Raw genomic sequence first — 144,179 nt, 5'->3', positions numbered from 1 at the left:
GAATTTCCGTGGCATAGTCACGGAATTTTGTGCTCATTTTTCCTTGACATTCTCACGGATCTCCGCATATTTCCGTGGCCCTGCCACGGACTTTCTTTTCCGTGGCATTCTCACGGATTGGTTACTCAACTGTTTTGTCCTATTTTCTTACCATTGTTGCTTCGGTTTAGGGTTAGATTTACATAAATTGACATCCCTACCCAAACCCAACTCTAACCCCAATGCCAGGTGACAATTGATTAAAGTTTAGAAAATATAAAAGAATACATCAGAAAAAATTGTATAAACCAATACTTACAGTGACAAAGTAACGCAAGCACCAAATCTAACCCTAAACCGAAGCGACAATGGTTTGAAAATAGGAAAAAGCAGTTGAGTAACCAATCCGTGAGAATGCCACGGAAAAGAAAGTCCGTGGCAGGGCCACGGAAATATGCGGAGATCCGTGAGAATGTCACGGAAAAATGAGCACAAAATTCCGTGACTATGCCACGGAACTTTGTGAGATCATGTTGTTTTCATGTCACTCAGCAAAAATTTCTATAAATAGTTTTCGTGTCCATGGCATGATTTTCTTTTTTGTATTATTTTATGTATTGTTTTCTCATTTCCCCCCTATTTTTAAATTATTGAGACTGGATTTGTGGTTTGGGTTACACTGAAATAAATGATTTATTCAATTTACTCAATTTATTTAAGGTAAGTGGTTGCAATTAATTTATTTAAGCTACATTTAAACAAAAGTTTTTTGTTTTGTTTTTCTAACTTTTTTTGTTTAAATATAGCTTTAATGAATTGATTGCGACCACTTACCAAAAAAAGAGTAAATTGAATGAATATTTTTTTTTCAGTGTGTCTTTTTCATGTCACTCAGCACAAATTTCTATAAATAGTTTTCATGTCCATGGCATGATTTTCTTTTTTGTATTATTTTATGTATTGTTTTCTCATTTCCCCCCTATTTTTAAATTATTGGGACTGGATTTGTGGTTTGGGTTACACTGAAATAAATGATTCATTCAATTTACTCAATTTATTTAAGGTAAGTGGTTGCAATAAATTTATTTAAGCTACATTTAAACAAAAAAATTGAAAAAACAAAAACAAAAAAAAAAACATTTGTTTAAATGTAACCTACATAAATTGATTGCAACCACTTACCTTAAAAAACTTAGTAAATTGAATGACAAATTTTTTCAGTGTAGGGTGTACTTTTATGCATTGGTTTCTACATGTTTTTCTTATGCTTTTAAAACTATTCTCGCCTGGAGTTGGGGTTAGGGGTTTGGGTTAGGATGTCTAAAAATGTAAAAAGTGATTCTAAAATGAAAGAAAGTGATTCTAACCCCAACCCCAAGTGACAATGGTAAGAAAATAGGAAAAAAAACAACGAGAAAACAATACATAAAATGCCATGAAAAAGAAAGTCGTGCAACGGATACGAAAAACTAGAAATTGATGACACAAAAAAGACATTCATGGACTGAAAAAATATTCATTCAATGTATTAATTTTTTTTAGTGGTTGCAATCAATTTATTTAAGCTACATTTAGACAAACGTTTTTTATTTTATTTATTTTTTTCTAACTTTTTTGCTTAAATGTAGCTTAAATAAATTAATTTCAGCCACTTACCTTAAAAAAAATTGAGTAAATTGAATGAATCATTTTTTTCAGTGTGCTCAAGGCACGTAAACAAGCAGAATTTCATGCCATAGACACAAATAAATTAATCAAATTAATCAAGACTTTCCGTGAGATCAGTCTGGTTATATCCATTATCTTGGATTAATAGATATATGTTCTGCATAGAAAAAGGCCTGTGCAATTTATAGCTTTAATATTCACAATACATGCAGAAGACGCCTCCCATTATCCATTCACTGACTGTTCTCACTGGAGAGATTATTGATGTGAATCTTCATAATGCATTCACATGAGGGAGGTCAATAAGAACCGGAGACAGCTGTCCGCTTACATTCCTCCCATCTCAACATCAGTCGCTTTAATTTATGTTGTTAATGCAAAAATAGTGTTTTTATTGCTCAGTTGGTATAGAATTGTATCGGCAGTGCAAAGTCATAGGTTCACGTCCTAGGAAATACACATATTGATAAAATGTATAGCTTGCATGCACTGTAAGTCGCTTTGACGCTGGTGCATTTTTTTGAAAGCTTAAATGCTCTAGGGGCCATTGATTTGAATTTCATGGTAAGCGTGACCAATCCATATTTAAAATAATTGACATTTAACAGAAAAAAACCAGAAGCTCCAGAAACATCCCCTGCCTCAAAAAAGCTCTTCCAGGTTTCAGATCCACATACTGAACAGCTCTATTCATTTTACAAAGCGCTCAGTGGGCAATATGAATTATCCAGAGAGGAAAAATAGAGCGGGGGGGAGAAAGAGAGCAGAAGAGAGAGGCAGACATGGGTCAATGATCAATAATTTTCAGAGGAAGAGCAGACCAGTGTGTTGAGATGCTCAGATCGTGACTGATGGAAATATGAAGAGCTCTGCCTGGCACTTTACTCTAAAGATCCGTAATGTTGCTCTCTCTGTCTGTATCCCACAGGATAACTGCAGCCAACCTCACTCCACCCGTAAACAATACAGGCGCCACAGCTGCACTGCACACTAAAATATATTTACAGCCCGTGCCTCCAAGTATAATATATTTATGTGCCCGCAGTGAGGGAACGTGAAACAGCAAACCAAATAGGCCTTCAGATACAATCTTAAAAAAAAGATGCTACAAAAGGTTCTTCACAGCGATGACATAGAGCCGGGGTCTTACAATGGATCCTCCAAATAATGTTTTTGGGGGAATGAAATTAGGCATTCAACAAAATGCATTAATAGGCTAATAATAATATAAAAATTTCCATATTAAAATCTGTTCAGTAAATTAAAAATGTAATGTTTTATGTTAAAGCTCCACTATGTAGTTTTTTTGAGTTAATTCTTAGCAAAAACCCATGTGTTCTTTCAAAAGTATTTGATCATTTATGTGTAATTACTTCCACCTACTAATCAAAGTATTCTCCTAAGTGTAGAATCTCCTAGAATACATACGGGCAAGTCGCTCGACTGGCTATATCCATGTTGTGCCTCCATCTTTGAAATACATTCGCCGACGAGGGACATTCCTGAAATTTAAGCTCCGCCTTTCTCGCTTTCAGACTACACTCACGCTGGCCGCTAGCTGAAGCCTCCCGAAGTTGCATGTGTAGGCGGTATACGCAGGACTGGATTATCCATAGACGGGATTAGGCGAGTGCCCTGGGGCACCAGGCAATGGGGGGCATCAACGGCTCCAGACCGCGTGTACTCGAACGTGTGCGGCACCCGTGACAAAACTACGGAATGCGCGATCGGGTTTAAACACTCATTTGCATGACGCGTATATCGTTTTATGTTACCATGCTCTGTTATTGCGCTCAGTTGATTGTACCGATGGGTCTACGCAGCCCGGGTAAAGTCCGCGAGAAGACGCGCTGGCGCGGATTTAAAATTAAACATTGCAGAGATGAGAGATAAAGAGAGCAGGAGAAGTTTTAGCCTACATTAACACCAACAACATTATAGATGAGAATAAAGGTTTCAGACATCAGTGCCCAGTTAGGGAAAACCGGATAAAAGATGAGAAACGTCTAAAGGATACAAGTATGTAGATTGCCCTGCCACCCATCTAATTACAGTATGCTATCTGATTATAAGTTATTGTATATGTATGTATTTTATGCCTAGAATTAGTTAAGGGGGTTGTATGATTCTTTGGTTCATAACTTCCTATTCTAAAAGTTTCATCAATTGTGCATAATGACATGTGCCGCACACAGTGATGATGCCGCACACCGTGATGATCCCGCGATCTAATGGGTGATTCTCACGAAACCATTGAAACACCACGGCACTAATGATTTTAGCTTTAAAATGTGTAATATAGTAACATTAAAAAGCATCAGAATGAACACAATATTGTGTTCTACCTTGCACAATGTGTGTTTTCAACATAAGAATTTATAATTGTAAATTTTATCTCATTTTCTGCTGAAATTCTCATTACCGCAATGTGTCCGGCTGTGTTTGAACATGCGTTATGTTGTAATTTAATCAAATTAACACAAAAATATTATGAAAAAAATAAATGGATGTTTTTCTAGACTACTTTAGATGACAGAAAAAATATTTACTGAATATTCATGTATAATAATAATGAAGAAAAATTAGGAAAATGATGTGTCCATGCCTGATGTTCTCATCCTCCGCAACACTTTTTGAGAACAATTTAAGCACACATACAGAATTTTAATAAAGTTTGATTTTGAGTGACCAAGCACATGGACCAGTTATTTCAAGATGGCTACCAGGTAAGATCATTTTTTTAATAATTTTGTTAATTTGAAATATTGTCTTGTCAGAATGCTTACACAACATTTTGATTATCATTACCGCAACAGATGCTTATTAAATGTTAATTTAATTAATAGAAGCATAATACTGATTTTAAATGCATGTGCAGAATCTCCAAATTATGTTCTTTCAGGTTTGTCATGTCATTTTAAAAATATGTCAGTGTTGATGTTTTTTGACTGTTGCGGTAATGAGATTTTTTAGGACTAATTTTTTAAATTATGTTACAAAAAGTGTTAAATGATAAGAACAAGTTTTTAAATTAATGTTCCCATTTACTCCAGACTTTGTTTTTCAATGTCTGGTGGGAAAAAAAGTAAATTTAAGCAATTTTTACATTTTCATGCTTGACATTTTTAAAACCAAGTTTTCGTGAGAATCACCCTAATGCTTTGATTTGAGGCAGATTTGAAAGCCTGTTGAAGACCTATTCTCGCGTACATTAAAACATGTCGCTAAGGAAGCCAAAAAAGAGATTTAAAACAACAACGCGACAGGAAAAACAACAAAACCAAAGTCAATATTAGAGTAATGTTAGTTTTCCAAGATCATGAGGCTCAAGGGACACCGAAGTTGCCTGCTTTCTATCTTCTCGACAGGTAATTCAGCATATTCGTTTACATCTACAGTCTATGTTGTAAACTCAAAGTTTTATAGTTCCTCGGCTAAATATATGGATATGCATAACACTTGTTACTGTAAACACGCATGTGGTTTAATGTGTTCGAAGAGCCACACGCCATCTCTCCTCGCATTTATGTAATCTGAGGTTTTGTTTTGTAATTGATATGTTTTACATATTTTCTGACCTCTAGCACAAACACACAGTGTACAGCGCTATTTTTAGCCTTTCATTGATAAAACTAAAGCGGCTGATCTGCGCGTCTTTCGTTTCATTTTACAAGCGTGTGAAAGTTGCGCGATCTTATTTCAGCAATATCAGAGAAAGCTCTGACATATAAACGGACAAAACATTGTATAGCATGTTTACTTAAAACACAAGCATAATATTAGTTTGTGTCCATTTAAACCCGTCATTGCTCCCGCTCATGTTTAAATGACAGGAGAGGGACTCGTTCACAGACCATCCCTCAGTACTCTGGCAACATATGTGTCAATCAATCAGATCGCCTTATGCAAATAACCTAGGCAGAATCAACCAATTACATTTATGGAAGACTGGAGCATGTGTTGCGGCCACTGTGATTGGCTGTTGGCCACGCTTCAGACAAGCCTTCCGTCAAGGGTTAACGCTTCCGTCCCCTGTGAATGTACCGTACAGCACCCAAAAAGACACAACATTGTATTATGTTTTGTATACATGTAAAGGTCCAAAAAGGAACCTTAGGGTCCTATAGCAACAGAAAAGGTATCTTTTTTCTGACAGTGTGGGATTGAACCCATGACACTTTTTGTGAAAGGTTCTTCGGATGTTGAAGGTTTTTTATGGAACGATACAGCTAAAACTAGTTCTTCTACTTCTATGACACCACTTTATTTTTAGACAGAATGATTTTTATACCCATTTCAAATGGAAACAGCCGTGGACAGACTTTAAAGCCAACAGAATAAGATTTGGCTGGCTGTCATACTCCTGCTGGTAGACGCCTTAACTGCAGGCAAAATCCTGTTGAGTGAAAAGATTAAGTGATCTGTATTCATACACTGTATTTTCAGACACAGGACTATGGGAGGTTTTGCAAATTAGGAAACAGTTGATAGGGAGCCGATGAAAAGATTTACCTGATTAAATAAAGGGCATAAAGCACATGCTGTCAAGATTAATATCAAAAATTAGTAATGTTTGACAGAGTTTATGTGTATACATTTATACACCCCAGTGTTTCAGTAGTAAACAATATGGGTGTGCTGGTAAGATTAGCGACAAACCAGTTTGGAGCATCATTTTTGACATGCACACAATAAATGTAGTGTAGTAGACATGACATATCAAGACGAGCGAGAGAGAAACAGCACGGATAGAAAGCCGACAAAACTCTTTTCATTTCAAACACATCAACACCAAGATTTGTGTTCACACACACAGAGAGAGAGAGAGAGAGAGTAGGAGGTGAATGTTGATGGACTCAATGTTTCTCAAACAAAACAGAGGTCTTCCCATGAGACCCTCTCTCCACCACTTCACCTTCAGCGGGACAACATAAAAGATTTCAGGTGCATTTTCATCTGCAAACTTCTCCGTGTGAAGGCGGCGAGTGTTGCCTGACTGGCCTCAGAACAGTAATACAAAGTGAATGGCACAGCATCAAAGCCTCAGAGCGGCATCCCAGGGGAATGCGAGAGATGTGGATCTATGATGTAACGGTAAAGATGCTTTTTGAATTTAGATGAACCTATAGGCAAATTAAGTTACACTGTTGCATCAGGTACTGCACATTTTCTTCTCTTAACAACTGTAACTTTTTAAAAGCTGTCAGATTTTATGGCTGCGTTGGCTGGTCCTCATAATTTTGAGATCATAGGCCATACGCAGAGGAAACTATAAGTACGCCATTCGCAGGTTTATTTCCCTTAGGAGTGTAAACACTGCAGCCTTCTGTTTAAAGCAATACTGAGCTACACCAATAGCATAATGGACTTGTTTTTCTGCAACTGTTTATATGTTTCCTTTAAATTTAACTTTAAGTGCATGTTATAATGTTGCACTATACACTTGACCAAAGTTACACTGTCAAAAATATGGTCAAAAATAGTCCTTATAGCTGTAACTGGGACAGTACCCTTTAAAAGGTCCTGATATATGTACCATTTAGGTACAGATATGCATACATTTGGTAACAATATGTACCTCTGAGGTGCTTATTTGCAATAATATGTAATCAGAGGCGTCATGCCCATTTTGAGCCAAATGGATTTTGCATGCAACCTCAAATCAAAGAAGCGTCCATTAATCTGTTACTTTCTTTTAATCTGTTTAATATGCACAATATTATCAATTCTGTGCAGCATCCTGGCAGGCGCAGACGTCAGCGTCTGAGCGCGCTCACGAGCTTGCTGTTGCTGCTGCATTTGGCTATCCGAGGAATTAAAACGTGTAGGAAACGCTCACAACATTTCCAAACCCCAGTACGGTAATGTGCAGTTAACCTCCTTTGTGTAGAAAATGTATGGCTTAAAATGTGACAGTCTCGACCTTATATTAGTAGATTTCTAGATTCATCTTGGTACAACACCAAAGTTCACCAGAGTTCACGGGGGCGCGGAATCACACATGCTCACATATGAGGTAAAATTTAATGCAAAAATTTGTTTCTCTAATAATTTTATCTAAACATTTGTTTTAAAATCATTAGTGGACATTAAAATCACTCATGTGGCTATAGCTTATGTCATTTTCGTTGTTTATATACTTTATGGATTTAAAATTACATACATTTCATAGGATAATGCAGCTGTTGTGCAAAATGCATTAATGGCACAATTAAACAAGTAAATAAACAAAACATAAATAAACAAAACATGCCGTTTCAGATGTAAATTCACTGTAAAAAAATTCCTTAGAAACAGTGTTACTTGCAGCTGGTTGCCGGTAACTTATCGTAGATATAAATTTATGTTATTTACTGGCAAGAGTTTGTTCAAAGTTAAATCAATTTTAAATATTAACAAGTTTTTATATTCACAGAATAAAACTATAAAATAACATCCTCAAGCAAAGCATTCTGGGAACCTTTTTCTGTTTTTTGCTTCAGATTTTGTTTCCCAGAATGCTTTGCTTGATGCTGTTATTTTAGTTTTACTCTGTAAAGACAAAGACTTGTAAATGTGTAATGTTCATTTAACTTTGAACAAAATGTTGCCAGTAAATAACATCAATTTAAATCTACGGTAAGTTACCACCAACCAGCTGCAAGTAATACTGTAATTTCTATGGAATTTTTGTACAGTGTACGATGCCAATATATCATTATTCCAATTGAATAGTATTTGATATAAAAGTTAGTCAACACTTTTATTTTGGAGGTTTTTCCATGAAGGCGTTCAGATTGTTAGAAATGTAGGTGCCATGGAAAAGATTGAAAGCTCTAATATATTTGGTTTGATTTCTGCACTGTAAAAAATACTTTGCTGCCTTGAATTTTTTTGTTAAATCAAACTCGGATTTACAAGTCATTTCAACTTACTATTATTTATCTTGACTATATGAGTTGTTATAACTACAGGTGAGGTAATAATAAAAATAATAAATTTTATTTGTATTGCACTTTACATTGAACAATCTCAAAGTGCTTTATGAGTTGTTATAACTTATAAAATTAAGTTGACTTTTCTCAACTATATTTTATAAGTTGAGACAGCTCATCTCTGTTTACACATGACTTGTAAATCTGATTTAACAAAAAAATTTAAGGCAGCATTTTTACAGTGTGTGTATGCACAAATTTCTGTGAGCTGTGCACACTGTGCCCCCTTAAAAAATTGGTGCATGACACCCCTGTATCTAATTATGGGTTCTGTGGTTATGCAGAATAGATGAAATTATGCACAATAGTAGCACAAAGATTTTGTCACATGCAGTTAAAGAGACAGCATGTTTTACCTGGTTATGTTACCTGGTAATATTAGAGCAATGTCAATGATATATAATTTTTTTGCATTACTAATGAGAAAACAAGCTATTGTTTCAATATACAGTGAATATCCCTGCATACCGAAGACTCAATACTCTGCAGATACATTTGCACTGGATAAGAGCACTACTAGTAAGGTTGAAAACTACTCGGGTTACGAATGTAACCCCTGTTCCCTGAGAAGGGAACGAGACGCTGCATCTCCCTTGCCATGCGTCTTCCTGCCTTACCCTGGCTTCGGCAATATTTCAGATAGCGAGGGCATTTTTCAAGTAGCCTATTATACTTCCTGGCTCCTGCATCACCCTGCCAGTGACGTTACACCTGACCATTGGTTGATTTCGATATACACATTCAGACACTCTTACGCCTGGAGGAGGCGTTCCCAAAGTGCCACTAAAGCGACGCAGCGTGAGTTCCCTCGAAAGGGAACAATTTTAAACAAACATTTTAAATAACGACTTTGTGTAAAAATACACAAACTATTCAGTTTTAGCTGCACCCACAGTAAGATATAAACACTGGCAATGCTTGGCTGAATCTCTCAATGTTAAATCACGCATTGAGAGGTCATCAGAAGAGAGCTCACCAGCTGAACCAAAACATTACAGCAACAAAAAATGTGAAAATGAACTGCCTCATAGAAATGCATAGACTTTGCTCATTTTAAATAAAACATTTGAGGCTCCATTTTTAAATCAGCTTCTGCATCAAAGATGTATAAGCTGCTTCTAATGTACATGCTCATGAATTCCAAATTCACAAGCATAAATTCAGCTGACATGTCATTAAAATTTAGGTAATTTTATTAAGCTCTCGTGCTCTTGTGCATTTAGGAAGCTGGTTCATGAACAGTTCTGACTAATGAGATAGGCCTCATTAGTTAAATGCATTAACTTTTACTACTACTTGCCCACGGGATAACACGTATGATTTAACATAGTGTCGAAAGCTTTTATACCAGTGGCAGCTCGTGACTCCTCTTCCGAAGGGCACTAATTCAAAATAAGTGTTCGGAGTATCATGTGTGTGGTTCTTTTCCAAAATATGTGTCCTGCGTGTCGAGAGATCCGATGTGCACCATGTGTTTTGTCAAAATAAGTGCCTGCTGCACACGCGTCAAAACCATTTATGATTAAAGAGACGCTCAAGTTCACAAAATACACGCAAGACACTCACTTAACAGTAAACTCTGATTACGCATGAGATTATGCGAGTATCTGGCAAATGCGAGCGCCTGTTTTATCATTAACCCTTTAAACGCGTCTGCAGCAGGCACTTATTTTGACAAGACACGTGATGCACATAGGATCACTCGATGTGCAGAACACATATTTTGAAACTCCGAAATACACACATGATGGGCTACATACATGTTGTGACAAAATTCGCACCGAGTGCCCTCAAAAAAAAGAAGTCACCAGCCGCCAAAGTTTTATACATATTTTTTTCAAGAGTAAATTCTTACCAGGTTAAATTAGGATTTTGGAATTTGGAAAACCCTGAAGCTCCATGCAAGATGACTTTAATATAGGCTAAATGTATGTATATATTTGCTAGAGAATATAGCAAATTGATATGTTTTATCATTGTTTAAAATGTTAACATACATAAAAATATGTAAGAAATAAATATAAAAATTGAGGCTAGTAATAGAATGTGCTTTGGCCCATGGGCACCATGTTGGAGACCACTGCTATACTGAATGTGGTCATATAAAATGTATGAAATTTAATGAACTGAATTATTTTTTCCGTCTTTGAATTGAATATGCCAGATTGGCATTCCAGACCATTCTGGACCCTGGATTTAAACCGCTACTGTATTATGCACGATCCATTGTTCAGGAGATGCCCCAGGCCATAGCTGTAGTACTTGGAGATAGATTTTGTTTAAAATAGCATCTTGGGAGTTTTCTCTTTTTCCTTGCCATTATCTCACCTTCTTATCGGTGGCCCCATTTCCCCTCAACATGATCCGTATATTGGATTCCGTCTGTCTTATATCCTCTGGCTTTTCAATATGTATTTATAAGAGCAAACAAAGTGACCCCTTTGAGACACCATAACACCATCTATTCTGAAAATCATTGCTACTGTGATTTGCTTTGTGTCTTTTGAAGGAGGAAAATTGCTTTTTACAGATTTTTACAAGCTACCATTAAACCAGCACCAGAATATACAAATCAAGTAGTACAAATGGTTGACTATTATGTCATAACAATAAGAACTAGATCTACAACCTAGCTTGCAACAGGACAAAGTCTATGAATGCAGTACCCAGAACTGGAGAAACAAAGTCAATCAGACAATTTTAGCAGTTTATAGAAGCCAATGATGCACTGTTTATATTTGACCCAACCATACGCATTTTTGGGTTGAAATAACCCAGCATTGGATAATTTATAACCCAATGGCTGGGTTTGTCTCTTTTTGATCCAATCACGTTTTGAAAATAACATTTTTAAAGCGTAACTAAACCCCTGGTCAGAGCCTGACTCCACCCACTGGCAATATTTGAAAAATGCAAAAAAAGTGGGCAGATCCCAACGGAGATAGAGGGGACGAACTAATTGTGTGGTGAGATCGTAATTGAAACACTTTGGGCTCTATCTTACACCCGGCGCAATGCAGCGCGATGCGCGACGCAAGTGTCTTTCGCTAATTTCGACCCTGCGCAATTATAATTTTCACGTTTAGCGCCACGTTGTTTAAATAGCAAATGCATTTGCGCTCCTTTTTGCGCCCATGGGCGTTCTGGTCTGAAAACGAGGTGTGTTCAGGCGCATTGTTGGCACATTGCTATTTTGAGGCAACTAAAATAGACTACGCCATTGACCAACAAAAACCTGGTCTAATGTCTAAAGTCAATGGCGCAATATGTTTTTTGTTATTTAAAGAGCGCATTAGTAATATGCGCCTAAAACGGGAGGACAACGCAGGTTTGCTTATCACATAGTACATGAATGCGCAGCAGCACAAAAACACTTTTAAATATGAAAGATTAAAGGATTGAATGTAAAAGATTATTATTGAGTCTCTTGGACATAAATGAGGACCGATTATGAGACGTTAGAAGGCGAAAAGAGCTGGTTCACCTGCAGCCTGGTAAGTAAATAAATGCTTTGCTTTAAACAAATGCATCTGTTTTTAAATGTTTTTTTTTAAATGCTACCTCACGGATTTATTGTATATGATGACTCTGTACCTGTGGATATGGTGAGATGAGAAACATTTTTAAGTAATGCTTAAAAAAACTCTTTGCTTAAAAAAAAAACGCTGTCCAAGTGTATTTTTAGAGTACAAACCTTATCTTACATACTTCCATGACTAAAAGAAAACGATTTTTAAAGGTTTTAATAAAAAAAAGAACAATTTCAATACAAGTGAAAAACACCACAATTATTTAACATTAAAGGAACACGCCCACATTTTGGGAATTTAGCTTATTCACCGTATCCCCCAGAGTTAGATAAGTCCATACATACCTCTCTCATCTCCGTGCGTGCTGTAACTCTGTCTGACGCAGCCCCCGCTAGCTTAGCTTAGCACAAAGACTGGAAGTGGGTGGCTATAGCTAGCATACTGCTCCCAATAAGTGACAAAATAACGCGATCATTTTCCTATTTATGTGTTGTGATTTGTATAGTCAAACCGTGTACAAACAACAAGGCGATACGAGACACAGCGACCCCCCAACAGCACACACACTGAGAACTACACTCCCCGAAGACGAAGCACTGCCGCACGGGCGGAGCGATCCGCTCGCAGCACACGAGAAGCCCCTGGTGAGGAGCAGAGAGTTCGGTCAGAATTGTGCAAATCACTCCGCCCACGCGGCAGTGCTTCGTCTTCAGAGAATATAGTTCTCAGTATGTATACTGTTAAAAGATCGCTGTGTCTCATATCACCTTGTTATTTGTACACGGTTTGACTATACAAATCACAACACATAAATAGGAAAATGATCGCGTTATTTTGTCACTTATTGGGAGCAGTATGCTAGCTAAAGCCACCCACTTCCAGTCTTTGTGCTAAGCTAAGCTAGCGGGGGCTGCGTCAGACAGAGTTACAGCACGCACGGAGATGAGAGAGGTATGTATGGACTTATCTAACTCTGGGGGATACGGTGAATAAGCTAAATTCCCAAAATGTGGGCGTGTTCCTTTAATCTTAAACTGGGGATCTTCTTCCTCCGCTTAGTTTTTCAGTTTACAAAGTCCGTCATCTAAATAGGGATTAGACATAGCGCCAGTGCAACAGGCTTTTAAAGGGGATGAGAGCTGAGACCCTCATTGGTTTATTGCACGTTACGCCCAAAATACTCCCATTACAATAGGACCTACCCTTTTCGACCATGCGCTCGGCGCAGAAACCATTTTTCCCGTCGCTAAATTAGCAAAAGTGGATTCGGACACGCCCATTTAGACGTTGCGCTGTCCTCTTTAGACAATTCGCTTAGATATTTAAAATAGGGCCCTTTATATTCAAATGTCAAAAAACTTACTAAAATCAATGAACAGCACTAATAAAGCACCATTCTTACACATCACTAACTTAAAAAAAGTTGGTTTAGGGTTAAGTTACTCTTTAAAGTGAACCGGTGAAATCACCATCTGTTCTGGTTTTTAGATTTACTAACAACATTTCATACATCATGAAACAAATGTCAAATTGCTTTAAAATTTCCTTTAAAAGCCCAGAGAGAAACATCTCATTCACTTCTTCTACCAATAAAACAAAAGGCAATAAATGCTTCAAACCAGTACTACAGTAACTTTTGTCAATAAACATATAAGACTTTCAGTGAGACACTGTAAAACACTGTAAGATACTTAAAACTGAATAAGAATCGTCTCAGGTTACGTATGTAACCCTAGTTCCCTGAGAAGGGAACGAGACGCTGCGTCGCCATTGCAACGCTTTGGGGAACGCCTCGGCGTGACTAATCTGAAGCACGTGTAAAACATAAACAATGATGAGATAATTGTATACTGACCGTGATGCCGTGCGGACCAGGGGTATAAGAAGGCATCCTACACAAACACACTCGCTACCCAGTGCCGAAGCAAGTGCCTGCAGGGATGCAGGGAGTATGGCATGGAGACGCAGCGTCTCGTTCCCTTCTCAGGGAACTAGGGTTACATACGTAACCTGAGACGTTCCCTTTCGAGGAACTCGAGCTGCGTCGCCATAGCAACGCTTTGGGGAACGAGATGCCCACGCTTCCATACTACCAAATGCCTGCAGCGTGTATACCTGAACACAGTCAAGGCAAAAGAACCTGGGACCCTAAAGAGGAGTCTAGGTCTAAATCATAAAACCTAACAACGGTGAGCGGCGAAGACCAACCGGCCGCATCACATACATTCCTGGAGTAAAGCGCCTGACCCTAAGGCCTTAGTGGCAGCCATACCCCGAGTAGAGTGGGCACTCACAGCGACGGGTGAGAGTATACCCTGATGTTCATAAGCCAGTGAGATAGCATTTACTATCCATCTGCTAGAGTCTTCTTGGTCACCGGTAAACCTTTTCTGGGTGAACCAAAGCACACAAATAACTGCTCGGACTCCTCCACTGAGCAGTCATGTGAACATATGTATCCAGTGCTCGCACAGGACACACCAAATTCAGCTTTTCCTGGTCCGCACTCCTGAATGGGGGAGGACAAAGGGCCTGCAGAACAATGGGCCTCGGCACATTGTTCAGCACCTTAGGAACAAAACCTGGCTTTGGGTGTAGAAAAGCCATAGCCATCCCTGGTGCAAACTCAGACCTGCAGGGGATACTGACAGGGCCTGAAGGTCCCCCACTCGCTTTAAAGAAGTAATAGCCAGAAGGAAGCCTTAAAGGCCAGAAACCTATCTGGCGAAGTCTCAAGAGGCTCGAACGGAGCCAACGAGAGCCCTCCCAGCACGACCGCTAGGTCCCAAGTGGGCACCCTGGAGCGACTAACAGGTCGCAACCTACGAGTCCCACGAAGAAAGCGAGCCACTAATGGGTGTCTACCCACTGACGAGCCTTCCACAAGAGTATGGTAGGCAGAAACTGCTGCCGTTAAACCTAATGGTGGAAGGAGTAAACTCATCAGAGAAACGCTCCTGCAGAAACCTCAGAACTACGTTGACAGGCAGTTATAACTGGGTCTGTCAGATGAGCTGAACACCAAGAGGTGAACATTTCCCACTTAAGGGAATAAAGTTGCCCCGTGGAGGGATAAACACAACCATGGGGGAAAGCATACAGACGTAGCCTCGGCCATGCCTGTACCATGGAAAACCACAGTGGGCAAAGTGTGGTGTCCTGGGATGCAAACAGATCTACCTCTGCGCATCCAAATCTTTTCCAGATGTGGTTCACCACATCTAGATGAAGTCTCCACTCCCACCGGAGATGTATGTTGTCTCGAAGGGGCATCTGCCACATTCAGGTGGCCTGGTATGTAGACTGCCCTCAGAGAGTCCAGAAGTGTATGGTAGGCAGAAACTGCTGCCACCTATATCTTAAAGGTGGAGTAAAGATATGGTCTCCACAACCTCAGTTGGTAGCATGACATTCTTCCAAAGGAGTATGGTAGGCAGAGACTGCTGCCACCTAAACCTTAGTGTGGAAGGAGTCAACCCAGCAGAGAATTGCTCCTGCAGAAACCTCAGTACTACGTCAAGGGGCAGTTGACTGGGTCTGTCAGGTGAGCTGAACACCGAAAGGTGAATATTCTCTACTGAAGGGCATAAGCTTCCTCGTTAAGGGAGCTCTGAAGTTATCATCTGGTTCCCACAACCTCATTCGGGAGCATGAGGTCCTTCCAAAGGAGCATGGTAAGCAGAGACTGCTGCCACCTAGACCTTAAGGGTGGAAGGAGTTAAGCCAGCAGAGAATTGCTGCTGCAGAAACCTCAGTACTACATAAACAAGGCAGTTGACTGGGTTTGTAAGGGGAGTTAAACACCAATAGGTGAAATATTCTCCACTTAAGGGCATAAAGCTCTCTCGAGGGGTTGTCCAGACGAGGTATGACATCCTTCCAAAGGAGTATGGTAGGCAGAAACTGCTGCCACCTAAGCCTTAAGAGTTGAAGGAATTAAGCCAGCAGAGAATTGCTCCTGCAGAAACCTCAGCACCACATAAACAGGGCAGTTAACTGGGTCTGTCAGGTGAGCTGAACACCATGAGGTGAAGTTTCTCCATGTAGTGCCTAAGCTCCTGAGGGAGCTCTGGAGTAATCATATGGTCTCCACAACCTCAGTTGGGAGCATGACATCCTTCCAAAGGAGTATGGTGGGCAGAGACTGCTGCCACCTAAACCTTAAGAGTGGAAGGAGTTAAGCCAGCAGAGAATTGCTCCTACAGAAATCTCAGCACCACATAAACAGGGCGGTTAGCTGGGTTTGTCAGGAGTAAAGTATGGTCTCCACAACCTCAGTTGAGAGACCTGAGCCTATGAGCCTGGCCCCCTCAGAGGCCAAACCAACAGGCCATATCTCTGGCAAGCTTCCTCCAGAACTTCTGTGGCAGAGTGATTGGGGAAAAAAGAAAGCCACATTGGGCAGTGTGTGCGGTCCTGAGACGCAAACAGATCCACCTCTGCGCGTCCAGATCCTCTCCAAATGTGATTCACCACATCTGGCTGGAGTCTCAACTCCCCAGCAATGGGTGTTGCCATACAGGGCATTCGCCATATTCAAGTGGCCTGGGATCTAAACTGTCGTCAACGAGCACAGTTTGTCCAGAGACCACAATGTCATTATCCCAAAATCAATAATGTAGTGATTTTGGCCCTCTCAGCTTTCCATACTGTACTCCAACCTGTGGGGAGTGCGTCGGGTCAGCGTCACACGCCAGTAGCGCGCACCCAAAAACAGGCCTTCGGATGGAAACCAAGGTCTTCTCCACACCACCAGAGCACGCAGGCAACAATGCGTGACTTTGATTGCAGACCTCCTTAGAAATTTATTTAAGAAACCACCAATGTGATGCCTGTCTAGACAAACACATGATGGCTCCTCAGGTCTAGAAGGAAATGGGACTCCAACCCATACCATCATCATTTCCAAGGCAATTTCAGTGCCATAGCCGATGATGAGTTTCAGCGATTTTTGACCCTTTTGGCTTTCCATAATCGCAACAACCTGTAAGGGATGTGTCTGTTCTCAGCGTAACACGCCAGCAGCGCACACCCAAAACAGTCCTAGGATAGAAACCAAGGTTTCCTCCACACCACCAGAGCACGCAGACAACGATGCGTGACTTTGATTGCAGACCGCCTTAGAGATTTATTTAAGAAACCACCGATGTGATGTCTGTCTAGACAAACACATGATGGCTCCTCCGGTCTAGAAGGAAATGGGAATCCAACCCATACCATCATCATTTCCAAGGCAATTTCAGTGCCATAGCCGATGATGAGTTTCAGCGATTTTTGACCCTTTTGGCTTTCCATAATCGCAACAACCTGTGAGGGATGCGTCTGTTGTCAGCGTCACACATCGACAACGCGCACCCAACACAGGACCTTGGGACAGAAGCCATGGCTTTCTTCCTGTTACCAAAGCACGCAAACAACGGTGCGTGACTTTGATCATGCGAGACGGGTTTCCCCTCAGGAAAAACCCTCCCGTGTTGAATGGAGGCATAAGCTCTAATGTAAGGAATCAGTCCTCGGATCTGATTGCATCACAATCGGTTTCAGTAACAGCATAGCACTGAGCCGCATCACTGAACGATTTCCCTCCTTTTGGAACAATAAAGTAAAGGCTGTAAGCTGTCATTTCTCATGTGGAGGTTCTACAGCCTCCTGCACAAGAATGTAGCCATGCTCCACTACTGGAGCCAGCTGTATGCAGATGAAGGTTAATGGCGGCTGCCTGTCGTACTACGCACCGAAAGGGAAGCAGGCACCATGAATGAGGTGTGAGCTGCTTTGCTTTAATGAGAAAGTGAGTGCCACGAACGAAGACGTCACCCGCCTCAGCAGATGAGGGTCTCGAATCGTAACACACAAAATCATTATCTGACTTATGGCGCACCAGCGGCCGATCAGGAGAATAAATGCTGTGCACAGCTGTACAAGCCACACACAGCATAGACACAATTTCACTGTTTGACTCATCGAAAAATGACAAACAGCTCATGCAGGCTGTGACAGGCAGATACACATACATAGTCTACACATACAGGTGTAAAAAACGTATGTATATATAATACCTCCATACTGTAAAAAGAGGAGGCTTCACGTGGAAACTGCACGTTTAGCCTTAAACAGTAGGCGGATTATGAAGAGGATCCATCGGAGACAGACAGCTGAAAATACATGGCTCTCACGCAGGGCGCCTTCCCGATCCGGCGAGAGAGAGAGACTTCACGTGCAGGCGGAGATACCGCCGCCTGCACGAAATCATATGGCGACTCCCACGAGCGCAACCGCCGCTGAAAAGCGGGATAGCAACCGCGAGCCCAAGCTTCCTAGAGAGTGAGAGACAGATGTCACAGGTGTAGGCGGGGATACCGCCGCCTGCACGCACGAGTGCAGTCACCGCTCTGCCTCGACAGAAGCGGGACCGGTTCCGCGAACCTGAGATATCCTTCTCTAAACGCGAAGCTGGAGCGCAACACGTGCACGGGAATGATCACAGTGCACACAGCCAATATCCTCAAAAGCCAACTGTGCGTGCTGCGCTCGAAGACACATATACATGTGTATCCTTGTCTGTGATATCGCGCTGACAGGGAGATACACATACTTGAACTTCTTGAACATACTTCAGATTTATGCAAACATACACGTAGTCACTTGCTGAGGCACTAAAAGCGAGTGTGTTTGTGTAGGATGCCTTCTTATACCCCTGGTCCGCACGGCATCACGGTCAGTATACAATTATCTCATCATTGTTTATGTTTTACACGTGCTTCAGATTAGTCACGCCGAGGCGTTCCCCAAAGCGTTGCTATGGCGACGCAGCTCGAGTTCCTCGAAAGGGAACCAGCAGTCTTGTGAAAAAAATATTTTAGTCAATTTTGCATTTAGAGGTCATTTTTAATTAAATGGCTAAACTGTACATGACCATCAATAGAAATTATGCTTTTCGTAGATGGTAAACCTATGACATCGACCAGCAGAAGCTTACAGTAGCTGAGCTAACCAACGAAACTTAAAAAATGTGTCAAAAAACAACTAAGTGCCAGATTTACTTAATAGGGAAAATTAGCATTAGAGTGGAATTCCAAAAAAAGCTGATGGGAGTGAACATTTTCAGCAGGTAAAGAACATGGGGCAGCATCTCATTTCCATAACGACCAATGCAATTTAAAGGATTAGTCAATTTTCTTTAAAAAAATTCAGATAATTTACTCACCACCATGTCATCCAAAATGTTGATTTCTTTCTTTGTTTAGTCGAGAAGAAATTATGTTTTTTGAGGAAAAAATCCAGGATTTTTCTTATTTTAATGGACTTTAATGGACCCCAATACTTAACAGTTTTAATGCAGTTTAAAATTGCAGTTCAAAGGACTCTAAACGATGTCAAACGAGGCATAACTTCTCATATATCTCCGGTCCTGTGATGTGCCAGCACGACCTCACGTAATTGCGTAATGACGTCAAGAAGTCACAGATGACGTATGCGAAACTACGCCCCAGTGTTTACAAGTATGGAGAAATTTGGGCGCAGTTTTTGTCATTTCCAGGCATCATACTTTAATGAACTCCTCCTACAGTTTTCGTCGGATCATCTCAATATTTGGTGAGTGTCATCTTAAGGCCTTTGTGATGGTAAATTGCGAAGGATTTGACTCTACGTAAAAATTTGTGTCGGTTCTGGCCCGACAAATTTGATGTTTTGTCATGAAACAGGAAGTTGCTGGAACTCAGGCATACAATGTCCGATCTGTCCCAAATTTCACATGATTGCTAAGAGTCCTGACCTGAACACATCCACATTCCAATTTTCATTTATAGACATAGCGCCACCCGCTGGCAACCTGAAGTGGCATGTTTTAGCGGCACTTTCAAATATTCAACAAAGCAGCCCTTGGTCTGTGTTTAACGTACATGTACGAATTTCGGTTTGCTCATGTATTATTGCAAGCCCTACAAAAAAGTATCTTGGAGCAACGCCCTACACCAAACAGGAAGTCAGCTATTTTGAATTATTTCTCAGATTTTGGCTCAGTTTTTATCATTTCCAGCAGTCATACTTTAACAAACTCCTCCTACAGTTTTTGTCGGATCATTATCATATTTGTGATGCTAAATTGCGAAGGATTTGATTCTATGTTAAAATTTGTGTCTGTTCCGGCCCGCCAAAGTTTGATGTTTCACGATGAAACAGGTTGCTGGAACTCAGGCAAACAGTTTCCGATCTGTCCCAAACTTCAGATGATTGATAAGAGTCCTGGACCGAACACATATACATGCCATTAGTCACTTGTGTTTAGAGCGCCACCAGCTGGCAACAGGAAGTGACATGTTTACAACGATTATGCAATTTTCTGATCTGTCCCAAACTTTACATGACTGCTAAGATTCCTGGACTGAACACATCTACATGTCAATAGTCACTTATGGTCATAGCCCCACCAGCTGGCAACAGGAAGTGACATGTTTACAATGATTATGCAATTTTCTGATCTGTCCCAAACTTTACATGATTGACAAGTGTCCTGGACTGAACACATCTACATGTCAATAGTCACTTATGGCCATAGGGCCACCAGCTGGCAACAGGAAGTGACATGTTTACAATGATTATGCAATTTTCTGATCTGTCCCAAACTTTACATGATGGACAAGTGTCCTGGACTGAACACATTTACATGTCAATAGTCACTTATGGCCATAGCGCCACCAGCTGGCAACAGGAAGTGACATGTTTACAATGATTATGCAATTTTCTGATCTGTCCCAAACTTTACATGACTGCTAAGAGTCCTGGACTGAACACATTTACATGTCAATAGTCACTTATGGCCATAGCCCCACCAGCTGGCAACAGGAAGTGACATGTTTACAATGATTATGCAATTTTCTGATCTGTCCCAAGCTTTACATGACTGCTAAGAGTCCTGGACTGAACACATTTACATGTCAATAGTCACTTATGGCCATAGCCCCACCAGCTGGCAACAGGAAGTGACATGTTTACAATGATTATGCAAATTTCTGATCTGTCCCAAACTTTACATAATTGACAAGAGTCCTGGGCTGAACACATCTACATGTCAATAGTCACTTAGGGCCCTAGCACCTCCAGCTGGCAACAGGAAGTGACATGTTTACAATGATTATGCAATTTTCTGATCTGTCCCAAACTTTACATGACTGCTAAGAGTCCTGGACTGAACACATTTACATGTCAATAGTCACTTATGGCCATAGCGCCACCAGCTGGCAACAGGAAGTGACATGTTTACAATGATTATGCAATTTTCTGATCTGTCCCAAACTTTACATGACTGCTAAGAGTCCTGGACTGAACACATTTACATGTCAATAGTCACTTATGGCCATAGCGCCACCAGCTGGCAACAGGAAGTGACATGTTTACAATGATTATGCAATTTTCTGATCTGTCCCAAACTTTACATGACTGCTAAGAGTCCTGGACTGAACACATTTACATGTCAATAGTCACTTATGGCCATAGCCCCACCAGCTGGCAACAGGAAGTGACATGTTTACAATGATTATGCAAATTTCTGATCTATCCCAAACTTTACATGATTGACAAGAGTCCTGGACTGAACACATCTACATGTCAATAGTCACTTAGGGCCCTAGCGCCTCCAGCTGGCAACAGGAAGTGACATGTTTACAATGATTATGCAATTTTCTGATCTGTCCCAAACTTTACATGACTGCTAAGAGTCCTGGACTGAACACATTTACATGTCAATAGTCACTTATGGCCATAGCGCCACCAGCTGGCAACAGGAAGTGACATGTTTACAATGATTATGCAATTTTCTGATCTGTCCCAAACTTTACATGACTGCTAAGAGTCCTGGACTGAACACATTTACATGTCAATAGTCACTTATGGCCATAGCGCCACCAGCTGGCAACAGGAAGTGACATGTTTACAATGATTATGCAATTTTCTGATCTGTCCCAAACTTTACATGACTGCTAAGAGTCCTGGACTGAACACATTTACATGTCAATAGTCACTTATGGCCATAGCCCCACCAGCTGGCAACAGGAAGTGACATGTTTACAATGATTATGCAATTTTCTGATCTGTCCCAAGCTTTACATGACTGCTAAGAGTCCTGGACTGAACACATTTACATGTCAATAGTCACTTATGGCCATAGCCCCACCAGCTGGCAACAGGAAGTGACATGTTTACAATGATTATGCAAATTTCTGATCTGTCCCAAACTTTACATAATTGACAAGAGTCCTGGGCTGAACACATCTACATGTCAATAGTCACTTAGGGCCCTAGCACCTCCAGCTGGCAACAGGAAGTGACATGTTTACAATGATTATGCAATTTTCTGATCTGTCCCAAACTTTACATGACTGCTAAGAGTCCTGGACTGAACACATTTACATGTCAATAGTCACTTATGGCCATAGCGCCACCAGCTGGCAACAGGAAGTGACATGTTTACAATGATTATGCAATTTTCTGATCTGTCCCAAACTTTACATGACTGCTAAGAGTCCTGGACTGAACACATTTACATGTCAATAGTCACTTATGGCCATAGCGCCACCAGCTGGCAACAGGAAGTGACATGTTTACAATGATTATGCAATTTTCTGATCTGTCCCAAACTTTACATGACTGCTAAGAGTCCTGGACTGAACACATTTACATGTCAATAGTCACTTATGGCCATAGCCCCACCAGCTGGCAACAGGAAGTGACATGTTTACAATGATTATGCAAATTTCTGATCTATCCCAAACTTTACATGATTGACAAGAGTCCTGGACTGAACACATCTACATGTCAATAGTCACTTAGGGCCCTAGCGCCTCCAGCTGGCAACAGGAAGTGACATGTTTACAATGATTATGCAATTTTCTGATCTGTCCCAAACTTTACATGACTGCTAAGAGTCCTGGACTGAACACATTTACATGTCAATAGTCACTTATGGCCATAGCGCCACCAGCTGGCAACAGGAAGTGACATGTTTACAATGATTATGCAATTTTCTGATCTGTCCCAAACTTTACATGACTGCTAAGAGTCCTGGACTGAACACATTTACATGTCAATAGTCACTTATGGCCATAGCGCCACCAGCTGGCAACAGGAAGTGACATGTTTACAATGATTATGCAATTTTCTGATCTGTCCCAAACTTTACATGACTGCTAAGAGTCCTGGACTGAACACATTTACATGTCAATAGTCACTTATGGCCATAGCGCCACCAGCTGGCAACAGGAAGTGACATGTTTACAATGATTATGCAATTTTCTGATCTGTCCCAAACTTTACATGATTGACAAGAGTCCTGGACTGAACACATCTACATGTAAATAGTCACTTAGGGCCCTAGCGCCTCCAGCTGGCAACAGGAAGTGACATGTTTACAATGATTATGCAATTTTCTGATCTGTCCCAAACTTTACATGATTGATAAGAGTCCTGGACCGAACACATATACATGCCATTAGTCACTTGTGTTTAGAGCGCCACCAGCTGGCAACAGGAAGTGACATGTTTACAACGATTATGCAATGTCCAATCCATCACAAACTTCACATGATTGATAAGAGTCCTGGACTGAACACATCTACATGCCAATAGTCACTTATGGCCATAGCGCCACCAGCTGGCAAAAAGAAGTGTCATGGAATTAGCAACAGGAAATTTGGCACATTATACTACACTTTTAAATGGTTCACCTATGTTTACATGCCTATTCACTACTGTTCCCTTTAAATCTTATGCCACGCCGTGGCGGTGTCATGTGTGCGAGGGCCCTTCCATCACTGCTTGCAGTTTTAATACATTTTGTGTCTGAATAAGAAAATCCTACAAATGCACCAAGGTCAGTTGCAAAAATATCTGTCCATGCCTTTTCAGCACAGATTCTCCACTGTGTGTCTTTAGTAAATCCTAAAATTGGGCTGGTGCAAGCTGTTAGTAAATCTTGCCCTAAAGCTTAACTGGAAAGACTGCTTTTTTGTTGATCGACAACACTGGCACCAGTGCTTGTCCTCCATAATGCGATCTGTGGATGTCTGCAGACTATTACGCTGAGAGCCAACAGCTACCTGATCTTCAATGGAGATGGATTATTGGGGAGATCTTGAGTAAATCATCTTTCATGCAGAGTTGAGAGGCCATCCAAGCTGAGAGGTCAGAAAGCCCTTCAATGTGATCTGAGAGATGGAGAAAGAACATGTGAGATGCAGAGATAAGAGAAATTCATGTCTCTCATGTCAAGTGATGCATAAGTGAGGCATAATAACAATTAAGAGCAATCAACAAATTCGACCACATTAGCGTCTAGGCAAGGCAAGTTTATTTGTATATTCACACAGCACTTTGGTCCCAAAAAATGTGTGTAAAATTGGCAGGGAGGCTTCTGTGTGAACACAAACGCGTCCCGTAAATGTTCTGGGATCGAACATGTAAAGATGACCTAAATTAGTAACATCTTGTGGGAAGAAGATGCAGAAACAATGCCATAATTGGTGTGCCGTAGTGAGGATGTGCGTGTCATCACAACAAGAAGTTATGGTTCAGCTCTTTGACACAGGGATTTAAATGCAGATCCACATTCACAATGAGAAATGGACTAAAGCAGAGATCAGGGAGCTCGTCACTATCAGCGCCTAGCTAAGATCATTCACATAATTCACGCTCCTTATGATCTTGAAAATGAAAATTAGCAAACTTCAGACTCTGTGGCAAAAACCTACCAAGTGCAGGGTTGCGTTGCGTCCAAAATAACACTGTGACAGTAGATACCGAATTAGATGAAGTACCTACTCATATAGGTAAAATTAAAACTATAGGTACTATATAGTATGAATATAGATAGTATGAATGAAATACTATATCATATGCTGATACATCATGTGACATACGTCGTTATAACAAGAAGTTAGTTGTTAACTGGAATGACGTTAAACAAGCACAATTTAAACGCAAGGGACAGCTTTTTAATATATGTACTGTATTTGCATTTGAATAGAACTGCATTACCGTTTTGGGCATTTTTTAATATAAAACAACACGCCTCTGTCTTCTTCTCCGTTGGATAACTCATCTCCTGGGGATCACGGGATAGCAAAGTGTCCAACGAGGGAATGAACACATTTTGCTGAAAGTAATAGGTTATCCAGGTACTTTTCGCCAACTATTTTTCGAATACTATGAATTCGTACACACCACTCACCTCGCCTACTACCTTTTCCCCTACTATATAGTATGAAATTAGACCGTTTCGGACTTTAAATACGTCACATATCTTTGCGGGATCTTTACATGTGAATGTGGGAATGCATGCACCGATTCCGGCAAATCATTGGGAGTATGAATGAAGCAAAAATCATCGATCTCTGACAAATCCTGGAAGCATTTTCCGTGTATTTAACCTAATCTCTTTGTAAAAAGTGCTTTCGATTACCTCAGAATCTGGTTGAAAGTGGACGAGCTTAAACTGGTTTACATCCCATTTACACCTGTTTTTAGCGCTGTCCACTTTGAGATCCGATCGAACAAAATGCATCTTAACTCTTTTCCCGCCATTGATGAGTTATCTAAAAAAATTGCATAAAAAAGTGTTTCTAGACTTTTTTTATGTTAATATGCAATACCGTGATTATCACACTTACCCAATTTATGAAAAAAAAACTGAAGCCAAAACGCTTAGGTTACTCACGTAACCCCGGTTCCCTGAAATAACGGGAACGAAGCATTGCGTCAGTTAGCTGACGCTATGGGGGAAACTCCTGTTTACTCCGTGACTGAAGCCTATTGGTTAACGTCTGTACAAAGTACAGACCAATGACGTTTGAACCCGCGCGCGGGAAGTACACGTCCTTATATAATCGCGGTTCAAGCGTCAGGAGCTCATTATTATTCGACTGAAGCGCGCAGCCGAATACACTCGCTGCGTAGACGTTTGTAGCACGGCAAGTGACGCAATGCTTCGTTCCCGTTATTTCAGGGAACCGGGGTTACGTGAGTAACCTAAGCGTTCCCTTTCAATACGGTTCACTTCGCATTGCGTCAGTTAGCTGACGCTATGGGGGAACGTAATCCCATCACGCCGTGCATACACAACGTACAGAAGTGCCTTACCGGAGAGACACTGCGTGTGGCCCTATACCCGGCATATTCACAGCTTTAAGCAATGTGTAAGCACCATATAAAATGTTGACGCGCACACGGTGGGGTTTTAAACGCACCGGGGGCACATAACATAGCACAAGACGGCGAGATACCGAGCGCGCCGCGGGTGTGCGAGATAAGTAAATTCAAAGTCACGTTGGTGAGCTCGCAGAGCGCACCGTGGTGTACACATAAAACGCATGAGCGTGCATGATTGAGCCGAGAGAACCTGCGCTCGTAGGGCAGGGACGTCTAAGCTGTACAATCTGACAACGTAGACGGCGAAGACCAGCCGGCCGTGTAGCAGATATTAAATAGATACCCCTGTAGACCAAGTCCATGAAAAAGCCAAACGCTCACAGAGTGGGCTCTATATAGGACATAGCTCATAGAGGGGCGTGAGCCAGTGCGATGGTTTCAACGATCCATCTAAATAACCACTGTAAGCAACAGACATACATAGTGAGTGATCTGCGAAGCTCACGAACGGCCGATCTGACTATAATATGCGGCAGAACGGTTCGTAGCGTGGGATTATACAGATACCACAATAGTGTGAACCCAGGTGTGCCCTCGAGCGCATCGGGATGCATATAGGTAGTATTATAGTGCACAGATCGGTGAGCTGTCCAAGCGCGCCGTAAATGTGTATTGACTATAAATTGCACGGGCACAGGTGAACACTTGAATACATCGTGAATGCATATAGATGAATCAGAGTGTTATAATGCACAGGCCGGCAAGATTCTCAAGCGCGCCGTCATGTGTTCTGATAATAAGTTGTGCGCACACGGGTGAACCCTTCAGTGCACCGTGAATGCGTATAGATAAATCAATGCACAGAACGCGCCGTGAATGTGTACAGATATGATTGATGAACGTACGGTGGGCACTCAACGCACCGTGAACGTACACAGATGAACAACAATGTATGTATGTGTCACAGCCGTGTATACAGATGAGCTTTTCCGAGCGCATCTTTAGTGTATACCGAAATGTTGTAGCGTGCATATGTGAGCTTCTCTAAGCGCACGGTGGACGCATATAATTAAAACCCATATCGTGCATACAGGTGAGCTTACGCGGCGCACCTTTAATGCAACAAACCTCACTAGTGCGCGAAGCAGGGATGTCGAAGCTGTAAACTGACAACGTGGATGGAGGGGACCAGCCGGCCGTGTCACAAATGTCAAATGAGAAACTTCTAAGACCATGCCCGAGGATCTAATCCATACATGGAGTAGACTTCATTGTCACGGGAGGTGATAACGTCAACGATCCATAAATAACCTGTATTGACAGGTGCGCTAGTGAGTGATCTGTGACGCCGATGAACAGCTGATCGTCTGATGTACGTCAGACGTATCTGTCATACAGGACCTTGGACAGTTCCAGAGCGCTGCGCCTCGGGCACCGTCCGCATCTGAGAAATGACAGACTTATGAATAAAGTGGATGGTCGGTCATAAAAGCGTGGTTCGCTGTTATCACCGCCACATATATATATACACGCAGGGGGAGAAAGCCGCCGTGCACGAGCCTCTGTAGTGAGGAGAAAGCTGTTCCACCTACAATTCGCGGGGGGAAGACTCTCGCTGTCACTAGACAGAATAGATCAGACTTTGCATAAGGACGCCTCGCGAAAGGGGTCCTAGCAGCTCGTGTCAACGTGTTATAAGGCACGTAATGTAGGTCGTGTCCCACGGATGCAATCTCTGCACGCCCATCGTAACGGGATAATATGTCTGCATCTTGGTAGTTAAGCACGAGATGCGTATCACTCTGATTGAACATAGCTTATAAAGCGATGCAATGAGTTTACAAAAGGAGATGACTCGCCAGCTTGTACAGGGGGCGAGATCTCAGTCTGGTTCAGTAAATAATGAAACCACCGTAGTTTGCCCGACCGCATTATCACAATAAGACGGTCGAGAGTGCTGCAGTGCTAAAATCATCCCCTTAATGGACCGTATGTACAGTACAAGTTGATTGATATGAGACAAACGGGCGTTCGACGCGCCAAAGGCTGATTGCCGTCGTAAAGTGTGTTCAACCCACAGCAGATGCTGGCGATCTCGTAATGGTAGCACTTCATGCAGCTGTGTGTAACTTAAGCATGAGCTTCCCGGCCGTCAGCTCGGGGCGGGACCTTTGCTTAGTCAAACTGAAGTGGACTTATGAACAGAATGCCACGATATTCAGTTTTCTGAGGCTCGTTAGAGGGGTACGTGAGCCCGTCTTAAACGAGATGCCGCGCGTCTGTTTATTTACTAATTTTAAACTCTGTTTTGATAATCGTTCTGAATCTGATCTCTAACAAAATTACTTCAGATTTTTGCAAAAAAATTGTAAAGAAAATACCTATATTTATATCGAGCCCCTAAGGTGACATTGGAGTAAAAAAAATCTAAAGTTTAGTTTCGAAACCTTCATGTGCAGATTTTTTTTAAGTTTAGTTTTGCGTGCTCACGTGAAACTATTGTGTGCTCACTTGAAACTTTTGCGTGCACATGTGAAACTATCGCGCAAACACGTGAAAGCAAAAGTTTCACATGCACACGTGAAAGTTTCACATGGGCACGCGATAGTTTCACGTGAACATGCGAAACTAAACTCGATAGTTTCACGTGCACATGCAAAACTAAACGTGGTAGTTTCACGTGCACACTCGATAGTTTCACGTAGACAGACAATACTAAACGTGATAGTTTCACGTGCACACGCAAAACTAAATGCGATAGTTTCCCGTGCACAAGCTAAACTAAACGCGACAGTTTCACGTGCACATGCGAAACTAAACGCGATAGTTTCATGTGCACATGCGAAACTAAACTTGATAGATTCAGGTGAGCATGCGATAGGTTCACATGCGCACGCAAAACTAAACTTTATTTCATTTTTGCTCCATGTCCCCTTAGGGGCTCCGTATATTTAAGAGTTTATAAGCAGCTAAAAAAAAAAAAAATAGGATGAAACGTTTTTTTCTCTCATTTTGTTTATTTGTTTGAAAGCAGAGGGTCTGTTCTTTCATTTTTTTAAACATTTGTATGTTTATATATTTTTAGAAGAACATTTTCCTGGAAGGCATTTTGTGAAACTTTTGTGAAAATGCAAAAAAACTTTCTTAAAAATGGTTGGCGGGGAATGAGTTAACATCAGGTGTAAACAGCCTAGTGGTTGACCTGAGCCTAAAGTGCAGAATGATGTCATACAATCATTAATATGTACTGGCAAAATGAAAAGCTGTAAGTTTTGTCAATAAAATGCACGTTTTGAGGTAGATATCATTGAAGCTAACATATTTATACTAAAATCCAAAACCTTTCATTGTGATTTAATAGCTACTTTAAATCTAAATCAGATCTGCTGTATTGCACCAAAAGGAAAATTAGGATTCATGTAACAAATTTCTTGTCGTAACCAATATTAAGATGTTAAGCAGGATGATTTTCTCGCACTCTAAAGTCATGTGGTCTGCCTAAATGGCAAATTATTAAATTATTCAAAATGTTTTTTCTTATTAAACATGGAATAATTAGGAAATGTATATTATTATATTCTTGATAAACCTTAATGAAAAACTTGAAGCATTTAAGCACAGCTGCTCTATCACTGTAAATGATTTCAGCGCCTGCTGCAGTAATCTGTTATGTCACTGTAAACCTCCTGCGGTAATGCACAGAGCAAATGAGCAATGCGATTGCCTGACCACAATTGCCTGTATCCTCTAGTCAAACATCAGCATGTTGTGCAATGCTTTTTATAGCGTGAATGTAAAACATTTAGGCACTGTTGTTTGTACAACAGGTCCATTTCACTTACTTGATGGGTCCTGAGAAAAGCCTGCAAGCTCAAGGATAGAAAGCGAGCTCATTATATTGGTCATTGGTGTCAGACCCCAGAGTGAGACAATATGAGGAGTCCCATTGAGACTGTTAGAGTCCATGACACAGACCAATTTTCGTCCTGTGAGAGGTTTCCTGGTTATCTTTTTTGTCTCAGTGAATGTGTGTGTGTATGAGTGTGTGAAATAGACAGAGATAGGGTGCGTGCGACAGTCCTCTTGTGTGCAGCAGTGATAGACGCTGGAGGCCTTTCTCTTCCCTCATTAGTGTGCAGAATACCATCATGTCCCTCTTCTAAAATCAGACTGTGCGTGGTTTGTGTTGACCTTGAGGCTTTTATCGAGGTTTACTAAGCACTGACCCCTCTGCCATCTTATCTTCTTTTGGCTTTTCTCGCTTTCTGGCTTTTATGTGACACTCTGTTCCAAAACACAGTGAGTCGGATTGCCGCCTACAGAGACCATACCGGCAGACTATAACAAAACCCCAAAAGATTTTTTCATCTAATGACACAATACTGTATGCATAAAAAAAACACAAATTTCAAAATATGCAGTATCTTTCAAAAAGGCCCTATAATATACCATTACTGTAGGTACAGATATGTATACATTTGGTAACAATATGTACCTCTGAGATACTAATATGTATTTTTGTTAACTAATATACACTCTTTGCTACCAATATGTCCCATATGGCAAAACAAAACAAAAATTCTCTGGCCAAAAATATATTTTAAATATATGCTAAATACATTTTATAGAATGTTATGCTCAATTGAGCAATTATTTAATTTGGAAATATATTTAGTTTTAAAGGGGGCATTTCACAAGACTTTTTTAAGAGGTGAAATAAATATTTGGTGTCCTCAGAGTACGTATGTGAAGTTTTAGCTCAAAATACCATATAGATCATTTATTATAACATGTGAAAATTTGCCACTTTGTAGGTGTGAGCAAAAATAATGTAGTTTTTGCACTGTAAAAATACTTTACTGCCTTAAAATTTTTATTGAATCAACTCGGATTTACAAGTCATTTCAACTTACTATTATTTATCTTGACTAGAGATAAGTTGTTTTAACTACAGGTGAGTTGTTATAACTTATAAAATTAAGTTGACTTTTCTCAACTATATTTTATAAGTTATGGCAACTCATCTCTGTTGACATGACTTGTAAAAATTTTTAAGGCAGCAAATGCAAATGAGCTGATCTCTGCACTAAATGGCAGTGCAGTGGTTGGATAGTGCAGATTAAAGGGCAGTATTATCCCCTTCTGACATCACAAGGGGAGCCAATTTTTAATTACCTATTTTTTCTCATGCTTGCAGAGAATGGTTTACCAAAACTTAGTTACTGGGTTGATCTTTTTCATATATATATATATATATATATATATATATATATATATATATATATATATATATATATATATATATATATATATATATATATATATTTTATTAAGGACCCAATTATACAGGTAGCACTTAAACATATATCAACATATATTTCAGAGAAAGCAAATACATTTTTAATTTTCCATCCCATATTAAAAAATATTTTTTGCCTAAACATATTTTAAATATATGCTAAATAGAAGTTAATTTAATTTTTTTATTAAATTCTTTTATTAAAATATATTGAATTTTAACTTTTTTAAAACTGTTATGTTTACAGGTTCATAACATAATTTTTTTTCTTCCAATGCGAAGTAAATACATTTCCTTGGATTGAAATATATGATGGGTTAAATATATTTTTAATGCTTTAAATTATTTACCTTAAAATTTTTTTAGTTGAAAAATATTTCAACAAATATATTTTTTGGCCATTTTTTTATTTTGAAGTATATCAAAAATATTGTAAAATATATATTTTTTGCCATATGGGGTATCTCTGAGGAACTTATATGATCTCTTTAGGTGCAAAGCTGTATTTTTTGAAAGGGTAATGCTCAAGTGACAGCTGGGTTACATATTTTGACCATTTTTTCTGACAGTGCAATATAATATTTTTAGGGATACTTTCGTATTAATTATATATGTTCATAATTAATGTTTTTTTTTTTTTGTGGTATCACTTCATTATAAACTTACATGTTTTGTCAACATGCATAACCTAACATGCCTTATGAAAAAAACTTAATCTTAATTCATGTTCATTTCAGCATTTACTAAAACATTTTTTAAGTTGTTAGTTAATGCACAGTAAACATGAACTGTACCGGCATTAACTAACATTAATAAAAAATTAATTAGTGCTAATAAACTATATTGCTCATTGCTAGTTATTGTTAATGTTAGCTAATGCATTTACTAATGATAATTAATATAACCATATTATAAAGTCTTACCTACTTTAATTACTGACCTTTTTCTTGCTTCGGAAAGATTTTGGATTTTTGTCCATATTTAAATCTTGCATATGGGATTGCATTCTTCATGGAGGATTTTGCCCAGAAAAGGTGTCTATGAGTGAGAAATAATTTTGCCATCTACCTTTCACAGCAGCCTTTGCATCTAGAGCGTGACTGGCGTATAATGTAGCCTGCCATGCTCACATAAAACAACATTTTGAACATGTATTTTTGTCTCCACTGCCAGTTCATGCTTTTGTTTTTCTTCCTTTTCACTATGGAGTTGTCTGATTCGTTTATTTCTCGCTGTTCTAACTGATCTTGTCTAGCACTTTTTGAACAAAGACGACAGCGAGCAGAAGTCATTTTTTCTTCTCAAATGTTTCTCAGTGTAATGATGGCAAGATGCTTTTGATGGTACCATGTCATCACATAAAGAACCTCCAAATGTTAATTTCTCCACGCATCTCTTCCTAACCAGTCTCTGCAACGTATAAACTATTCATTATATCCCCTAATTACTTCTGCACATCATTAGCTTTCTTTCTTCCTTCCGGCCTTGATATTTTGAGTCTTGCTCTTATTGCACATTATAGATGACCATGTCGCTTCTACTGGGAAAAGATAATTAATGTTACAGTGGTGTGAGTGGGTCAGCCGGCCACTCATATAATTCACACTTCCAAATTTAATTTCAGCACCTGTGTTGGGAATAATAAACCACCCTCCTTAGTCACAGATGTCATGCACTTTCTCTCTTTAGTTCATTTGTTGGGCCTGTGCCACTAGGTTATGTGAATTATTACAATGGGCTAAAGAGACAGATGATCAGATAATAAGACTAAAAAGTGGGTGTAGATATGGTTAGTGCTAGAGATCAGTATGGCATGTTATTCAAAAATTAAATGTAAACCAACATTGAAAGGTGTCTGACCACATAGGTCTTGCTGGTTAGGCAGACTATTTTATCTAAATCAACTAACATTGCATTCAAGTTGCAGTATGCATTGTTATCCAGTGATGTAGTACTCGAGTACGGTCTCGGACTCGGGACCGGCCTAGAGACCGATTTCTGCTTTCTCGGACTCGTCTCGGACTTGTTCCTTCAAAGACTTGGTCTTGACTCAGTCTCGGACCACAGTGGGAGGAGAAGGACTCGTAATTTCAGACCGAGTCCTCGAGACCAACACAAAATAGTGAGTATATGTTCATATAAAAAAAAAAACACATGACAATGCTACATGATCTCACAAAAATCAGTTTTTCCGTGGCCCTGCTACGGACTGTCTTTTTCCGTGGCATTCTCACGGATTGGTTACTCAACTGCTTTTTCCTATTTTCAAACCACTTTCGCTTCGGTTTAGGGTTAGATTTGGCGTTTGTGTTAGTATGTCACTTAAATATTGGTTTATACTATTTTTTTCTGATTTATTCTTTTATATTTTCTAAACTTTAAACAATTGTTGCCTGGCGTTGGGGTTAGAGTTGGGTTTGGGTAGGGATGTCATTTCATGTAAATCTAACCCTAAACCGAAGCGAAAATGGTAAGAAAATAGGACAAAACAGTTGAGTAACCAATCCGTGAGAATGCCACGGACAAAGACAGTCCGTAGCAGGGCCACGGAAAAATGCGGAGATCCGTGAGAATGCCACGGAAAAATGAGCACAAAATTCCGTGACTATGCAATCCAAAGATACTGCCATCAGAGTCGTTTATTTATCTCTAGAAAAATAGGCAGAAAATGATGCATGTGGTAGGGATTTTTTTAATGATAGTAAAAGCATAGTCCATATTAAGATGCTAAAGGGGATTGCACACAGGACGCGCAGCACCGTTCTAAAAAACTTGAACACATTGCTTTCTATGAGTATACGCACACTGGCGCCGACAGGTATCCTTTTTTTTACAGTTAATATCAAATAAAATTAAAAATACACTGCTGTGGACGTTGTTTACTTCATTAATGTGTTTTACTGTGTTAAAGTAAAATCTGGATTCGGTGCATCCCTAAACATCATATTTGTCCCAAATCATTAACGATTAACATTGGCTGTTAACGTATATTTTGCATTTTGAAGTAGACGCTATCTGAGGAAGCTCACGCTATTTAATGTGCATTTCCGTTTACGATACCTCCGAGTTGTCCTAGACGCGACTCGACGCGACACTGAGCTGCATGGCCGGTGTGCGACCCCCTTCAGACTGCTCCTCTAAACAATTCCCAATCTAGCTTAGTCTGTAGGCCTAACAGTTGATTATTAACTGGGGTAATATTAAATCCTGAATATGAAAACTGACATGTTTTTATGGTCTTGGTCTCAACTCGACTGTATTTTAAAACCAACGGATTCGGTCTCAACTCGGTCTCGACCCTTCAAAGACTCTGTCTTGACTCGGACTCGGCATAGGCGGTCTCGTCCCCATCACTATTGTTATCTCTTGTTATCTCTGTTAAGCCACATAAAACGCCTAACCAGCCCAGACCAGCCCAGAAATTTCATCAGGGTAGTTACATACAGAAATGAATGAAAGTGCCTCCTTTTTTAGCATTCACGGTATATAACTACGCTCTCTGTCAAGTATACTAAAAATATCTGCATTGCAGGTGGTCTTTGCTTATAACATCTCACTGTTTAAACAGAGATATTGCAAGGCTCATATCTTGGTGTTTGCTATTACAGTGGAACAGAATTAGACATTATGCTGGCTGGATTGTACATGAGGGATTTGGACAGCCCTGCTGATGTTAACAGAAAAAGGCAGTGTTAAGGGTACCTGTGACTCCCCAGAGCAGCAGATCTTTTTTTCCGATTATGTAATTAGTTTCAACAAGCTGCAATGCCGACAGTTTTCAGCGACAGGTGCAACAAAGACTCTATGCTTAGTCTTTGTTTAGCTATTTACTGTTCATTGTCTTTCAATGCAGCTTTAGTCTGACAAATGCCCAGAAATCTATCTAAACTTAAATTCTTTTTTTAAGTCAAATATCAAGTACTGTTAACAATTTGTTTGTGTGCTGACATATAGATGGGTTTAGCACTAACAACATAAACAAGCATCTTTTGTGGAACGCATGTAACTTCCAGTAAGCTCCGCTAAGAATAAAATCCTTTTAAGTAGTTTATTTATATAACAAGCCAAAGGAAACCAAAACATTTATTATTTTCCACGAGGTATTTGTTCAAGAGTTCAGTTTAGCAAATAGTCAGACCATTAAACAAACAGAAACCAAAAGTAAAGTTCCAACCAGAGGCGTAATTGCGTCACCGCACATGCGTCCGATGAAACCGTCTATAGCAGTGTGCTCACAGCGACCCAAATTCGATTCCTGCTTCTGAGGCTCTTTGCCAATCCCTCTCCCCTACCTCCACCCAACACTTTCCTGTCTCCACTATCCTGTCCTCCACTATCCTAAGCGCATTGTCTAAACCGCCCGGTCTAAATGTGCATGTCCGAATCCATAAATGGTTTGTGCGCCAAGTGCACAGTCTAAAAGGGTTGTTCCTATTCTTGTAATGAGTAATGGGTGTATTTTGTGGGTAACGTGCAATAAACCAATGAGAGTCTCATCTCCTTTAAAAGCCAGTTGTGTTCACACCATTCTGATTCCCTATTTAGATGTGTGGAATTTGTACACTGAAAAACTAAACGGAGGAAGAAGACCCCCACTTTAAGATCGATGTTATTTGGAGATAAAGATTTACAACGTGTGGAGAGCTGAATCGTTTCAGCACTCGGACAGTGCAGTAATTTTTTTACAAGCATTGCTTAAAAAAGGTTCTCATTTCACCATATCCACAGGTACAAAATCAACATATACAATTAACCTGTGAAGTAGCATTTAAAAAAACATTTAAAAATAGATGCAACATTTGCATTTGTTTAAAGCAAAACATTAAATTACTTACCAGGCTACAGCAAGTATGGAGCCCCTAAGGGGACATGGAGAAAAAATTAAATAAAGTTTAGTTTCGCGTGAGCACATAAAACTAAACTTTCGATTTTTTTACTCCAATGTCACCTTAGGGGCTCGATAAGCAAGTGACGCAACTTGTAATTTTTTTTACAACAGTTCGACAGTGCACGTTTGAAAAAAGAAAACTAGAAAACAACAACAGAGTGATTTTAAAAGCCTCTTTGTCGAGGAACTAGTTTCTTCCTCATGGATTTGAAAGCTAGAATGACAGCTCTTTTGAATGTCATAATATCTCAATAGACGGAATAGACATTTCTTAATGTTACCGTTTCTTGGTCACAAAGTGTAGTTTTAAGATTTGTTTAGTCAAGAATATATATGAATAATATTCAAATTTGCAGTCGATTAGTAAAGATAGCGCCTATTTGAACATTTGCTTAGAAAGATTTGGACGTAAGAAACAGTCACATCAGCGGACGTCAGTGTTCGCTCACCCCGCAGATCACTTCCTGATCTGGGCTACATCTCTGCCAGGGATTCCCTGGCACTGTTAACCCAGAAATTGTCTTTACTTAAACAATCAAGTAAACATCACTTAATATTTTCTGTTTTGAAACCAAAGCTGAAAAAGTTTAGTTGATATAACTTTTAAGCTTACAAAATCCATTAGACTAAAACATTAAAGTAAAATGAACTTAAAATGATTAGTTAATGTTGTGAAGAATACCCATAATCCTTTGCGCCTGAATATTTTAATTATATTCTGCTTTTTTACAGAATAAAAACTGATAAGAACTTTCTCTACTTAAATATTTGTTATAGGTTCAAACTCTTATATTATTGATGTTGTTTTGTTGTAAATTATAATTTTGTGAAATCATCGTTCAGGTGATCAGTGTTTCCGTACATGAACCCTTTTCAGAACATTTTATTGTATTTCTCTCCACAGTACTGACAATGTATGTCATAAAACACAGTTTTGTGTGTTTCTGTGGAGAATCACGCTTATTCAATGATTGACTTAAAGTCAGTCATTAATTTTGTGTTATACAGTAATACCATTTATAACATCAAAAGTAATATAAAGTGATAATATATAAGTGATTTCCTCACAAATTTCTAGTAATGTCAACTAATCCGGGTTAAGAGTGCAGTAATATTGGAAGAAATTAAATCATTAAGTACATTAAACTTAAAATTAATTGTTATTTCAACCAGGCAAAATTAACTTTTTTAGGGCAACGAGTTTCCATATTTTTTAAGTTCAATCAACCTGTATGGGCTTACAGTATAGGCCTATCTGTGTTTGATGGCAAAAATGAGATCAAACCACCAGTATTTGGTCTCATGAAACTTTTACTTGTTTTTTATTTATATTTTGTGTTATTATTACGGCAAGATAAAAGTTAATAAAACTATATTTATATACTACTGGTTTTCCATTTAATCTTAATGCGGTACGAGCACTCGCTCACGATGTGACATTATTGCCCTTAAGTTTACATCCAAGAGCGCTGATCTTCGATGGGCATAGTTATAATCACTTCCAATAGGGGTTCCCAGACTGATTCATGAGCTTGAGACACACCAAAGTGTTTAAAAACAGTGCGTGTGTGACCACCTGCTTTGTTAACAGCCTTTTCAGTCAGAGATGAGCGTATGACGTGTTTAAAGAAGACTCACCCACTAACACTAAAATGACCAGTAGGTGGCAGAATGATACAAACGGTGAAGCGGTTACTGTTATGTTATCAGTACAATATCGCACGGCTGGGAAAAGGTCTTAGCCAATCAGATTCGAGAAAGCACTGTTGTATAAAGTCTCGTAATCGGTCCTGTCAAGAGACTCAATAATAATCCTTTATATTTTAATTCTTTAATTTTTCATATTTAAAAACGTTTGTGTGCTGCTGTGCATCTATGTGTGTGATAAGCAAATGCTTTGTCGTCCCATTTATAGGTGCATATTACCAACGTGCTCATTAAATAACAAAAACAACATTGACTTTAGACTTTAGACTAGGTTTTAGTTGGTCAATGTAGTCTATTTTAGTTGCCTCAAAATAGCAATGCTCCAACAAAGCGCTAGCCTGACGTTGTCATACTCAATTCTAGTCAGAATTTGAGTCTGATACCGCTCCATTGAGCTATAATTATGAGGCGTGTCTCAACCGAAAAATGCCTCTGCACTCAATTTGATAGACCTACGACCAATCAGAGCAACGGAGTGTGTGTGTGAGTGTATGTTGAAATTACGTCTTTGCAGCCTGACCGAACTGCTAGTTATTTCGCTACAATGACACTAACATTGTGATTATACTGAGTTAGCGAATGTACATCAACACCTATTATGTTTACAACATTTCGTTTATATCACAACATGAAGTATTTACTAAGTCATAGAGTAAGACTATCTCTTACCGTTTGTACGTTAGGTGAACTTCATCCACGACAATACCCATTACGTTGGCTTAAAAATATTGGAGCCTAGCATGTCCCTCCACTTATTCAGCAGTCACGATTCCGGGCTTCCGAAAAGAAGCTGGCAACGACTGATAAATATATCCATCTCGTCGTACACGCCGAGTTGCATCGCCGTGATAATGTTACCCATTTCAGTTGCGACCAACTTTTGCCGAATAGGAAGGACGGCAAAAACATCAACAAATGCCCTGCTCGCGTTTCTCTGTTCCTCTTTTAAAATCAATGCTCTGTCGATATCTTTTAGAACAGGATCAATGTCAGAATCCACACATCTGAACCAGTCGCGTAGCTATGGGTGGGCCTGGGTGGGCCTTGGCCCACCCACTTGTCAGCTAGGCCCACCCACCTGCCTATCCAGTAAAGCCTATTAGTTATCCTAATGAGTAAATTATGTTGCAATTATCACTATACTTGACCTATAAAATAAAAAAAAAATAAACTCTTGTTTGCTATTATAATAAGGAATAAGTTAATTTTGTAAATAGTAGTGCAATAAGTAGCGCATTTCGAACAGCCTCCTCGCCCCTCCTACACCCCAGATCAACGAACACCCGGTTTAAGGCTGACACGTATGGAATAATGAGAGCTGCGCTGCTTCATTGTCTTAGAATGAAGGTCACGAAGACCTTCGGTGAGAAGACTTTATTACAGCTTGATGGTGCACCCTTTAACATTACCGTTGAGGATTCTGAACATGAGGTGTTGATTCAGCAGCTAAAAAAAGAAAACTCTTTGCCGATAACATTTGCGCCCACTTTTGCGCCCATGAGCCTTCTGGTCTGAAAACGAGTTGTGTTCAGGCGCATTGTTGGTGAGTTGCTATTTCGAAGCAAATAAAATAGACTATGTCACTGACCAACTTAAACCTGCTCTTAAGTCAATGGAGCAATATTGCTTTTGTTATTTAATGAGCGCGTTAGTAATATGCGCCTACGGGACGACAACGCGCATTTGCTTATCACATGGATGCGCAGCAGCACACAAACGTTTAAAATATGAAAAAAAATCAAAGGATTAAAATGTTAAAATGTTTAAAAACATTATTATTGAGTGTCTTGACTTAATGAGGACCGAGTATGAGACGTTAGAAGGCGTATAAAGCTGCTTCACCTGTAGCCTGGTAAGTAATTAAATGTTTTGCTTTAAACAAATGCAAATATTGCATTTATTTAAAAAAAAATGTAATGCTACCCCACATATTTATTATATATGATGACTTTGTACCTGTGAATATGATGAGATGAGAACCGTTTTTATGTTATGCTTAAATTTCAAAACACCCAGCGCTGTTCTAGTGCTGAAACGGCACGTTTGTAAATTATTGATCTCCTGTTCGTTACAAATAAACTATTTTTAAAGTACAAACCTTTTCTTGCATATTTGTAAATTATTTTTTGAGATTAACCCGATCATGCTCTCCATACATTTACAGCAACGAAAAGCCTGCTATTTTTACTTCCATGACTGAAAGAAAACGACTTTAAAAAGTTTAAATGAAGAATTTCGTTGCAAAACAATATAACTACATTTTAAACATTTTTGTCAAATTATTATTATGTTATCAGGTTATTATTTTGTTTTATAATGCTACTTAGCTGTATTTTTTAAGTTATGAAGGTTTAAATCAAAATAAACCAACTGCAGTTGAATTGATATTTATTGGAATGCACAACCAAAAAACGAGATTGCTGGAAAAAAAGCGGAATTATGTATTTTTGCAACGAAACTCTAAAAATACTTTAAATATAAGCCTAATTTGTTGGTATTTGAAAAGTACAAAGCTTTTCTTGCATATTTGTAAAATATTCTTTGAGATAAGACTGATCATCTGGGCTATCAATACATTTACAGCAACGAAAAGCCTGCTATTTTTACTTCCATGACTGAAAGAAAACGACTTTAAAAAGTTTAAATGAAGAATTTCGTTGCAAAACAATATAACTACATTTTAAACATTTTTGTCAAATTATTATGTTATCAGGTTATTATTTTGTTTTATAGTGATACTTAGCTGTATTTTTTAAGTTATGAAGGTTTAAATCAAAACAAACCAACTGCAGTTGAATAGATATTAATTGGAATGCGCCACCAAAAAACGTGATTTCTGAAAAAAAGCGGAATTATCTCTTATTGCAACGAAACTCTTCAAATACCAACAAATTAGGCTACTATTTAAAGTATTTTTAAAGTACAAAGCTTTTCTTGCATATTTGTAAAATATTATTTGAGATAAGACTGATCATCTGGGCTATCAATACATTTACAGCAATGAAAAGCCTGCTATTTTTACTTCCATGACTGAAAGAAAACGACCAAAAATTAACAATTTCATTACAAATATAAAACAACTCAATTTTTATATCAATCTTAAACTGGTGGTCTTCTTCCTCCGCTTAGTTTTTTAGTTTACAAATTCTGCCAAAATATGGAATCGGGATGGCGCCACCAACTGGCTTTTAAAGGAGATGAGACTCTTATTGGTTTATTGCACATTGCGCTTAGATTGTTAAAATAGGGCCCATACAGGCTTTTGTTCTTAATAAACGGTGATATATTGAAGCTGGTGTAGTTGTGTGTTTGTATATTTAGATAACAGATGCATTTTGGGTTAAGGCCCACCTGATTTTCTCTGGGCCCACCCACATTGTGAATCCTGGCTACGCTAGTGATCTGAACTCTACAGCGGCAGCCATTCAACACACGCGCTCTTTGGTGACGTGGTTCATTACGTTACTGTTGATTATCTGTCCATCATCGTATAAAGCCCGCCCTGACAATTTGATTGGTTCGACCAGCATTTGTCTTAGCATAGTAGCTCCTCAACGGAGAAACGCCAGACCGATCTTCCCGTTTTCAAATTTTTGTGGGCGGGGCTAAGATCGGCTGGCACCCAGGCTAACAAAGCGCCTGAACACACCTCGATTTCCGACCAGAACGCCCATGGGTGCAAAATTGGGCGCAAATACATTTGCTATCTTAACAACGTGGCTATGAACGTGAAAATGATAATTGCACCTGGTTAAAACTAGCAAAAAACACATGCGTTGCGCATTGCGCTGGGTGTATGATAGAGCCCTTTATGTCACTAGTTGTCACATTATGTAGAATTGCTCCCGACTGTATTTTTAGACTCGGTTTGGTTATGACAGCATCAATGAAATGACATGACAGTTTGGCTCACAATCTAAGTCTTGATGTAGATATAAGTAGTGAAAATGAGAGAAAGAGGAATAAAGAGAAACAGTAAATCACTAAAATGAGACACAAGACAGCAAAAATAGAAACTTATTATCTGGGGACATGTTGTAACAAAGTCATGTGTGATGTTGTGTCCCTATCAGACAGACAGAATATAAGAACATTGCTCAGTGTTGATTCAGTACATAACAGAAGAGCACAGTAATGTCTGTCCAGTACACACAGTGAGAACAGCTCACAGTATGTGTACAAGGACTGAATGTCAACTATGGAGAGTTCAGGCTTCAGGCTAAAACACGAGAGAGACGCCGCTATATATAAAAGATTAACATTCTGTCCTGTTTTAAATAGGTACAGTAATAGTATGAGTACGGCCATCGGCTGAAATGCCAGGTCAATTTTTAGAAAGAGAGATATTAAGGTTAGACATTTAGACATACTGTTTTGCCCAAAGATAGCATTGTTATTTAGAAAGCTGTCTATTCCTGTAAGAAAATGTTATTTTTTTAACATTGTAAAGAGAAACCAAGGGGAACGAAGAGGAAATCTGTCAGTGCAAGTCTTAGATAGAACGAGCAGATGAGATCTCACTGAATTTAAAATGATCTAACCAAAGGTAAATGCCAATACAGCACAATTAGGAAGCTCTCTCTCCTCTATCTCCATGCACATTCTCTATACTTTAAAATGAGATAAAACAACTCAATAAACAACGATATCCACAACGCCAGAGTATGGGATTAAAGGAACTGAATTGTTTGTGCACAGTCTTACGAAGAGAGGAGAAACAGGTCTTTCATCAAATAATGGATTATATTTCAAGTTGAGATTCTCACCAAACCCATTTATATGTTTTCAGGATATTTTATAATGCTTTTACATCCTTTTGAAACTTAAAAAGAGGCAGTCACCATCCACTCAGATGTAAACAGAAAACCCAAAACATCACTTTTCACACATCTCTGTTTTGTTTCATAAGTACAAAGAAAATTGCATTTGGGTAAACTAACACTTTACTTTCTTAAACATGTTCATCTTTTTGTGCTCCTGTATTTCAGGGGTATGCATTGCATTAGTAGTGCAAAAGATCATGGGTTGAACTCAGGAAACGCATTTAAAACGTACGCCTTTTAATGCATTTAAAGTCGCTTTGTATAAAAGTGCCTGCCAAATGCATAAATATAAATGTTTTTGTGCATGATTCAGGGTTTGTAATTGTTCCTAAAAATGTAGTACTGTAACTTTTCTATTTTTGCTGACGTGACCTACACTCCACTGAAGGATTATTAGGAACACCATACTAATACTGTGTTTGACCCCTTTTCGCCTTCAGAACTGCCTTAATTCTACATGGCATTGATTCAACAAGGTGCTGAAAGCATTCTTTTGAAATGTTGGCCCATATTGATAGGATAGCATCTTACAGTTGATAGAGATTTGTGGAATGCACATCCACGGTATGAAGCTCCGGTTCCACCACATCCCAAAGATGCACTATTGGTTTGAGATCTGGTGACTGTGGGGGCCATTTTAGTACAGCGAACTTATTGTCATGTTCAAGAAACCAATTTGAAATGATTTCGAGCTTTGTGACATGGTGCATTATCCTGCTGGAAGTAGCCATCAGAGGATTGGTACATGGTGGTTATAAAAAAGAATGGACATGGTCAGAAACAATGCTCAGGTAGGCCGTGGCATTTAAACGATGCCCAATTGGCACTAAAGGGCCTAAAGTTTGCCAAGAAAACATCCCCCACACCATTACACCACCACCAGCCTGCACAGTGGTAACAAGGCATGATGGATCCATGTTCTCATTCTGTTTACGCCAAATTCTGACTCTAGCATCTGAATGTCTCAACAGAAATCGAGACTCATCAGACCAGGCAATAGTTTTCCAGTCTTCAACTGTCCAATTTTGGTGAGCTTGAACAAATTGTAGGCTCTTTTTCCTATTTGTAGAGGAGATGAGTGGTACCCGGTGGGGTCTTCTGCTGTTGTAGCCCATCCGCCTCAAGGTTGTGCATGTTGTGGCTTCACAAATGCTTTGCTGCATACCTCGGTTGTAACGAGTGCTTATTTTAGTTAAAATTGCTCTTCTATCAGCTTGAATAAGTCGGCCCATTTTCCTCTGACCTCTAGCATCAACAAGGCATTTTCGTTCACAGAATGGCCGCATACTGGATGTTTTTCCCTTTTCACACCATTCTTTGTAAACCCTAGAAATGGTTATGCGTCAAAATCCCTGTAACTATTGTGAAATACTTAGACTGGCCCGTCTGGCACCAACAACCATGCCACACTCAAAATTGCTTAAATCACCTTTCTTTACCATTCTGACATTCATTTTGGAGTTTAGGAGGTTGTACAGGAGGACCACAACCCTAAATGCATTGAAGCAAATGTGATTGGTTCATTAGATAATTGCATTAATGAGAAATTGAACAGGTGTTCCTAATAATCCTTTAGGTGAGTGTATATGTCACATGGACGATTGGATAATGCTAACCGATAACCACAAGGCTGTTTAGGTAATATTAAAAACAAAGATTGATTGTTATAAAACATAAAACTGCAGTGCGCAATGCATAGTTTGTGCAAAAAATGCAGACAAAAAAAATTGTCACAAGCAGGTTTGTTTACTGAATCCACTGTATTTTACTCAAGGGTAAAAAGCACATTAATAATTAAAGCTGTTTTTATTAAACCTTTCAAGCATTCCAACTTTCATAAATACTTGGAATCCAATGGGAAGTGACCATTGGGGACTTTCATCGAGTAATTATCTCTCGTCTCAAGGATACTGATTTACATCAAGTATATTCTACTTCCAAGCGCAGATCCTAATGGAAACAAAAGCCGTTTCATAAGTTTAAATCAAACAGTGTATTCTTCAAAAGTTTTGGTTGGGGTAAAGTAAGTTTTAAGGTTAAAGACCTAATTTCTTTCTCCTCAAGACAATACACATCTTTCTACAGAGCAAGCCGCGGGAGAAGATGGAAAACTGTGGTTAGTTTCCTTACAGGTCTCTGTGTGTCCACTTACCCACGGTCATTATTTCAAACCAGACATCCGGGAAATAACAACAAACAGAAGTGCAGGACTACTACGCTTACTCAGGGTAATTCAGTTCATTTTGGGAGCAATCAAATTGCTCTGTACCTCTGCCTGTGCGTGTGCGCTGGTTTGTTTGTGCCACATCCGGTTCTTGGGTGCTTTTTGACATGCTTGCAGGGTACCATCAAGATGCTGGTTTGCACATTGCATCTCACAATACCTCGCAAAGACATAAACAAATTCAGTGCCTTTACAACTAAAATACCAATGTTTTTATTTAGGAAAAAGAAGAAAGGTTGTTTCTTTACAATTATGTGTCAGAACATCCATTACTTCTGTAAATACTTTCATCATCTCTCTCTCTCTCTCCTGTTCTCTTTGAAAGCTACCTGCTATAAAATACAACGTGTGGGTGGCTTGGTCTCTGCAGATCATAATTTAGCCAATTTTACAGCCTGGTATTTAGTTAATATGCATTTAAAGTGCACGCTGTTCCATTTATTGTCTACAGTGCGATTAAAAAATGAAAATAAAGTGGTCTGCATACAGTAGTAATACCATACTGACCATATTTGGTTAAGTATTACTCATATTGTCCTGATAATAAATGAATCCATTGTTATTTTTTTATTATATGTCAGTGCGATCTGTGCTGGTAGTTGAAATAATGTGAAAAGGGAAAAATAAACAAAAAATGCATTCGTTAAAAATATTTGCCTTAGTCAGTACTATCAAAATTGACAACCTGTTTTAAATAAAATCTAGCAAATATTGGACTTTTATTTCCTCACACAAGTCTGCTATAATAAAATAGGAGATGCACAAGCCATCATCATTTAATCACTGATAAAAATGGTCAGTTTGGATAGGAAAAATAATATCACAACTTTCAAATGCCATCTATTTTAAATCAGAATAATCTAACAAATGGAGACAACAAGAAATCATAAACTGCAAAGTGTGACAAGCAGTTTTGATAATGCGCATTTCACCCCATTTAACATTTTAATGTGCTTAGATTAAAATTAGGGAGATGGGGCAAACACAAATAAACATGCAAATGTTTGAATAAATTTAAGGATTCAGGGTTTCATCATGCGTTAATAAATTAACATTGACATCCTCCATTGATAACTTCACCACTAAAAAAGTAATAATCGCCATATTGCATGCTTACAGTACTGCCATGGAAAAAGTGAAGTATTTAGGCAACGTTTAGTGTTGCTTGTGTGGGCGACAACGTTGATTGAGGCTGAACGCTCCTTCACCGCTGTTTGTAACGGCGTGGTGGGAGGCGAAATGTCTCAAAATGTCAACTTCAAAATTCCCAGGGAATCTGACACCCACTGCAGTCTGTAATCCAGGTTATTACCAGGCTTCACTCCCCCATATGTGAATCATTTCCTCTACTGGCATCAGTACAAACGGTTGATTTGAATGCAGTGCTTTATAAAATATTACGGTACACAGGGCAGAAAGGATGATCCAGTCCATGAATCACTGCATGACCCTCTAGGCACCTATATTGTGCTGAAATGCCATTTTGTGCCTGTGGTGTTCCAGAATATTTTTAGTGTCAATCTCAAAACAAGTAGATTTAAAAACACGTCCACCTACTTAGCACTTGACACACTTTATTTGCATACACAAACAAAATTAGATAAACAAAAGCATTTTCTTTGTTACTCGTGCCATCACAGTACAAAGGAAGCAGTGACTGATCTACCAGTCAATGCTTTTTTTAAAACCCTTTTAGCCTAGATGAAGCTAATTTTACTAGCTGCACGCCTTCATACACGCCCACAGCGGATCCACAATTTATTTACCGGTTGTTTGATACATAATGTGACCAAAATTAGTAAGTATTATCCGAAAATCAGCACCACCACCAATCTGATCCATATGGTTTTTTCATGCAAAATCCTCCTATACTCCTTAAAACCGTCTATGTCATAGAAGAACCATTTTTGGTTCCTCGAAGAACCATTTAGTTAAAGGTTCTTAAAAAAGCACATTTCTTTAAGATCAAGGTAAAGGTAAATGCAGATAAATGTACACTGCTTGTGTATGAGTATCACCACAAAGGGTTGTACATACACTCACCTTGAGGCGGATGGGCTACAACAGTAGAAGACCCCACCGGGTACCACTCATCTCCACTACTAATAGGAAAAAAGAGGCTACGATTTGCTCACCAAAATTGGTCAGTTAAAGACTGAAAAAATGTTGCCTGGTCTGATGAGTCTCAATTTCTGTTGAGACATTCAGATGGTAGAGTAAACAGAATGAGAACATGGATCCATCATGACTTGTTACCACTGTGCAGGCTGGTGGTGGTGGTGTAAATGGTGTGGGGGATGTTTTCTTGGCACACTTTAGGCCCCTTAGGGCCAATTGGGCATTGTTTAAATGCCACAGCTTACCTAAGCATTGTTTCTGACCATGTCCATTCCTTTATGACCACCATGTACTCATCCTCTGATGGCTACTTCCAGCAGGATAATGCACCATGTCACAAAGCTCGAATCATTTCAAATTGGTTTCTTGAACATGACAATGAGTTCACTGTACTAAAATGGCCCCCACAGTCACCAGATCTCAACCCAATAGAGCATCTTTGGGATGTGGTGGAAAGGGAGCTTCATGCCCTGGATGTGCATCCCACAAATCTCCATCAACTGCAAGATGCTATCCTATCAATATGGGCCAACATTTCTAAAGAATGCTTTCAGCACCTTGTTGAATCAATGCCATGTAGAATTAAGGCAGTTCTGAAGGCGAAAGGGGGTCAAACACAGTATTAGTATGGTGTTCCTAATAATCCTTTAGGTGAGTGTACACACCAACAGTGTACATTTAGCAATGGTGATTTTGCCGTGTTCTTCAGTAGTTAAATGCTCTTTATGGAATCATTCATCAACCTTTTCACTTCGGCCCCCTAGTTGACAATATTTGATTTTTTTCCCAATTTATTCACTACTAAAATGACCAAAAAAGAAACATCTTGATTTATGCTTATTTTAGCTTATTTTAATGCTTGTTTTGTCCAATTTTGTAATAATTTTAAGTCATCTTGAGGCCCCCTTGGAAATCTGCCGAGGCCCCTTGGTTGGGAAAGACTTTTCTATGGCATCATGAAGTTTCATCCTTTCATTTTAAGAGAGTAAAAAAAGTTGGGCAAAATACAGACAAACCCAACTGTTGGGTAAGATTGATTGGTGATGGACATTTTTATGTCACCGATCAATTTTAGATATTCCTGATCCTAACAAGCACATATAAAGCAAACTCTTTCATGTCAGACTTTTGCTAAAATCTTGTTTTTTTGGTCAGAATAAGTCTCAGTCTAGAGTACACTTCTTGCTTTAAGTCAAGTTAATCGGTGTATACTGAAAAGTACTCATATATGTGGGTTTCTCTAAAGATCCCATAACTTCACTCAAGAGAATTAGCATGCAAATCGAAAGCCTACGAGCAGCTGTAGCATTTCACCACCATCACGCTTAGGGGGTAAACACATTGGCCACACTTTCCGAGCTCGTGCATGGTTGGGAAGGGCGTGCATAGTCGCATCAACAGTCTTATTCCTTAAAAAAAAAAAACAAGGTCGAATCGAGGTGATCGGAGCTTATGTGACCTTCCATGCATGTCCCACTTGCATGCGACAAGACCCCAGTCTACGGACCCGCTTAAAATAATCTCATATCCCAACTGGAATATTGCCGGGATCGCAAAATCACATGCGTAGTAGTAAAACAACATAGCATCATAACACAACCACGATCGCGTTGGAGAGAGTCGCACCGCGTACTGGCGAAAAGGAAAGCTGCGATGCGTTAATAATTGATCGCCGTGAACGTGGGACGTTTCAGATGGGAGCTTTCCATGTGATCCAGCGCGTGGCTTTATGAGAGCAGCTGCAGTCCCCTTCATAGACACACACTCACTGCCTCTCTGTGCACCAGAAACAAGGACGTCCTTCTTTTGCCTAGAAACCGGAGATGTTAGAAACGAGCATTTAAATCCTCGCTGCATCCGTACTGCCGAAGTTTCATTTCTGGGGAGTTAATCTGCTTTTTAAGAGCACTGAAATCGCCATACAGGTAATTTTACCCTTTTTGTCTTTGTGGAAAGCGAGCGGTTTGTGCGCGTTTGGCGCGGGATGGAGCGGGAGCTGTCCGCGAGCAATGGTGCTGAAATCGCGCGAACGAGGAAGTGGTTTTGCTTTCGACACGTAGCGGGAACGGGAGTAAATACTAAGGAAGGTTGGCGATGCACATGATATGTGTGCCATTAGATAGTGAGAGATCGGCAACAGACAAAATGAATCGAGACCTGCAATGCCAAAGTGAATTCATTCATCAGCAAACGTTTGTTTATGGAGTAAAAGCAAGGACCCGAGCTCGCGTATGGGACTGATGGGGATGGAATGAAAGAAAGTTTACGCAAAGATCAAGTGGTCTTTTTACAAATGAATTTATAATTTGAAAATCTAAGATTTTTGGTAAGAGGTTACCTTCCTCAGATGCTACGAAATTATATTTAGGTTGCAGTTTCATGTGTCAATTCCCCTCGAGGTAAACTAATGCTCCCCGCAGATTTACTACCAATATACACAACGCACCCTTGTCCCAGAGACGAAATAGGTGTATAGATTTAATACACCAGTAATGTTGTTTTACTAGTTACGCTGGTACATGTAGGCATTGGCAGGTCACTTATGGTTTTCCACAACTCCACACTTGATAAAAACTGTTTGTAAGATATATGTAAGGTATTGACCTTTACTGTCCTTCATAAGCATGTAGTGAACTAATCGTTATTTATCTCACAGTATTGTGCATTTATTCATTATTGTTGTAACCTGTAGTTTATCTCGAACAATTTAAATAAAAACAAAGTTTTTGCATTTAAGTAATTGTCTGTTTCCCATTTTAGATCTGACGACAAGGGACTACTTGAAAAGCTTAACCTGAATGTAATATTTGGTTGAAGAAGGCAGGAATAAAAAGCCATCAATCATGAATTTTGTTATGAAGCAAGCGTTAGGAGGTAAGTTTCAAATTGTCCCGTTTCTCTAAACATGAGAAGGTGATTCCGGAGACACGCGCACCCGGCATACAGTAATATAAAGTAAGCTACGCACTAGATACTGTGTGATTGTATATCTTTACACATTTAAAGATATAACCAGTCTCTGTATGTCATGGTCTTTGCAAGCGCAAGAGAAATGATATAGGTGTTGCTTATTCATTTATAGTTGGATAACAATTTCAGCATGGCACATTTTTCTAGTCAAACACTAAAGTTTACAACAGCATGCGTCGGAAAAATATCTATTTGCTGGGCTGGTATACGTCTGCTATCGTAGTTTTTGGAGTGCGTTTGCAGAGGTTATCGCGCGCGTCGTAGAGGTCGTGCGTCTCTGCGCATTTCAGGATATGCCGCAGTACAGGCGCGCTGCGTGTTGTTTTTATGAAAACACAATGGGGTCAACCTTTTCCAATTAATTATTAAATATTTTCTGCATGCCATTAAGTCTATAAATATTTGGCATTAGACATCTTAACCATCATTAATCTCATTTGCATTCATAATAAAGACTTTATCCACCTTTCTCTGGGTAGATTTCTGCACTTCAACAGTGAGACTGACAGTCCAGTCTCAAGGGGTGTCACTGGCTCTTGATTGGAGGGTTTGTTCTATAAAAAGATCCCATACGACCTGTTTCATTAACCAGCCACTGGGTAAAGCAGCCCACAGGGGTCCTGCCCTAGTCCACTTGCTTCATCGATAAGGAAAATGAGTGAAATCCACTGAGCTGTGTGGAAAGGGATTTCACCCTCGAAAAGAGAGAGTGGTCCCTGGCCTCACGCAACTTAAATGTGACCTCTTTCTTGGCTTTTCTGAGAACAAAGTGCTTGTCTTAAATAAACTGATCCTAGTTTTGAATTGTTTAGGTTATTCTGTTCTTAAAGATTTAAAAAAAAATTGCATTTGCATTTTAGGGGAAGTTAGCACGATGCTTTCAAAACACAGCAGAGTAGTTGCAGCGTTCAAATTGCACCAATAACATTTACAACACGTAAAGCTGTAGTACAATATTTACTTTTATGCTAATCTCCTGTCTTGCCAAGAACTGTAAACAATGTGTAGCACCTTTATACTTCTTTGGTAAATACTACTCGTGATTCTTGCAGTTATCTTGCAGTATCTTGTGATACCGAGTGGACAGAAGAGGCTGTATGTATTTTCCCCAGAAGCTTTTATTGCATCATTGAGATGCATCCATAAATGCATTACTGTATTGGCTCATTGCGTAACTGCAGCCTGTGGGTTTCCTGTGTGGCTGCAGGCTCCACCGTTGATTGATCCTGTAAATCAAGGAACAGGCAATCTCCATTTGCCAGCAGCCGTTTTGACAGTCACCCTCCCCCCGACAGTTGCGACCCGCATTAGTTCATAACGCTCGGGCGGAGGTGAAAAAATAGGTATGCCTGGCTTTGTAAGAGATTTATAACCAGCAGGTCAGTAGGTGGCGGGAGGGCTAGGCAGTAAAGCTCACGGATGTAAGACTAATCACAGTTACGTGTGTGAAATCTCTTGGGCATTCTTGCGGCATCATAACCCCTCCCTTCAAACACATAGACACACTTGCACACTTTGATACCAATTTCAAATACATTACATTTTCTTTCCTAAGCTAATCTTATTTTCTATTCCCCAAATTAAACCATTACAGTTCTGTATTTTCAGCACATCATTATTTAGTATATTAATTAAGCCATTTCCCAAAGGGACCCCTGCAATTTGGTTATATTGGGTTTTAAGCATATTTGGGGTGGATGGCACAGTTTTGAAAGTTGTTTCTTTCAATAACAAGCATACTTCCAAGGCAGTTCACATAAAAACCCTTTTTACTCCTCTAGTTCTACCCATTCCTATTCCTGACCACCTCTCTCTCTCTCTCTCTCTCTCTCTCTCTCTCTCTCTCTCTCTATTTTATTTTGGGTAAAGCCAGCTCAGCGAAGTGGAAAGAGACTGGTACAGCATACAGTTGGCTTATGGTGTTAATAAGCCATGGGGCATAATCTTCTGCTCGTGCTAGACACACACAAACACAAACATACACGCATAATAAAGGTAAACTATTGCGAATAGTCTCTTAAACAAACTACTATATATTCATATCATGACCTTGCATGTCACAGCAGGGCTCAACATAAAGGACTGCCAGCGTGAGTGATGCTCGGGCCAGTAAACAGTATTGTCACTTGACCGATCGGGACAGTGCTTTGCACTAAGTCACTACAATATGTTTTTTGCCTGTGGCCGTTTGAAATTTCAGAATTAGAGTTTACCTTTAAAATTGCTAATTGTCTTAAAGACACACTATGCAGTTATTTTACCTTAATATAACAGCTTCAAAGTTATTTCGGTGGTAAACAAAGTCATAGTAAGGCGAATCATCCTCCTGTTGAAGCTCGGGGAGGAAGCCGCTACCAAAACCAGCAATGCAAGCTTGAGAGAACCGCCCCTGACAAATCTCGCGAGAATCACGACTTGCTTTACAGCAACGACGTCACACAGGTTAGGTTCGACTTCGTGTGGCACTGCAAGAACCGACCGCCGGATGACGTCAAAGTAACGCGAGAATGATCTGAGACGGCACTTTGATGTCATCCGGCGGTCGGTTCTTGCAGCGCTGCATGAAGTCGATCAAGCCTATAACAACAACTGCACGCGCGAATTTGAGACATGAGGCTAAACTATTTAAAAGTTAAGAAAGTGCGTTCGAAAGAGAGTAGGAAAAGGAAAAGAGAATCTGACCGCGTTAGGAACCGGACAAGAATCCCACTCGGTCAGGGTTTTTTTCTCGTTGGCGTGAGCTAAAAGACAGCACTGGAGGGATGCTGATCTGGCGATCTTGTTGATGGACTAGTAAGTAAATCTCTTATTTGTAAACTTGTTTGCGGTCTATGTTGTATGTTGTTGCGCTTGCTTGTAGTATGTCATGCGATTATCATGACAACAGTTGTCAATATCTCACATAATTATCAGGACATAAATAAGCCTAGAGGTTGTAAATAGTGTAAACATGCACAATATGCAAACTATTATGATAAATAGCAATAATCATGTATAGTGACATTATAACGAACAATGTTATGAGATAATGCAACGTACACAATTAACTTTGTCATAGCATTGTGTAATGTTTAATTGTGATTTAGCTGCAATCATGTTAAAAGATTATAAGCTAGCAAACGCTGTATTTTATGCACTTTAAACTTGGAATAAACTTCTTATTATCCTATTACCATCATCTGTAGTTTAGGAGACTATGCAGTAGCCTAATATTTGTATGAAATGGTGAAACATTACCTGGTCATTATCTTTGGATTACTAGAGTGGGAAATTACGACAGTTGCACGTATTCTCCAGCGACTCTAAAGGTCGCTGTTTGACAAAAACGCCGAATTGCATAGAGCGGCTTTAAAAAATGATAAATAAAATGTATATTTATACAATTATATTTGAATTTTGAATAATAATTTTAAATATGTGACATTTAAATCTTTTTTTGGTGGGGCCAGTGAACATTTTGGAAGGGCAAGTGAAAACTTGAACCACTGGCCCGATGGGGCCAGTATAAAAGATTATTTGTGTTGAGCCCTGCACATGTATAATACATATTTATACATAAAGCATTTTATCAGTGTAAATATTTTTAACCCTATTGAATGCAAAACAGTTTTACATAAAGAGAAAGATTTTACTCAATTTACTTAGAAATAACTAAGCGAATTTTGATAATTATTTCTGATAGTCTCATTTGTGGTACGTGTGGTAAATGAATAGCTCTGCCGCTAAATCAAAGATCATCCATTTTAAAGAAGCGTTCAGACTACCAAGCCCGTGTCCTTAATGAGATCACCTTCACATCAGATTCAGGGCTCTCTTCCAGACCCCCGCAGGGTGTGAGAGCCCTGACTCTGATGTGAAGGTGACAACGGGTCACACATTAACATAATGCAAACGTAAGTCAGCTGAAATTACAGTAAGGTACCTGAAATGCAAATAAAAAACACAACTTAAAAGGCAGTCCATGCAGGACACGTTCAAGATCAGCTTGATTGAATCAAAGTGGAGGTGCATCAAGACTTTTTACTCAGCATCTTAAAATGCTGTGACCATTGCATGATACTGCAAAAAACATATTGCAGCCAACAAAAAACATTAACATTTACCCATCTGGCAGATGCTTTTATCGAAAGCATCGTGCAGTGCATTATACAAGGTAGACATTTTTTTATCAGTATGTGTGTTCCCTAGGTTCAAACCCATGACCTTTTGCACTGCCAATGCAATGATCTACCACTTATATATGTTTCATATTTTCACCAATGCATGCATTATCACAATACACTGACAGTTCCATTTAAATCATGTATCTCAACATATCAACATGCTTTAATAATAATGTTTGTGTAATGAGAAAGCATGAGAATGTCTCACCATGTACCTGCATAAACGAAACCCGGTGACAACACAAAGCCCTGCTTTGCACAGTACAAGAGGTGACGCCTATTGATTTATGTGCTGACCTAGAAACTGATCACTGTAAAAAAAAACATGCAGAACAAAGTTAAAATAACTTGGTTTTGTCAACTTAACCTATTATTTTAGGTTTGGGCTTATTTAAGAAATTGTTTATCTTAAATTTTAAAGTTAAAGTAATATAAAAACATGTGTTGATTTGGCAAAAATGCTGCAATTTTTTTACAGTGCATGTTATCATAGACAGCAGCGCGCTGGGCGGAGATCAATACGCTGACTGGATAAGGCCAGGTGTCAATCCTTCAGCACAGTTAAATGTTAAATCCGCATTACGTGTGGTATGAGAGAAACATTAACATGGGCTTTTAGGAGCTCTTAGAGCTGGGCGCATGGATCCAATGCTTATTAACATTAAACTGTAACTTGATTCTCTAAGGTGTTGGATGTTTTTCAAGAGAATGACGCAGCATATTGAGGTTGGTGGGGAGAGAGAGAGAGAGAGAGAGAGAGAGAGAGAGAGAGAGAGAGAGAGAGAGAGACGTAAACACACAAATAAGTTTGATTTACTATCTAAATAGGCTACCCAGGCTCACAAAATTACGTACATATAGGCACGTTATTTTTTTATTCTTTTTCATAATGCTGTCACGAATTTCTACGTTTTTTTGTGACCGTATCACGAATTTCTGTTTACGTGTCATTGTCACGTAGTGGTTACTCAACTGCTTTTTCCTATTTTCAAACCAGTGTCGCTTTGGTTTACAGTAGGGTTAGATTTGGTGTTTGCATTAGAATGTCACTTTAAGTATTGGTTTATACATTTTTTTCAGGTTTTTTTATATTTTCTAAATTTTAAACATTGTCTGGCATTAGGGTTAGAGTTTTGGTAAGGATATAATTTTATATAAATCTAACCCATGGTCTGTAAAAAAATATTGACGTAGTGTCCGTGACGTCACCCAGTGGTTTGTAAAGATCGTTTTTGAAGCTTAAAGTAGGTGTTGCCTGCTGTCGCCATCTTGGCCACGCATCACCGCGAATCACTCGAAAACCGAAAATGGGTAAAGAGGCGGGACATGGGTGAAGCTGAGGTGACTGATTGCTGAAACCACGCCCGCCTAGCTCGATTCTAGTGACAGAAGTGGCCGTTCATCCCTCACTCAAGTGGCCACGCCCTCAATTATGCAGAACTTTAAAGCTTAATATAATTTAAACTGATGAGTTACAAAAACATTTTTAACATGGTGGTCTATGGGAATTGACTCCCTTTTGGAGCCTCAAGTGGCCAGTCGATGAATTGCAGTTTAAGTCATTTCCGTATTGGCTTTATCAGAGAGATCGGAAGGTTGCCCCTCGATCTAACCCTAAACCGAAGCGATAATGATAAGAAAATAGAAAAAACAGTTGAGTAACCAATACGTTACAATGACATGTAAACAGAAAACAGAAAACGCGTAAATTCGTGACAGTATGCAACCCATTCTCACCCCATGTCGTCAATATTTGACGCACTTGACCATGCGTCAATATGTGACGCGGAGGGTATACCTTTCGCGTCATTTTTTGACGAACTGGGGACTTCAATACTATTACGTCCGTTGCATTCTCTTCTCCTATTTTCTTAACATTTTCGCGTCGGTTTAGGGTTAGATTTACATAATGACATCCCTACCCAAACCTAACTCTAACCCCAACGCCAGGTGACAACTGTCATACCTAACTCTAACCCCAACGCCAGGTGACAACTGTTTAATTTCGCGTAATCTAACCCTAAACCGACGCGAAAATGTTAAGAAAATAGGAAAGAGAATGCAACGGACGTAATAGTATTGAAGTCCCCAGTTCGTCAAAAAATGACGCGAAAGGTATACCCTCCGCGTCACATATTGACGCATGGTCAAGTGCGTCAAATATTGACGACATGGGGTGAGAATGTGTTGCAACATAACAAAAAAGAATAAAAAATTACGTGCCTATAGGTACCTAATTTTGTGAGACTGGGCTGAAATAGGCACTACAATTTATTTGATTTGCCAAAGCTTCATTTTAAATAGGCATCACTAAATGCTGTCAAAATGAGGTTAAAAAGAATTGGTCCAAAAAGGGACAAACCCAGCCTGTTGGAATGTAATTTAACCAATGCTGGGTTGTTTTAACCCATTGTTTTGGGCTCGACCCTTTTTGACCCAGCACTGGATTGAAAATAACCTAGCATTTTTTTAGAGCGTATAACCGTACCAGCACACAGCTACCTGCTTGACTGGCTCGCTTGACTAGCTCACCAGGACAGGATGCAATATGTTCCTTTCTCTCTCCTGTAGGTAATGTAAGAAACAGTAACAGCTGATTCGTTCCTGACCTTTCACCTCCAGAGCTCTCTCTCTCTCTCTCTCTTTATATCTTTCTCTGTTGGTCAATCTTTCGGGTCAGCAGATGAGCACACGGTAGGACGTACGAGCAGGTTTTCAGGCTGCGGGTTTTGGGTTTGAGCTGCAGGGACTACACGTGTGCAATGGCCCTTTCAGTGGCACACAGAGAAAACACCTGCCATTGTGCCACACAGTGCGGCGGTACACTCAAATATGCACAGAACTTGGCATTATGATCCCTACATCTGCAAAATGATTGATTACCATGTTAAAACCTTGTCAACACATTAATTCACAATCAAGTGACCTGAAATTGCCAGGTTACATGCAGTGACACATATGCACACACACTTGTAATGGCACACGTTTGGGCCCCGTCCCCAGAATCACCACAGGTTGAATCTGCTAAGGGTATTCATGTGTGTTAAAAATGAGTCACGATTTTGGACCGGTCGGTTACCTACACGATGTCATGGGGCTCCGTCAGGTCTTTACCGCCAGAACACGACACACAAAAATCAATTTACTGAAATTGTCTTTATTAACACACTACAAAATGATGGGTTATTTAGAAATATTTAGACATTTTGGGCCATTATAAACATCAAATATAAACATTTTGGCGCGTTTTCCGAAAAGGACTTAGACTGAAATACATGTTTGAGCTGCTTTAATTTCAAAACACCTTGCACTTACATATTTCTACATATATTAGTATTGTTTTGTCTCAAGATGCATATAGTTTTTGTAAGGTTTATTTGTAAAAACTACTTAAATGTCCTAAAATAACTAAGGACCAGTCCTGGACGAATCTAAACCCTGTCCGGGAAACCACCCGAGGGTCTTATGTATAGCAAGACTTTATTAAATATGATTTTACTGGTTATTATTATGTTATCAATGTTTAAAGACCCACTAAAGTGCATTGAAATGTGCAACTTTGTAATTTCAAAATTTTATGACCATATAGTTACAATAGATGGACTCCTTCCCCTTTATAAAATTGATTAAAAAATTAAAACGGTTTGTAAGATCAATTTTCTATCATACTGTACTGTGCAGTTATCGATTCGACAGATGGTATTACATCACATGAAAGGCAATGCTCATCAGCAATTACCTGTATGTAATCATTATCATCATCATCACAAACTACTGACATCCTCTTCTTCCTCTTCATTATCAACACTCTCCTCCTCATCCTCACCATCGGCATGGCAACTTCATAGCAGCATTGACTCATTTTGCCCTCTCTCCTCTCATAAACTGAAATTTGATTATCATTAAATTTTTTGCTACTAATGCACCCGACATTCATTTATTATAGCCTTGCCTGAAGAAGAAAAATACTGAAATAAACAACATGATTTAGGATCTACTGATCTGGCATGACGTTGTCCATATAGGCCCATTAAAACAGTTTGACATTTCATTTCTATGATTCATTACAGACGCTTCTACAAGCTGTTAAACTGTTACTTTCAAAACACTGCTGATCTAATGTAAATTCAGTGTCATAGTATAAGTTCAGGGTTAATACCAGCCATAATGTGCTTTAACTGAGCCCAGGGAATAAGTATCATATGTAAAAGACTCTTTATCCTAGTTTAGCTTGAAGCGTGAAGATTCAAATGTATGCTGAACCTTTTCAAAATGGCCTTGTTTAAGATTTGCGATTTAAGACGTCTGACCTAATTCAGGCATGCTCTTTTTTATAGAAATAGATCCAGACACAATAAATTCAGAACATCTTTTGGGAGTAAACAGACTCGAGATAAAACCTCAAAGCGAATGATAAAGTAAAATAAAAATCCTGTCATTTTTCTCTTTAGATTACTTTAACCTAATTTTGTTTCATTTTGAATCAATACAATGACCTTCCCAGCAAACAGAGGAAAGTCCTAAGAACGTTCCCAAAAACCATCATGAAAAATGTCTAGTTTTTAATGTCTTAAGAATGTTTCTTGGTTGTCTGAACGTTGGAGTCACCATTATGGTGATCAGTGTTTGATTTAGTTGTTTAAAACATTGTGTGACCATTAACACAAAACGTTTGAAAATAATAGAATGCTACATTTCTCTAACGTTTAGACAACAAAGAAATGTTCTTAAAACATTAAAAAACTGGACATTTTTCATGTTGGCAGAATGTTTGGGGGAATGTTGGAAACGTTCAAGGAACTTTCTTGGAACTTTCTTTGTTAGCTGGGTTGATATTGCCTCAGCCCTGTTTTATCATCTACACTAAAGGAAAATCATATGTCTTTCCAATGTGGACCATAAATGGAGAACTTTCCCTTATGAAAATTAACCATGGTTTTACTACAGTTAAAAAAACTACTGTAGTAAAACCATGGTAACCACAAAATAACAATGGTTTTGACAACCATGGTTTTCAAAAACCATAGTTAAACCGTGGTTAGTGTAGTAAAACCATGCTTTTGCTCATAGTAATCAATACACCAAAAACCATGGTTACTACACTTTTACCACATTAAAACCATGGTTAATTTTCGTAAGGGTTAGAGCATTTATGATATGTTTTATAATGTTTTATAATCCCCAGTCCTCATACTGTAATTTGATGCTAATTTGAGAGTTTACTAAATTTCTTCTTACGTGCTTTGCAGACGAAAGCATAATACATGCTGTTTTGAAACCACATGAAGGTTATAAACAATGATAGAACTTTTATATTAAGGTAAATTACTCGTTTAACAACCTTAAAGTGCACGTAAAGTAATAAATAAAAAACCTGCTAAGCAAAATCTTGGAAAAACAGGCAGGATCCTTTGCTTTAAACACTGGGGGCGTGTCCGCTGTCGCCGCTTAAACCACACCCACTCGTGTTAAGCCTGTTTTCTCTTTCTTTTTTTTATAATTTTTTGGGCAATTTTTGCCTTTTTTATTGATAGTAAGTAATGGAGAGGCGACAGGAAAGTACAGGGTGACGAGAAGGGTATGGGATCGGCAAAGGACCTCGAGCCGGGATTCGAACTCGGGTCGCCGGAAGTGCGTTTGCACCATATGTTGGAGCACTGTCCACTACACCATCGGCTCCGACGTTTTCTCTTTCTTAACTTTCAAACGCCGCTACAACCTGAATGGATGCTCACGATTATATCAGGAGCGTGGCCATGCTTGGTGGCTCCAGTGCATCATCGAGCCACCGTTTTATCCCCGCCCAAATAATCCTGAACACAGGAGTGTGGAAAAACTACTTAATGGTGTAACTCGTTGTACCGTGTTTCAGCAACACATTTATAACATTTATAATGTGTTTAGAAAGATTTCTCTTAAATGACGTAACACTTTAATGTCCTCATTGCGGTGGAACCTCGGCAAGTAAAAAATAGTTTTTCGACGTCAGCAGTTAGATAACCTTGACGTGCCATGCTTTGGCGGTTGGGTCCGAGCTGCTATCCGGTATCCCTGTGAGAGAACTTCACCGCTTGCTGGCACAGGGCAGAGGTCTTTTGGCCGATATGCTGCCTGCCCTTGACCACTTTCCAAAATAGCGGTCACGGACCAGCAGGAACCCCTGGCAACCTTTCTGTCCCCAACAGAGTTGATCCTATAGCGCACCTGACAAAGCGAGAACTGTTCCCATTTCACGGTCGACCGTCGTCTCTCCGCCTTAAAAAGATGCTAGCGGTCATCAGTTATGACTTCACAGACTGGTGTGGAAGTTCATTAAACAGTCTGGTGCTTTCGAGATGAACTACACCATTTGTCATTGTGTGTTTATGTGCGATACACAGTGTACATGTGGACGTTTACTTTGTGCTGACAGTAACACAAGGTTATGCTATCACAGTTTTTAATGGGATGTCTATTTCAGCTTCATTACCATAGAGATGGATTCAGTCACTATATCAACAATACAGATACCTGCTAAAAGAGTTTTGTGTTAATAACTCAATTCCTATAATGTGATGTTATTAAATATCTATATTGGTATCAAATCAACATCTGGTCTGGATGCCTTTATAAGTTAACTAGTTGGGGCTGTCAGGATGATTTATTTTCCAAATAATAGTTTCATTCTTTGCAAATTAGTAGAAGTCATCCTGCCCCTAACTCATGCCTTTGATCAAGCTGAAGGTTGGCACAACCAGCCTGACCTTGTACGTATTTTACGAGTTGACTAATTTGTATGAAGTGAGTCGTACAAAGACATTTAATTATCATAATAAAACAATATTTAAACCTCAACATCACAGGAGTGAAAGTAAATAATACCAAAACGTACAAATGTGGTCATATAAATTGAAAACAAAGTAGCCACCTGCTGGTAAAATTGGCATAAGATTGTGTTGGCACATCGAAAAACTTAAACAAACACGGCGATCCACAATGTTCACACACTTAGATAGAAAGTCAATCTACAAATGGCTTATTTATGAAATACTGTACTTGTACTATATGTGGTGCACATTAGACTTGGAAAGATACTTTACTTGGCAAAGTAATTTAACATCAAACAAATTACACACTTCAATTATAGGGCTGCACGCTCTTGAAAGATCTATACTAGAAACTAGATCTCCAGCATTAGCCCAGCTTCCCGATATGGACAGACACCTACGTCATATACCATCTGCTATGGGGAGATTCCTTCCTTTTCCTTGAAATCTGTAATACATTTTCTATGCTTTAAGTGACTAACATGAACAGGACTGAATAGAACAAAGGCGAGTGTCTACGCTTGATCATCTGTAGCTATTTTTGGTGCCACGTTTGCTGGCAGATGGAGTCTAAACACTTCAGAACATAATATTGTCCCTGAAGTACAAAGGCTGTAGTAAAATACAAAGATGTTTATGACAAACTGTAATGTTGTTTAGTCATATTTCCCAATGCTTTTAACTTCGTTTACACTGCATGTACAAATTGTCTAAATCAAATTTTTTTGTTTATTAGTAAAAATGTAAGCATATTTCAAGCAAGAAAATGTAAGCAAGAATATTTTGGCCCAGATTTATTATTATTAACCATCATTTTGGCGTTAAATAACGACTGTTGGGATTTACTAAAGAGGCGCAGTGGATAATTAGCGCTGAAAAGGTGTGATCTAGTTATTTTTTGTGACTGACCTTATTACATATGCATTTCTAGGAATTTCCCTTTCAGACGCAAAATTTATGGGATTAGATTATTTTAATGATTTACGCAACGCGATTAACTAATGTTTGCGTGTGTGATATTTGCGCCATAATTTAACGGCGGAAAAGCAAGTCTTAAATCATTTGGCGCTTGAAATGGCTGCAACTGTAGTTGATAAGAGGATGCTTGGCAGAGACAGTACTTTGGCTTCGTTAGCTGGGATTTCACAATCCCGAATTTTCAGCTGCAATGTTCATGGTGGGGAACTTAAACACGTGGCGTTAGTAGATCACCTGCAACTCATTAGCTCTGCTTATTTGCGACCCTGAACTAATTTGCGCTACTCTTAGTAGATTGCGTTGGTCATTATTGAAATCAGCAGCGCCTTTGTTATTTAATTTGCACCTGTTTAAGAAAATAACCTGCAGATATTACCACTCCCATCTGTGCTTTTTTGGAATTTCGTTCTCGCGCTAATTTGCCCCGGGCCCTTATTTGGCTATTTTCAACCCATTGTTGGGTCAAAAAGGGACAAGGCCAGCATCTGGGTTGAAATTAACCCAGAAAATGTTTATATTTGACCCAACAATGGGTTAGCATTTTGTGTTGCAACACCCCAGCATGGGTAAAATTGCAGGCTGGGCTTGCCTTTTCTAAAAATAACCCAGCATTTTTTATAGTCAAAAAATTGCTAGGTTATTTTCAACCCAGTGCTGGTTAAAAAGGGACAAACCCAACTCATTGGTTTGTTACTAAGTTGTTTCAACCCAAAATGCTAAGTTATTTAACAAAAAATGTTGGGTTAAATACAAACATTTTCTGGATTTACTGAACCCAACGGCTATGTTTATCCGGTTTTGACCCAACGCTGGGTTTGAAAATAACCCAGCTTTTTTAGAGCGTAATGTTTACAAACAAGAAAAAATTAACTTAATTTAAAGGGGCCATGGCACAAGACTTTTTTATGATGCCAAATACATCTTTGGTATCCCCAGAGCACATATGTGAAGTTTTAGCTCAAAATACCATATAAATAATTTATTATAGCAAGTTAAAATTGCCACTTTGTAGGTGTGAGCAAAAATGTGGCGTTTTGGGTGTGTCCTTTAAAATGCAAATGAGCTGATGAAATTCAAACAATGATCACAATGATGGTGGTTTGTTGCAATTAAAACTCAATTGTGCTTTTCTCTGCACTAAATGGCAGTGCTGTGATTGGATAGTGCAGATTAAGGGGTGGTATTATTATAATAAGAGTTCCTTATGACATCATAAGGGAAGCCAAATTTCAACGACCTATTTTTTTGTGCTTGTAGAGAATGGTTTACCAAAACTAAGTTACTGGGTTGATCTTTATCACATTTTCTAGGTTGATAGAAGCACCGGGGACCCAATCATAGCACTTAAACATGGAAAAAGTCAGATTTTCATGCCATGGCCCCTTTAACTTAATGTAACATTCTTTGAAATCAAACATTAACATATAAGTTATACATAGGTCTTATATATAAGCAGATGTACACTGAAAAAATGATTCATTGAATTTAATCAATTTTTTTAAGGTAAGTGGTTGCAATCAATTTATTTAAGCTACATTTAAACAAAAGTGTTATATTTTATTTTACGTTACTAATCTTTTTTGTTTAAATGTAGCTTAAATAAATTGATTGCAACCACTTACCTTAAAAAAAAATTATTAAATTCAATGAATCATTTTTTTCAGTGTATCTTGTTTAGAACATTTAGATGTTTTCTACACTATAAAAATGCTGGGTTATTTTCAACCCAGCCTTGGTTCAAGAAGGGATGACCCCAGTTCATGGGTTGTTTTAACCCATTGTTGGGTCAAATATAAACATTTTCTAGGTTAATTTTACCCAATGGCTGGGCTTGTCCATTTTTGACACAATGCTGGGTTGAACCACCCCAGCATTTTTTAAATGTAAAATCAAGGACAAAATGCTGATAAAGAGAATAAGTTTTGTTTTCTCCTAAAACAAGATATATTCTCTGAAACCAAACTTGATAAAAAATGTATAAAATAATGGATTTTTGCTGCTTATTTGGTTCACGGTCCAAGACCTTGAATTCTCAAGCACATAAAAGAAATATTTTCCATACAGCATCTGTAAGCACTACCTCACCTGGCGTTACACACCCACTAAAATCTATTCTTGGAAGGGGGGTGGGAGTTTGCTTTTAACAAATGGTGTTTATGAAATTGTGCACTGTATGCACTGTGACACTGGAGGAGAGTTATAGCCTACAGTACCACTTCTTTGAAATTCATTCATCATCCGTGCAACTCTAACCTCAGGAATATAAAAATATAGTCTGTGGTCTCCGACCAGGGTGGCTTTCACTGCAATACTGTGGTTGCAAAAGTGGTTTTGCACTTACAAAAGATGTGATTTTTAAACTCTTTCAGTGTACGCCAAACAGAGCCTTTTCCAACCCTGTCTAAGTGGTGCCTCGTAAAAAAATTCCTATGCCACTTCACAATTTACTTTGCTAGAAAAGAGCCTTTGTGTGTGGAGGATTTTTCTTTCTCGAGCTGAAGGTCTCAGAAGCAGTCTTGCGTTTCAGTATTGGAACGGAAAGCTTATGGTGAAGGTAGGCGTCAGAGAGAAAGCCAGTAGTAGGCGTGTAGAGAGGACTTTGCTGACCCACCAGCCCTTTTACAGAGTCTCTACAGAGCTTTGCCAGAATGTTCCACCTCCATCTAAGCAAACACATCCAACCAATGCTGCAAACCAACAACAGCACCGCAGACAAATATGCCTACTTAAAGTCCACTTTTACTTAATGCAGTTTAACTTGCAATTTCTTTTGTTTTTCTTGTATCCTAAGCAGCTTACCGCCTATGCAGACAACATTATACTGTATTATTCTAGGCACGTTTCCAACAAGAAGGCTGACGCCTTTAAAGGAAGCAATACCATCTGAGATACCACCTTCTGCTTTACAAAATATTTCATTAGTTCACACTACAAGATTTTCAGCCCCTCGATTTGTTGCAATGTTCTGCTCAGATAATAATGTAATGTGTGATGCTCACAGATTCTCGCTTGTTGTGTACGTTTTGAGAAGACCAGCAGTGATGGAAGTAAATAAACAGCGACTTTTGTTGCAGTTTGAGTAAAATCACTCCTCAACGTGGCCCATCTTTTTTCTCACCATCGCAAACAGAAGTTTTTTTACATGACAGGAGGGGTACTAGTGGATCAATCACCGTGATTGCGGTTCGTGTAGAACTGACGCGCTGTTAAAATTTTGGCGAAGTGCACGTCAGGCTACACAGAGCTACGCATGGCGAAGACCTTACGCACTACTATAAATTGGAATTTACTCTATGTTAAATCACTCCTCAACTTGGCCTATCTTTGTTCTCATCGTCGCAAACAGAGTTTTTTTTACATGACAGGAGGGGTACTAGTGGACCAATCACCGTGATTGCAGTTCGCGTGGAACTGACACGCTGTTAAAAATTTGGCGAGGTGCACGTCAGGCTACGCAGAGGCTACGGATAACCTATGGCGTAGACCAGTGGTTTTCAAACTGGGGGCCGCGAGATGGTGCCAGGGGGCCCCAGTTTTATGATATTTTATAAAATACACTCATTTATCATGAATTCTGTGTAATTAAACCTAAAAAATAATAAGCCAACTAACCAACAGCACTACTAGGTATACTTTTATGTTTTGTTTCATTAAAATATTACATTTTAAAACTGTTTTTGTCATAAATTTTCTTTTTGGGGGGGGCAAAAAAAATGCATTGTACACAAGGGGGGCCGCACGCTGAAAAGTTTGGGAACCACTGGCGTAGACTTTATGCACGACTATAAATTGGACTTTATGCTGGTTGCTATTTGATTGCGTCATTAAAAATGCTATCATTCTGTAAAATGTATTTGGTCTTTTCACTTATTTGACCAAAAACCAGAAATGCTCTCTTTGCTATTTTGGCCAAAAAGCTTCGATTGATACACATTCAGTGCATCCCTAGTAGTGTGCAATGCCCCATGATTTTTAAATCTTGTAGTGTGAGCATGTTTAAGATTTAAGATGTTCCTTATGTTCCTTATGTCGGTCAGGATTTGAAAAATCCTGTAGTGTGAACCTGAAAAGAAATAATTTTGCAAATAACCGGCTGAAATATGGACTGGAATCAGAAAAGTTGCATGTTCTAATTCCTCTACATACACTGTAAAAAGTAAATTTTGAATCAACTTAAAGAAATACTTTAATTGTACCACCTAAAAAACGAAGTTTTCTCAACTTATATGTTTAAGTCAAAAATACTTTAAAGGAAAACACCACTGTTTTTCAATATTTTACTATGTTCTTACCTCAACTTAGATGAATCAAGACACACCTATCTTTTATCAATGCGTGCACTTAATCTTTGTACAACTTGACGTGAATATGTTAGCATTTATTTTGTGCCACCATACTTACTCATGTAACTACTCATGTAACAGTCTTTAAATAGGGAAACAAGTGTTAGGTGGCTTCTAAATTCATTCCTGTTTGGATCGTACAGTAGGGAATGAATGGGGCTAGGCTAAATGCTAACACATTCATGACACGTTGTACAAAGATGAAGTTCACGTATTGAAAAATATATACATGTATTAATTCATCTAAGTTGAGGTAAGAACATAGTAAAATATTGAAAACGGTGGTGTTTTTCCTTTAAGTGAAAAATGTAAGTTGAAAAAACTTTAGTAATTTGTTAAGTCGGTTCAACTTTTTGTTCAATAAGTCAATGAACACGGTACTGTACTACACTGCGGGCTGCCTCATAGGGCCATTCTTGTAATAAGTACTGTATATTGTAAGTCACTTACAAATTAGCACTGAAGACAGGAAAGCACATTTGAATCCTCAGTTGTGGCTGCAGCTGGTGTTTTGATAAGACTGCAGATTTGTTCGAATTCATAGGCTTGCCAATGCCGTGTGTTTACTAAGCCGAGCGTAATAAATTTGGTCTTATTAGATCTCCGGGTTTACCTCATAAAACAACAGCAAAGAGAATAACATCAGCAGTCAGAGCCGAGCAGAAACCGGGTGCTAAGTGGATCCAATTAAAAAACACACACACGCGCACACACAAAATAAATCGCAGGAATGCTTGATGATTCCAGCCAATTGAAATTAAGTGTTTTGCAACGACAAAACAAATCAAAGACTGCACATTTTCCAATTGATCAGAGATGCCTCTGAAAAGGCAAAGCAATTTGTGTGACAAACGGTCAGGACTGTTTATAGGCAAAAGAAAAGAAAAGTTTAGAGGTTAAGAAAAAGATATTGTGTGAGAAAGAGAGAGAGAGATAATCAAACTGGCATGCACAGTCCTATCAGTAATGCGGTCTGTGTTTTGGTGAGGTCATGTTGGACTGACCATGACTGTGCTTTTGGAAGTGATGAGCTCATCTGGATATCTGGCAGACGTCTGGGACTCATTGGAATGCAGACACCATTGGGCAGCGTTGTCCTTGAAACAACAGCTTGGTGATATCTGTCTCATCCACACAGCCTGATGCACAAACACATCTGACCGCAGGCCAAACGTTTTGGACCGAAATGGTCCCGTCCTGGGGAAGAAAGATAAGATGTATGAGATCCATAACCACTCGGACAGAAATTTAAAGGAAAATAAAGGAGGAAACACAACCTAAGAATCGTATATAAGTGATTTGTTTAAAGGTGCAGTGTGTAATTTTTAGAAGGATCTCTTGACAGAAATTCAAAATAATACACAAAACTATATTATCAAGAGTGTATAAAGACCTTTCATAATGAACCGGTATTTGTTTATTACCTTAACTCATTCACCGCCAGCCTTTTTGAGAAAAGTTGCCCACCGGCATTTTTGTGATTTTAACAAAAGTTTCACAAAATTCCTTGAAGGAAAAATGATCTTCTATAAATATATAAACATACAAATTATATCAAATTAAAGAACACACCCTCTGCTTTCAAACAAACAATAAACAAATAAACAAACAAACAAAATGGGGAAAAAACGTTTCATTATAATTTACTTTTTCCACTTAATTTAACCACTGAAATATGAAAACACTGAAACATTTTGAGCAAAAAGCTTAAAAAATTGAATTTTTGTAAAGGAATTTATGTTAGAGATCAGACTCAGAATTACTATCAAACATAAAGGCAGTTAAAATAATCATTAAATCTTTTTAACTTCCGTTTTTGATAAATTCGTTTTGGCGCCATCCAGTGGTATTACACGTTCACTTTGAAATTCGTCCAGAAAGGCATATTTATTAGTTAAATATTAACTCATAATTGACGAGATAACTCGTCAATGGCGGTGAATGAGTTAAAATGAGATGTTTTTATCTACATACACAGAGGGTCCCCTTACATGGAATTCACCATTTTGTGCCACTATTTTTCTACAGAAGCCCTTAACGGACACATTTTTTTACTAAGTTGTCTCCGACGATGACATGTTTGTCGAGTGGCAGCTACCTTAGCTTCTCTATGTGTTTCAAAAGCAAGGGGTGAGCAGTGGACTGAGTCTTTGGTTGCAATTCGCAACCTCGCCACTAGATGCCACTAAAATTTACACACTGCACCTTTAAGAAAAAATTTATCAAAAGAAATGAGGAACATGATTAGGGCTGGGTATCGATTCAGTTGTTCCAGATCGATTCAATTTCGATTCACAAGCTATCAAATCGATTCGATTTCGATTCTCGATTCAATTTTCGATTCCGATTCTCGGGTTGGTTTTTATACTCGATTCTTGATTCAACTCAATAAATATAGATTTAATACAAATACTATATTAATAAAAAATAACAGTGAACAGAAGTTTACAAGTGGGTAATTAATAAAAAGAAATTAAAAGCCACAACGCTAACCTTGTCGTCTTGCTTGCAAAATCTAAAATGCTTCCATCCCTCTTACTTTTTATGTAAAGGTAGCATCAACGTCGATGAACCCCCTAAAACCGCCATTTTAAGCACTGAATGAAAGAATGACAAGCTCCTGAGTAACATTGCGCAAGGCAAAAAAAGAGGGTGACATCTAGTGAAGAAGACTAGTAATTTGATTAACGTTAATCTTACGTTCAATGTTTGCAGAAAAAAATATGTGGAAAAAATCGATTATGCTCTTTGAGAATCGATTCTGAATCGACCACGTTTAAAAAAACAATGAATCGAAAAATCTATTTTTTTTTGCCCAGCCCTAAACATGATGTACTGTAACAATGCAAATCTGGATGAATGCAATGTGCACTGTACAGTCTCCTATCTTATGCAGGATACAGATTCAGAAACCTCTCTCTCAAATTACCTGATTTGTAGTGGAAAAACTATTGCATTAGAAAAATGCAAAACAGATGCATTTTCTATTCTGCAATGTGAATAAAAACTGAATAGATACAGTAAAGATTGAGAGGGTGACAGTGTGACCCCCCATAAAAGAATAATGGGAGCAAAATCAATTGCAATCAACCAATTTTGCAGGTGAAGAATTCCAGATCATGCATGGCTACACTTGAAAAGGTCAAAAACAGAGAACTGAACATCAATATCCCAACAGCACCCTTCAACAATAGACATAATTTACTGTACATTGAAATGGTGCCAGACAACGTGCAGATCTGAGCACTTTAATGAAAGAAAACATTGTCTGTGGGCCGAGCGCCAGTGTCAGAGCAGACGATGACCAGCAAAGCAAATGTAGCAATGTAATTAGCAAGCCATTTGTGGCTAATGCACAAAGATAGCAGTGTAGCTCAAAATGGAGGATGACATAGAGACCAGCATCCCTGTAATGACAGATAATTCGAGGGGAAGGTCAGAAGTTCCTCTATTTCTTTACATTAAAAGTGGTTTGCTGTTTCTGAAACGGTCTGGCCTGATAATAGCCATAAAAAGTCTTGAAAGGAATAGTTCACCCAAAAGTCAAATTTTCTTGAGAAATGGTCTTCGGCTGTATGGTTTCAACCTTCAACATTGCACAAAAGCTTCTCTGCAGTGGAAAATGGGTCTCGAGATTATAAAAAGGACAAGAAAGATAAACTTCGTTTTTTATAGAGGTTCTTTGGAGATCCTAAAATGTTTCTTTATGGCATTGCTATGAATCGTTCTTTTAAAAAAGTGTGCTTTGAAAAACAACTATTAATAATATTTTAAAGAGGATGTACTGTGAAATTTTTGAAATATGACATTTACGCAGCTTTCCTCTCTATAAATCAAAATTTTCAAGGTAATTGCTTTTCTTACACCAGCGTGAGCTGTCAACATGTTTACGTGGTGGTGTTCGTAGTGATTAATGCCACTATTATACCTCAGCCTGGCATAATTAAATATTCAAAGGATGTTTTGGTTCATTTTAAGCTTAAGGAAAAATAACTAAGATAAGTCAACATGTCATGATCCATCAAACAACCAGACAAGGTACAATGCATTCATAAACCTAAATGATGGCTACAAATATTACAGTACTCAAATCGTATCATTTTTATTTTCCCTTCAAGGTTTGGAAAAATTAAAATATCATTTGCAATCCTCTCTGAGGATTTTTTAAATCATTTTTTGATGCTGTGCAACAGACTTGAGTTTTGTGTGTGCGCTACACTTCAGGCGGGCGGTCCCTGGGCGGTCCGGTGGGCGTGGCCGAGGCTCTGATGATGATGTTCCGTCACATGCCTCGTTGTCACAATGGGCCACGTTCCAAGTCGTGTTGGTATCATGCTGGGATTTGTTAATGAGGGGGAAACCAAAATGATATGCTAGACTTCAGGGGTGAAACAGGGACAATGGTGGAACACGCTCAGAGCGGTTCATTGCTAATGATTTCCTTTAGGGAAGAAGGATGCTGGAATGCAATCAGGGTGAAGTTGATTAATTAGAATCTGCTTCATTACATGTTGAGATCTTAGAAATAGATTATTTAACCAGAAATGGGGTGTAAACCTAAAATCAAAGCCACATGTTCGCAGTTCCCGCAATGCTATTAGCATTCAAGGCTCTCATAAATCTAGGTATTTGGGATTAAATCTGTCACCGTTGCCCTGTTGGCTTGCTTATTGGAAGATGTTTTGTAAGTTCAGTGTTTCTTTTAATGGTCTGGCTGTATTATTATAATATTACCACTTTCACTTTTTTAATTTTGTAGGTGCATGTGTGATGCTTAGGGCTGGGTATTGGCAATGGCCTCACAATACGATACGTATCACGATACATGGGTCATGATACAATGTATTATGGTACGATACAATACGTTGCATGTTGTCATACATTGCAATACTTTTCTTTTTTTTCAAAAATTAAAAAAATAGAGATGAAATTTATAAAAAAAATTAAAGCCAAAGCGCTTCCACACGTCGGCTTTGAAAGCTGCAGGTGTTTTTACATTTTCTACCATTTTCTCATTCCTGCTAACTTCTGAGACATTGTCCGAATGGCTGTATATGACAAACAACTGGACAGCGACAACAGCAGTGGCAAAAAAAGTCTTGCTCTTATATTATTATTATTATTGTATTTTTAAAGGGCCTTTACTATGTAAAATGGAAAGGCATGTCTAGTTTAATATGATGCCTGTTATTTATCATAATAATTGACTATATGTTTGATTGTCAATGAAACAGAATATATCATTTTATTACTATTTATTTTAACTTTAATGAGATAAGTATTAACATTTGCAGTAATACCTTTAAATTCTATTATATATACCAGTCTGATCCCATGAAAATAAGCATTTTACTATTCATATAAATTCGTACAAAGTAAATCGTACAAAAACATATGAGTCATTAACGAAACCCGCCGTAAAAGACATGAAACGTCATTAAATAAATCATGTAAATTTTTTGTGATTTTCACAAAAGTTTCACAAAATGCCTTCCAGGAAAATTTTCTTTTAAAAATATATAAACATATAAATATATCTTAATGAAAGAACAGACCCTCTGCTTTCAAACAAACAATAAACAAACAAACAAACACACACAACGTGGAAAAAAACGTTTCATACTATCTATATTTTTTTCTCTGCTTATAAACTTTTAAAAATGGGTATTTTCTTCAAAAGTACAATTTTTTAGCAAAAAGCTTAAATAATTACATTTTTGTGAAGGAATTTTGTTAGAGATCAGATTCAGAACGATTATCAAAACATACCCGGAGTGTAAAAATAATTTATAAATTGGGTAAGTGCGCCATCTAGTGGATAATGCGATTTTACAGATAACCATAAAAACTTTTAGGAACATGTTTTTTAATGCAAATGTTTTCTCTTAAAGCAACACTAAAGAGTTTTTGCTCTTTGCTCCCCCTACAGGTTGGAAGCGGAATTGTCCATTACCACTGTCGTAAATAATTTAGCCTACTGCAGCAAAGCTGGCTCTGATTGGATTGTAGGTCTGCCGTTAAGAAAGTTTTTGTAGTTTTCACTCGAAATACAGGACCGGGACCTGACAGTTGGAAACTTCTTTAGTGCGGTTTTAGCCGATAGAGGGCTGCAAAGCGAATGTGAAAGTGCCGTTCGTCCTGTTTCAAGTGAATGAACGACTGAAACTTTTTTGGAAACGTAATTTTAAGGTAAAAAACTCTTTAGTGTTGCTTTAATTGATGAGATAACTTGTTAATGGTGGGGAAAGAGTTAATGCGAATTAGCCACCTCTTAAAATACATATGAATTTCTATGAGATAACATTGTATATACTATTTGTATATACAGAGCCTCGATTGTATATGAAGAGTTTCGTTGCAAAACGAGATAACCACCGTTTTTTTAATTGTTCAGAAATCTCGTTTTTTGGTTGTGCATTCCAATTAATTCAATGCAACTGCAGTTGGTTTGTTTTGATTTAAACCTTCATAACTTAAAAAATACAGCTAAGTAGCACCATAAAACAAAATAATAACATGATAACATAATAATAAACATGTTTTGACAAAAATGTAAAAAAATGGATTTATCTGGTTTTGCAACGAAACTCTTCATATACTTATATTTAAGAATTTCCCTGTTTTTCTTGGTCTTTCTTAAAAAGAGTAGTGTGAAAAGTTCCTGAATTGTATTCGACTGATGTATTTGGACAAACAGCAGATGAGAATCCATAGTTTTCTTGCTGGTTTTCCTGCTAGTGGTGTGTCTGGTGTGCTTTTGTTTACGTGGCTTTTTGCCAGCTTGTCATTGTACCTTTCGGCCCTGAGCTTTTACCACGAGTGCGTGAAGAGTCCGAGTGGCTCTGGCACAACTGGCACCATATTAATCAATGTCCGAAGCGTGCTTTCTCATTCCCACTTGCTTTAGCGCCTCAAAAAGAAAGCCTAAGAGGCACACGCTATTCGTCAGTTTTCCCTCAAGAATGAAAAGGTTAATCTTTCGAGTGAGCGGGCCCTGTCAGATGCATTACAGTAATGACGAATGTAATGGATCCGGACAATGGCCGTGTGTACACAGACTGCATCTCTCCAACGCTGTGTGGAAGACTCAGAGACTTTCAGCAGCGGCCGGAGGGGCAACACATTTGCCATGTGGCTCATTGAGTGTTGAGTCAGATAACTGGAAGAGAGGCTGAGGTTTTGGGGTCTGTAAGGCTGTACTGTTTGTTCTGCTTCTGTTCGTGGTAGCCTCAAGAAATGCATTACAGAAACAAAATGTCACCTGACATTCAAAATAAGCTTTGGCACCAAAGCGACAAGAATTCTTGGACGTTTTGAATTACTTTTGAGGCACTATGTTTTGAGCTGTTCGCTTGCAATACAGACAGTGTGAAATAAGATACTTTTTTTCTGAGGTGTAGATGTCTTTGTTTATCATAATGTGTTTGCACGAGTCCAGACCGGTGCACTTGGACAATCTGTTAGATTGCATTGAACTGCAGAGCTAAACAAGAGCCCAATACTTGGTTTCAGTCTTTAGTTTATTACAGTTAAAGTACATTTTTTTGCAGTTTTGTTTTTTTATGCTGCTAAGAAGGCCAATGTGAAGCTTATTAAAGTATAAAACAGCAATAAAATAATTTATTTAAATTATAAAAAGATTTTTAACAGAATTTTCTGTTAGTTTTGTGCAGCATAATCTACATCAGGGTTTTCAAACTTTATGGGGCCTATCATACACCCGGGCGCAATGCACAACAGTGTTTTTTGCTAGTTTCAGCCCGGCGCAGTTATCATTTTCACGTCCAGCGTCATGTTGTTTAAATAGCAAATGCATCCCATGGACGTGCTGGTCTGAAAACAACTAAAGGAAACTAAAATAGACTACGCCATTGACCAACTAAAACTTGGTCTAAAGTCTAAAGTCAATTGCGCAATATTGTTTTTTTTTTAATTAAAGAGCGAGTTATTAATATGCACCTATAAAAAAATGAGATAACAAAGCGCGTTTGCTTATTACACACATGGACTGCACACAAAGTTTTTAAATATAAAAATTTAAGGATTAAAATGTAAAAGATTATTATTGAGTCTCTTGGACATAAATGAGGACAAATTTCGAGACATTAGAAGGCGTAAAGAGCTGCTTCACCTGTAGCCTGGTAAGTAACTGAATGTTTTGATTTAAACAAATGCAAATATTTATATAATTTATTGTATATGATGACCCCCTACCTAAAATATATATCTATTTATATTTTTTATATTTAACATTTACAGTTAGGCATTTATCAGACGCTTTTGTCCAAAATTAGTTTTGTCCGCCCGCGACCAGAGGGCTTAAAGAGCACTTATTTTCCGATTCACATTTTTACATTTCCTTTGGTGTGTAAGTGTGTATTAGTACGTTAACGATATGCAAAAGGTACAAATCGCAAAGTAAACGATGACGCGAGTTATGGTTTCCAACGTAAATCTCTTTTCTTGGACTACAACAAACACACGGATTGTAGGCAACACTTTACTTCCTGGGATTGGTGATGTAGACAAGACAGACATTATCATAACTCCTCCAGCCTGTAAGTTAACTCCTGTTAGCATTGCATTGTGAGCAAATCTTTCAAACATGGTAAGGAGCGTCACATTTCCGGCTGACGTCATTCAGGCCAATCACAACGTACAGATTAACTTGCCAATTAGGGACACAGAGCTTTTATTTAATCGATGAGTTTTGTACGAAATCAATGCGTTTGAGGAAGGCAAGATATCTGGGGCTACAAAAATATGCGGTATGTGGAAAATATAATCTCCCATGGGTTTTTTTACTCCTAGGACTTTTTTCCCTCCTGGCTTAAAAGGTCGGGAGTTTTTTTCCTAGGGTTTTTTTAACCTTGGGGAGTCAGCCGACATTGGAATTAATTTGCTCGCTTGTAAAGGTCATTCATAGCCGCTGTGTTTTGCTACTTATGTTGTCTATTTTTCTGTGTTTTCCTCTGCTTCTTTTAATGTAAAGCTACTTTGAAACAATAACCAATTGTGAAAAGCGCTATATAAATTTAATTGAATTGAATATTATACCAAATACACAAAATAACCTTGTTTTTAGCAATGAAATAGGTGCTCTTTAACACTACAAATGGAAACCAACCGAGCATCATCAAAAACCGGTTGAATAAGAGTGTAAGGAATTGGGAAGAGACTGTGTCAGCCATCATATAACAAATATAATTGGCTACACTCAGAGTCGCTAAACCTGAAGAATTTTTTTTTAATTCAAATTTATTTGAACTCTAGCACCTCTTGTTTCATAGCACCTTTACAAGAAATTTTGCCTTACAAACCTCCAGTAAGTGAGATAAAGGGAAATATAATAAGGACCTAGAAAGGAACTAGACTACTAGAACACACTAGAAAGACACAAAACAAATTTAATCAATTATTTCAGTCTTTTTCTCCTTAATTTTCAGAGGACCGCCTATGGACCAATGGAGGTCTCCGGACCCTAGTTTGAAAACCCCTGCTTTACATATAAAACAGCATGCAGTGGTTATACAATAAATACGTTCAGGCTGTACAATATTGAGAAAAGGCGATATGCAAATTACTATGCAATATTATAATATTATGCAATGCACAATGATTGAAACTATAATGCATTAACTTTAATGTAAAATAAAAATCTTTCTAATCATCTACCACATCAGACACGGCTAATGCTTTATAAACGTTAACAAATATAACCTTAATGTAAAACGTTACCATAACGTCTATAAATCTAATAATTAGGATTACATCATCAAAGTTTTAATAACCATGTCACCCTAGGAAGTGTCGTTTCTTAAGCATTCAGTGATGTTTTAAATACATCCTCTACGAAACAGCTGTGCTCTCACTGGAAGGCCAGTAATTCCCAAACACTTGCAGAGATTTGCCATATGTCTGAAACTATTAAGTTTGATTATTTTCAAAACATCTTTTTTAAGAGAAACCATCCGAAGCATCTGCACAGCACCAGGGAATGATGTCTGCAGTGTGAATGGATTTTTTTCTCTTCAAAACCTCTTTTTTAAGTGTAGAAGAAAGCTGAAAAGAGTATCTCGCTCATGTGTCTTTACTGCTTTTTACCTGTATTGCTGCTGTCCTGGTTAAATGTCTTTGTGCAAGAGAAGCAAACAAGGCAATGCTTGAGCAAACGGATGTCAGGAAAACTACAAAAATTAAAAGGCTGGCTCTGCAAGACACAGCTATTGATATTCCTAGTCATGCCTGATTCACATGGAGAAGGTCACAGTTATGAATATGTCAGCATATCAGAATCCACAACATGCTGCCAGTTTTAATGTCCACTGTGACTTTGGGGAGTTTTTGAAATTTTGAACAGAATTGGCTCACGGAATAGTTACAGAGTTTGTTTTTTTAACTCGTTTTAGGATAAAAAGTATTTGCCAGGTCCCCAACTGTCCTATATTGCTTATAATACATTTACATTTATTTGTTTAGCATATGCTTTTATCCAAAGTTACTTACAAATGAGAGAGCATTTAACATTTTGTCTAAGTAGGAACCCAGATAATGGGTTTATTTGACCCAACCATGGGATAAAACAACCCAGCATACTGTAGGTTCAATTACAACCCAAAGGGTGGAGTTCATTTTCTTAATAGCATTGCATACATTTATTTACATACTGTACGCAAGATACATTTTTTTATCATTTCAATAACCAAAAGAGTTGATGATGTAACCATAGCAACAGTAGGTTGGCTTTGCATTAGGTTCAGTATTGGAATCAATTTCATCAATATAAAACTAGGAACTATGAGCTTTTGTTATAGCTTTAAAGGAGCAGTATGTAAGAAATTTATATAAATTAATCATAAAATGGCTCTTATATGTCACTAGACATTAAGAAATCATTTCAATTTCAAATACTTATATCACTCACAACAGTGGTCCAGCCAGGATATTGTCATTTAAAAAGTGGAGTTGCAGCCCTCAACTGATGTTTATGTTGTCATTTTGTGTATTGGCCACCAGTTGTGTGATTGCAGTACCAGGTTTAGCCACAAGTTTTGTGATTGCAATAACAGTTGTGGCCACAATCCTACATACTGTTCCTTTAAGTATCACTGAATATACCCGAATTACTAAACATTTAAAGGATGTAGAGGGACATTTCAAAAATAGGCTTATTTTCCAGCTCCCCTAGAGTTGTCCAAAATGCATTAAAGGGACACCCCATTTAAAAATATATATACACTCATTTTCCAGCTCCCTTAAAGTTGAACATTTGATTTTTACTGTTTTGAATCCATTCAGCCGATCTCCGGGTCTGGCGCTAGCACTTTTAGCATAGCTTAGCACAATCCATTGAATCTGATTAGACCATTAGCATTGCGCTAAAAAATAACCAAAAGGGTTTCGATATTTTTCCTATTTAAAACTTGACTCTTCTGTAGTTACATTGTGTACTAAGACCGACAGAAAATTAAAAGTTGTGATTTTCTAGGCAGATATTTGCTTACTTTGCTGCTGTAACATGGCTGCTAGAAGCGCAATGATATTACGCAGCAGCCGAAAATAGTCCCCTTAGTAACTTTCAATGGCAGGGGACTAATATCACTACGCCTGCTGCAGCCATGTTAAGTCCTTGATTATTACGTCAGAATAAAAGTATAGTTCCTAACCATATCTGCCTAGAAAATAACAACTTTTAATTTTCTGTCTGTCTTAAAGGTGCAGTGTGCAATTTTTAAAAGGATCTCGTGACAGAAATGCAAAAAAATATACAAAACTACATTATCAGGGGTGTATAAAGACCTTTCATAATGAACGGTTATGTGTTTATTAACTTAGAACGAAACCTTTTTATCTACATACACTGAGGGTCCCCTTACATGGAAGTCGCCATTTTGTGCCACCATTTTCTACACATTTTTTTTACTAAGTTGTCTCCGACATGACATGTTTGTCTGGTGGCGGCTACCGTAGCTTTTCTGTGTTTCAAAATCAAGGGGTGAGCAGTGGATTAAGCCGTTGGTTGCAATTCGCAACCTCACCACTAGATGGCGCTAAAATTTACACACTGCACCTTTAATACACAATGAAATTACAGTAGAGTCAAGTTTTGAATAGGAAAAATATTGAAACTCTTTGGTTATTTTTTGGCGCGATGCTAGTGGTCTGGTCAGATTCAGTGGATTGTGCTGAGCTATGCTAAAAGTGGTAGCGCCAGGCCTGGAGGTCGGCTGAATGAATTCAAAACAGTAAAAATCAAATGTTCAACTTTAGGGGAGCTGGAAAATGAGTATATATATATTTTTTAAATGGAGTGTCTCTTTAATGCATTTGGGACAATTTACAGAGTGTGTCATTAAAAAATAGGGATGAATGTTGTGATAACGCATAAAGGTCCTCTCATATATGTGGTTTGCTGAATAAGAGGTCCAGTTAGGCTGGTTTGGTGCTTGTAAAGCTGGTGGACCACCATGGTCTTTCTGGTACAAAAATTCAAAATATGTACCCCAGCTGTTCCCAGGGCAGGTACCCTTTGGACCTAAAGTACTGTACCTCAGAGGTACATATTAGTACCAAACATATACAATACTGTACATATCTGTACCTAATGGTACTTTTTAAAGACTACTGCCCCAGTTACAGCTGGGGTACATATTTTGACCAGTTTTCCTGACAGTGTATAGCTGGTTGACTTTCTATATGAAGACTTGAATAACCATCCAAGTTGGGCTTTCACAGGTCAAACAGAAATACACAACATCACGCTTATGATGTAAAATAAATCTATACCGGCAAATGGCCAACTGACGTGACCTGCATGGAGTACGGTTGTCCTTGACCTTGGTATATTGGCTTCAGGTTGCCTCGCCAAATTGATTTTTAAAAGCCGCGAGGAGAAAAAAATGAGAGTTAGACAGATAGGACGCTGCTTAACCAACACCATGGATTTAAATAATGTATTCTGATGAGAGACTCACTCGAGAGATCTCGAGTGTCGCTCTGACCCGGACTTGGCTTTCTCGTAAGCATCATGCTGGGAATGGGATTGTCCTCGAATGAGTTTTCATAGATCACACGATTAACTGAAGGCAAACAAATTCTGTCACACACTGGCAGACGGTAGGCGAAAAGTAGGCTACATTTGAATAATGATATTAGATATATTAAGAATCAAAATAGCTGTGAGATCGATGGGTGAGCGATGCAGTAATTTACACAGAATATAAAAAAGCATATTTAGGTGGCTAATACTGTTTATAATGGCAGAATACAAGGTGTGGTTGCTCTTTCATTGCTCTGGAGAGTTATGTTTTAATATTTTTTAATTTTTTTCTGTCAAAGCTTAATATGCAGCAAATATTAATTTTTAAAAATATTAAATATTGCTTTGTTTCATTCTTTATTCAAGTCCCCATGAAATCAAAATTAAATTAATTAGCTTTTAGTATGAATATGTGCGCCTAAGGATATGTACAGTACTGTATAAACTAGTGTGCTCCAACGCATTGACAACATTTGCATTTAGAAGATGTAAGCTTTCAAAACTTATGGGCCTTTCAGACGGGATGCGGCAGTCGTGTCTAGTTTATTTTCAACAGGAGACTTGCGGAAAGCAGCAGGCGGTTTCATAAGCAGTCCGCACACGGTGATTGTGCACCCAAAATCTTGCGTCTCTTCACAGCTTTCACCACTGAAGATAAAAATATTGAATGTATTTGTAAGCACCAATCACGTAGGCTTTAACCAATTAAAAAAATACAGTAATTAAAATTAAACAATGATTGACAAAATGACACAAACACAGATTTTTCGTTGTATTTTATGTAGTTTTTAGTACATATAAATGTGACCTTTCTAACTGTAACCATGGCAACGGCAGCATCGCATGTACCGCACAAAACGCGTCCACTACACAAAAAAGCGACAGCCGCATTGCAATTCCACCGCTTGCCGCATACCGGGTAAAACTTTCACTAAGGAGCAAATTTAACACAGTTGGAGTCAAATTTTCTTAAGCTTGCCATTAAATCTCTAAGAGGCACAATTAAGATATTAAAAAGATTTGTGGCTTTTATTTCTTACAACATCTTGAGCTGAGAAGTAGATTTACTGCTTTAATATTAGTGTGATGGTATAAGCTTTTATAAGAGCATTGGGGATTTGTCCTAATGACCAATCATTGAGTTGGACCTTCTCTGTGACCTTTAAGGAACTTTAAGACTGACCTTATACAACCTGTTCTGACATTTACCAGGCCTGGAGACTAATGAGCCATCAATCATGCTGACTGAACACTTACTTTATAAAGACACAATATTACAAGCAGAGCTCATTCTTAATATTGGAGATGGGGTGTCATGCCCCCCTGTTGCCATGGAGACAACATTGTTTGTTCTTAAGTGTGTGATACAAAAATGAATGATTTTTATTGCTGTTATTCTCAATGGAATGTAGTCATGACTAAACTAATAATGAAATGCTCTTTTGAAACGTTGGATTCTTGCATTATACTTTCCACAGTCTATTGTACTGCACCTGTGTATCTATTGTACTGTATCTTTGCATATGCATCAGTGCCACCTTAAACTTTACTGTTGCCATGACGATCAGTGCACGTCGTCTTTTCGTTTCTCACCTGTGTATGAAAATTAAAAATAGAGAAAAATCATAAATATGCATAAATTAGAACCACAGGTGAACACATACAAGTATATGATATTCGGACATATTCATGAGCCCTGTAACAACAAAAGTAAATAGAAAGATTGGTTCATGAAATTGGCAAATTTGGTGAGTACCGATCGAGTCATTTAATAACGTTATTCACCGATATCGATCTGCGGCCGATCGATCAGAGCATCCCTAGAATTAAGTTAATTCATTGATTGACACAAAGTCAATCAAATGTGTTCAGTCAACTTATTAGGTTTTCTCTGCAGACTCTTAATGGGTTGTGCCTCAAAACTAAACATTTTTGAGTGTGGGATTAAACAGATTTGACACTGAAGTATTTGATGAACATTTTGGAGATCTTTTTTTATTTCATCATCTTATTTTTGACAAAGGTGGCATATGTCGGCTTTTGCATCTGAACTGTCTTCAAGACACTTAAAATATGTGACAATGAAATTATTTAACAGTTATGGGGCCATTTTAAAGCTTAAAGGCTTTTCTGTTTACCATAAGACTGGATGGTGACCAAGGTGGTCACTATCCACTTCCATAGTAACCACAGGACAAAAAACAACACTCATTAAAATTGGGGGTTGAAACGTACGGAACCCCTAAGGGGACATGGAGAAAAAATTAAATAAAGTATAGTTTCGTGTGTACAGCTTTTGGGTGAACTATCCTTTAAGTCCCATTTATCATAATGGCCCATCATATAGTTTTCATTTCCTAAGGAATTTTACAATGAACATCAGAGAGAAGTTGTTACTTAGTGTAAATGAAACAACAAAGTCTACAGTGTGCTTCCTTGGGCAGCTCTAGGACACTTAAAAATGTCAAAAAAAAAAAAAAACATTTAAAGGATAGTTCACCAAAAAATGAAAATTTTGTCATTATTTACTCACCCTCATGTTGTTACAAACCTGTATACATTTCTTTGTTCAGCTGAACACAAAGGAAAATATTTTGAGCAATTATCGACTCCCACAGTAGTATTTTTTCCTACTGTGGAAGTCAATGGTGCTTCTGTTTCCTTCTTTATAACAAATATCTTCCTTTGTGTTCAGCAAAACAAATACATTTATACAGGTAACAAAAACATGATGAGAGAATTTTCATTTTGGGTGAACTATCCCATAAAGCTCTTCTAAAATATATCATCTTGTTAGATATAGTAGCTCACCAGGTAAAGGTAAAGTTGAAGTGTGATGAACAGGTATGTGTTAATTTAAAAGTGTGAACGTATTTTCACAGTGTGTCAGGTTATCACACAAAAGATAAATACACACACACGTACTGTAGGCTCACACAATGAGTCACTTTCAGGGCACAGCACAAAAAAATTGTTGTTTTGATAGTTCCAGTTTTGGCTTTGCAGTTTTTTGAAAAGATGGCTTGTTAAAGCGATACCATTGGCAGAAATAGGAAGTGTGAAAGTAAAGTTTACTTCAACCCTTCAGACTTAACAGGATTAATACTAATTAGTCGGTCTAAAGGAAAGTCTTAATTGTGCAAGACAAGACAATTATGAGACCAAACAATGCAAACGTAAAGCGTGTAATTTGTTAGGGAGTTTAAATCCCGGTTAGCTGAATGCTAATGCGTAAATATGTTCCAATAGGTGTTAATAACAGACTCGGTCTCAATGACCCTGCCAGCGAAGTCTTTTTAATTGGGTGCCGAATGCACAATTAAGGGCATGTGTAGCTGCACCTGATATGCAAATCAAAACAGCCTTATCTCATTACTGTTCATTTACATGGGTTTCTCAAAATTATAAGTTAGACGCTTTAATTAGTTTTAGTATTTGTTACAAAGTATAAATTTTTATCAGCATCCGTGTTGCGTGGGTTCGAAGAATTTTCTTTTTTTATCAGCTATACAGGAGCACATATATACTAAAGTCAAAAGCTAATTCAAGAGCACAGCTTGACTGTGAAAAAAATATATGAAAATGTTCAAGGTCACAAATCATGGCAACATAAAAGGAACGGCGTAATTAAACAGCTCTACATGCATTTGGTGTATCCAAGGCAACATTATATCCTTTGTATTTAAGTAAACATGAATGTGGGCGTTTTCTTATAATTTATTTTTTGAAAGTGAAAATCTTTCTTTAACATTTGCAAAGTCTGAAGGTTCAAAGGAGCATGAATGCTTTTAGGTGATAAATTTACATCTAAACATCAAAGCGTGAGCTCTATTTTTACAACTCCTCGCGAGAGAAACGAATATAAAGTCTTTTGTTGTGACTTTCGAGACCTTCAGACTCCAGTATGTTAATTTGACTTCTTCATCTCGCTCATCTTCCATCCTCTATCTGAACAGAGAAGCATATCAGATCTGTGACTATTTTTAACCCTATGACTCTAAAATAAGTTACTCCAGCTTTGAAATATTCCCTGGTGCGTTATACCACGTAGAATGTGTCATTGAGCTTCTTGGTAATTGGTATGCAAGGTTACTACGCAAAATTTTATTACACAGCTCAGCACAGTCCCTCGAACGTATCTTTAAGTTAGAATAACATAAGCTCCAGTGATCAGAACTTCATTACAGAGACAAAGTACCATCTCTGAGCGCTTCATCTGAAGATGAAATATCTCGCGGAAGTCGATCCCCAAAAGCCATTCTATCGCCACTTCTCTCCTTCTCATTTCCTCCACCGAAGTTTTTCCATGGCACAACTACAGGAATGTTAAGGGCAATCAGTGGACCACCATGACAGCACTTTGAATTTAGTTAAAAAGTACAGATTGCGTGCAGTGGATTAAGTCTGTTTCAACCTGTATCAGAGGCCCCATTGACTTTTATAGTATCCTTTTTTAAAATGTCTTTGCTTTTCCAAACTTATAATTGGAGAAAACAGGGATCAGGCTACAATTCTGATTTTGAAGCCCAAAAAAGTGCATTCATCCTTAACAGAAGTAATCCACACGGCTCCGAGGGGTTAATAAAGGTTTTCTGCAGGTAATCGATGCAATTTTGTAAAACAAACATCCATATTTTATATTGTATCAACTATAATAACTAGCTTCCGTTAACGACCCCTTGCTGTGATTACCCGCAAAAGACCTTTATTAACCCATTGGAGTTGTGTGGATTACTTATGTGAAGGATTAATTAACTTTGCTGTTTAAATTGTTCCCTGATCCCTGTTTTCTACCATTATAAAGCTTGGAAGAGCAAGAACATTTACTAAAATAACTCCAAATGTGCTCATTTGAAAGATTATGGACATGTGTACATTGGCGGCTGGTGCTAAAAAAAATTTGGGGGGGGCGCATACAAACTTGAAATTAAACTTTTACTGTAGTAATGCAGGTCTGTAAACAGCCGTTTATCAGGTGATGAACATCATTACGGCGTAGCTAAAATGCTGAAAATGTTACTGTTGAAGTCAACTAAATCATGAAATAAATTAACTATGAATGTGTAAATCTGAACATAATGAACTAATCATGGTAATCATTCACACACACACAAACACACCAGAGTTTGCGTTAGACTATTTCATCAGGTCAAAGACATAAAAAACTATTCTAATTCGCTTACAACGTAAGTGGGAGGGTTTGGGGCGCACAGTCCTGCGCCCCAGGGAGGATCCTAAATCAGCCAATTAGAGCTCAGCCTCAGGTCACATGTTTTTACCCTTTTTACTGACCTACATAGACACTCATTGGGGTGCACCCCAGACACACACACCAAACTCAGTGTGATTTTTTTAAATAAATGATAACATGACTAACAGTGAAATAGTATAACTAAGCGATTTTATTTTGGGGGGCGGTGCCTAAAAAATTTTCATGTCAAAAATTGAAATCCAACTTTGATGGTCCTAATCTCATAATTAGATTATAAAACTGTAGCCTGGATTTCACAGACAGGGTCACGGATTCTGGTGTGTTTGCTTAAACTCACAAAATAAGTTTGGAGTAGACAATAGCAAAAATTTAACAATGTCAACAGCAAATACAGCAGGATTGTTTACATTGTCTACATCATGCGGTGTTAAGATTTGTAGAGACTTTTTAGAGGAATCAACCGTTAAATAGCTTCTCTTTGCATATTAAGCTGATAAAGGGGAGGTATTTTAAAAAACACATAACCTTTAAATATCAGCAATTTTAATAGAGTGGAAAAGCATCTTGTGTGACATTTCTTGTTTTTTTCAAAATAACTAAACAAAAACATTTCGCTTCGCTTTAGAATCTCAAAAGATTGTTTTCAGTTCGGTGAATGACACAAGTCACGATGGGCAGTGGGCTGCAAAACTCCTGCATGAAGCAGATAGATGGTGGTCTTTAAGGTAAAATGTCCCAGACCAGTGATGGATCAGCCCAGACAGACGCAATCAGTCCCATATGCCAGCTCTTGGTGTGGTGTTTCAGGAAGATAATGGTGGAGAATGGGTGATAAAAGCCTTTCGTGATAGAACTCCTGACACCTTCTACTACCTACACTTGGGAGATTTAGGAGATATACCACCCCCAACCTCTTCTCATTAGAGCACAGTAGGCTTGCCATATCCTTCATTTTTGGCTCACGGCTTTTGTACACATTTTATTTCTTTTTTTTTGACCTTGACTGAAAGACACTAATATATCATCCTGATGAAGCCTACTGTTCACTGCTCTTATGATTAATCAATACTGTATACCGTAAATAAGAGAAACTGTCCAACACAAGTACGTGCTTACAAGAATACATATGAACTTGAACGGTCAAAGAATATATTTGTTTGATAATGGGATTTGATTCTTTCTGTAATTTGAAATATTTAAAAAAATTATCACGTATCTTTCAATTATCTTTCTACCGAGCCCCTAAGGTGATATTGGAGTAAAAAAAATCTAAAGTTTCGTTTCATGTACTCACGTTGAACTTTTGCGTACTCACGAGAAACATTCGTGTGCGCACGTGAAACTTTCGCTTTCACATGCGCCCGCGATAGTTTCACGTGCGCACGCGAAACCAAACCTTATTTAATTTTCGCCCCATGTCCCCTTAGGGGCTCCGTATTTTTCAGTTTCAAAACAATCACATATTTTAATGAAGCAATGGACCGCAGACAACTCCGGTCTGGATGGGCACCAGAGCCCTCATTTATAAAGCGTGCGCACAGATTTGATCATAAAGTGTTGCTTATGGAAAAATCCACGACAAAGTCCATATTTATAAAAACTTTCATTGACGTGGAAAAGTGCTTAGCGCCAGACTGCTTAGCGGTCTGAGCAGACGTATGCACTTTTGCTTGTCATAGGTGAAATTTAAGCCATTCTTGCTGCTCGAAAAGGATTCAAACATTGACAGGTGCTCTTTTATATGTCAATGGAATTAATTAGGCATCGTTTAAATGCAGAGATTTGAAGAAATTAATTAGCTGCGCCTGCGCACAATTTTAAGATCATTTGCAATTTATTTCACATCTATACCCGCATTTTCTGTGCGCATGTTTGTTTTATGAATCACACATACACACTTTTTGTAAGATCAAATTTAGAACATTTTCTACGCAGCATTTTATAAATGAGGCCCCAGATCAGCACCAAAGCTGTTGACCTCGGCACGGCCCTACTGAAATATCCAGCTAAAACCAGCATAAGCTGGTAGCTGGTTTTAGCTGGTTTTAGCTGGTTTTAGCTGGTTTAAGGTGATTTATGCTGGTCCTCCCAGCCTGACAAAGCTGGTCATGCTGGTGGGCCAGCTGGTATTCCAGCATGACCAGCTAAGTCCAGCTAGACCAGCTTAAAATGTGACCAAAACACACCTAGACCAGCTTGCTACACCAGCAAAACCAGCTTCCTACACCAGCAAAACCAGCTAAAACCAAGCTGGGGACCAGCTAAAACCAGCTCACCAGCTTATATATGCTGGTCTTAGCTGGATTTTTCAGTAGGGGGATCCGGCCTGGGGTTGTCTGTGACTGGATCATAAGGTGTAGTGTGAGTCCAAACCAGCGGGGGAGTGGGGACAATTGCATTAGGGTACGGTTCGGTCCCGATAAGTGTAAGAGCGCGCTTATAATATATTTTACCGGACCGAACCGTAACCAACCCCATAAGCAAGCATAGGTTGATTCTCCACTGAAAACTCTTAACTTTCTGACTCTTTTGGGCTCTTGAAGCATCCCACTGTGTGTGGTAACAAGGGTGTGAGGTGGGACCATGAAGGTGAAGCCATAACAAAAGTCTTATCAAATAAATCAAAATTACACTATGATTGATAACCGTATGGTTTCCATATTCTTTATGCTGTATGTGAGTGTTTGTTTGTGAAATGTAATCTCATTTCTTCTGTTGGTGGAGGTTAATGTCTCATGGGTCGGGGGGGGTGGGCTGGCAGGTGCAAGGTAAAAACAGATGGAGCAAAAAGGAACACAGAGTCCTTGAGCTTTTTGCATGTGCATGGGCACCACAGGGGACTCGTTCACCCTTCTCAAAGTCCTTCAGTGTGTATGACCTCCACATTCTCAGATCTTTACAACTTTAAGTGTAACATATAACCAACTTTACTTTGAATTTTACTAAGGTTAAAGCAGCATTTTTGTAGCTTTAATGGTAAAGCCTGGCTCTGCCAATATCAACATCATCTGTTCAATCCCTAGGAAACATTTAAACCGTTAAACTTTGCATGCACTATGAATTTAAACAAAAGCATTTAGCCTTCACCATCGTCTACAGCCACATCACAGCTACAGTATGATGATATTCAGTGTTGGAGAAAGTTACTTTTAAAAGTAATGCATTACAATATTAAGTTACTTTCCAAAAAAGTAACTTATTGCGTTTTCATGGAAAGTAATGCTTCTGTTACTTTTAAGTTACTTTTGCGTTAATATTTCTTACTTGGCTGAGGCTTGATCTAGTTCAGAACTTGCACATGTTTTTATGACTGAGAAGTTCTGCATTCAGAAATTGCACATATCCATCGCAACAATATGAATCTATGTTTCGTACTAAAAAAAAATCCCGCTCAGGCGCGCACACGTGTAGTGCGTAATTCTGTGTGACTACGCTCAGTTTAATTCAGTTGTGTTAGTTAAACCGAAAAGTAACTGGCATTGCTTTTTTTTAAAAGTAACTAAAATATTAATGTTTACGTTTATAAAGTAATGCGTTACTTTACTCGTTACTTCAGAAAAGTAATATTATTACTTAATGCACGTTACTTGTAATGCGTTACCCCCAACACTGATGATATTCAGTACAACAGCATGAAGTAAAATAATTTTGGTCTTTCTCTATATTTCCATTTTTCTGTGCAAAACATTATTTAAACGATTTTGTCATCTATTCCAGATAAATCTGCCCCCAAACTGACTTAAAACTGTATTTGATCAGTTCACATGCCAGTCAGACCATTCAAGTCCATTCTTGATGCATCATGTTTTCATTTTTGTCCAAAATGTTTTCTGTGAAGATGCTTTGCATGCACATTGTGATAAGTGCTAGACATAAAAATAAATTGAACTGTCTCTTAAGGGCACGGCTCTTGACTAGATTATGATGGACCAAAGTTTTTGCTGTTTACTCAAAGATCCGGCTATGTGAGCATATTAAGAGGTCTACTTTAGGGACTCCGGTGTGGTCTGCACGAGTGGCTGAACAGTAGCTATCGCTTCACAGCACTGAGTTTTCAGAGCACTGCTGTCTCACACGGCGGCACAACGACTTTGTCACGATCAGATGAGCTAATTAGCCTCAGGAGCGCAGATTAACAGTGCATGCTGCAGAGAAACCGAGACGAGAGCCGCTGCCATGCAAGCGAAAACAGCTCTAATTAAAAACAGACAATGACAAACACTAGAGTTCAAATGGGAGAGCGAAGCAACAGTGTTTGCTTGTGATCATACAAAACTTTGTTTGGAGAGAAAGCAAAAAAAATTGGTTTAAATTAATTGGACTGCAAGAGGAGTTAATGCAGTTGTACACCTTTGAAAGAGTTTTCCTTTCAGTCATTTTCTTTGGTTAGGCCAAACTCTTGCTTTTCTATCATAAATCTGTACCCAAAACAAAAATTTTCTTTATGTAAAATCTTTAACTACATGTTTCCTATCCAAGCAGGGTGGCACAGTGGGTAGCACTGTAGGTCCTTGGTTTGAGCCCCGGATAGGTCACATGGCCTTCGGTTTCCAAAACATGCAGGTTCACGAAAATATATTTTACAAGTTAGCTAATTCATATGAATTCATACAAAGTTAATTGTATGTTTATCGTAAAAAAATAACAAAATCCCACCCCTAACCCCAACATTACGGGGCAAAGGTAAATCGTACAAAAATGTACGAATGTGGTCATACGAAGTAGCCACCTCATAAAATATGTTCAAATTGCCATGAGATATATCCACTAAACCCACTAAAGCCAAAGGCATACTAGGGCCAGGCCTGTATGCGTGCCGTATGCGTATGCGCACTGTACGCATATGCTCGCCATCCGTATGACGTCATTTTCATACAGTACGCGAACAGTACGCGTAGAACAGCGCATGCACGTGAAAAAATTGAGACGGGACACTCCACTACAAACAATAACACAAAGGCAATAGACAGCGTTTGCACACACACCATCGTCTTTTCTTCTTTTATTTTCACTTCTTTCAAGAACAGAAAGCTGTGGAGCATTTCGTCACCATAACGTTTGATTCCTGGTCTTTGTTTTCTTGTTGGTTGGTCTAAACTTTCTTTGCAATGGTGGATCCGCCACTTTTATTCATCTATCCTACCTAATTCGTATAAATCCATACTAAGTTAATCGCGCAAAAACGTACAATTCTCATGAAAAAACAACAATGAAACCCAACCCCTAACCCCGCCCCTAACCTCAACTTCACAGGGGTCAAGGCAAATCGTACAAAAATCTCCAAATGTGGTCATATGATACAAATTAATACAAATTTGCCAACTGGTAAAATATGTACGAATTCTCATGAGATAGCGTTAAAATAACTTATGGTACATCATATCAAAAATATTGTAGCCAAAGTCTTTGTGTGACCCACCTTATCCCACTGTGTGACCCACAAGTGGGTCCTGACCCAAAGTTTGAAAATTGTACAATGAAGTCTAATCCTACATTTTGTTAAGAATCCTTTTGCAAAAATACGTTGCACTATGTACTTACTAAAATGTAAAAACTGCTGAATTTCTTTGGTTAGTCACATACTGTATGAGTCAAAAAAGGTAATTTTGCTCATACTTGATTCATATTTGATTCATACTTGGTATAAATGCAGACGCCATGTGAGATGTTTCAACTGTGCAAAATATATTTCCAGCACTATTTGTATCTGTCAGGCGTTCCTCTAGCCAAATATATTCTTGGAGAACACACACCAGCTATTCTCATTTCAAATCTAAAGTTTGCTAAAGTTTTCAGTGCAGGGATGTTCTCTCTGCTCCAAACGGCTGGTAATTCAGAACGACAGCTTGCTACAAAAACTCTCAGTTTCAGCAAGATTTCGGTCATGTCAGCTAATCTTTTCAAGGGATGCCTCAGTGGGTACTTCTCAATTGTGATCCTCACAGACTAATCCACAAGTCAACATTCAGAAATCTATAAAAATGTTATATTCTTCTATATTGCAGAACCTTCCTTGTTTAAACCAGACTATCTTAAATTGACTCGTATTCACCTATTAAATGTTGAAACTGTTACAATCACTCAGTATACAGCAAAATCCAAAGTCAACATAAAATGTAATTTGCAACTTTTTTTACATATTAAAGGTGCAGTTTGTAATTTTTAGAAGGATCTCTTGACAGAAATGCAAAATAATATACAAAACTATATTATCAGGGGTTTACAAAGACCTTTCATAATGAACCGTTATGTGTTAATTACCTTAGAACGAGACCTTTTTATCTAAAGAGGGTCCCCTTACATGGAAGTTGCCATTTTTCTACAGAAGCCCTTAATGGACAATTTTCTTGTTGTCTCTGACGATGACATGTTTGTCCTGTGGCAGCTACTGTAGCTTCTCTATGTGTTTCAAAAGCAAGGAGTGAGCAGTGGACTACGCCATTGGTTGCAATTTGCAACCTCACCACTGGATGCTGCTAAAATTTACACACTGCACCTTTAAATGTGAACCCAACAAAACAATTATGTTTTGTTTAAAAGACGTCTAATGCTGCGTTCACACCAGCCGCGGTAGAGTGTGAGTGATTTCAATGTTAATTTTGACGCCTCAAACGCAACTGGTGTGAACCCACGGTAATAGTCGTTCAAACAAAGCCCATACGTCTAGGCTAAAACAAAGCAAAATTTAGGCTGTCAGTGAAAATTTAATAGATGTCTAACCATGGCCCAAAAATAAATAAAATAAAATCTGAACCAAGCATCACTGTTGTAATCACTTTCCTTAAAGGAATAGTCTACTCATTTTCAATATCAAAATATGCCACCACCCCAACCAAGAATTGTTGATACATCCCTCTATCATCTGTGTGCGCGCACGCAAGCGCCGGAGCGCGCCGCGACGCTTCGATAGCATTTAGCTTAGCCCCATTCATTCAATGGCGTAATAGCACTTTTGGGAGTACTTCGACTCGCCTGAAAAGTCCGCTCCCCTTCTCACTCTCATAATGGGAGAGGGAGGGTGTTACTGCGCCAAGTCGAAGTACTCCCAAAAGTGCTACCACGCCACAAAATACAGTTCCCCCTTCAAATCCGCCCAGAAAAGCGCTACGTTTTATTTTGTACCACCAAACTTGCTCGTAGAACTACTCGTCTTAAATAGGAAAACGTTGATGTGTTTGGTCACTTCTAACTTTATCTCTAAATGGTACCATTGAATGAATGGGGCTAAGCTAAATGCTATCGAATTGTCGCAGCGCGCTCCAGCGCTTATGTGCACGCACACAGATGATAGAGGGATGTATCAACAATTCTTAGTTAAGGTAATAACATATTTTAATATTGAAAATGAGTAGACTATTCCTTTAAATGACATCTCAAACATCTCAAAATTATTTTTGGAAAAACATGATAACCAAATTCGAGTTTACTTTGGCTAGAAGTAGGTTACTCATAGCAGGACTATATCTGGTCTGTAGGTATCCTAGGCTGTGAAATGACGGCTATTGCTTGCTGGGGAAATATCTATGGTAACTAAAACGTCATATCTTTTACATTTATTTATTTACAGCAGCAGACACTTGGATCCATAGCAACTTAAAATGAGAGAGCATTTAACATTTTGTCAATAAACTAAAATAAAGTGCAGTATACAAAGCCATGTTTACCAGTACTATAGGACCAGAGGTTGTTGCTAATAAAGGTGAACAACATAGACAACATGTACTGTATGGGCTTGGTCACACTAGCAGGAAGGTCAGCCAATAGGGCAATGCGGTACACTGCAAAAAATTATTTTCAAGAAAAGAATTCTTCGTATTTTTGTCTTGTTTTCAGTAAAAATATATAAAATTCTTAAATTAAAATGCTTTTTCTTGATGAGCAAAACGACCCAAGGAAATAAGTCTAGTTTTTAGACCAAAAATATTAAATTAAGTGATTGTGTGCATAAAATATGCAAAAATCTGTCAATAATGGGGTAAGCAAAAAAATCTTTTTCTTAAACACTAAAATCAAGAAAAATTCAAGAAAAATTAGCTTACCCCATTGGCAGATTTTTTTTTTTTTGCTTGTTTTATGCACAAAATCACTTAAATTTGATTTTTTTTTGTCTAAAAACTAGACTTCTTTTCGTCGTTTTGCTCATCAAGAGAAAGCATCTTAATTTAAGACTTTTTAGATATTTTTCCTAAAAACAAGACAAAATGCTAAGATTTTTTTTCTTGAAAATCATTTTTTGCAGTATAGTGTAGTCTTGATACTAGACTACTTGGACTAGAAGCTGCATACTCAGACCGAAAAGGTCTGATTTTCATGATATTGTACAGGCGTACCTGCATGACCGAGCATTGTTGCGATGCTTCTGGATTGTAAAAAAATTGGTGTTCAAAATAACAAACTCAGACTTTAGATATGTATAGTATGACATTATTTTGTTTTTGTAGCTGCTTCCAATAAACACATTAAAAAAGTCGACTGCGAGCAGCAACCATAAAGTTGTGTCGGCCTTAATGGTGCACAATGGGAAGCAGATGGCTATATTCTCACAACCCCTCTCCTGAGGAGAAAACCTGTTTTACGTCCAATGCTCATGCAAATATGATGAGAACAAATATCCAAGGCTTATGAAAAAAATGTGAAATGGTGAAAGTCGATACACATCTCCGCTGTCGGAGAGTCCCAGCCCTCATTAAAATCAATTTCTAGAGGTTGGGAAATGTGATACAGCGGGTCATGCAGGTTGAACGCAGACCTCACGGACTGGTGGGTGTTGATGGCATTGTGCCGCCCTCAACTGCTGATCCGAGAGGAACAAAACTCTTGGACTGAAAACAGAACCCTTCATGCATTTACATGCTGTTCTGTCTCCCAGCACAAACCTACGTGACATGAATGCATATTGCATGAACTTCAATAACTTCTGTACGATGAAGTAACCATACAGTTGCAGACACAAAGGTTAAGGGGGGACAAGTATTGAATTGTTTAAGATGTGTCAAAAACTTTATCAGTTTAATAACTTAGCTACTTTTATTTTGAAGACCATTTAACAATTAACAGTATTTCCACCAGTGGTGGCTCGTGACTGCCCTTCCGAGGGGTGCAAATTCAAAATGTGTTCGGAGTGTCATGTGTGTTGCTTGTGTTTTCAAAATGTGTCTCACGAGTTCACACTTACAAATAAGTTGGATAGATTAAATTAGTAAACGTATTTGGCGTGCTATCCGGGGAGAGGGCTCTGAGGTCGGAAATGGGCCCGAACGCAGAGTACCCCCATAGTACCCCCAGAGTACATACATGTTGTGACGAACTTTGCATCGTGTGCCTTCGAAAAAAGAAGTCACTGTGCGCCACTGATTTCTACAGCATTTATTTATTATGTTAATATTTGTCATAAAGGTCAATTTTTAAATATGGTAAATACGTAAGAATTAGGGATGCACAATATATTGGCCAACATATCGGCCGATAAATGCTTATTTTTAATATTATCGGTTATCGGTCTGATAGCAAAATTAGGCAGATAAATGAAAGCCGATAAATGATGGATTATTTTGGTTTGTTGAACCACTTCACTTGCTCATTCCTGGCCATGTGGCATATTGATTGGTGCTTTTTGTGACATAGCACAAAGATGACACGTGTTGTGGGCTTAAGAAGAGTATGCTAGTCTAGCGCAAAGACAAGATGTCCGCGGCCTGGGAGTTTTTCATTGTGAAAATAATATGAATATTTATCAGCCTATATATATAATGGTTATCGGCCCCTAAATATAAAGAGTTATCGGTTATCGGTATCGGCCAAAATGTCCATATCGATGCATCCCTAGTAAGAATGTTTGTAAGAATGGAACAATATTGAGAAAATCACCTTTAAAATTCTAACCAAACGTATTACTAATGATAAATACATTTTTAAAATATATACATTATATAAAAATTATCTTCTTGGTACACAATCTTTAACTCTTTCTCCGCCATTGAGTTATATTGTCAATTAAGAGAAAATATTTGCATAAAAAAACGTGTACCTGATGAGTTTTTATGTTAATCTGTAATACCGCGATTATCCACTAGATGGCAAACTTACACAATTTATAAAAAAACTGAAGCAAAAAAATTATTTACTAAATTTAAACTCTGTGTATGTTTTGATAATCGTTCTGAATCTGATCTCTAACAATTTTCCTTCACAAAAATGCTATTATTTCAGCTTTTTGCTAAAAAAATATTTTTGAAGAAATATACCCATATTTAGGAGTTTATAAGCAGAGAAAAAATATAGATTTTTTTCCCCATTTTTTTTTTGTTTGTTTGATTGAAAGCAGAGGGTCTGTTCTTTTATTTAATATATTTTTATGTTTATATATTTTTAGAATAATTTTTTTCTGTAAGGCATTTTGTGAAACTTTTGTGAAAATCACAAAAAATGCTGGCGGGCAACTTTAAAAAAAAAATGGCTGTCGGAGAATGAGTTAATTAATATACTAATGATTTTTGGCATAAAAAAAATCTAGAATTTTGACCCATACTGAAAAACTATATTCCTCATTGTTGGTTCATTTTAGCTAATGCATTTAACAAATACAAATGGCTACCTGTCTTCTATTACCTTTTAGCGTACTTGTTATATATTCTGACCTTTATTTTGAGCACCTGCCCTTTGCCTGGGAGTAAATATACCCTAATTAACTACATACAAACATCAAAACATGTTCCATTAATATAGTGAGAGATACATATTCACACATTGGAATGTTAACAAGCGACAAGATTGATGAAAATAAGCTGCTGGTACAATCAGATCTTATTATGTGCTATCAAAACCTCTCATGGCCCTAATGGAGCTCCTTTGTGGTAATGTTCTGACCCATTGTCCTCATCTTGGTGCCTGTCCTACTTCTATCTCACTCACAAAGAGGGCAGTCTCCATTCAGGGTATTAATAAAAGAAACTGGATGACAGACTGATCGACCTTGTGTTAGAGGTCGTCCTTAAAATGGAGTCTTTCTTGTAGTTCGTGGACTCTGTTGAGTGATTTCCTGTTCTCATTTCTTTCTTTCTCTCAAAGGGGCGACCAAAGACATGGGCAAAATGCTGGGGGGCGAGGAGGAAAAGGACCCCGATGCTGAGAGGAAGGAGGAAGAAAGACAGGAAGCCCTCAGGCAACAGGAAGAAGAGAGAAAGGCGAAGTATGCAAAAATGGAAGCAGAGAGAGAATCGATTCGACAGGGCATCAGGGACAAGGTGAACATTGCATGAAATAATCATTCACAATAATGACTCATACAGCCAGAACAAGAGCACATACAGTTTTACATGTAGAATGACACTGGTGCGTACAATTTAACAGTGAAGAACCCTTTTAGACACTTTATTTTTAATCATCAATGATTATTGAAAGCAAATTACTTTTATTAGCATGGACTACTGAATTTCACACTGGCGCATCTTAAAGTGTTTTATATTTTAGATGTTCAATATAAACTTAAAGGGACACTCCACTTTTTTGAAAATATGCTCATTTTCCAGCTCCCTTAGAGTTAAACATTTGATTTTTACCATTTTGGAATCCATTCAGCCGATCTCCGGATCTGGCGCTACCACTTTTAGCATATCTTAGCATAATCTATTGATAATCTATGATATTACGCAGTGCCCGAGTGTCCTGCTATTGAAAATGACCAAAGGGACTATTTTCGGGCGCTGCGTAATATCATTGTGCCTGCTGCACACATTGTACGGCAGCAAAGTCCTTGATTATTACACCAGAATAAGAGTATAGTTCCTAGCCATATCGGCCAAGAAAATCGCAACTTTTTATTTTTGGTTGGTCTTAGTACACGATGTAACTACAGAAGAGTCAAGTTTTAAATAGGAAAAATATCTCTTTGGTTATTTTTTGCGTAATGCTAATGGTCTAATCGGATTCTATGGATTATGCTAAGTTATGATAATAGTGGTACCGCCAGACCCGGAGATCAGCTGAATGGATTCCATAACGGTAAAAATCAAATGTTTAACTCTAGGGAAGATGAAGAATAAGCCTATTTTCATAAAAGTGGAGTGTCCCTTTAAGGAACAGTTCACCCAAAAATGAAAATTCTGTCATCATTTACTCACTCTCAGGTTGTTACAAACCTGTATACATTTCTTTGCTCTGCTGAACACAAAGGGCATATTTTTGGGCACCATTAACTTCCATATAATTGTTTTCCTACTATGGAAGCCAATGCTCTTTCTGCTTGATTACAAATATCTTCTATTGTGTTCAGCAAAACAAAGAAATGTATACATGTTTGAAACAACTTTTTTTATTTTTGGGTGAATTATCCCTTTAACATAGCCTGGATAACAATAGACCAGTTTTATAGAGAATAAAACATGGTCTGGGAACCATATGGTCATTTTCTCGTATGGTTTACGAATGCCCAGAGCCGTTTATTGGGCACTACGAATGTCTATCAAATGAGTCTGTACTTGCTCATAGCCAGTTGTTACAATTATACCAGATGACGTATGTAGTTTTGCAATACATGTGCACACAGCTGAAAGCTATGCAACTAAACCGGTAGCTGTATATTGATATTGAAAAGCAACAATTTTGGCACTGTGACAACCACGGTACAGGCATAATGACAATATGATATTAATAAATACTGCCTACCATTTATAAGTTAATTGTACTTTGTCGAGGACGATGCCTAGCAGGTTAGTCCTATAAAACTCTGTGGCTATCATGTCTTGCAATATCCAAACATCCTTCTTGGATATGAAATTTGTTTAACGCCAAAAGTTGCTCTTTTTTAAATAAACTTGCGTTCAAACTACTTACAACACTGTCTAGGGCTGCATTGAAAAGTAACTTCGCGTCTGCTGCCATGTTGGATAAACAAAACTGCTTTGGTGTGTCGCATAGACGTCATCATCGTCTTGCTGCCCCCTCCCCGTTCTGTGATTGGTTCCCTATTTTGGGGGCAAAAAAGGTCCATAGTTTCCATGCTAGACTTGCAGAGTGAATAAATTTGCGCGCAAGGCAGCAAGGGGAAACCCAGGCTACCTTTAACATTCAAATATATTTAAAAATAAAGAAGGTCATTCTGCACACTCATAAATGATTTTGCTCATTATTTTTTAGCTAATATAACCTGTATGATATTCTGGTATATACACTTTTTCCTACACCCCATGACGCATTGCGCGATTATAAAACCAACCTCCGGTTTAATGTAAACAAACGCTTCTCTGCTGTGTTATTCTTTTACATCAAAATGTGAATTTGCCAGCCCGATCTCATGAGAATTCGTACATATTTTACGATTTGGCTAATTTGTATGAATTAATGCGAAGTTAATCGTGTAAAAACGTGATGCGCAGCCAATGCCTGACCAATGACCACCGGTGGAACCAGTTTAATTCACTTACCCGTTCACATACCCCGATAGTATTTATATATATAAATAATATATATCTCTCTCAAGGGTTTTTCTCCTCCTAGGAGTTTTCCCCCTGGACTAGCTAGGAGGGTTTTTCTTCTAGGGGGGTTTTTCATCTCCTGGAGAGTCCGCCACCTTTGGCTTAACTTAATACTTTACTGTATACGTTACATTATTACTATGCTCGCTTTTCTATGCTTTTCCTACATCTATTAATGTAAAGCTGCTTTGAAACAATTAAAAATTGTGAAAAGAGCTATATAAATAAAATTGAATTGAATAAAAAACAATAACGAAACCCAACCCCTAACCCCAACATCACAGGGGTCAGGCAAATCGTAAAAAAATGTACAAATGTGGTCATACAAATTAATACGAAATGTAGTTCTAAACGTAGGTTCGGGAGGAGTCTAAACATTCAGGCCTGTCAATCATCATTATGTGCGTATATAAGGCAGCCTTCAGGCCTCCGGGTCCAGCTGCTATTTTTTCCGGCATCCCTCCTCCTCCCCATCTCCTCCTTCACTGCTCTCTTTCTTCCTCTGTGCAGTTTCTGTTGCAGGGGGTAGAACTTGGGGCTCGAGCCCCGGCCTCTGGTTCGCTCTCTTTGAAGGTGTACAGCTCACTTTGAGGACAGCGAGCCAAGTTCGTTTACCATTAATCATTAAAGGGACACAAGGCAGCATTTTTATGTTAATAAATCATCTTCGTAAGTCGGTATATGGTTAAATGACTCATTACATGACGAATGAAGACTCTCTCGCCCGCCCCTACCGTCTGTAGGAAGAATACCCCACTTGCAAGTTCGCTGTATCCGACCCGGTGTCCTTCAGTCTCGTATAGTCTCAGATATAGAACGCATTTACTCCCAGACACTAGGGGGAGCTAGTAGAGAAATAATACTCAGACTTGCCTTGTGTGCCTTTAAGACATGAATGTGCAGGCGAACTAGTGAATAAGCCACCTCGTAAAATATGTATGAATTGCCATGAGATAGCATTGGAATTTGCACACTCACAGTGCTTATAAACACAAAACGAAATCATAAATGCAAAGTGTATTCAAATTCAACACATAAATCACAAAACAATTTACTGCCGTCAGAATAAGCTGGAAACGTCTGCTGGAAACTTTCACACATAATTGTTCTTGCAGCAGTATTCCAAGGAAAAGGTGGATAGTTATTTAAAGGGATAGTTCACCCAAAATGAAAATCTTTTCATCATTTACCTACTCTCAAGTGTTTACAAAGCTGTATAAATGTTCGGCTGAACACAAAGGAAGATATTCTGAGCAATGTTTGTATTTTTCCTACTATGGAAGTCAATTATGCTTCTGTTGCTTGATTGCAAATATCTTCCTTTGTGCTCAGCCTTCAATAAATTTATACAGGTTTGTAACAACATGAGGGTGAGTATGAGACAGATTTTGTTTTTGGGGGGGTGAACTATCTCTTTAAGGTTAGATTCATATCAATGGAATACAAAAAGTGAGATGGAGTCTGTACTGTGGAAATGCTTTTTTCTTTATTTGTTGGACTTTTTAGAGGTAGACTGCACATTACATTGTGGAGAGTTGCAGTTGAGTGTTATGCTGTGCAGTGGGAAGGATAGGCCCCTGAGGGATCATGCTGTGAACCAGAGGAACTGGGAAAATATAGCAGCAGTCCAGCTCTGTCAAGCTTAGAGACTGTGGAGAAACAGACTGACTTGAGTCACTACACTGATACCGACATATGCTTGCTTCTCTGCTTGATAATATATAAGAGAGATATAAAAATTGAACTATTCTGTATTATGTTTTTATCACAGTTTTAAGGATATACACTCACCTAAAGGATTATTAGGAACACCTGTTCAATTTCTCATTAATGCTATTATCTAATCAACCAATCACATGGCAGTTGCTTCAATGCATTTAGGGGTGTGGTCCTGGTCAAGACAATCTCCTGAACTCCAAACTGAATGTCAGAATGGGAAAGAAAGGTGATTTAAGCAATTCTGAGCGTGGCATGGTTGTTGATGCCAGACGGGCCGGTCTGAGTATTTCACAATCTGCTCAGTTACTGGGATTTTCACGCACAACCATTTCTAGGGTTTACAAAGAATGGTGTAAAAAGGGAAAAACATCCAGTATGCGGCAGTCCTGTGGGCAAAAATGCCTTGTTGATGCTATAGAGGTCAGAGGAGAATGCGCCGACTGATTCAAGCTGATAGAAGAGCAACTTTGACTGAAATAACCACTCCGAGGTATGCAGCAAAGCATTTGTGAAGCCACAACATGCACAACCTTGAGGCGGATGGGCTACAACAGCAGAAGACCCCACCGGGTACCACTCATCAACACTACAAAAAGGGAAAAGAGACTACAGTTTGCACGAGCTCACCAAAATTGAACAGTTGAAGACTGGAAAAATGTTGCCTGGTCTGAGTCTTAATTTCTGTTGAGACGTTCAGATGGTAGAGTCAGAATTTTGCGTAAATAGAATGAGAACATGGATCCATCATGCCTTGTTACCACTGTGCAGGCTGGTGGTGTAATGGTGTGGGGGATGTTTTCCTGGCACACTTTAGGCCCCTTAGTGCCAATTTGGCATCATTTAAATGCCACGACCTACCTGAGCATTGTTTCTGACCATGTGCATCTCTTTATGACCACCATGTACTCATCCTCTGATGGCTACTTCCAGCAGGATAATGCACCATGTCACAAAGCTCGAATCTTTTCAAATTGGTTTCTTGAACATGACAATGAGTTCACTGTACTAAAATGACCATCACAGTCACCAGATCACAACCCAATAGAGCATCTTTGGGATGTGGTGGAACGGGAGCTTTGTGCCCTGGATGTGCATCCCACAAATCTCCATCAACTGCAAGATGTTATCTTATCAATATGGGCCAACATTTCTTAAGAATGCTTTCAGCACCTTGTTGAATCAGTGCAACGTAAAATTAAGGCAGTTCTAAAGGGCGAAAAGGGGGGTCAAACACAGTATTAGTAAGGTGTTCCTAATAATCCTTTAGGTGAGTGTATATTATAACACGCTTGTAAACATCTGAAATTATCATTGAATTTATGAACATCCCAAAATGTTCCTCTTGAATAAAACTATGACAGACATAAATATAATCACTTAAATATAACATAAAAATATCAACACTAAATAATGATCCTCCAGTACAGACTTGTCATTTATAAGTTCATCATGATAATTTACTCTCAGTCTCAGAGATTGTATGCATGACTTCACAAAATGGTGGATGATCTCTTGCGAGCTAACTCAGTTTGAGTAAAGCTGCTACATTTTTATGCAAAGCCTTGTTGAGGGGATGGGAGGTTAAAGAAAGCCTGTCTTTTCCCATAAGCCTTCACCCCACGAGTCTAATTTACCACAAGGATTAAGGAAAAAATCCCTGCATTCAGTAAAAATACGTGACTGAAATACTGAGAAAAGCCCTTATGTCTCGCCAGCTGAACTTCAGGGTTTGCCAAGCACTCTCTTCAAGCAAACCGTATAAACATTTCCCACACTAAGCTGTGTTAATAAGATGCCATAAGTACATAAGTGACAAAAACGACGTTCCCAGTGGACTTAAAATCTTGGTTGGAGGGTCAGCTGTTGATTATGCGAGTAATTAGTTAAAAAATATAATTATTTTATTTATTTATTGGAAAGACATCCAAATAACGAACTGTATGTCTCAGTATCACGGCAGATAAGTGTCCCAAGATGGTGTGGCGAGGTAATGACATACAATACATTCACCGGAGAGGTGTTTTTTATTTATTTAACATAAACCAAAATTTGTTAATCGTTAACACTCTGGGGTCCGACCATTTTGGGACAATGGCAGAGGTTCCTATATTTGACCTTTTTTCTGTTGCTTTAAACATATTAATGGCCATTATACAACAGTTCTTTCTGGTTCTCGAATCTGATTGGCTAAGAGCTATGCGATATTGTGCTGTAACCGCTTCACCTTTCGTATCATTCCTCACTCTCCGTGTGTCTCATTAGTTTACTAGCTCATAAATCAGTCTGTCAAAGATCAGCGCTCTTGGATGTTACGTTAAAGTTAATGGGAGAAATGTCTTGTCACATCGTGTGGACGATTAACACTTGGAAAGAGGAATATAAACACTCGTTTTTTTCTGGAGCTATATTTCTCATCAGAACGCGAAAACACAGTGGAACTGCAGGTAAGCACCGCAGCTTTTAAATGTGGACATTGATCATTTACTTTATCGTGACGTGACTATTAAAACATGTTATGAGATATCGCCACTGGTATAACGTTATTTATAAGCAGCATGCAAAAACATCTCTCTGACACTTATAAAAAACAGTTTTATATAGTACTGACAAGAACAAAGTTTAATAATAATAATCGAGTGCTCGTATCACGTTAAGAATAAATGAGAAAGCAATAGTAACGTTATACAAGTAGTTTTATTAACTTTTACCTCGCGCCAAAACAATAACAACACAAAAGACACTAAATATGAATTAAAAAACAAGTAATAGTTTGATCATGACACCAAATACTGCTGATTTGATCTCATTTTGACGATCATAAACAAACAAAGCCAACATGAGAGCCAGGGTATCTCTGTCAGAGATGTAGCCCAGAGAGGGCGGTGGTCAGCGGGGCGAGTGAACACTGACGTCCGCTCATGCTTTGGTTCTCATTCGTACCGAATCTCACTAAGCAAACGTTCAAACAGGCGCTATCTTTACTAATCGACAGCAGATTTAAATATAATACATATACATTCTCGACTGAACTAATCTTAAAACTACACTTTGTGACCACGAAACGGTAATATAAAGTAACGGCTTTTCCGTCCATTGAGTTGTTATGAGCTTCAAAGCATCCGAAAGTTTTACCTGTCATTCTGGCCGCCCTCAAATCCGTGGCGGAAGAAGTAGTTCTCAAACAAAGAGGCTTTTAAAATTACTCCGTTGTTGTTTTCTAGTTTTCGTTTTTCAAACGTGTGCCGTCGAACTGTTGTATAAAAGCAATATCGCTCTCGGAGTCGTGCGATATAGCTCTATATCATCACGGCCGTGACTGCCTCCGGCACTCGACCTATGGTCTCGTGCCTCTGGCCTAATCACAGCCGTGATGACACAGAGCTATATCACACTCCTACTCGAGCGATATTGCTTAAATATCACATAACATTGTATTTAGCACAAACTGTGCTAAAATAATATGTGAGTAACATGTGTTTGTATTTTTAAGTAAATAATGTTTATGCGATTGTCCAAATAAAAGGGGCCATGATGTTCTTGTGGTGGGATGGGGCTTACTTAAGGCGATGGAGGTGCACTGAAAAAACACTGTGTTATTTAAAAATCGAGGAACTGCCATTCAATTTAGCACAGTATGCTGATCATAGCAGCAGAATTATCAAACGGTAAAACCGCATTACGTGTGGGCATTAGTAATGCACAGGTCGGGGTTTTTTCCAACCTGCGGGTCCCACATTTATGAAATTATTAGCCGCTTAGTCTTCTGTTTCTTTAATGATGTAAATTCCCGACCTTAATTTCCCCGCACCTCATCTTCAATCTTCACTTTTGTTTCCCCGTTTGTTTTGTTGTTGGCTAGTGGCAGAAGCTGCTTTTAAAAGGTTTAAGGACATTATGCAAGTTACGTTGCTGCGTAGGCCTACATAGCAACATAACCTTATCAAAGAACCTTATAAAATATGAAAAATATATTCCCAAATAAGCTATAGGGAACATACCAGCCTGATCTCACGAGAATTCGTACATATTTTGCTAATTAAAAGTTGGCTAATTGAATTCATACGAAGTTAATCGTGCATAAACGTACGATTCTCATGAAAAAAACCCAACCCCTAACCAGCACATAACCCTAACGTCACAGAGGTCAAGGCAAAACATACAAAAATATACAAATGTGGTTGTATAAATTAATACAAATTATCAATTTGTTATTTTTTATAATATTTTTTATAATTATCACGAAATTCTTGTGAGACAGCGTTAAACATACATGGGTTTTTAATGACCCACCCCAACCCGCCCCGCAAATAAGTGACAATTTATTTACCCGCCCCAACCTGCAGGGCCTGCTGGTTATGAGATGACCCGCGCTAAACTCATGCTATCAACAAAAATAATATTATTTTATTTTATGGCCAGTTTTTGCCTTTATTTAGGAGAGGACAGGGAGGAGAGAGGGGTATTGGAACGGCAAATGACCACGAGTCGGAAATCAAACTCGGATCGCCGAAAGTACCACATGTCGGAGCGCTGCCCACTACACCATCGGCTCCGACAACAAGAAAGCACTTTGAGCCTACTTGAAATGACATTAAAATATTCATGATTTACAATAATGGTAATCTACCTTGTTATCAAAGTATGATAGTAACAGACTTGACACAACTTTGGACACAAATATACCTGCAATTATTTAATCATCCATATATGAAGAGTTTCGTTGCAAAACGAGATAACTCCGTTTTTTAAAAAATTCTGAAATCTCGTTTTTTGGTTGTGTATTTTTGATTTAAACCTTCATAACTTAAAAAATACAGCTAAGTAGCACCATAAAACAAAATAATAACATGATAACATAATTATAAACATGTTTTGACAATAATGTTAAAAAACTGATTTATCTCGTTTTGCAACGAAACTCTTCATATATAAAACATAAAATATGATGTGAGGACTCTTCTACTTAATTTACCTGTAGACTAATCTTTACTGTGCAATATGTTTTCAAAGGGCTTGAACCTTACACACCAAAAAATATTAAATAATGGATTGTTATTTTAGCTTCAGACCCTTTGGGGGGGGGGTGAAACACAGCACAAACAGACCATTTTTCATCTAAGCACTTCTCTAATGAAGTGAATTTCTCTGCCAATATCCGGAACAATGTTTTAAATGAGCACATTTATTTGCAAATGAGAAAGTGTCTCTGATCTGCGAATCATTAAGCTTACTGTCAGAATCAAATAATCAATTGACTTGCCAGGTGGCGGGGTGCCAAACTTGAACCGGAGGTACACAGTCAGCACCATCCAATTTAAACAGTCCCCAAATAAACATCCAGGTTACGAGGCAATCTAGAATTGAAGGTATTGAAGGTTAAATCCTCTCATGCTCATCCATCTGTACACTAAACAAAGAGATACAGACCAAATTGGAAAGGTATGACAACAAGCCTGTTAGGAATAAACGTTTACTGTAGTTGAACAGATTGCACCGTTGCATTGTGTCTTAAATGATGGAGTTTATTAAGTTAAAGGAATATTCCATTTTCTTAAAAGAAAAATCCAGATAATTTACTCACCACAATGTCATCCAAAATGTTGATGTCTTTCTTTGTTCAGTCGAGAAGAAATTATGTTTTTTGAGGAAAACATTGCAGGATTTTTCTCATTTTAATGGACTTCAATAGACCCCAACATTTAATACTTAACTCAACACTTAACAGTTTTTTTTCAATGGAGTTTCAAAGGACTATAAACGATCCCAAACGAGGCATAAGTGTCTTATCTAGCAAAACGATTGTCATTTTTGACAAGAAAAATAACAAATATACACTTTTAAAGCACAACTTCTCGTCTAGATCCGGTCCAGAGCGACCTAACGTAAATGCGTAGTGACGTAGGGAGGTCACGTGTTACAAATATAAAACGCACATTTGCGGACCATTGTAAACAATAAACTGACACAAAGACATTAATTAGTATCAGTTGACATACAACAACGTCGGAATGGTCCTCTTTCACCCCACTTGTAAACACTGGGGCGGAGTTTCACGTTAATCCTCTGTGACCTCTTGACGTGATGACGTATTGCGTCGGGTCACGCTAGTGCATGACGACCGGATCTAAACGAGAAGTTGTGCTTTAAAAGTGGATATTTGTTATTTTTCTTGTCAAAAATGACAATCGTTTTGCTAGATAAGACCCTTATGCCTCTTTTGGGATTGTTTATAGTCCTTTGAAACTCCGTTGAAAAAAACTGTTAAGTGTTGAGTTAAGTATTAATTGTTGGTGTCTATTAAAGTCCATTAAAATGAGAAAAATCCTGCAATGTTTTCCTCAAAAAACATAATTTCTTCTTGACTGAACAAAGAAAGACATCAACATTTTGGATGACATTGTGGTGAGTAAATTATCTGGATTTTTCTTTTAAGAAAATGGAATATTCCTTTAAGGGCTGCTTTTGGTTTTCTAAGCATCAGACTCCCATAGACCTACATGGTAGAGAGCCCACACACATTTCTGGAGATTTGGACATCACGGAGATACACTCAGTAATGACTAACATGATGCCGTTTTATCTTTCAGTATGGTATCAAGAAGAAGGAAGAGAAAGAGGCCGAGGCCCAGGCAGCTATGGAGCAGGCGTCCGAGGGCAGTTTGACCCGTCCCAAGAAAGCAATCCCTGCCGGGTGTGGCGATGAGGAAGAGGAAGAGGAAAGCATTGTGGATACAGTCATGAAGTTCCTGCCAGGCCCACTTCAAGATATGTTCAATAAAAAGTAACAGTTTTGATCCGTCGTACCGAAAACATTGTCATGGAATCTACTTTCTATTTCCCCTTTCTCGTATTTGTTCTAAGATCTCTGGACTTGATCCGCGTGCCAACATCTGTCTTTAACTGAGAGGTTAAAACATATGTGACATTTTTTTATAAAAAGTGTGTGCGTTAGAAATGTTACATATGCATGCTTACATTGTTTCTCCGTTGAAAGACAAATCAAATGAGTCCAGACCTTAGAGCAAATATATCCTTCATGCTTCATTTCTTTTCTTTGTAAATAGCCAATGAAAAAAGAACTGTATGTGAATACAGATAAATATATACATAAATTGATATATATCGATATAGATATAAAAATAAACACTGACTAAAAGCCATAACTTTATCGTGGAGAGATTTCTCCAGCTCACATTTTGATTGTTGCTCCATGTGCTTTACCTATAAAATAGTCTTTATAAAGTTTCATTTGACATCCGTTTAGTGTACACAGTTTCAGCCATCATGAATTGTAACATTTGACTACAGACTGTAATATGAAAGAGAACATAAGTTTATAGCTTTGTTTTATTTTTTAAGCATGCCACAATATTTCATTTAACAGTACAATGTATCCCATTTCATTCGACATTTTAGGTGAAATGCATTGAAATTTAAGGCAATAACTTGATTTTGGATTTTGTTTGGTGTTGGTCCATACACGTCTATGTAGTTCTTCCTATAAACTATATATATATACGTCCCTCATTATACATCATACTGTACATACCAGACTGTAAAGTCTGAATTTGATCGATTAAAATGGAATCAGATATATTAGCTAAACGGATCAGCTTGATGTTACTACAAATTGACTTCCTTGTGCTTTTGAGATAGTGCAGAATGTTATGGGTGACATACAACCACAATTGGATCAATAGGGCTATATATTAATATCTTCATTGCTTTCATCGCTGTACAATAAATCGAAGTATTTAGTGTCTACATTTATTTACGTTAGCACTCACAATGCGTTTGTGAGCAAACGTTACGTAAACAGACAGTGACAATGGTGCAATATTTGTTTCGGAATGAAGATGTCCTGTGTCGGTTGGTTGAATATGGGCAACTGAACCCAGATCAGCAATAACAGACAATCTTCATGAGTATATATATATATTCAGCTTATTTGCTTGAGAATGTTTGTGTGCAGACGCGGTGTTGTCTTCCTAGTTTCAGTCTACGAAATGAGCTTAGTAAACGGAGTGAAGGAGGATGTTTTTATTATTTATTATAAGGTCAGCACGGGTCACTGCGTCTCTAAATAGAGACCGGCTCTTATTTTTAAGCGGGAACGTGTTGCTGCTTAGCGATATATATTTATCTAGAGCTTTCAAAGTTAACCCACGTGATGTTTTTGTGCAAGTGAAATGAAAGTTTTCTTGTAAACGTATGCGTTGATGCGTTAACTAATAAAAATATTGATCGACAGCTCTACTTATTAAGCTTGCTTGTTGCTATAGTTCACGTAAGGCGCTGTTTTTGTTGTTTCGAACTGATGAGAAGGAAAACAGCGGGTCTGAGTTCCTCATTAATGAGAAAATCAGATTTGGAAGAATTAAACGAATGTCTCCTTTTTTCTAAGATTAAAAGTCATGGCGTACTTGAATAAGTATGGTTGTAAGCTGTGAGTATGCTCCAGCTACTGTAAATTACTACATTATTCATCATTGATTTGCGTAGATCACAAGCTCATCTCAAAAGTTTGTGTTAGTGGCAGATCATGTATGTTTAAATGTCAAAAATAGGCACATTTTACTATTTAGAAAATTGGGTATTTGTATAATTGCTGCCATTTTATTGCTTTGAACATTCCTGATATTCCAGACATTCCATCTGGTCCTAAAGAATTTATTGGTAATATTCAGATGTAATTTCATGCGAATATGAGTGATAAAATTGTATTCGGTAAAAAAGATTTTTATAGCACATTGTCAAAGTGATGTCATAGTGTAGCTATCTGTCCTGCCAACTACATGCAACAAGAAGTTCAATATTTATTCATGTTTGTTATACGAATGTGCTTACAGATTCAGACCGTGTCCTTCTAAAGCTAAACAAACTAGCCAGTTGCTAAGATGCTTCATTTATGAAAAACTAAAATTGGCATCTTCCTGTAATGATGTTTCAAAACTTACTGCCACTGTAGTTACTATTTCTGTGTTCATTTGACTTGTACCACTTTTGGATATATGAGATTTAACTAAAACATTAGCGTAGGATATTATCTTTAACTAAATACATTTTGTGCAAATGCAATTGCGAGAATAAAAACAATGTTTAAAATCAACCACTGATCCACCAGATTCAATGTGTACTTTATATTATATACAGTAGGGGAGCACAAAGTATGCATTTAAATGATTTTTTAGTCCTCGCCGATGTGATGTGGTGAATTTTCATTGGCTGCACTAATGTTTAAAAACTGCCTGAAGTCCATGATGTCACCCATACTACCATTGCTTATGTTTTATTAAACCAAAGAGGGTTGGTAAGATTGCATTTTATTGTTATTTTACCATTATTTCTCTTTTGTTAAGATATTTTTACATGACTGACTGTGTTTATCTCTGTGGGGTTTAGGTTTTGTCAATGCTCAAAGAAATGTCTTAAAGGGATAGTTCACCCAAAAATAAAAATAAAATATTTCTTGCTGAACATAAAATAAGTTATTTTGATAAATAATGGTAACAATGCAGTTGACAGCACTCATTGACTTCCATAATATTTTTTCTGTCAACCATCATCTTGCAAAATATCTTCAATTTTTTGGTCGAACTATCCCTTTAAAGTCTGTGTAAAGTCTGATACTAAACATGTTCTCAGTTTGTCACAACGCAGAAAATGTGTTATTAACCACCCAGACAAATTTGCATGATAAAAAATAAGCGTTCAAAATTTTCTCTGCTCTCAAACGCTGGGGGCGTGTCCCCTGTCAGGGCTGAAACCCCGCCCACTCACGGGAAAACCTCCTCCTCTCTCAACTTTTAAATACCTTTACGTCCTGAATGGATGCTCGCATCGGGATTGTGTTGGGGTTGCATGTGTCATCAAGCCATGATTTTAATCTCGCCCCAAAAAATACTCAGAAATGGAGAAAACTGTTTAATGACTTTACACAGACTTTAATTTCATGGTTTAAATGCTTCATTGGATACAAAATGGTTTCACCTACTTAGCAAATGTATTTTTTTTAAAGCTGTACCTGTTTAATTAGATACTCTGTAATGAAAAACATGAATCAAGACATTATTATTGTAATATTCTGATACTGAAGAACATCTATGTAATCTACTTTTAAAACTCAATTCCTGATCAACATTTAACATGCATTCACTCAATGTAACTCTCTCTCTCTCTCAGATGCTATAAGATAAAACTGCCTAACACAGTAACGTGATGAAATATCCCATTGTTGTTATCTGAATGTACGTGTCTGTTGTCCTATTGCATCGTCCTATGCGGTTTCCTCTGTGTTGAAAAGAGAACGTATCTCGTTGTAATTTTCCGTCTGTAATTTTTCTGTAAGTCTCCTGGTGGTTGTATTTTGGAAAAATATGTTTCTAATTTAGTGTATTTCTTTTTAAAGTTACTGTAAATTCTCTCACCCACCTTCCTCTCTCTTTGTTGATGAATTGTATGCATGCATATGATCTGTGCACTGTACGTGAGGTTGTAAGTGATATTTCTGTGTGTCCTCAGTGTTTACCGAGCGCTTCACCTGTTGGCCTCACTGCATGCATCTGTTATAGACAGATTTTAGACTGTAACATTCCTGCCAAATGGAATCACCACACACGGATAATAAAGTGATTTCATATCAGTTGCTTATGGTTGTGTGTTTCTGACTGGGCCACAAAATCTAGCATTCGGCAATACAAATTTTACAACACAAAGTGTCTCAATATCAAAATGTAATGCTTGTGCATTTTCCTGTCTTGTTTCATATTTCTCAGAGCTGTTTTACATTTCCTGACAAATCTAAAATAATTAAATAAACACAAAAGGGCTCCAAACAGAATAATCTGTCTCATTCAAAGGATGATTTTTTTCAAAAACGTTAAACTGGTAATCATGTTACAAAATAATGTTAAAAAAAAGGTTTGTTTGTCACAACATTGCATTGTACATCACATGCACGTAAAATCACTGCGAGTTTCTGGGACGTATCATGAAAATCTGACTTTTCCATGTTTTTTTTTTTTTTTGGGGGGGGGGCCATTTTTGCCTTTATTGATAGACAGTAGTTTTTGAGAGACGACAGGAAAATAGAGGGTGGAGAGAGGGGTATGGGATCGGCAAAGGACCTCGAGCCGGGATTCAAACTCGGGTCACCGGAAGTGCGTTTGCACCATATGTCGGAGCGCTGCCCACTACACCATCGGCTATGACACTTTTCCATGTTTAAGTGCTATAATTGGGTCCCTTGTGCTTCTTTTAACTCATTCACTGCCAGCCTATTTGAGAAAAGTTGCCCACCTGCATTTTTGTGATTTTAACAAAAGTTACACAAAATTCCTTGCAGGAAAAATTATCTTCCATAAATGTATAAACATACAAATTATATCAAATTAAAGAACACACCCTCTGCTTTCAAACAAACAATAAACAAACAAACAAAATGGGGGAAAAACGTTTCATTATATATTTACTTTTTCCACTTAATTTAACCACTGAAATATGGATATTTCTCTTCAAAAATACAACAACTTGAGCAAAAAGCTTTAAAATTTGCGTTTTTGTAAAGGAATTTATGTTAGAGATCAGACTCAGAATGACTATCAAACATAAAGGCAGTTAAAATAAATCATTAAATCTTTTTAACTTCCGTTTTTGATAAATTCAGTTTGGATTCGCCATCTAGTGGATAAAAGCGGTATTACACTTTCACTTTGAAATTCGTCCAGAAAGGCATATTTATTAGTTAATTGACGAGATAACGAGAGAGAGAGAGAGAGAGAGAGAGAGAGAGAGTGTAAGTGACAGTACAATTGAGCTTCAATTTCACCTCCATTATGGTGATCAGTGTTTGCATTTCATCAGCTCATTTGCATTTAAAGGACACACCCATAAACTGCACATTTTTGCCCGCATCTACGAAGTGGCAATTTTAACATGTTATAATAAATTACCTATGGGGCATTTTGAGCTAATGGCATTTTGAGCTAATGTACTTTGGGGACACCAAAGATTTATTTTACATGTTAAAAAAGTCTTGTGAAATGTCCCCTTTAATTGCTAAAGTCTAGGTAGGTACAGTACGTAACTTATGACCACTGTAGTTTGTATAAATGCTTGTTTAACTCCTTTGACATTTCTTCATGTTTCTCTCCAACACACCAATTCTAGTCATTGTACTATCTGTAGTAGCTTGTAGTTACATAATTAGGTCCAAGGGGGAAACATAGCATTCAAGTATCAAACTCAACCCCCTCCCATTTCACACAGCAAACCAATCAGATATTTTTTATCAGATACGTGACATTTTAAGACTTTATTCCTAATGTTAGAACATGAAAATAAATAATAGGACAGGATAAAATAGAATAGAATAGATAATTTTAGGGGCCGATCAGATGCAGGTGCATTTTTTAAATAATTTTCTATGGGTAGGGAGCGTTATGCGCGCTGTTTATGCAGGCAAATGCCTTGCATTTTTTGACGCCTGCCACAGCATGCGTTTCGTGTAAGCGCTGAGAGCGGAAAAGCGGCCAATGCATTCGTGGCTTTCCATTGTCTAATCGAATGAGGGGAGAGGCGGGCCTTCGTTCTGGTTTACAGGTGTTTGGAACAACCGGACTCCTCTGACGGTACATTCACACGGAAAGCGTTAACGCTTGACGGAAGGCTTGTCTGAAGCGTGGCCAACAGTGGCCACAACACATGCTCCGGTCTTGAAAAAAGTCATTGGCTGGCTCGGACTAGGTTATAAGATAAGGTCTGATTGATTGGTGCTTGAAAAGTTGAGAAATGTCTAACTTGAAATGGCAGTGATGCAACGTTGATGGATCCACAATTCATTTGGGCAACGCATGACGTTACCCATTAAAAGTAAATGAGAAGCATCAGCGCTTATGTCCAGTGTGAATGTACCGTCAAGCCGCGCTTTGCGTTTCCAAGCATTTAAAATATGTTTGGTGTGATTGGCCCCTTAATGAACATGTATGCCTAAGCATACAATAATTTTTAGCTGAATTTGGCCTTTCCTAAAGTGCACAGGAACATAGACATAGACTAAAACAAAGATGAGAACAGTGACACAACATGATACTAGTAACACTAGTACTAGTACTGTGCAAACCAGTAAATTATTATCACACAGAGCATACAGATAAGGAAATCTTTATACAGTTACTGAATAGATATATATATTGCACAAACATTAGTATTGCACATGATTAATATTGCACAGCAGAATGGGAAAATTAAGGTAGTGTGATAGGAAAAGATAAGTATGAACTGAAATTGTGGAAAATATGTTTAAAAAAAGCATTTTGACAGTGCGTCTCAGTTCTTGTTTTGCCATAAATGACCTTTTCTGTAAAATCCAGGCTAAAGTCTTATAATCTAATGATAAGATTTAGAGCATCAAATATTGATTTCAATAACTGATTTCACATTGATTTCAATCTTTGACATGACCTTACTCAGTCAATATTAAAGAGATCAAGGTCAGAATGTTTTTTTACTTTATGTAAGATGACATTATGTTTCAGTTAAAGGATTAGTCAATAAAAAATAAAAAAAAATCCAGATAATTTACTCACCACCATGTCATCTAAAATCTTGATGTCTTTCTTTGTTCAGTCGAGAAGAAATTACATTTTTTGAGAAAAACATTCCAGGATTTTTCTCATTTTAATGGACTTTAATGGACCCCAATACTTCACAGTTTTAATGCATTTTAAAATTGCAGTTTCAAAGGACTCTAAACAATCCCAAACGAGACATAAGGGTCTTATCTAGCGAAACGATTGTCATTTTTGGCAAGAAAAATAAAAAATATGCACTTTTCACCCACAATTTCTCGTTTTCCTCCGGTCCTGTGACGCGTCAGCGCGACCTCACGTAATACGTCATCACGTCAAGAGGTCATGGATGACTTATCGAAACTACGCCCCCGTGTTTACAAATCTGGAGAAAGAGGACCGTTTCGACATTGTTGTATGTCAAACAATACTAATTAACTCTTTCACTGACAGCGTTTTTTTAAAAAGTTGCCAGCCAGCGCCAGCGTTTTTCATGATTTTCACAAAAGTTTAATGCCTTCCAGAAAATGTTCTTCGTCAAATATATAAACATACAATATACCAAATGAAAGAACAGACCCTTTGCTTTCAAACAAAACAAACCGTTGCATCCTACCTTCAGTAGTTCTTTTGTATCAGCTTTTGAATATGGGTAGGTTTCTGCAAAAACAACACATTTTGAGCAAAAAGCAGAGATAATTAAATTTTTGTGATGGACTTTTCATAGAGATCCCATTCAGAGCGATCTTTAAAACAGACACGGACATGCAGCAGCTTGCCATAGGGCAATACTTCCTGTTTTAAAAAGTTAATATAATAATAATAAGATAATAGCGGTATTGCGGAAAGACGGAAATACTCGTCATTGGCGGGGAAGCGTTTTCTCTTGATTAACGAGATATCTCGTCAATGGCGGGGAAAGAGTTAATGTCTTTGTGTCAGTTTATTGTGTAAAATGGTCCGCAAATGTGCGTTTCATATATGTAACTCCTGACCTTTCGACTTCATTACACAATTACGTGAGGTCCTTGCCAAAAATGACAATCGTTTCGCTAGATAAGACACTTATGCCTTGCTTGGGATTGTTTAGAGTACTTTGAAACTGCAATTTTAAACTGCATTTAAAGGTGCAATTTGTAAGATATTTGCAGTAAAATCTCCAAAAACCACTAGGCCAGTGTTATATATTTTGTCCAGCTGATTACTATCAATATCTGTAATGTTTTCTACTACTTGTAAATCGTGGGAAAATTTCCATTCAAAACATTGACACGGGGCAGTGCAGTCTCCTGTCAATGACGTTAATACCCATGTGACCCTTTGTCACCGCCTTTACTGACGTAACCCACATGAGAACACTGGTCGAGCTCGTAAAAATAAAATGGCGGCCAAGGAAGCGGCTGGAGCACAAATTTAGTGAAAATAAACGTATATTTTCACTTTTTAAGCATTTTAATTTCATTTCTAGCGAGAAATTAGTATTGTAGTTTTCAAATATGTGATTAGTTATCACAAAGGCGCTCTCTGTTTTTATTTCAAACACGCTGCCTTTGAAGTGCGTCGGAAAGCCTTTCTCTGAGCGGCCTTCAGGCCTCCGAGGCCGAAGTCATGTCCTCATGAGGCAGCGAGGCCACAAGTCCTCACAGTCCTCACTGCCTTGAGTTTTCGGACGCAGCCAGTGTTGTGGACAAATGCGGAACTATGCGCTTGCTTATGGACTTATGGATATCTCTGTACCGTCTGTCGCTGGTTGTGTCAGCTCCTGTAAGCGTACGGGCCAACCAAACGACCCAAGAAGAGTTTGGAACAAAACGAGAGAGGATCAATTTGTTGTTGCATTATCTGGATAGAGAGAGCTTCACGACAGCATTTAACTAGACCGAGATTCTGATCCTGCTTGTGTTTTACGCGATGGGTGAGTTGTTTTGATTCGTAACCCTTCAAAAAACGTATGCTATTATATTGATCACAACATTAGTGTGTAGACTGTAATCAGCGCGTCTTCCCGCGGACGATGTGCACATCAAAAGGTATTGTACAGCAATATAAATGGTCATTTTAAGACACTTCATAATAAGATTTATAATGTCAATACATTATGTGAAAAATCATTGTAAGTTGAAAACTTAATTCTGAGCTGTGTTTACCATCGAATTTGGACTAATACTGTAATATCAATATGACTAACAATTTCGTTTTGAACATCACATATAAACTTACATAATGAAATAAACGATGTCATCAAACGCAACATTTATAAGACTTGATTACCTTATCCATCAACGTGACTTCTCGTTCTCGTCTGATTGATGGCTAAAGTTAAAGACTACAAATCCCATAAATCCACGCTGCTTCAGAGCGTCAGTAAACAACATCATTGTTTTTGTTTGATCTGGCGCCATCTTTCGGCACATAAATACAAATTGTATCTTTAAACTGCCAAGGATTGGGGTCCTTTAAAGTCCATTAAAATGAGAAAAAAAATCCTCAAAAAACATAATTTCTTCTTGACTGAACAAAGAAAGACATCAACATTTTGTATGACATGGTGGTAAGTAAATTATCTAGATTTTTTTTTTTTTAAGAAAATTGACTAATCCTTTAATGACTTCAGCTTGGTATTTACAGACTGGGTCGCATATGTAACTAATAAAGAGCACTAATAGCTTTGTACACAACGTGTCTGCTCTGTAGCTCCATAAAGAAAATCAAAAATCGCATTGCTTCAACTCTAATTGCACCACATAGCATCGTGTATCCATTTACTGCCATTTACTTTTAGTACCAAAGCACGCACTCCACTTCTGGCTTGAACAGCAACATGCGGCCGTATTTATTCTGTTGGAGAAAGAAATCAAATCCATTAGCATTTATGCTCAAGGGTGGCCTTTTCATTCTCCACTGCGTTCTTAGTCTCTAAACAGCACTCTGCTGGTAGGAGAACCAGACTTCAATTGGCATCCTGTGGACATGAAAAGCCTGTGTCAATTAAATGGTCTTCCCATAAGCCTGCTCAGGAGACCGTGCCACGTCTTACTGGGGCAGCTACACAGAAATGTTTCTGAAGTAGTCTATTGAGGTGACTTCTTCACAAACTGAATTCAGCAGTCCATCTTACCTGAAACAATGACAGCGATGACAAAGACAGCTTTAGATTAACGTAGAGCTTGTGCCAGCTCAAACATTCCTTTAGCCGTTTTCTTTTACGCAAAAAAAATTGCGCTGAAAAGGTGTGGACTCCACTGTCCTTATTGCTTATGATACCATAAAGCCCTTTTCACACAGACATTGCGGAAAATACACCCGGGATTTGTCCGGGATTGTTAGATGTTTGGTTCATTCACACTGCCAATGATTTACTGGAATCTGTGTGTGCGTTCACACAGATATCGGAAAGATCCCGGAAAGACGTGATGTATTTAAAGTCCTGCACTTGGTAGTTTCTTCTCCGCAGTGTCTGAAGTCTTCTTAATATCTATTATTTTTCTCTCCAGAAACCACTCACATGCATTTTTGTTTATGAAAAGACTATAAAGGAGCGCGTGACGCGCCGTTCTATTCTGCTGAATGAGAGTGAATATTTTACGAGCTCCCTGATCTTTGCAGACATTTCTCATCATGAATGTTAAAGTGCATTTAAAACCCACATTTTGAAGATTTAAACGATATATCTTGTTGCGATGACGCGTGGGCATTTTTGTTTATTATAAGCTAATATGAGCACGTAACGCGCTATTATTTTATGCTGCTGAATGATATCCACTTTAGCGCGGAAAGTGACAAACTACCGTATTTTTCGGACTATAAGTCGCATTAGTCAATAAATGCATCATGAAGAGGAAAAAACATATTTAAGTCGCACTGGACTATAAGTCGCATTTATTTAGGAAATTATATTTTTCGTCTGCATATTTTAATAATAACTGCAGAATAGGAATTTCTTTTTGGGGTCATTTTGTTAAGTCTTTCTCAGTTGTCTTTAAGTTTACAGTTTCAATTTCTCAGTTATTTTTTTCAGGGGTGGGCTAGAAGAGCAGCATAAACGCCCTCTGGTGACTGTAGACAGTAATGTTTTATATTGGTTCATGTTAATTTTGGCATATAAGTCACACCTGACTATAAGGAATATCGCAGGAACAGCCAAACTATGAAAAAAGTGCGACTTATAGTCCGGAAAATACGGTACCTGATATCTGTTTCAGTCCAGTTTGCTGAAATTTCTGGTCGTGAATGTTGATCTGCTTTTAAATCTCTAATTTTAAAGAGCTGAACCATAACTTTATTGTTGCGATGACATGTGCATCCTCACTGCGCCCCTTACGGCATTCTTTCTGCGTCTTGTTCACACTGAGGGCTTTCCGGGTATCTTACGGCAATGTTACAAGGTCCTCTTTCCGGGAGCGATCCCAGAACATTTACAGGCGTGTTTGGGTTCACACCAGTGATGCGGGGGTCAATGTATAAACAACCCGCAACCGACCGACGTTTTCAACTAACCCGCCCACAACTCGGAACGCAAAAAAAATAAAAAATAAATAGTGTACCTGACCCGCTCCCTGGCTCGCATTTTTTAACTGCCATCTTTATTTCAAACGACCCGACCGACCGCGACTCGAATATCATTAAAAATATTTTTGGATGACTCGTAACCGTGGGTGACTGCAGGCACCCGCTCATTTTGGATCAACCCGCGCATCACTGGTTCACACAGAAGCCTGTCTGCCAATTTTATGGGTATTTTCTGGGACCAAAGTGCTGTGTGAATGAGGTTTTAGTCACATTAATGAGAAAGTACTATTGGCAACAACTTATCTGGCCCACATATATTTGTATTTCAGCATTGTGTTAGATGCGTTGAGCAAAAGGTCATTGGTTGGATCCATGAAAACTAACATACTGATAAAATGTATAGTTTGAATGCACTGTAATTCACTTGCCAGATGCGTAAATAAATGTAAATGTATTGATATTAATGGAAGCCATGTCAACCAAGAATTCTTTAAATTCTTCATTATGTTTGCATAATCAAAATATTCAAAAATATAAGCATTTAATCACACATGATTATATTCCATTTCATCTCTCCCATAAATCTGGATGTCCGTCACATCTGTTTGCTTTCAGTAGATCCTTAGATTAGATGCATAAATGAGATTTTGGAGAAGAGTCATATCCCACATTCATCAAATCTCCCTCAGAGAGCATCAGAGTTTTTGGCCCTGGAATTGAGATTCATACATTGAAATATGATAAATATCTTTTTGGCCTGGGGCCACCGTGATTGACAGCTCCATTGCCACGCACTGGGTGATGAGAGCATGTGCAATGGGATGAAGAAGTAATGGTTGGTGCTATGGCAGAATGTCTGGGACCTTTGGCTTTTAGAGAGGTGAGAATCCGCACACACTCTTACCGACAGACACTGACACATATCACAGAATTACAGGCCATTTAATTTCAAAGGTCACCCTCGAATGTACTTCTCCATTTCAACATGTTATAAAGAGAGAGAGACTGAGGGCTACAGTATATATGGAGATTAGAAAGCCCCGCTGGAGAGACCCCGTGACCTCAATTAGCAAGTCAGTGTCCTTATCCATTTCACCGCTTCGAGCAGCAGGGACACGCGCGCTCAGGCGGACACCCAAAATGGATTCGGCAAAAACTGTACATAAGCCATCGAGAGACACAACATGAGGTATAGTCTGTTACTATAAGCTAAGTCAATACTGCACTATGTGGTTTCCGGGTTATACAGTAATTATATCTCCGCATGAAAACCTATGACTTGCCTAGTTGCCATTTTAAGGCACCCTTTCATGGCAACATGATCTCATGGTTATCACTTTATCCATGACCATGTCACGGAATTCAGCTTTTTTTCCATGACCACGGATGTCTTTTCCGTGTCAATCCCACAGAATTTTCTTGTCATTTTATGTATTGTTTTCTCATAGTATTTTCAAATCATTGTCGCTTGGGGTTAGGGTGTAGTTTTATTTCAACCTGATCTCACAAATTTCCGTGAAATAGTCACACATTATTTTGCTCAGTTTTTCATGGCATTGTCACCTTTTTCTTTTCCGTGTCAGTTTCACATTTTGGTTACTCAACAGTTTTTCCTATTTTTAAACAATTGTCGCTTCGGTTTGGGGTTAGATTTGCTCTTTGTGTTAGGATGTTACTTTAGTATTGGTTTACAGAATTTTTTCGTATGCTTTTTAACCCGTTAATTGGCGCTGTCCCGTGAGCGGGACACCTACGTTTATTTCAATATTTTCTATGTAAATGTTAATCTATCACGACAAACTATATATTGTTGGAAAGGTCTAAGAATGTAGTTTTCATATTTCAAAACCTTTTAGCAGTAATTATAATGTAGTAACTGTAATTTATTCATTTGTGACACAAGTATGCAGAAAACCTCAAAGCAAACCAGCACAAACCTCAGTTTTTTGACAATTTTATGTATTAAAAATTATACTATATTGCATTTTTATTTATTACAAATAAATGTAAACTGCTTTAAAAAAAAAATATTTCACCTCCTGACACTTCCCTAAAAAATGTTGAAGTGTCTTCTTTAAAACCAAAAATTACCAAAATTAAAACCAAAATTAGGCTTCTAGACCAAAAAAAAAAAAAAAACACAAAATGCCAGAGTTATATTAATTTAAAGGTGTATATCACCTTTTCACCAACCCCCCACTCAAAAAGGGCTGCGCCAGTTAAAGTAAACCATTGTCGCCTGACATTAGGTTTAGAGTCGGGTTTGGGTAAGGATGTCATTTTATGTAACAGAAAGTTGTTCTAACCCCAAACCGAAGCGACATTTGTAAGAAAATAGGAAAAACAGTAACCAATATGTGAAACTGACACAGAAAAGAAATGCGTGGCTTGGGTACGTAAAATGGTGGAAATACATGACAATGCCACGAAAAACTAAGCAAGATAATGCCTGACTAACGTATTTTGTGAGATGTAAGGCTGTTTTATTTATTGGTTTCTACATGACTTTCTTCCACTTTTAAACTATTCTCGCCTGGAGTTGGGGTTTGGATGTCCAAAAATGTAACAGAAAATGATTCTAACCACAACCCCAAGCAACAATGGTAAGAAAATATGAAAAAACGATGAGAAAACAATACATGAAATGACACGAGAAATCCGTGGGACTTACATGGAAAAGACATCCGTGGTTCCGTCACAGAAAAAAGCTGAATTCCGTGACATGGTCACGGATAAAGTGATCAAAATTGTTTCTGACTACAACACAGATTTTCGTGAGATCAGGTTGTTCATAAAGTATATATTCGTACCAAAGATTGCTAATTAGTACCTTAGAGGTGCATATTGGTACCAAATGTACACGTATCTGTAACAAATGGTACATATTAGGATCGATTTTTGACCTTTCTATAGGTGAAATACTCCCTCTTAAAATCTTATCGCTAGTGGTCTGACACAAGGGCTGTTTCTCAATTCCAAGAACGCAAAGAACGGACTTGCGTTCTCGTGAAGATTGGTCTTGTCAGGCAACCTTGGAAGAACGAACTCAGAAGGTTTCAAGAACACAGAATACACTTGTGAGAATTGAGATGTGTGCGATCTTCTTGTTGGTCACCTGACCTCCCCAGATTTCAGCGTGCAAGTCGATGCATCCTCAATATCAAGAACACATACGGGTATTTTCATGCGTCCTCTGTACTTGCGTTCTTGAGAATTGGAATTGAACTTCGCCGGTTAATGATGACGTAGAGCGAGGACACAAGGACGCAAGATCGCTGAAGAATGGATATTGAAAAAAAGCCAAGTAAAGCGACTGATCTGTCACGCCTGATCACATTTGTCTGGACCACCTGAGACAGGTGTTATACCAAGCTAAAAATGGATCACATTTCACACATCTCTATACTTAAATTCCTCGCTTTATGTTATGGTATGTTTTTGACATGTTTGCCTCCCATAACATTAAGATACAGAATGGGTTTAACTTTGCCGTGTGTAATTTATAGCACCAAGAAAGCAGCACAGTGTATGCATATGGATAAAAACATATTTAAGCAAGCCCCGGTGCCATTGACTATGGCAGCATTAAATATCACAGTCCATTTCCCCAAGCAAATCCTCTCTCTTTTTTGACAAAGTGAAATTCTTTGGATTAAGCTCTGCTGGGCTGCAAAATTGAACTGCCAACCACCTATAGCAACATGATAACCGAGTCGAACGCGTTGAACCCGAGCCTCTCTTCCTTTCCAAGGCGAGTAAAGTGGCATTATGTAAATGAGCTTTTCATGGTTATTAAAACATGCAAAAAGAGAGAAAGACGAGTAGGAGAGTCGTTGGAGCGTCGACACTATTCCAGAGGGACTGTTTGATATCTTATCATCTTACTGATTTGATGAAACATCTGGGCCACTTAAGTTCAAGTCTCTGGCCACATTGTCTCTCGCATACACCTACTGTAGTCCGCCAGACCCATGATCAGAATACCAATTACTTATTGTGGACGACCTAATTGGTTCACATTGAAAATGCTCAGTCCTCAATCTCGAGTCTAAAGCAGATGCAAAGGCGAAAAAAGACGAGAATGAAGTAAATTAATAAATGGCTTTGAAATGGTAATTTCAAAAGTTTAGGCCACAAGGCCTTAGCCCAATCTTAGTTTCTTATTAAAATCTGGGGGTCGAATCTTTTATGCAAGCCCTACTGTGTTTCCCAGCACTAAAAGATGACACTGGGGACTTAGCTGGAAGTATAGTATATAGTCGAACGCACAACCTGGCAAAGCATACTTCATTTGACTCGAATGTGTACATAGGCCCTGTCCCAAATGGTGCATTTCATGTGGACTTTGATTTCGTGGCCTAAAATTGCACATGCTAGCTTAGTCTACGAGTCCGTAGGGGGTCCGATCTGTCGTTTCTACGCTCTGAAGTGTGCTCATCAGCACCCCCTTTAAACCCTTGATTCAGACTTTGGCGAAGCCCACACTGCTGCAGGCTCCACGCACTTTACCAACCCAGAAGTCTTTGCAAAAGAGCAATCAGACAACGGATGGGAGGAGTTCACAATGATGGGCAACTTCTCTTCCTATTTCCGGCATGAAGCTCGAATCTGTCTCAAAATACGACTCCGGGGCGCCCTTGTGGACTTGCGTCAAGGGTCCCTAAAGTCTGCACAACATGATGTGATCAAAGTGTGGACTATGCGGAAGTCCACAAGTCCGGAGTTGCCAGTTGGGACGGGGCCATAGATGTTGGACACATGCAATACCTTTCTTGGCCTCTAGGGGTCCGTAAGGAGCAGTTGAGTAGGTCTAAAAGAATGATGTCAAAAGTTTAAACTCCATGGTACAGTTGTATAAATAATGGTACTTCCTGACCTCGCGCAATCTGTCATATATGGCGTCCATTGTTGATGTAACTTGTACCAGTATCATACCTGTCCATTTTGTTTATGCAGTTTTTCATTGACTACCTTGTGAATGTAATTAAATGCGCATATGCGACCTGCGTACAAAGTAGGCACGCATACTATTCTGATGACTTTGACCCTCGCATACGCATGAAGTGAACTATATACCCAGGCCTTTACACGGGGTTCCCACACCTTACTTAACTTCAAATTGAAGGACCTTTCAAGGACTTTCCAGGTCCAATTCCACTTAAATTCAAGGACTAAATGTGGGGACACATTTCGAGTGAGAGCAAAGTTACATTGTGTTTCTTTTTAAGATACATTGTTACAGTTCCCTTTCGAGGGAACTCGCACTGCGTCACTGCTGTGACACTTTGGGGACGCCTCCAGGGGTAAGTGCGTCTGAATGTGTATATCAAATTCAACCAATGGTGAGGCTTAAGACAAAGACAGGGTGATGCGGGAGCCAGGAAGTATATTGCCCCCACAGATTCACAAACTTTCAAGGATTTCAAGGACCCGTGGGAACCCTTTTTACAGTGCTGTATTATAACTCTTATAAAGCCATACATGTTTTATTTAAATACAGCCTTGGTAATAGAAATTAATTGGAACATTTCTAGGAAAATAGGTCTAATTTAACTACCGTCATTGATAGAACACTTTCTGAAGGTTTAAGTCAATTGACCTTCCTTCATTTTTTGAAGCTCAAAAGCTCCAGTCCTCATTCATTGTAATTGCATCTACCAGTACAAACCCATGCTTTAGTGTTTTAAAGAAGAAGGAAATAAGGGTAAGTAAAGAATGATAGGTTTTTTAGTTTTATGTGAACTACTTCTTTGAAAGGAGTTCTAATTATGATGAAAAGTGCTAGAGTAAATGTACTTATAAGGTACGTAGTTCAACAAGGTTAAAAACACTGTTTGCACATAATACACAGCATGTCTTCATTGTTATAATGAGATGATGTATCATCACAGTAATAAGTACACACTTACTAAAATTGTGCCTTTAAGAAGCCAGAACACACACACACACACACACACACACACACACACACACACGAGAGAGAGAGAGAGAGAGAGAGATGCTCTTAGTGATTATCTTGATTAGAGTTAAATTGATGAGTTTGTCAGGTTGAGGTTACAGAGGACACAGGGAATAGATTTGATAAAGAGAATGCAAAAGACAAGGATAAGAGAGGACATATACTATTATCAAATTAACTATTAAGAAATGACAACACATAAAACCCTAACATTGAAGAACACTTAATCCCACAAGTATTTTAACTCACATTTATATGCAGAGCTTACAATGTAAAAATGGTTTCTGAGCCTTAGTAGATTTAACAAAATAAAATACACTGTATATTAAAAAATAGGAATAATAAGAAAATTAAATAATAATTCTAAAAGAACACATTTTTGAGTAAATTCAACTTAATTCTATCATGTATAATCCACTTAAGTTCGCAAGAAAGAAATGAAATTAATAATTTTATGTTGAAACTACATGAATGATTTTGGTAAACATAATGGGCTCTATCTTACACCCGGCGCAATGCACGACGCAAGTGTCTTTTGCTAGTTTCCACCCTGCGCAATTATCATTTTCACGTTTAGCGCCACGTTGTTTAAATAGCAAATGCATTTGCGCCCCCTTTTGCGCCCATGGGCGTTCTGGTCTGAAAACAAGTGTGTTCAGGCGCATTGTTGGCGTGTTGCTATTTTGAGGCAACTAAAATAGACTACGCCATTGACCAACTAAAACCTGCTCTAAAGTCTAAAGTCATATGTTTTTTGTTATTTAAAGAGCGTGTAAGTAATATGTGCCTATAAATGGGACGACAACGCGGGTTTGCTTATCACACACATGAATGCTCAGCAGCACAAAAACGCTTTTAAATTTGAAAGATTAAAGGATTGAATGTAAAAGATTATTATTGAATCTTTGGTACATAAATGAGCATCGATTATGAGACGTGTAAAGAGCTGCTTCACCTGTAGCCTGGTAAGTAAATAAATGCATTGCTTTAAACAAATGCAAATGTTTTTAAATGTTTTTTTTTAAATGCTACCTCACGGATTTATTGTATATGATGACTCTGTACCTGTGGATATGGTGAGATGAGAAACATTTTTAAGTAATGCTTAAAAATTTTTTAGTGCTGAACCGTGCGGAGAGCTGTTTGTAAATTCTTTATCTCCTGCTTGTTACAAATAAAGTATTTTTACAGAACAAACCTTTTCTTACATACTTGTAAATTATTTGATGATATTGGATAGCCATACATTTAATGCAATTAAAAGCCTGCTTTTTTACTTCCATGACTAAAAGAAAACGGCTTTTAAAGGTTTTAATAAAAAATAACAATTTCAATACAAGTGAAAAACAACACAATTTTTAACATTATTCTTAAACTGGGGATCTTCGTCCTCTGCTTAGTTTTTCAGTTTACAAAGTCCGTCATCTAAATAGGGATTAGACATAGCGCCAGCGCAACACGCTTTTAAACGGGATGAGAGCTGAGACTCTCATTGGTTTATTGCACGTTACGCCCAAAATACTCCCATTACTCATTAGGAGAATAGGACCAACCCTTTTCGACCATGCGCTCGGCGCACAAACCATTTTTCCCGTCGTTAAATTAGCAAAAGTGGATTCGGACACAGCCATTTAGACGTAGCGCTGTGCGCTTTAGAAAATGCGCTTAGATCGTTAAAATAGGACCCTACGTAACTAAGTTAGTGGACTTGTAGTTTCCAGCATGCTTTGTTTGGGACTGCATTTGGAGAGTAAAATTTGAAATTAAATGCTATTTCACATGTTTTTAAAGGTCACGTTTTTCCTGATCCATTTTTTCAAACTTTAATTAGTTGGTAACAGTGGCGCTTGTGACTGCTCATCCGAGGTGCGCAATTCAAAATAAGTGTCCGGAGTGTCATGTGCTGCATGCGTTTTCAAAATATGTGTTTGTTGCATCATGTAAACCATGTGTATCTCGTGTTTTGTCAAAATAAGTGCCTGCTGCACACGCGTCAAAAGAGACACTCACGTTCACAAAATACCCGCAAGACACTCCTTTAACAGTAAACTCTGATTACGCATGAGATTTTGCAAGTATCTGGCAAACGCGAGCGTCTCTTTTATCATAAACCCTTTAGATGCATCTGCAGCAGGCACTTATTTTTAAAAAAGACAAAAAACCTTGTGTCTGCATTGTTTATTAAAACCACAACATTATGAAAAAAATATCTATTAAATCTATTAAAAAGTGAAACCTGGAAAGATTTTCAAAGCTAAAAGACTTAGCATTTTAACAACAACAAAAATACAACTCTCAAAAAATGCAATAAAAGTCCTCTCTGAGCTGCATAAATGGATGCACAGCATTTACTGTATAAAGGGGGTCTTCATAGACAGCCATCCAATAATATAATGGAATGAGAGTAATGGTTGTCTGGTTGCTGCCATAAATTGAACAACAACAGGCGACTGGCGCCACACCAACAGTCTGTAGTTACAGCATTCGTCATCAGTTCAACATTATAAATCACTTACTGGGTAAGCTCTTGATCAATACTGTTAAAATAACCTCGCAAAGAACAGCTCTATGGTAAAAGTGATTTTCGTGTAGCACAGACAAATAACCTGAACAATAAAACAAACAAAAAAGGCTCTAACATGTAAAGTTAATGTTAATATGACACGCATATAATTCACAGCTACGCAAATGTAAAATAAAACGCTAAAAGGTGTGTGCTGTTTTTACAGAATTAATTTTTAAACACCCTTTCTGACTTATGATATGTAATTTTAGAGGCATGACTCCTATTGCCACGCACAAATAATGGATTTATTTTCGCTGTGTTACTGTATGTTAGAAACGAACGCTCGTGTCACACGCAAAGAATAGCGACTTATTAAAAACAGGCAGATGCGGTAAGCACCTTGACCCCATGGTTTGTGTATTAACTTTAAACCCAGGCACAATGAACCACATCAAACCTCAAAAGCATAAAACCTGGCTTCTTTTCTTTCTTTCTTTAAGTATTTTATCATGTCCCCCAGTAATGCAGTTAGCAAATAGCAGCATTTTGTTTGAAAGGAGTGCCAGACAAAGGAAACACTGCTGGTGTTTGCCTTTTTATCTCCTTCGTTTAATTGGATTTCTTTGAAAGTTCAGATGAACCTCATGGGGCTCTCATCTCGATTTGCACCTTCACACTCATTTTCAACCTGCCTCTCGCTGACGCTGATTAAATCCTGGGGTGCTGCTTTAGGGGCCGATCCGCGTGTCTCTTGTCAGAGATGGCTTTGATTGATTTGTTATTTCCATAAACAAAGGACCAGAGCCTTTACTAGAGATCCAAGAATATAAAGCGGTGTTTCCCAACATTTTATGAGTTACAGTAAGTACAGCCCTATCACAATCCAGATGTTTTTCATTTATCTAGTTCATGGGTTGAATAATGCAAAATCCCCCGGAGGGTACCCCGTGGAACCTTCATAAGTACCATTAAGTACCCAGTTGGGAATCACAGATACATTATTTAAAAAAAAATCATCTGAGAGGTGTCCTCGAGAGGTGCATTGTTCTCCTGATGCTCGCTGTGTTCTTTCTCACACTATAATATATTTAATATTGCGAATATCTCACACATAACTCAACGCAAAAAGAAACAATATACTTTTTTTATTTTAATTTAAATGGGCACATTAAGTACATTATGTTGTCTTTATACACATCTCTAAGTCAATAAAAAGTGTAAAGCAAAGTTCTCATGGTTGTTAAATATTCAACATATGTAAATATCTTCATCTTATTAAATGTTGAGCTCTCTTATATAATTTTATCATGTTGGGAATAAAATGTATCTTCTTTTAGCTTCCCTCACTTATGTGAAGTTGTAACAACTGCACAACTCCAAAGCTATTCATCTTCCATCGATTAGACAAGACTGTCTCAGTGCTGTATTTCGACAAAACAACTAAACTCCTGAAGTCATCCTATGAATCTTTCTGTCATCTTTTGTCCAATTATTGTTTGATCTAAAGTTTGTAAGAATAACAATATGTGGTAAACTAATGGTTCTCAAATGTTTCAAAGTGCACCCCCCCTGTGAGGGCCCTATGCCTTTTGTGGCCCCCAAAGAAAATTCATGATGTAAAAAAAATTTAAACTTTGGATTTTTATCAAACAAAAACATTATACACTATAAAAATTCTTTGCTGCCTTAACTTTTTTAGTTGAATCAACTCAGATTTACAAGTCATGTCAACTCATTATTTATCTTGACAAGAGATGAGTTGTGTGAGTTTTACTACGCATTTTCAGGATAGTAAAACACTGCATATACACTGCAAAATAAAATGATTTTCAAGAAAAAAAATCGTAGTATTTTCAGTAAAAATATTTAAAAATTCTTAAATTAAGATGCTTTTTCTTTATGAGCAAAATGACCCAAGAAAATAAGTCTAGTTTTTAGACCAAAAATATAAAATTTAAGTCATATTGTGCATAAAACAAGCAAAAATAATCTGCCAATGTGGTAAGCAAATTTTTTTGTGGTAAGAAAAATGTTCAAGATTTTTTTGCTTACCCCATTGTCAGATTTTTTTGTTTGTTTTATGCACAAAATGACTTAAATTTGATAATTTTGGTCTAAAAACGTATTTTCTTGGGTCGTCATTGTATTAAGAAATGTTTTTCTTGAAAATCTTTTTTTTTTTTTGCAGTGTATGCAATAAATGTATTTAATTTGTGTCTATATAGTTGCCTTGGAACAAAAAATATGGGTAAAATTGACAAGCGAACAACACAATCGTAAAAAATCACCTCAAAACACATCGGTGCATCCTAACTTTGTATGCATGTTCATGGCCATAAATGAGAGAAAGTGACAAAATGTTGTCAGAAAAAAATTAACAAGTAGTATTTCATATACATTCTAAATAGAAATTATAGCTCACTTTTACCATCTGTGTCTGTGAAAGTTTTTTTTAATACTAAAAAGAGTGAGGAGAAGCATTTTTACCCCATTTCAAGATAGTAAAACATATATTAAATTTGTGTTGTTGGTTTGTACAGTTGCTTTGGAACCAAAAAAATGTGGGTCAAATTGACCCGCGAACATCAAAATCGTTACAAAATTATTTGCGTAATCTTTAAAACATATCAGCATATCCTAACTTTGCATCCATGTTCATGGCAATAAATGAGAAAAAGTTACAAAATTTCAAGAATAAAATCATAGGTTAACTGTTTTTTCTGACAGCTCAAAAATCAAAACAGGTCAAATTGGAACATAATACAAAACATATTTAATGATACAATGTAGTGTTAATGGTTGTTAGCTATATTTTTCTAAGGTTTGATTACACAGAATTTATGATATTTTTTTTATAAAATGTCATAAAACTGGGGCCCCTGCCATCATCTTGTGCCCCCCAAGGGGGGCCTGCCCCTTAATTTGAGAACTACTGAGCTATAGCAAAATTATATTTATAATTAAGAAGCATAAAGGTTGTGGCTTTGTTTTTTCAGGGAACATACTGATAAACAACATAAAGTTTCTAGTGAAAATCTTGTCAACCCACAGTTTTTCTCAGCCCTCATATGAGTTGCTTGGCAATGACACTCCAGTCTAATTTTCACACATGCCATCTGTCACTGATATTTCAACCTGCCTGTCAACCCAAGCTCAATATTGATAAAACTGAGCTCTTTCTCAACCCACCATTCATACCTCCAATCTCTTCACTTGACACAGTGTCATTGACTTCTGCTATGCAAGAAACCTGGGGGATGTCAAAGGACACTACTGACTATCAAGGATACCATATAGCTAGACTTAAAGGTCGAGTTCTTTCTCATCCCATTTTTTAAACCCTAGTTAGTGTGTAATGTTGCTATAAACACATTCAAATCTTCAAAACACAGAAAGAACGGGAGCTTTAAATCAGCATAAAGTCTGCTTCACATTGAAAAAGCATATTGTCCTGATTCAGAAGGAAAGTTGTCTTTTACATGTATCGGAGTCAAGTGCATTTTAAAAACTCAGTAAATAAAGCCCCAAGAAGCAGTGGGTTACCAGTGTATTTTATAATACCTAAGGGGCGTTGTTAGGCACGACGCGTAGCTGTTATAAAATGCACTGTAATCCCACTGCTTTGCGGGGCCTATTGCTTTTATAAAACGGTTACTTCATATGCATAGCAGGATTTCATAAAATAAAACACAAATAAATTGTAATTATATTAGTACAAATATTACTCTTCCGCCAAACAAAGTAGTTCCTCAGAATCAAGTGTGGCTGCAACAGAGCACAGTTCCCAACCAACACAGACGCAGCAAAGACACAATGAAAATATGATTAAGGACTGTAGTGTTTAATTTAATAAATCAACATTCTTATAATTTATACATTAACATTTATATCCTGCAACTGTTGAAGTGATAATCAAATATGCATCTTCCCCCATCATCGGTTTAGTTGCCACCCAGTTTTAGTTTAATGGCTTCCAGAAAAATGATCTTCTTTAAATAAACATAAAATATATCAAATGAAAGGACAGACGCTCCGCTTTAAAAAAAAAAGTAAAAAACTTACACAGTGTTTTTAGTGTTGAGTAAATGCTTCAGTGTTTAAGTTGGGTAAGATCGCCAGCCAGTGGATAGCGGAGATATGAATTTATCTGTATATCGTCATTAATGCCGAGTTCAGACTGCACGATTTTAGCCCTGATTTTGACTCCCCGACAGGTTTTGAGAAATCGCCGACAAATGCCCGAAATCACAGGCAAATCGATGCTCGTGCACGCGAGTGACAATCACACAGTGTGAATTATAAAAGACGCGTTCTGAGAGGATCGCCGACGAGTCGCCGACACCCGTGAGATATTTGGCATGCTAAATATCTGGACCGGTCGGCGATTCAAAATCATGCCGTGTGAAATGTGTTTTGACTGACAATAACATCGGCGATGACCTACATCCAATGAGAGAGAGCAACATACAGGACAGCTGGAAGTTCGGGGAGGAGTCTCTCCAAACATTTCCTCCTTCATAATTTTTATTTCTTCTTCTTTCTGCTGCAAATGCAATTTGTATGGTAAACTTCTTGCGGGTGACCATTTTTAATAATAATCCCAGTCTCACGTGAGAACTCCGGTCTTGCACGCGTGACCTCGCGTTGTTTCCTTCGCGTCACTTCTCGCGTGCGTTTGGTTGTGAGACGTAGTTTGCGGACCGGGAAAAAGTTTTTGGCGATTCTTCTTACGGTAAAGTCATGCAGTATGAAAACCCCGGTCGCCAATCCATCATGCAGTCTGAAACAGCAGCGACTGAACCCTTCCCCAGATAATCACGCAGTGTGAAACCACAGGTGACCCGACTAGTTTGAAAATCATACAGTCTGAACTCGGCATTAGTGTGCAAATGTAGAAAAATAAAAAAATATGATTAAAGATTGTGGTGTTTATTTTCATAAATCAGTATGCAGCAACATTGGCGCAGTTATGTAATGCGGTCTAAACCGTGGGGTTACCGGGGTATTTTATCACGGCTTAGAACGCGTTTCAACCAATCAGAATGAAGAACCAGAACTGCCCGTTTTATAATATTAATTTTGGTATTGACCCAATGCTGTAGAGTTCCGAAATAATATGCCAGACTGCTGCATCCTCCACAATTGTACACTGCCCGATAAAATAGGGAAGATCGCATAAAGCACAAATGTTTTGGTCATTTAACATAAATTTAAGGATGGTGACTGGTTTTTGGATGTAACTGAAGAAATGAAGGTCAGGCAAAAGGCAAAGATTGGATTGAAAAAGCATTTCCTCATATAGTATTCATTGAAGAGCATCATAGGGTGATAGCACCTTTGCAATTGTGACAGCTCTCCTGCTGTTCTGCCTTCAGAAACCCCCATAGTGGGCAATCACATGTCATACGTGGCTCTCCGGAGAACCGACTGAGAAATACAGGAAATCCACAAACATTACTGTGACAGAAACTCATGATAGACCCATGCTAGCCTTCTCTTTGGGAATCACTTTAAGATCCAGCTAAAGGATAAATGAATGCCAAAGCTTCATGCTTCTCTCTTGAAATAATGTTTCCTGTCTCTCTCATTCACACAAGTTTACATATCTATGCGCTTACTTACAAAAGCAATTAACAAGAACAATTTGATAAAATGCTTCAAAACATTTCATTGTGTAACTCCAAAACAGACCTAGTGCACAAAGATGAGAAAATCAATAGCAATTTGCAATGCACACAACATGCACTGTATAGTGTTATCAAAGCTATATGAGCATCTAAATGTTGTTTCTCTGAACAATCTTCAATCAAAAAGTCTCTTAAAAAGCACAACTTAATGATTCGCATTCTGCCACAGAGGATTGCAGCGTTGATATGTTGCTGTGTCTCATTATTGTTGGAGCATCACGCTCCATCGGGTTCCCAGATTTCATTTCGTCCTACATGCTTGAAACGACAGCTGCCAGGCTCTTGCAAATCAAAGGATGGAGGAATTCCCAGTGTTGTTGTGTTGCAGTCTATAAAAAGATGGGCTGGGTGGGCACGACCTAAACCGTTTTCTCTTGAGCAAGGAGATGGAATACAAAAGGAGAAATCGGGAACAGACATCGCAAATAACACTAAAATAATTTTTTGGCCCGGCCCCTTCGGTGACATAAATGCTGTTTGCAATAAACTGTGGGCGGTTGAGACAGACAGAAGTTTAGTGTGCACTTGCCACTTTTTAGTATACTGTATTTCTTCTCAATTGCTTTTTAGCACAGCTCCTATGTTTTGTATCATTATTAGATATGCTATTGAAAGTATTAAACAATAAAACTGTAATGTTTTGCAGTGTTACAATTCTGAAAGCACATAATTATACTGAAACTAATTAGCTACTGGGTGACAGCTAAAGCCCGGAATACACTGCAGGATTTTTGACCTCCTATAAGAACATTAGCTTATCACACTGTGCGACATGGATCGTTTAAACGTGGGTACGACAGTAATGTAGACTGTACGATGATGACACGGAAGCTTCGGCGGCTACGTCACACGTTAGCACAACGTCACCAGCATGCGGTCGTGGAAACCAATACCAGTGCGCAGTTCTTAGCAGAAAACACACTGTGCGGTGATCATGACGAATTTCTGACACTGTCAGAAAACTTTTGTAGGCTATCTTTGGACTCAAGACCGGGAAAACTGCCGCCTTTGAACCTTTCATATTGTACGACATAGGACCACCAATGAAGAGCCACGATCACAAAAATCGCGACGATTGTTTCACGATGGCAATCTTTCGTCTGGGACAGCCAATAATCGGGCAGTGTATCCCGGGCTTTATGTTATGCTAATTAACAAAACCTTACTTGCAATTGTCAGAAATAAAGCGGTCAGTGGCGGCTGGTGACTTCTTTTATTGAGGGCACTCGATGCAAAGTTCGTCAAAACATGTATGTAGCCCGTCTTGTGTGTGCTTCATAATTTCAAAGTATGTGTTCGGCGTGTCAAGTGATCCTATGTGCATCACGTGTCTTTTCAAAATAAGTGCCTGCTGCAGATGCATCTAAATGGTTTGCGATAAAGAGACGCTTGCATTTGCCAGATACTTGCATAATCTCATGCGTAATCAGAGTTTAATGTTAAGTGAGTGTCTCGCGTGTATTTTGTGAATGTGAGCGTCTCTTTTTCGTAAACGGTTTTGACGCATGTGCAGCAGGCACTTATTTTGACAAAACACGTGATGCACATGGTTCACATGACACAACAAACACATATTTTTTAATCTGTGCCCCTCTGATAAGCAGCCACTGCCAATGGGTTAAGATTTTTATTTGATTTTCAATACAAAAATGTTTGTTTCAATGGGAATTTTTTATAAAAAAGCTTAATTGAAGAAAAAATGTCTTACCCCTATTTGCAGATATTTTTGCACAAATTCACTTAAATTTGATATTTTTGTCTAAAACTAGACATATTTTCTTAGGTCATTTTGTTTATCAAGAAAATACATCTTGATTTAGGAAATTAAAACCAGACAAAAAAGTCATTTTTTGCAGTGTATTATTACCTCAAAGATAGTAAATATCTTCACTGTAAAAAAATACTTTGCTGCCTTAAAATTTTTTGTTGAATCAACTCGGATTTACAAGTCATTTCAACTTACTATTATTTAACCTGACTAGAGACGAGTTGTTATAACTACAGGTGAGTTGTTATAACTTATAAAATTAAGTTGACTTTTCTCAACTATATTTTATAAGTTGTGACAACTCATCTCTGTTGACATGATCTGAGTTGATTTAACAAAAAATTTTAAGGTAGCAAAGTATTTTTTACTGTGCCTAATTGGTGCAAATCTGTACCTACATTGCAAAAAAAAAAAAAAAAAAAAAAATTTTAAGAAAACATTTTCGTGGTATTTTTGTCTTTAAAATATCAAAAAATTCTTAAATGAAGATGCTTTTTCTTGATGAGCCAAATGACCCAAGAAAGTAAATCTAGTTTTTAGACCAAAAATATCAAATTTAAGAGATTTTGTGCATAAAACAAGCAAAAAAACGGCCAATGGGGTAAGCAAATTTTTCTTGAATTTTTCTTGAATTAGTGTTTAAGAAAAATGTTCAAGATTTTTTGTCTTACCCCATTGGCAGTTTTTTTTTTTTTTGCACAAAACCACTTAAATTTGATATCTAAAAACAAGACTTTTTTTCTTGGGTCATTTTGCTCATCAAGAAAAAGGATGTTCATTTAAGAATTTTTTGATATTTTTACTGAAAACAAGACAATAATACCAAGATTTCTTGAAAATAATTTTTTGCAGTGTATGTACAGATTTGCACCAATTAGGTAAAGATATTTACTATCTTTGAGGTACTAATACACTGCAAAAAATGACTTTTTGTCTGGTTTTAGTAAGAATATCTAAAATTTTAAATATTAGGACCTTTCAAAAGCATACTGGCCTTGAAACCGCTTTTGTTCATTTTTGTACCAGTTTCACATTTTCCTTTCTTCCTCATGTACTTCAGATTTTATGTTTTTTTTTTTTTTAATAAACAAATCCATATCTCATGAATATTGCTGTTTGTGGAAATTTCAAGATTTTGTCAACAGGGCTTGCATACCTCATATAAAACACATGTTAAATAAATTGGTGTAGTTTCACCCTAAACATGATGATCATTATTACCCAATTCCTGTAATATAGATATAAATATGTGGAGGTAATGGGGTAAAGGAAATGTCAAAGGCAATAGCTCATACTTAAAGCTTTTCATTAGATGACTGAATACAGATATTATGTCATTAACACTGTAGGCCTTTGTAGTGTTTAATAAGCATCTCATGATACAGTATCCTGTGCTTCATTATTCTTCAATAGCACTATAACCACTGAGCTCATAAGGGCTACATAGACTGATTAAAAATCATGAATGCATTAAAACTCCCTCACATTTGTTACTGGTGAATATGATTTACTGTACATTTAAAAGCACAGTCAAAATAGTCAATATGTACACTGTCAATGGAGAGAAAACATAAAAGTCTAACTGGTTGTGCATCATCCAAATGCATCAATAATCTCTTTGGTTATTCAAAAGGAAAGCATGACATTTAAAGCTAAATATACCAGATCGAAGAGGTCAAACGCTGTTTATTTCTTATAGTGTGTTTTCAGCCCACACTCACAAACCCTCCGCTGTGAGAAAACCCACTTATTTCTTTTAGCACCAAGATCAAGGCACTGTGACCTCCATACTGAAGTGAGATTTCAGTTATTCTCTTTACAGAAGAGTACAGTTGTCCTGTTGCTGTTGATAGTTTCACAAAAAAGCTCAGTGGCTCAGATAGAGAATTTTTATTTTATTTTATCAGTAACTGCTTCAGATGTCTTTAAACAAGAAACTTTAATGGTATGATGTTGTCAACTAAAGGGGATCGCACACCGGCCGCGCAGCTCAGCGCCGCGCAGCGCCGCGCCGTTCTAAAAAAATGTAACACATTGTTTTCTATGAGTGTACGCACACCGGCGCCGCCAGGTGGCGCCTGTCCGCGCCGCCCAGCTGTGACTCAGGAAGTTGTTCAAATCCCTGTCGCGCCACACAGCGCCACTCACACAGTTTAACATTACATAACATCATATGTGTCCCAAATCATTAACAAGTAACATTGGCTGCTAACGTATATTTTACATTTTGAAATAGACGTTATCTGACGAAGCTCGCGCTATTTAATGTGCACTTCCGGTTTACAATACCTCCGAGTTCTCCTAGGCGCGACGCGACGCGGCGCTGCGCGGCGCTGAGCTGCGCGGCCGGTGTGCGACCCCCTTTAGAGAAACTTAAAAATAACAAGCATAGCAAATGGTCCAGAAGTACTTGGGATCTTTAGGAAGCATATACTGCGGATGTGTTGAACAACAAGTGATTCAGTGCTTAAAAAAATACTATAATATAGTACAAATATTACTTACAGTACTATGCTTTTACACACTTGGCTGACAGTTTTGTCATACCCAGAAAGCAGACGACCTGAATTCGATTGCCACATTCTCACCAGCCCGCACCAAGTGAGCTATCGAATTCTGGTACGATTTAACCAAACTAAATAAGGCAGGTGAGAAAGCACCCTTACAATTCATTCAAGCTACATTGTATTATATGTTACAATATGGGAGCCAGTCATAGAAAAAGTGCAATGATTCACCAGTTGATCTACAGAAGATAATGTAGAAAGATGCACACAGATACAACTGACAAGATGACAAAATCAAGACAACATCTGAGATGTCAGAAAGTTCATTGCTCATTTGGATCACAGCAGAATAATTTAATAATGTGAAAATTAATGACAGGAATGACATTTAGGTGAGATGTTGTTTTCATCATCTGCATAATTCAGATGTCTTCTAATAGAGAACCACTCAAACCTGCCGGTGGGAGGTGAGAAATTGGGATGAAAGTGAACTGAATAACCAGTCAAATCAGGAAGTGCTAATGGTGACTCTCATGGAGAGCTGAGCTGACATTTAATGATTCAAGCTCCATAAAATAGCATGTGGTTTCTTAAAAGTCAAAAGAAAATCCTTTTTTGGTGATGTGTAAATGTACCCCCCCCCCCCCTTTTTTTTCTTCTTCTTTTCTTTTCTCAACAAAATCTGGTGTACCTTGTTGCACTTGTTTGACAAAGTTAGGCAATAATTAAAAAATAATTAAACATAAATCACAAAAAAGTCTAAAGAAAATCAAAGGCACATTACAAAGAGTTATGATCTTTATATTCTTAAAAAAAAAAGATCCACAGACGGCAAATTCAGTTAAAAATACAAACTCAATTCAAGTTAGGGGAGGACTTGCACCTAATAAATATTTTAAGAATCAAATGGAAAGAAAAAAAAACAGAAATGAAATGTAAATAATAGAGCTGGGAAAAGATTAATCGCATACAAAATAAAAGTTATTTTTGGGATAATATATGAGTGTGTGTAATTATTATGTACATATAAATACACACACATTCATGTATGTATTTAAGAAACATTTACATGTGTATAAACATTTATTTATAAATATTCTATATTATATATAAATAAAAAATGTATATGTATATATATATATATATATATATATATATATATATATATATATATATATATATATATATGTCAGGACTCTGCCTTGAAGTCTTGTTATATTTGTATTTTGTCATGGTGGCAGAGTTCTGGCAGTCCCTGGCCTTGTGTGGAGGTTCATGCCTTGTTTTTGTGTTTGGCATGTGCCTCCGGTGTCTTGTCATTTGTCCCCGCTCCCTCGTCCTCCTGCTTAGTGTTAATTATTACTTATTCCCATCACCTGTTCCCCGCTTGTTATCTTGTTTGGTTAATTCTATTTAATGTCAGTGTATCTTTTGTTCTGTGCAGGTTCATTGTGTTCTGTACCTTGTTATATGTTCTAGTCAAGTCTTGCTATCTAGTAGAAGTGTAGTGTTTCATGTTTCATGTCGTGTACCCCCTCGTGGGTCTTTGTTTTGTTAGTATTTGTTAAAATAAAGTGTTTTCTGTTTTCCCCCTGACATCGTCTGCATTTGGGTTCATCTGTCCAGCCTACCCTCACATATATATATATATATATATATATAAATAAAAATCTGACATGAATATATGTATGTGTGTGTGGTTAAATATACACAATAATTATACACACACATATATTATACAAAAAATAACTTTTATTTTGTATGCGATTAATCGCGATTAATCTTTTCCCAGCCCTAGTAAATAATCCAATTGAATGCAACCATGCAATTTTTGTATTTTTAAGTCAATTTTCTTAAAAAAATTCAGATAATTTCCTCGCCACCATGTCATCCGAGATGTTGATGTCTTTCTTTGTTCAGTCGAGAAGAAATTATGTTTTTTGAGGGAAACATTTCAGGATTTTTCTCCTTTTGATGGACTTTGATGGACCCCAGCACGACAGTTTTAATGCAGTTTCAAATTGCAGTTTCAAATGACTCTAAATGATCCCAAACAAGGCATAATGGTCTTATCTAGTGAAACGATTGTCATTTTTTGACAAGAAAAATAAAAAATATGCACTTTTTAACCACAACTTTTCTTCTTCCTCTGGTCGTGTGACGAGCCAGCGTGACCTCATGTAATTGCGTAATGACGTGGAAAGGTCACGTAATACATATATGAAACGCACATTTAAGGACCATTTTAAACAATAAACTGACACAAAGACATTCATTTATGTCATTCGACATACAACAACATCGGAACAGTCCTCTTTCTAAACACTGGGGCATAGTTTCGCATACGTCATCCGTGACCTCTTGACGTAATGACGTATAATGTGACGTTGCGCTGGCGCGTCACACGACCGGAGGAAGACAACTTGTTGTGGTTTAAAAGTGCATTTTTTTCTTGCCAAAAATGACAATCGTTTCGCTAGATTTTGCCTCGTTTGAGATCGTTTAGAGTCCTTTGAAACTGCAATTTTAAACTGCATTAAAACTGTTAAGTGTTGGGGTCCATTAAAGTCAATTAAAATGAGAAAAATCTTGGAATGTTTTCCTCAAAAAACATAATTTCTTCTCGGCTGAACAAAGAAAGACATCAACGTTTTGGATGATATGGTGGTGAGTAAATTGTCTGGATTTTTTTGAGAGAATTGACTAATCCTTTAACACCATTCCATCATCTACTGTACGGCTTTATTAAGCGCAAGAACCTGTTAATCTACACAAAAGTTAATCAAGTTTGGACAATTTGGCATCTCCAATTCAGCTAACCTGCATCTCTTTGGACTGTGGGAGGAAACCGGAGGAAGAACATGCAACTCCTTAGCCATTTCTTGGTGTTTATTAGCAACTGTATGCCAAAGTATCATCACTAGCATTGGCATTCTATCCTCAGCCTGTTAAATCAGTATGAATAGGACCACAAATGTACTGGACTGCTCATCCATCATTCAGACCATCTTCACTGGACTGTAGTCATTAGATGGTCAGTAGACTGCACTGTCAGAGAATGATGCTGCATTTCAGGAGTTCATCCCTCAGGAGCAACTCTCTATCCTCCTGCTGTCACTTGGACGAGAGTCTGATGAGCAGAATCACCAGCCAGGTGTAGAGAGCAATGGATCATAAAGGACAGGAAACATTGGTTTCATTTCTCACTGCTATTTCCCACTTTCCACATACAGTATGTGTGGTTGGGGCCTGAGAAATAAACAGCATGGGGAATTTTATTATGTGTCTTGAAACTGATTTCCCAAACACTCCACCGTCTGCCATTAACTGGTTAAACAGAAAGCGATATAGACCGACAGAAACACACAGATTTGTTCCAACCCTGAAATTCACTTTATTGCTTGAAGGAAACAAGGTAGTACTGGTTTGACTAAACTTCCAACCATAAGCAGTAAGCCAAGCTTGGACTCAGGTTAATGAGTTAAAAACATCAATGTTACCCGTCATCCACACATGGCTGTACTCCAAGTATAGTGTGCAGACATTGTCATTCTTACAGCCAACTTTAACTAACACAGAAAGGTCAGACTTAAACAGGAAGTTTAACATGGCAATTTGTTAAACTAATAAAGGTTAAAAAATATGTCACAAGCGTATCCACGTATTAATCCAGCTTGTCTATGCAATTGTTTCTGACACAGTTATGGCCCTATCACCCTTGATTTATTTTCTAATCTCACCATTAATGGGAAGTTAGCAATTAACTAAATAATGCCAGCCTGGTGTTCAAGTGTTTAACCATAATTAGCCTGGTTACCTACTGGGTCTGAACCAAAGACAACCTACATGACTGCCCTGGTGTGTATGTTTGTGTATGTGTGTGTGCGTGTGTGCCAGGCTTTTCCTACATTGTGCAAACATAAAATTTGAATCAATCAGTGGAAAACCAATTAGGAAATATACTTAATAATGTGCTATAAAATCTGAAAATAGTTTGTATGAATGTCAGATATGAGGCAAGGCTAATATATAAAACAAAATACAAAAACTAATATGGTGGTTGCAGCAGTAACAACATAAACAAGCAGCTTTCGTGGTCAACACGTAACTTCCGGTAAACTCTGCAAAGAATAAATAACAACAAATTACTTTAAACATAGGCAAGGCAAGGCAAGGCAAGTTTATTTGTATAGCACATTTCATACACAAAGGTCATTCAAAGTGCTTTACATAGAAGTGAGAAAACAAAAATCAAAGATACATGAATTTAAAATATCAATTAAAAGAAAATAAATGTGATTTTAATAAAAACTGTTTAAATGTGTGAAAAATAATAAAACAGGAATAAAAGTATAAAACAATTAAAAATATGAATAAAAACAAGAGAAATAGAAAATAATTAAAATAATGCATATATAATATAGTGCAATCAGTTCGGACGCAGCATAGTGCTCATTCAGTAAATGCATAGCTAAACAGATGTGTTTTGAGTCTGGATTTGAATGTGGCTACTGTTGGAGCACATTTGATCTCTTCTGAAAGCTGGTTCCAGCTGCGACTGGCATAATAGCTAAAAGCTGACTCTCCTTGCTTTGAGTAAACCCTTGGTATTTCTAGCTGATGTGATCCTAATGATCTGAGTGATCTGATAGGTTTGTATTCAATGAGCATATCAGCAATGTATTGAGGTCCTAGTCCACTGAGTGATTTATATACCATTAATAATACTTTAAAATCAATCCTAAATGTAACTGGTAGCCAGTGTAGCGACCTGAGGACTGGTGTGATGTGTTCATATTTTCTGGTTCTGCTCAGAATCCTGGCAGCAGCGTTCTGAATGAGCTGGAGCTGTCTAATGGTCTTTTTGGGAAGGCCAGTGAGGAGGCCATTACAATAATCCACAATTGATGAAATGTTTACACCCTTACTGATAATTAAATCTAGAGTGTGTCCACGATTGTGTGTGGGTCCATGTACATGTTGAGTCAGATCAAAAGTATTTAAAACAGCTGTGACATCTTTTGTCATAATGCTTTCTGGCTTATCTATGTGAATGTTAAAATCTCCAGCAATCGCAAAACAGTCAAACTCTGAGGAAATCATTGATAACAGTTCTGTAAAGTCCTCAACAAATGCTGGAGAGTATTTTGGGGGCCTGTAAATAATGATCAGTAGAATGCGTGGGGTACCTTTCAACACAATACCTAGATGTTCAAAAGACGGGTAATTCCCAAATGACACTTGCTTACATTGATAGACATCTTTAAAAAGAGCAGCTAGACCTCCCCCTCTTCTATCAGTTCTGCACAAACTCATATAAGTAAAGTTAGGAGGGGCTGTTTCATTAAGGACTGTTGCACTGTAGCTTTCTTCTAGCCATGTTTCATTTAGAAACATAAAATCCAGGTTGTTTGTGGCTATTAAGTCGCTGACTAAAAGTGATTTGTTTCTAAGTGAACAGATATTTAAAAGTGCTAACTTAACAGTACAATTTTTTTTTTCCCTAACAGAGATCTTAGTTTGACAAGTCACAGGCAGCAGATTAGATTGATTTGCCACACGATTTGATCTAGCCTTACACTTTCTATCATGTACTAAAACAGAAATAGAGAAAGATATAGGTACACTGAGTTCCTGCTTTTGTAAACATTTGATAAAAGTATTAGTATTTTGATAGCAGGAACCCGACACACATCACTGAGAGCCGTTATCAGTTGTTTTTGGTTCACCTACAGTAGATGGAGGAGGGTGTGTGCCTTGGCGTTGTGTCAGAGACCGAAGAGCTCTCACAGGAAGAGGAGGGGGAACTGGGCCCACTGGCTTTGGTGGTTTTGGGGCTTGCCGTTTTCTGGTTGAAATCTGGGGGCTTGCAGCAATAGAGTGGGATAGTTTAGTTCCAGCATAAACCAGTTCCTCCATTTTTCCAGAGAAGGTCAAAAGCGGGGATGCTGGAGAGAGGAATGACATATCTAGTGAGGAGTCCTGTTGTTCTGATGTGACCGGAGGCTGTGATATGTTGTCCTGGTTTCCCTGGCTGTTTTCCAGAAAGTCGTCCTTGGGTGCTGAATCTTGGAGCCGTTCTAATCTGACACAGTCTGACTGTGGTGAGCTCTGTGTGCAGAACTCAGCTGAGATTTTGTCCATGAGCAGTGGTTGTTGTGGCTGCGTGGTGTTATCTCTGTCCTTGTGGGATATGTCAACAACATGTCCATTCAGGTGCTGGAGAGAAGTCCTGTGGTCATTCATACTCTGTCCAGGTGTGTGTGTGCCATTCAGGTTGAGTGGATTGGCACACACTGCTGAAGGATGATGAAGGGAGAAATAGATATTGTCCTTTAGCACTCTTGCACCCAGTCTGTTTGGGTGGATGCCATCCTGTTTAAATAGTTGTCTCTGACTCCAGAAAAGATTGAAGTTGTTGATAAAGTTCAGTCCTTTTATGTTGCAGGTTTTTTGCAGCCATGTATTTAGTCCAAGCAAACGTGAAAACCTATTTGTTCCTCTTGCTGGAAGTGGTCCACTGATGAACGGCTGAACTTTCACTGTTCTGAGTGTTTCAAAAAGTTTGTTGAAATCCCTCTTAAGGAGTTCAGATTGCTCTTTGTGAATATCATTCTTCCCCACATGAATGACAACTCGATTTACAGTCTTATGTTTCATCAGAATGTTCTGAAGTTCCCTGTTTACATCAGAAACGGTTGCTTGTGGAAGGCAGCACGTAGTTGAGTCTCTGTTGCTATAGTTTCTTATTATTGAGTCACCCAATATCAGAGTTCTGGGCTCGGATGCGCTCTGCGCTGAGTGCCGCTGTCTGCTCGATCTTGAGCGGCAGTTAGCATCAGTGTTAGCTGCTGGCTGATTTGATCGGTGTTCAGTCACATTTATCACATTTGGGGATTCCTCACTCATATTCATTAATACTTCAAATCTGTTCTCAAGATGTATAGGTGGTGGTAGAAAGTCAGTGTTTGCAATCCTTGTCCTAGCTGTATCTGGGGTGGAGGAAGCAATTGCGGCAAGATGTGATGCTCGTGACAGTCTGATTTCTCGAGTGATTTTGGGTCTTGCTCCCTGTTTGTACCATTGATTAGTGTGTTGATCATTAGATTTATGGGACTCACCGGCTGTATGCTGAGGGCGTCCATGATGACGAAGCTCTGTTGTGTGTTCCGTCTGGTTTGGTAGTCCTGTAAGTAACTTTGTTTCAAGAACAGCAATCCTTTGTAAAAGTCTGTGGCAGTTTGTGCAACAAGTAGATTGTTGATGAGGCATTTCTTTTTCTTATCCTTTTGAATGAAGGCAGCTGTGTTTTTCCTTCTGGAATGTAAGCTGATGGCGGTGGGAGGCTAGACGGATGAAAAATTCCACTTTTTTGTAATCCTCCAGTCCCGAAAGTTTGTAAATTAACGTTGATGTCAAGCTTTGTTGTTTGAGCACTATGCTGATTTGCTGAAGTTAAAATTATAAGATAAAATATAAAAAGCGATAGAGCAAAGCGCAGAGCGGTAAGCAAAAGCGTCCGAACAGTAGCAGAGCAGGAAGAACATAGTTTATTTGTATAACAAGCAAAATAAACAACACATAGATTACATAGGAAACCAAAATATTTGTTATTTTCGAC

The 144,179-nt window shown here is 38.1% G+C and overlaps 1 protein-coding gene across 1 annotated transcript; it reads left to right on the top strand.

Annotated features, from left to right (window-relative positions):
• Positions 1-48,867: 48,867 nt before the first annotated feature.
• On the top strand, positions 48,868-110,699 carry cplx1 (complexin 1). The gene is made up of 4 exons (XM_055177658.2): positions 48,868-49,277; positions 50,113-50,226; positions 95,931-96,106; positions 106,642-110,699. Exons 2-4 carry the CDS (start codon positions 50,196-50,198, stop codon positions 106,837-106,839), a joined length of 405 nt encoding a protein of 134 aa, XP_055033633.1. The 5' UTR covers positions 48,868-49,277; positions 50,113-50,195; the 3' UTR covers positions 106,840-110,699.
• Positions 110,700-144,179: the final 33,480 nt, after the last annotated feature.

The sequence above is a fragment of the Misgurnus anguillicaudatus genome, chromosome 16 (assembly GCF_027580225.2).
Source record: "Misgurnus anguillicaudatus chromosome 16, ASM2758022v2, whole genome shotgun sequence".
In the NCBI taxonomy this organism is placed as follows: Eukaryota; Metazoa; Chordata; class Actinopteri; order Cypriniformes; family Cobitidae; genus Misgurnus; species Misgurnus anguillicaudatus.
This window is presented reverse-complemented; position numbering and strand designations above follow the sequence as displayed.

Bases quoted from the DNA above. Each gene is read 5' to 3' on its own strand.
- cplx1 (XM_055177658.2), top strand. From the start codon at position 50,196: ATGAATTTTGTTATGAAGCAAGCGTTAGGAG. The intron at 50,227-95,930 runs GTAAGTTTCAAA...TTTCTCTCAAAG, and splicing joins TATGAAGCAAGCGTTAGGAG to GGGCGACCAAAGACATGGGC. The intron at 96,107-106,641 runs GTGAACATTGCA...TTTATCTTTCAG, and splicing joins GACAGGGCATCAGGGACAAG to TATGGTATCAAGAAGAAGGA.